Here is a 143,686-nt window from a genome sequence, read left to right on the forward strand (position 1 = left end):
GCTCTGTTCATGATATATCAGCTCGAAGTGTGTAGAGCACTGCAAACGCAAATTACAACGAGAGAGGGAGGGAATTGATTAAGGAGAAGATGACAGTCGTGAAAGGCGACGAGAAATTGCAGCTTTGCATGCCACACACGTTTTGATTCAATTTGGGATTCTCTTCGATCATCGCCACATGATACTAACTTACAAACCCATCAGTTTTTGGCTTTGTTTATGCACTCATCTTTCATGAATTAGACAACTGAGTTGATATATATATATATATATACATATATATATAATTCAAGGATATGATATTGTGGTTGTTTTCCAAGGATTTTCTCAGGTCGAATAATTATTTTCGATTTCGCAATTGAGATTCAAGAAAAACAGGTAACCATTCAAATTAAACAAATGACTAGCTAGGCTTAAATTAAAGAAAGAAACTACGTACAGTTAGAAGATGCTGCGATTTGAGCAATGGCCCATCATCAACAACGTATTCAGAATAACAGTCGTGATGAAACTAAAAGGAGAGAAGAAACTAAAACAAAACAAAACAAAATAAAAAATTGCCACTAGCTAAGAACCCTAGTTAAATTGACATCACAACTTTTCCAATATTCCCTTTCCAAATTGCACTAGTGATGACTACTTCTCAGTATCTCCGTGACACCAATAATTAAGTAGCTAATCACCAGTTCCTGGAAGAAGGAGATGACCATGATAACAAATGCTGGCCTTTTATGTTCCAAAATTTTTTAGGGTTTCTTACCAAGGGTGTGCTTGTTATTATGCATCCAGACCTTGAGCACATGCCGCTTCACCCCAGTCTCCGCACAAAACTGCCCCACAGCAGCCTCATCGTGTTTCTGGATTCCCCAACCAAGCCTCTCCGCGAAAGCCAACGTCTTTTCTTTCTGCTCCTGCGTAAACTTTGTCCTATACCTCTTCTTTGAACTACTACCGCCTCCTCCTCCACCACCACCGCTACTGCTCGGATTAGACACATCTTCCTCTTCCCTACTACACCCACCAGCACCAGCACCAGCACCACCCCCACCAGAAGCAGCTGGCAAGGCTAGTGGCCTTGACTGCGGGGTTGGTGTCAAGTGATGAAGATACCCGGTCGGTGGTGGAGCACGATAGTAAGGAGAGAATTGTGGCTGTTGCTGGTGGTGATGGCCGTGATATAATATTGCCTCACCTCCACCTCCACCGTCAGACTCTTTGCGATGGAAATTACGGTGGCAATTACACGCTGCACATTTAAGTGCATCCAAAGTACCTTCATCCCCCGCGGCCATGAATTCACCACAACCATCAAGTGCGTGTCCACCGATTCCCACCGCATGGTTTTTTTGACACTCTCTGTATCTGATTGAAGATTTTCTTGTGTTTGTGTTTGCCGTTGTTGTTGAAGCACCTTCTCCTCCACCACCCGCAGGACCCATTTTTGAACGAGCAGCAACTGAGTTGCTAATTGAGTCAAAACCCGGTGGCATCACCGCCATCCCCGTCATTTCTTCTTCTTGGTCTTCGTGCTCGTCAAACTCCATATTTTTCCCACTCTCTCTGATCTTTTCTTTTCTTCGTTTTCCTTTCTTTCTCTCTTGGTCTACACTGATGGTGCTTTCTTTTTTGTTGATAGAGAAGATCTACATGGCATGGCCGGTGCTTTTTGTGAGCAGATCCACCCTATAATAACCAAGTGAAGAAGCCGTTGATAAAAGCTTGTATTTATATGGGATTAATATGTGTATAAAAGATTAAAAAATAATTCAAAAATAATAACAACAGTAATATAATTGTTTTTCGCTTTTTAGATCATAAGAAGAGAAGATAAGAGGTTAAGGAGAGTGTGGTCATCAATTTCCTGGCCTGCAGAAAAGAGGTGTCTTACTCGAAAGCCTTACATAGTTTCATATGCTTTCCATTCTCCTTCTTCGACCATTAACGTTTTACTCAGTAAATATAAATATATTATAAGTACTGCCAGTACAAAGGTAATTTCCAATGTCTTTCTCTCCTCTTCTTTTCTTCTTAATTAAGAGATGTATTGATAAGTGTTTGGAATTGAATTTTAATTTATTTTTTATTAAAATTTATTTTTTTAATTTTTAATTTATTTTTTTATTATTTAATATGCTAATACCAAAAATATATTTTAAAAAATAAAATCTTACTATATTCTAAAATAAAAAACACTCAAAAAATTACTTACTACATTCTAAAATAAAAAACACTCAAAAAATTACCATTAAAACACTAAAAAACACGCCCCCTATCTCAAGCTGCGTAAAAAGAAAAGTAGCTGTCACCTTCGCTCAGTAGATTAATTCGACATAAAGTAATTCTATAAAAACTTGACCCTTCCTAAATGAACACAATCCCTTTATATATGTTTAAAACCGACGTCTACATGAAAAAAAATCAAATATATAGCAGAAAAAAAATCTAAAATTAAGCTAAAAATAAAAAAAAAATGAAAATTGATAAAAACAACTTTCAAACCTAATCTAATTTGCAGGTTTTCTTGAAGTAAATCGGCAAAGCTAATTATTGAACCAAAACTGTAAAATCTCCCAGCTAAATTTGAGTACAATTTAATGGGGGCTTAAAAACTAAGGACCGGCCATCTGGTTTTAATTTGGTGTCGTTCTGTAATTGGATGTTTTCATCTAGCTAGTTTATAGATATATCTACTAGACTATTTATATAGTCTAGTTATAATAGACCTGCATCTAATTCATCAAAACCTCCAATTAACAGCATAATCCATCTACATTAAGTGACATATATGATGGAAGAGTAAATAGCCCTTCTTTTTCCTTAATTTCCTTCACTAATCTCCTCAGAGTTCTCTCAATGGTTTAATTTTATTTAGTAGTATGCTAAGTGATCACTTTACCAGGTAATAAATCATCTAATATTCATTAAAATTAAGACACTTCAGCTTAAGACTTCTTTGAAAAAGAAAAAGAAAAGGAAAAATTGCATTTAGTGATCGATGTCGATTGTTGGTCAAATTGAACATCGACAAGTTGATGACATGGCGTTGCAATTAGGGTTCGTGATCGTGGCGTGCACTGTTGTCTGTTTCCGTTCCTATTTTTGTTGAAAGTTAATGCGGTAAAGGAGTCTGGAAATTTACTTGAAAAAAAGAGGAAGAAATGGCAGAGAGGTAGCGTGCAGGGATGTGTCAAAAGGTGACGTAAGATTGAAAGGGAAAGGTGGTGTTTGGGAACATGGGAGAACATAACTACGCATCCCACTCCGTTCATGATGAATCAACACCATTAGTAGTCGCCAAGTCCTCGAGCTACTCAAATTTTACAGTAACACTGAATGATGAGGATTGGCTGTGTGTCCGTCCCCTCTTGATGGTTAATTCAGTGGTTAACGAACCAGGTTAGCTCTTAAGGGATTGTTTTTATTTATAGAAACGCAATTATCCGACATTTTTGTCTATGCACAGTATTAAATTTTAAATTTAGCATAAGTTTTGACTTTCTTTACCTGCTGATGATTTGACAATACATGAACATAAAGATGGAATTGAACAGTGGCCCTTTTTTTAGCATGGCGTGCATGGTCGTAATTAACTTCTAATCACGTCAAAATGGTGCGTCCCAGAAAAAAAGTTGATACGGCAGTCAAATTTGAAGTTTTTAAACAGCAAGTCAATGTGTTAAATGTGTTTTGAAATGTGATAAGATATTTTTTAAATAGTTTTTTATTGATAAATATATTAAAATAATTGTTTTATTTTTTAATAATAATTTCTTTATATTAATATATCAAAGATCTGAAAATATTAAAAATAATTAATTTAAATAAAAAAATATTAAAAAAATACTTTTGAAATACAAAGATGAATGAGCTCCAAGAAACCAACAAGGAGAGTTTTTAAAAAGAATCCTTCTATCTTTGTCATTTTTGTTTTTCAAGATGTTTTTTTATTATTTATTGTTTTATCCAGGGCATTATAGTATTTTAATTAATATTAATTAATATAAAAAGTTGTTAGTGTGTGGGAGGGCCTCTATTTTTCAAGCGGTTCATGTTGTTTTTTATAGTGGTTATCATTATCCTTATATAATATCGTTGGAAACGTCGTCATGTCCTTTTTCTCATTGTGTGGTGTATGTCAGCTATGAGGGCACAATTTGTCATCAATATGTCCTTTTCTTCATTTTTTAATTATAAGTTTGTCTTTTTTGTTGTTGATATTTTAATTTTGATTCTTATTATTTTAATTTTTTTAAAAAAAAAATTCTTAGCCTTTTTGTAAAAGTTTTGTTTTTTTCTATTCAGTTCTTCAATTCTAATTTTTTATTTATTGTTTTTTTTTCAATTTGATCCTTATTCTTTTGATATTATATTTTTCTCTTTATTTCTTTTTTTTTAAAAAAATTATTGGTTTTCAATTTCACCATTTAATCCAAGTTTATTATATTTTCTTTTTCAAATCAGTCCCCATTCTTTTATTATTGTTTTTATTAAAGTTAATTTTCTTTCCAATTTAACCATTCAATAAAAAAATTAGCTTCCTCCTAATTTAATTTTTATTTTGATCTCCATCCTCATTCTTGTAATTAACAAATTTTTTTATTTTAGATCCTTTTATGTAATTATTTTTTTCTTAGTTTCATCCTTCAACATTTAATTTTTTAGAGATTGGATATCATAGTTTTTCCATGTATAATGTTTTTGATCTAATAACTTTAAAAAAAAAAAATTGGGCGTTGATGAATTGTATTTCCTCATGGAACCTAACAAGGATTAGGAAAAGAAAACTCATTACGTTGATTCTATATTAGAAGAATGGAAAAAGTCTTTGTCATTTGATCCAATAGCCTTCTATTAGATAGGAGTAGATTTGATAAATACCGATAACTCTCGAATAAAGTATTAGAACGAAAAAATCCATTAGATAAAAGTATTAGAATGAAAAAATCCATTAGATAATGAACTCTTGGTTCTAAGCCATCTCTGGCGGGTCACGAGTTTAAAAAGCTAGTGTAGGCTAACAATTTTTTTTTAATTTTATCATTCGACATTGTTTTTTTTTAAGAAAATTAATGTCAGGTTATCTTGATCTCATGATTTAGGCCAAGAGTTTTACAGGTTGGCTTACCCCTCATTATAATATTGTCTATCACACTACCTCACGCTAATTTTATTGTCTCTTTTCTTTATTTAATCTTATACCTCCAAATGTTTTTTTATCCAAGTTATCATGATTAAAAAAAACTACATGTTTACTATTTATTGCTTATTTTTTATCTAATTAAAATAAAACCAACTCATTAAAACTAATCATGGTTATAGCTCGAGTCGTTGGTTTTTCTTATTCTGCTGAAACATGTTTACAACACCTAAACATCATTTTTTATGAAGAAAAAAATACAGACCTGCAGCATAGTGCAAGCCTTGTCTAGTATAGACTACTTATTTACTCAGTCCTACAATCATCTCATAAAGTCTATAGTATTTTTTTAAAAAAATTAGCACAATAAAAAAAATAGAGAAAATAACATAATTCAGAAAATATATAGAGAAATAACATATTTTGATAAATTGCATATATCGTTTATAACTTGTGAGTTGCATGTTTCGCATGCAACTTATTGAAACAATATTAGTCGGGTTGTTTTATCAATCTCTTAATTCCCTGCCATAAAAAACAACCCAACAATTTACAATTAAAAAATCAACACACTTTTCAATTCACAATTCATCAAAATTCATAATTTATAATTAAACATAATTAAAATTCACTTAATATTTTATTAAATTTAAACAAAATTCTTAATTTTTTTCTTCCCAAAGAAAGATTTGGACTTAAAATCTTCTTAAGATGACTTGGATACAATTAGAGCTAACCCATTGTAGTTAATAAGAACATGATCATAAAGAATAAGTAAAATAACACAAGAAGTTCTTTTTGTTTCTTAATTAATTTGTTAATCAGGGCAATAAACCATTAACACTCTTATAGAAATAAGAGAGGTTAGACCTGTTTTTCCACTTAAAAGTGAGAAGGTGGATCCTGTTTTTAAAATAAAAGGAAGATAATGCTATCGATTGTGATATAAATTTATGGCTAGGTTTTAGTTTGAATTCCAATTTTAACAATAATATGTTGTTAATCGTTTTAGTTTCATATAAGTGACTGTATAGATTAAGTTTAAAAAATGAGACATTTCATGACTTAAGATTTTAGAATTAACGAGCAAGAACTTGGAAAAAGAGAAGAAAACATTGCTCTTTTATTATATATTGCAAAATTCAACAAACCTTTCAAAATCTTATAAGAAAAACAAAATCTTAAACAAATAAAAATCATCAAGTGATGTCTTTGCCTTGACATCAATTAAAACTTTTTTTTTATGAGTTTAATATTATACATTCCTTTATATATCTACACCCACACGGAGATAAAATTCACCCATGCCAATTCTCAACGGTATTCAATCTATATTTTGAGATTGTAAACAAAAATTATTATGTTCAAATAATCGTGATTGCTAAAATAAATGGGTTGTTAGTTATCTAAAAAAAAACCTAAGATTGAATGTTAACAATAAAGTTCGACAACATAAATTGTGCTTTGATGCAAATAAACATTCCACATTATAATAAAAAAATGCAACAACATAAAATCTTTACAAGTTTTTAAATATATCATCTCATAAAATTATACATGCCATGTAGGAGTGTTCACAGTCCATTTTTAACTTAAAAATTGATATTTATTTCTTTAGTCATGATCTTCATTCTTTACTGTATATTTATTTTCAGAATCTCTTCCTGAAATATAATTATTTTTCTTCTTAAAAAGATATTTACTTAAATAATAAGGAGTCTTCAAATCCATCAAGTGAGATATTTTATAGGTATTAGCTACGTCATCATGGTCAATGAAAATGAATCATATTATTAGAACCAAGAAATCAACTAATTATCCAAGATGTTAATCCTACCCTTAACTATTTATATGTCGCCCTTAACTACTTATATGTCTTAGAAGATCATTAGTAGTTATTCTTTACCTTTTCTTTAATACTCATTGAATATGACAAAGACATAAAGGTAAAGACATCTACATAATTATGTATTGAGATTAGAACTAACGCTTTATTGAATAGAGAAATTCACACAAATTATTACCCTGCAAATTCCTAAAAACCTGCTTAGATTTCTTTATATTTATAATAAATTATTCTCCTTGTACAATATACTATGTATCATTACAATCATAGTATACACTTCATTTGGATTCTTTTTATGATGATATTTTGAGATATAAACTCTAAAAATATATATGCTAAAAATATTAAATTAAAGAGATTGTAAACACGATACTTAAAATAATTCGTTAGGTATTTATAGTTCATAAGTTTTTTTTTATGGATAGTGAGGTTGAAGTGTTATTTTTCTCTAGTATTTAATAAAGGATAAATATCACTTATATATATATATTAATAAGAGATAAATATGATAGAAATTTTAAAAAAAATTATACACCTTAGGGTATATGGATAATAAGATACAAAAAATAATTAAGCCTATAAAAATTAAGTTTTTTTTTCTAGATTCAACCTGGTCGTGTTTAATAATTTATCAAATTAATGTTATTGTAGACTTAGCACGAATCCAAGTATATTAGAATTAACAATCTATGATACTCACGTAAGCTCATTAAATAACTAAACCCAAATGCATTAAATTTAGCCTACAGGGTTGTGATACTGCCTGGCAACAACCAACCAGCCAAAATCACAAGGCCAAAAAAAAGCCTAGGGGCCACGAGGCCACGGAGTCGAGGAGCAAAGAAGTTACAGAGCCACATGCCAGGAGTCCCGGAATAATTCCAGATAAATATTAGTTCATGCGAAGATATAAACATTCAGGGGAGCAAAAAAAAAAAAAAGGGGGGGGGGGGGGGGGGGGGGTAAGATAATTGATTAAAAAAATTGTATAATTACATTAAATGAATTTTTCATCGCCTTGTCACCTTCTAGTACTAGGGAGAGTGAAAAAAAAAAAAGTGTGGAACAAGTGATGTACAAATTACGATGTGTGCTAAAGTGGATCCGCAGGTAAGGAATAGATAGCAATAAGCTACATGACACGTCTGGTGTGACAGAAAGGACTGCGTGTGTTTTCTGAGGGTCTTGAAGTTCCGTTCCGTTGCAGGTCTCCTTAACCGTTTTGGATAACGGGGATTCTTTTCTTTGCTTGCAGTGATTACGAGAGAAGTCGGGAAGAAAAGAAGGGGACAGGGATGTTGACAAGACGGGGGAAAGGAGTGCGAGAGTGGATAGGGGTCTGAGCCCTGATCTTTTATTTCCATTTCCATGCTTTTTGGCAGCCTTTTTACAAAAAAAATTTTGTTTCTGTTTTTTAACCCCTCAACTATTTTTTTCTCTTTTTTTTGCCCCCTTGAACCCCATTCCCCCCCCCCCCCCCCCTTTTTTTTTTTATTTTTTTTTTTTTTTTGTCTTTCTCGTTATCACAGGGTTAGACCTGTTTTAAAATGGGCCCTATACCTACTTTGTCTTGGAGCCCATTGGGTCCTTACATCGTGTAACATCAATGTTTGGAATGTATTTTATTTGACTGATTGAAAACATAAAAAAACAAAACTAAAAGATATTTTTTATCATTATTTTAATTTTATCATTTAATATTATATTTATTAGAATTTAGATTTGATAATTTTTTTGATGTATTTTTCATATAATTATTATGATCTAAAACAAACATTTCGTCCTTAAATTCCTACTTGATTTCATAAAAAACATTCAATTTTATTGTTTACAAGAAATTAAAAATTAAGGGACCAGAATTGCAACAAATAAAAACAGTAGGCCTTTTGTTTCTGGAAAAACTATAGTGTTAACTCTCATCCTACTCTTTTTTCACCTTCGGTCATCAAATTTTCTTTCTTTTTAATTTAATCATTCATTATTAAATTGATTAGAATTTATAATTTATTTTAATCTATTTTTATATGATTATTTTGATATCAAGAAAACATCCTATCATTGGGGCTTGATTCCACAAAAAAAAAAAATCATTTTACTCTTTGAGAAAAAATAAAAAATGAGAGGACAAAAATTGAAATATATAAAAAATTTAAAGCCTTTTTTTACAGAATAATTTTATGTTGGTGGCTTTTTTCCTAGGGATTTTGTCAAAAAATAAAAATTGAACCCTTTATTTTGCTTGTATTTTAGCCCTAAGTCAAAGAGAAGAACGAGAATTATCAAAAAAAAAAAATAGTGAAGAAAAAAGAAAGTTGATAATGTATATTTTTTTAGCAACAAAACAAATCTTTATTTATGTGAAAAGGTTTTATTTGATTAGAAGAGCTCCTTTTAGTGCTTTTAGCCCTTTATCTTGCCAAATAAAGTTAATTACGACTCATAATTTTTTTTGAATTTTTTTTTAATTAAATGCTAATTTAAAACCATAAATACACTTATTGAAATCTTTAAGGAGATTTTTTTAGATATTTTCAATTGAGAAAATTGATGAAAAGGAATTTTTTCATACGTGGAAGTTGATAGCCTAACTTTCTAGCATATTGAGGTAGTTGATTTTAACTAATGAATGACTCAACATCTGATTTTTTATAAGATAAAAAAAATAAAAAGAAATTTTTTTTTTTTGGCTCACGGCCTTGTAAGCCCATATGCATGATCTTTTCTTATTTATGGACTAAGCATGTTGGTCAACTAGGCTCGCATGTCAGGCCTTTAGAAAATTTTTTTTTTCAAAAACTTGTGTTTAATTTTTTTAAAAAAAAAAAAATTTTCAAAAACTTGTGTTTTCAAAAACTTGTGTTTAATTTTTTTAAAATAAAATAATTCCAAATGCATACATATAGGCATAGATAGATAGATAAATAGATAGACACACACACACATCTTTCAAGTTTTTAGAATAACTTAGAATTTTTTTTAGTATTATTTTATTAAAATTCATTTGATTTTGATTTTTTTTACAACCCATCATATTTATTTTCTTAATTTTATTTTATTGTTGTGTTGTAATTACTATTTTTTATTATCATATAATTAAATATAAAAAAAATCAAGAAAACAAATTTATTAAACTGAGTTGCATTTATAAGTTGGGTTGCAGATTTGGCAGGTTAACCTGAATTAATTCTTAACTTCATGAATTAGTCCTTAGTTGGTGTTAAAATATCTCTTCAATAAGTTTTAGTGCATGTAATCCTTATTCCATTTTATTAAAAATATTCATCATATTTTAATTTAATGATTAATATTTTTCTTTTTAAGCAAAAAAATATTAGCAATGCATAAATTATTTTTTGAACGTTAAAAAAGTAGTTCCAATCTACGAAGTCATGCCTTCTAATTAACATGCAAGACCAAAATTAGCCCTTTAGGTTAACCAAGATTAATTGACTATGCTAATATAGTACATAGTATATGTGTTTTTTTATTTGCATGTATGTCACTAATTACAAAAAAAAAATCTCAAGGAAAGATCATTTTACCTTTTGATTCAAAGTATTGTGAAACAGAATAATGTGCCACGATAAATTTTATGGTGCCTAACTATAACTAGTGACATCTTGTTAGTTACTCGTTATAATTCACTTTTTTTTTAAAATAAATTAATACAAGTATGAGACATAAATCCTCAACGAAGATATTTTTATGATTTTTTATGAATTTTATTCTCTTTCTCCTACCTTTGTGAGTCTTTTTCTTTAAAATGGATCCTGAGAAGGAACTAATAAGATGTCACTAATTAATCAATGTGTATCATAAAATTTTTTAGAAACATTTGTTGCTTGATTCGGCAAAATCAAATGAAATTTTTTTGATTTAAAGTAATTAAATCTATAAAGATTAAATTTCAAACTAAAACAAATAAAAAGGATTAGGGTGAATGGGCAAGGACAAACTTGTTGCCGTGTGTAATGCAAGTGTCGGTATATGAGGGAAGTTGTTGCTCCCAAGCGATATGTTTGAACACCACCTTCTCTAGTGGCGCTGGAAGTGACTTGATGAGTTATTTCCATTATGGTGACTTGTGTCAATGGGAAGTAGTGGTCATGCTTTGATTGCCTTTTTTATATATTCATTTTTCATGCTAGACTTTCTAAAATTACAAATAGTCTTGTCAGTTTTTGTTTTTCAATTCTAGTCCTTATTTTTTATTTTGATTTAGGTCATTTTTTAATTAAATTTATTTGTTTTTAATTTATCATTCAATATTTTTTTATACATCAAATTACAAATACCACTGACATTGTAAACTCACCAACGAAACAACAGACGATCTGTTTGATAATTATATGTTAAATTTACCGACAAGCAAAAAAAACTACTGATGGAATGATACATGGTTTTTCTATCAATGACATGTTATATTTAGCCATAGAAATGCCGATAGAATAAAATGGGTCAATTTTTTTTTATGCATTTTGTCTGTTAATAAATCCATCGATAAAATTATTACCAACAAAGTCATTGACAAACCACATATAACCGATGAGAGTTTTTCCAACATATTAGTTCCATCCACGAGCCCTTCGGTAAGTTTCGTGATGAAGGACTATGAGTATAAATATTAATAAAAAAAATTGTCGGTAAATCTAAAAATTATGTTGGTGAATTTTGTTCTTTTCCTAGTTAAAAATTGTATGATTGCTTACAAGCTTACACCAGCTATTAAAGTTATTCCTGTCTAGAACCATACATTAATTCATTAGTAAATGCTAAAATACTTTTCTAAATATTTCCACTCAAGATTTATAAAAAAATAATAATTTATATTTATCACTAATTTATCAATTTTCAAGCTATAGATTTATAGTGTACCCCTTTATATTCAATAGGTCATACTTTCCTGACTCAGATATTTTTTTAATACAAAGTGTAAACAGACTACATCAAATTTCATTAAATTATATTTCATAACCTCACTTTCCCTTTTAACTCTTCCATTTGGTTTTTATTTTCATTTCTTTATTTTTTATTTTTCCACCATTTTCATACTTTTATTTTTAAGTAAACACATGAACATTTTATTTCAAATTGCTAAAATTTAAAGTCACCTTTTTAATTTCAATACTCAATTTACTCACTTAACATAATATTTTCTATTATTACTTTTGTTGATATATTCAAGGGTTTATAGGATCGAGATTCATTATTCTTTATATTTTTCTTTATGTTAGTTTATGCCATTTACATGACCTGGGTCACGAGAATTACTTGGCTAACTCAAGTTTGTTAAGGCTGTTTTTTAGGTCATTTTTAGTATTTTATTTTTCAATTTCATTTTTATACATTGAGTTTGTTGGGAAAAAGGGCTTCGTATTTTTTTTCAATCTTCTTTTTATAGAGTTATCCTAATCTTACAATTTAAATAGCAAGTTTGGACGGCTATTTTGGATTGACTTAGATTTTTTTAAAAAAAATTATTTTATTTTTAATTTTATGTCTTGACATTATATTGGTTAGGTATTAACCTTCATTTTTTATGTCACGTTATCTAATTCTCATATCTCAAGTTATATATTTGATGATTTAGTCTAAATTGACTCGAGTCTTTTTTTATATCATATCAATATTTTAAGGATATGTCACCCGATATACATCCAATTATAATTTTATTATTGAATTTTTTCATGATATAAAACATGTTAGCAACATCTTTATATATTTTTTACATTTAAAAAATTAATTTGACCTACAATATATCACAAGTAAATAATTTAGTTATAAACTAAAAGTATTGTACTAGAATGACGTTCATTATTGGACCGGATGAATATAAAACATAATAAAGGGTTTCTTATTTATTTTAATTTTTGTTATTAATCTGGATTTTTTTTTGTTGATTAATGTGGGTGTCCGGGCTAGCTTGCGCGCACCACGACTAATCCCACGGCCCGCTGAACATCTTGCAAGCCAGTGAACAGGTAAGACACCGCGGGGGTGACAAGCGTACCACATATAAAGGATCCAATAAAGACACGAAGAAAACCACTTTCCAGCCCCAGTACCACGAGAATGTGAACCAAAATTCAAAAGAAGGAAGCAGCGCCTACACCACTAAACCACAACCTACTAGGTTATTAATCTGGATTTTGACTTCATAGAAAGTGGATGGAGAGCTTAGGTCTTTATGCAGGTTTTACTCTCAAATAGTTTCCCTTCCCAGACTGAAAAAGTCAAAAGCAAAAGAATTAGAAAATAAAAGTTGCTTCGATATGAATTACGAAAGCAGTAAAAACTTGTAATCAAAAGTAATACACACACACATACAGGTCACTCAACAATTCTGGACACAACGATTTCAGGCCCACAAGAACTTGGACTCGGTCCATTTCTTAGCTAAAAGAGGACATGTTAATATCCCTTGCTGCTCTCAGTCGTAAACTTGAAAATTTTTTAGTTATAAAGAGCTAAGAATTTGATTTTTGTGTCCAAATTAATGGTTTCAACTTCCCAAGAATTCGACCTGGCTGGCAGGTATGTTATTATAACCAGATCTGATGAATGAATTATGAATATGGACAAGCTCGACATGGCAACTCAAACGCATGAAGAAACAACTTCCAAGTCCTCTTCTACAACCCTATTTTTTAACCTAAAATAAAGGCACCACCATTAATAATACTAGCCTAAGGCCATATGTATCATCTATCTCGTCGGGGCATCCGATGCCTAGGCAGGAACGACCCATCCTTGAATTGAGGTATAAGAAGAAGGCACAATCTTCGAGGTGGCTCAAATGGCCTATCAGGCACAAACCGCTCCAAGGGATTTTTTTTAATATATATATATATATATATATTATCAAAAAAATTAGCTAAATAACATTTTTTCAAAAAAAAATTGATGAAATAATATAGTCCCATTGTGTTACGTTTCTAAAGCCTAACATAATAAAACTAAAATCTTTTATTTTAATATATTAATTAGTTAAATTTAATTATATTAATCAATCCGACTGCTTTACATAAAAATCATAATATTATAAAAAAAATTTCAAAAATGATTCATAATTTAATTTTTTTTAAAAAAAATTTACATGATATATTCATAAAAATAAAAATCAGTTATTCTTAACCATCAAGATTAAACTCAAAATAAAAATAAATAAATAAAAAACAATCATGGTTAAATACTTGCATAAAAATTTATATTTTTTTATTACTAAAATTAAAAATTTATTTAATATTTAATTAGCATTTACAACTCCATATATATTTATATATTTTTAAATCATCATATTCCAAAATACATTCATATCATACATCAAGTATTAACTTAGAAACCTAGCATAGCAGCATAGCGCAGGTTAGAAGAAATAAAAAAAAAAAATGCATTAATTTGGGTGTTTAACACAGAGTACAAAACAGAACGAATGACATGTGTGATTTCATTCAATCTTGTCACTCCTGATGGGATGGGACGCCCCTTTTTAGGATAAGGAATCACATCGCATGAAAAACAATTAGCAAACCTCTAAAAAAGGTAAGGAAATTATTGCACGTATCATCACAAAACTGTGTAAAAATATTTTTTTTTTATTTAAAAAAATAATAAAGTGATTCTGTCGTCTCCATAACTTATTAGTCTTTAAAATATTATAAAAAATAATTTTTTTATTTTTTAAATAATAAAATAACTAAATTACCTCAATCAAAATAATAAATACATGTACTAAAGTGTTTTTATCTTTTTATTTTTTAGAATGTAGTGTAAAGATCTTTTGCCTTTAGAATTAGAAAAAACTAACAACGTATATTTTTATAATTATAAAAAATATTTTGATTTTTTTATATTAAATAATTAATTTTTATATTTAAAAAGTTATTGTTGGATCGATGACACCACTAAAAATATGAAAAAAATTTATATTTTTTAAGTAATATATAATGTTTTTAGTGTCTAAACCTATCTTTTTATTATATTGTTAAAAGTTTCATCACATTATTTTTTTTTTTTAGATTAACGTGGATGTCCGGGTCAGCTTGCGCGCACCACGACTAATCCCACAGGCCCTGAAGTTAACGACCATATAAGCCTCCAGTGGCCATCATATGAGCAACCAAGGACTCGAACCTGAAACCACAAAGAGAGCAAACCCCTTAATCCCAAGTCTTTACCACTATCTAGATGGTTACCATCACATCATTTTCTTGTTTGTATGATGTGTGGTAATAACATATAGGCGGTTTGTTATTGATAATTTTTTTTATTTTCTCTCTCCTCCTCTAAAAAGTATACATTAGTCCTCTTTGTTCTTGGCATTTCATTTTCAAATATTATTTTCTTGATTTATAATTTTTGGTCATGCCTTTTTTATAAACATTTTATTTGTTTTCAATTTAATTCTTAAATTACAACTTTGACATATTTGTTTTTTAATCTTGTTTATATTCTTTTGATTTATATTTTTTTCTTGACCCTTTTGTTAAAATTCAATTTAATCCTTAAATCAAAGTTTATAGTGTATTATTTTTTTAATTTGATCTTTATTCTTTTTATTTTTTTCTTTTTGTTAAAGTTATTTTTCTTTTCAATTTAACCTTCTAATCAAAAAACTTTTTGTTGCTCTCTAATTTATTTTTATTTTTAATTTTCATTCTCATTTTTTTATTATAATTTTTTATTCAAACAATTTCATTAGTGTTTTCATTTTTGTTACGAATAAAAAATTAATTCAAATATCTCACACACCCACACCCACACACACATATCAATCTCTTGATTATTTTAATTTTACTTTCAGTTATCATTAATTATTTTCTTTTTCATTTATTTACACATAGTTATTACTTCGTTTTACGCTTATAAATTTTTTTAATGCAAATCAAATAACTAGCAATTCTCCAATATCAGAGGATGCTTCACAGGTATGATATCAACATTCCCCAGGATTAAACCAGAGTTAACTGATCTCTTAAAGCGCACTATAATTGGAAGGTAACTATGGAATCGCAAAAAAAGTAGATACAGAACTCAGTAATTCAAACTTATTTAAAAGTAAAATTATCTGCATTTACACTATGGAAAATATTTCCATCAATTCTATACAGGAATTTTTTCATTAAATACAGCAGTAAACAGAATCCTCTAGAAAATTACGAGGTGAAAGCAGTTACCTTCATAGCAACAGAACATCTCTAGATATGATTTAACATTGACGACGCTTTATTAAGACATGGGAACCCGCATCAGGCTTTACAGCTTACATGGCCAACTAATTTCCTACACAAATTATGTTGCAGACACCTTCGCCTTTATATTCTTGCTCAAGGAGAAAGGCTCCACTTGAACTTCAGCTGGTAATCTGCAACATTATGATAAGAAAAATCAGTAAGTTCAAAAATATAATTTCCTTTCGTGATAGTTTTGGGTGCGGGCAATTGGCAATAACTCATGTCCAGAACAGATCCAATCTTTTGCTGCTACTGAAGACCTTGTGACCCATACAATCCTTGCATTTGAATCCAAATAACAAGGGGAACTTCAGTTTTTTAAGCTCCTTCATCATCTTCCATTATGCATAACTTTCATTTAATTTGATCTGCTATGCTTTTCATAATCCAAATTAAACCATGGCTTGATGTTCATTATTTTGCTGGAATATACTTAGTTAAACATGCAAAACAACTTCTCTCCAAAAAAATATTAACATGTGGTACACAATGTTAAAGGGTTTAAGTGAAGAAACCGATCATAGAAATGGAATAAATAATTGCTGTTAGGGCTTTCATTTCAGCAAAAATTAACATGATACAGAAAATTTTTTCCTTTGGTGATAGTTTTGGGTTCGTGCAAGTGGCATAACTTTTATGTCTATTATTTTCTCTCTGTTAAGAATTATAGTCTGCCAGCTCAGTTTCAATGTGTTGAAGCAACAAGCGTTCATATCGACAACGTGTTTCAGCCACAGAAGCTATCATAATAATAGTAGTTAAAAAAAAAAAAAGGATAACGGTATAAACTGCAAATCAAAATATGATTATAGTAGATACTTACACTTAAGTGTGTGAATATTTAAGTCATGCTCTCATGAACGAATGCATATACTTAACTGTAGGCTCAACGCAGGCCCTATTAGCTCTGAGCACACTCAAAAGGGTGCATTGTTCCTTCAGTGAATTCATGCATCCGAAATCGCTCTAGAAGCTCAAAGGGGCTGCAACTAACAACATGGAACCTTGTAAACATAACAAGTCACTTGGATTGACGAAATTCCTAGGAAACTAATCATTAAATCCATGGCTTAGAATATGTGTATGGGTGCGATGGGAAGAAAAGGGGGTGCTAGATAGGCATTTATCCTTGTGACGACTTTACTTCTTCTAGATGGAGGGGATACAAGCATGAAAAATGAAAAGGACAATACATTGTGCTCATAGAATGGGTGCAAAAAAGAATATTGGAGGAACAGATGTATGCCCAACCCTGTATGCTCAAGACAGAAGAGACTTTATTGAACTGTATTGTGTGCAAGTGCAGCATCCATAAATTCAGTAAATAAAACCAACGTGAAGTGAAGAAGAGCATAAAACCCAGATATGAAATTGTATAACAGGACTGCAAACTCAGGAAGTACAGAAATTGTATACTCAAGACAGAGACTTTGTTGAATTGAGCTGTATTGTGTGCGAGTGCAGCATCCAGAAATTCAGCAAATAAAACCAAAGTGAAGTAGAGCATGAAACCCAGACACGAAATTGTAGAACTGGACTTCAAATTCAGTAAGCCCGCAAATTGTTTACTCGAGATAACCAACCCTATATACTCAAGACAGAAACTTCATTGAATTGAGCTGTATTGTGTGCAAGGACAGCATCTGGAAATTCAGCAAATAAAAATGAAGGTGAAGAAGAGCATAAAACCCAGACTGAAACTGTATAACAGAACTTCCTGAAAAATCAAACTCTTATATCCAGTTTCGGTTCACATTGAAAAGGCTCATGGATTTCACGTTTAGTGGACTTCTAAGGGTGGCAAAACACAATTCACAGAATAATATGTAAATTCTGTGGACAACCAAGGACTCGTAGACTTAAAGGATAGCTTCACAGTTATGGCATAACCTTCGTTGGTTGCTTTCCATGGCTTCTAACACATTAGAAATTTCTGGTACTGCTGCTCCCCCAGCCACAATTGATGGAACTGAAGCACTTGGGAGTCCAGATCTAGAACCATGTTGCAAGGTTAGAAAACCAAACAATAATAGATGCACAAAAATCAAATCCATCAAACCAACCTTTATGGTGCTATCAATCCCACTGGTTGCCACAACACAACTGTGAAGCAGAAGAAGAATAAATCAAATATAACAAGAAAGAGACTAGTGAATCTAAGCAAAAACCATACAGAGTCGCATGAAGAAAGAAAGCTACCAGCTTCATCTCCAAGAAGCATTTTTATCAATCTACCAGTTTGCTTTTCCCAAACAAACCATCTACCATCATCATTTCCACTGGCCACGTAATCAACAGCAAATCAATAATCAGAAACTAATAAGCATTAACCACAGTCCACTGGTAAGCTAATTGTGGACCTGATATCGCTTGCAACATTTGAAAAAAATCTAGAAAAACTCAAGGTGCATTAACTATAATCAAGGCACACCAAAAAATCTATGATGCATGCAGTGTCCAGAATATAATTCATTGGTGCTGATACGTTGATAGAGAACATTCAATCAATTTGCCTGATATGTTGTATACTCTTCTCCTCTAAAGTGTTTGTCTTTCTAATTTCTTTAGATTTGTTTTTATGTTTGGTTGAGATATTCTTCCTCTTCATGAAATGTTTGACTTCCTTTCTACTCTCATTTGTCCCCTATTGATTGTCCAAATTCCTGTTTACCATTGTAGAATTTTTTCTTTCTCACATGTCAAAGGCAAGCAGAAAGAGGTTATAAAGACAATGTTGCTCCAAGCTGAATTTAATTACTGTGTCCTATGCCTTTTTCAAAGGGAATAAACACCACAGTGTTGTGAATGTATTAATCCAATTGCTTAAATACGTAAGGATAGGGAACGGGAACTCAGCATGTAGTATGGTGCTTGTTTATTTCAATTTCTTCTTTCTTAAAACCACTGGAGCCAGATACCACAACTGCCTAACAACAGTAATTACTGGCTGGACGCACAGAACTACAGAACTCCTAAGAACAATGGCAGGATGACAGGTTAACTTTTCCAGGAGAAAGGGGTCACAGCATTCTTCAAACCTAACACATAAGGCATTCCCCGAGTAACTATCACCTACAAACACATACAGAAGTTTTAAGGATTATCTCAGGTAATGGAGTCATGGCACAGGATCAGAAGCCACTTTTACTGGTAGCTGATTGATTACATTTATAGAAACCAAGCATATCACCTGACCGGGGGCTAAAGATATTCCGTCAATTATCATCATATAAACTACAACTACTTCATTCCACAAACACCTTAAGTCCTCACTGGTCCTAATTTTCCAGCAAACTAGTATACAACAACCTAACCATCAGAGGAAGACATTCAATCAATTTAAAATTAGTAAAGATGATTCATTCCAACTATAACTTAAGACTAACACCTCAAATATCCCAAGTCTGCTGCAAAACATGAGTCAATGGTACACATTCAACAAAACTACTAAAACATGTCAAGACTCAGTAACATAACAGTCAAGACCTGGAATCTTTTAATGTATCATTTTCATTATGGTCAAATAGAGCCCCATTGACGAGGCAATGGTGGTATTCTACATCCATGGAAGCTATCCAATATCAATGAAACGATATGAATCACAAAATATAATTGCTAACTTTATTCAACATTCAAAAGTAAAGGCAATCAAAGCTGATTTACATCCTAGGTGCTAAGAAAGAGTAGGAGATATATACGAAACCAATCTCTTTGCCCAAGAAAACTAGCCTGTTTATATCAATACCAACATTACAGTGATCGACATATCCCTGCTTCATATCAATTGGTTTTGGGAGGAGCACGACATTTGAATACACCAGATGATAGTGGTTGCAGCTCTAGACCATTGAATGTATGTAGGGCTGATTGTCATCAATTTTGAAGCATCTCCCATAGCATATCGAACAGCAGTCCCCCCAGCTGCAGATCATAATAACTTTAGACATTAAACAATCAATGTGTACCATTTGTTAACTAAGAATTTCACAAAAATTCAAGAAGTAAAACAACAAACAAAAGATTAACAACATAGATAGTTCAGTGCACAAATCACGACCACCATCTATGAAATTGCAGATCATACCTGAAGCTAGTATTGTTTTGACTTCAAAATCCACACCAGAAACTTCATAGTACAAACACTTCCAACACCAAGTCAACTTATAAAAATAGCACACTTAACAGGAATAAAGCCAGGCTTACAAGGCAATGAAGCCTATAATTCACATTCATTAAGTATACATGCTCTCCACTATAACTGAGGAGAACCTCATCCCCATTTGGACTACATGTAACATGAGTAAGGAGCAAGCTTGAACTCCCTGAAAAGAAAAGGAAACCAAGTTGGATCTTCTAAACTGTACACTCATTTCATATAAATTCTAGTTACATAATTCTTTTTTCTTTGAGAGGATAGAATGATGGTAGAAGCAAGCTGTAAAGTAAAAAGAAATTGACAACAAGATGATATTGGACCAACAGTATGTTTACAAGGATTTCAGGATGATATGAAGTAATTCTATCTTCATTACCTAATACAGTAACCTAAGCAAATAGAACAAATTATATTATCTTTTTTTTTTCTTATCCAAAATAAATGATGGTTCAGTTTACAATCAAATAATTAAGCAACAAGCAGCAACATACTGACACGCTCAGAAAGATGCATTGGGCAGAAATAGTTAGCACAAGGAGGCGGGTTCATCCTTTTCCTATGGGAAGTCAGTGGAGGCAGCATCCTTCTATCATATAATCAAGCAAAGGCATCACTGCAGACATTCCAAGGAAGATCAGTTAAAACAATGATGATTATAAAGGGAAAAAAGAGTAGGAAAAGTAAATTCAGATGACATCAGACTCGGACCTCCCACCAACCAGGAGTAAATGAGGTTGACTGGTACTGATGTCGCAAGATTTCAGAGCAAGAGTTTGTTTCGGAGGATCAGCAAATGAATTTTTGCTCCAGACTGCAAATCAAGCTGTCATCACATACTGAATGTGAAAAACAATTATGTTCAATTATAGTAGCTTGATGAGAAGAAAATTTTCACAAACAAGCACTCCAGAATAAAAAATGTAAGCAAACATCATAAATATTTTTGAATGTTTTAACTGCATTAAACTAAAGGCCAAGGAACACAAATGGCCTCTATACCTTGTAATCATAAGCACCGTACCTGTTGTTGGTGTTCAAACCAATCAATAGTAGGTTATAGACTAAATCCCAGTTTAAATAACATGACTAAAGTTTGAGCTAAACACATTAACGTGCAGTGTTTCCAACAAGAAGAAAAGAATAGATATTGAGATATTCTGAACTTTAAACTGTTAGCTCCACATGCATGCTGGGCAACCTTCTGGTCAGTCATCATCGCCACACCTGACAAGAAGTATTGTACAACTTCAAGCTGATAATTCAAATGCCTACACTACTGCAGATAGATTTATTGAATGGAAAAAATGAATGGAAGTATCTTCATTTTTTTTTTTTACCTTTCTTTTAATATAAATTCTTTTTACATCTCAAGTATTGGAAGATGACACCTCTCTCAAGGTTATTGGTGGCAGGATAAATAACTAATAGCAATAACCACTCACAGACAATCAACAATTAGCAAACAGCATTTCATTAAACAAAAAAAATCCAAAGTATTGCAATGAAAACTTCAATACAGCAGAATAACTAAATTCAAGACATAGAGAATAATTCACAGATCTCCTGAAACTCACTAGAATATTGCAACATTCATGGTGAAAACTTCAATACAGCAGAAAAACTAAATTCAAGACATAGAGAATAATTCACAGATCTCCTGAAACTCACTAGAATATTGCAACATTCATGGTGAAAACTTCAATACAGCAGAAAAACTAAATTCAAGACATAGAGAATAATTCACAGATCTCCTGAAACTCACTAGAATATTGCAACATTCATGGTGAAAACTTCAATACAGCAGAAAAACTAAATTCAAGACATAGAGAATAATTCACAGATCTCCTGAAACTCACTAGAATATTGCAACATTCATGGGGATAAGATCCTCCTGGTGGGCATGAAGCACCCTCTCGAAAATCATGCTGTCTAAGTGTTCCATCTTCACTTGCATTCCGGACCACATTAGGGTTTCCAGCTTCAACCTGCAAAGGAGGTCAAGATTGTGATTATAGGAAGGCAACAGCAATAAGACAAATGGAAAACTTCACCAAACCAAACAATAAAAAAAATGAATTTCATTTTTCATGTCCATGAAACAAGTGAAGGGCTAGTTTTGGAGCCCCAAAGAGACCCACTGCTGAAAACAAATGCACAAACACGCGTGTTCACGCACACACAGACCAAACAAGTCAATTAGGTCATCCATACAATGAGATCTTACAGCTAATTTTTTCACTCTTCTTGTATGACATAGATAACAATGCTGATGGAGCAATAGAATTATCATCAGGACCCCTCCCACTTAAATGAGAAAAATTAAATAAGCAAACCTGAAATTAAAAAAGGTGAGAGCATGTAACCAAAAAAATTAACCAGAGAAAAGCGCATCAACTTCAAAAATTTCAATTCATCAGAGCATTACTTCTGCATCTCCAGCTCCAGAAACCACAAGCTCGTCAGATGTTTCAGGAACAAATTTAGTGCAGAATATATTTGCAGAATGCCCAGTATCAATAGAATGCAAAAGCTTTCGACCAGCGTAGTTCCAAATATTCACCTGCAAAGCATGATGGATTGTCCTCTTTCAATATGCACAAATGTCTCTCTCAGTGTGCGCGCATGCATGCAGCAATCACCCTCTCCTTTAGTGCATCAAAGTTGTCTGTCAATACAGTTCAAAGCTCTGAAGTAATGTAACACATGACACAGTTTCCATTCTATCCATTTTCTTCAACCTCGTCCCACTTTTTTTCTGGCCAATCAAACTCAATCACACAACATATGCGTTCAGAAGCATAGAGGTGGACCTCCCTTCTACGAGGTCTGCAATCTTCCACACCACAAGAACTCAAGTCACTGAAACTGCAACATACGAAAACTTGAAAAGCAAAATCTGACACTAAAAATAAGTCCACAGACAAATCGACTAATCTTTTTATTTCATCCAATTGTTTGTCCTACACATGAAACACTATATAATCTCCAATAATACACATAGGTATCATACCCGTGTGTCATCTGATCGAGAAATCAAGAGTGAACCTTTAGAATTCCAGGCTATGAAATTAACACAACCCTGAAGCCCATGTTAGAAAGAGAGAGAGTTTCAGACAACCAATCTCTAAAATCTATAAACACTTATGCCGCCTTGAGGAAAAATAGCTTCACTCAAGGTATCCTACAAATTCCATCATTCAATCAACTGGCAAATAAAAATCAATCATTGAACATGATGCACATGGCAACTGGTAATCATTAAGTATATATTCAGGCAATATGATCAACAAACCTTGTACTTTCAAGAAAAAGCTTCTGTGGGTGAAAAAAATAAAATCGAAATCCATACTAACGTTCAATTCTCTTTCTTGGGAGAGTCTCCTTATCAATGAGGAATGCATTTGTAAACTGCGATCAACATCCTAAAAAAACCAACAACAACAATGACATTTGCAGCTATACTTCAACTCTTCAGTGTAATTAGGCATTAAAATTCAAATAATTTTACAAAAAAAATGTACAATCTTGGCCAGGATAAAAACTAGACGTTAACTAGAACGGAAAGAGGAAAAATCGATCCAGAGTAAAAATTAGGCAAGTATGAAGTGGGAGAGAGAGTGGAGAAAAATTACAGGACGAACGTCGAGGTATCTGCTAGCAGATTATGGATATCACCATCATGAAAACCGTAATTATCTATTTGAAGCAGGGATATCCACAATCCCTAACACGATCGGAATCGAAAAATAATAATTTGATTAAATGATTAATCACAGCAGCTGCAGCTGCCGCTGTTGTTGTTACGCATAAAAGGTATGGTGCGGTGTCGCGGTAGAGAGAAGAAACACTATAATATATATGTGGCATCAATTTTCTACAGCTCTCTACTGGAGGGAGGCTAGCCGTCTGGGAAATTTATCAACGTGGTTTTGGGTTTGGAGCGCGGTAAGATGAGGGGTAGGATTTACCGCTTGTTGGGGAATTAAGCAGCTCTGATTTTGCGATGAACGGTGCTGATTCTGCTTGATAAACAATTCGATTGAAAATTTACAATATGGTTCATAACAAAAAGGTTTAATAGTTATTTATTAAAATCGAACCTCATTAGCAAGTTCTTGAACTTTCCATTTAAGATGTCATCCTCCTCCAATATCCTTAAGAACTCAGTAAAATAATTTGGAAAGGTCACGCCATTATCTTTCATCAAAATAATTATAATTAATAGTTAGGGTTATTCTTAAAATGTTTGGAAATAACAGGATAAAGAAATTTAACTATAGAATCAAAATACAGAAATTTATAACTATTAATAAAAACCTAAAAGAGAATGCGATTAACAAATCACTGTTCATTGAAATAACCGCGGGTCTTGAAAATTTTTACACTGGACATTAAAATAATCTTTTCAACATGTTACGAGTTGAGGTATGTTTAAAAAGTGTTCTTGAACGTGACTGGAAAGCCCGTGAACTCAGATGAACACCGCGGCAACGGGTGTCAAAAGCATAGAGGAGGCTGTTTCACTCAAATTACAGACCGGCAACAAGCACGAGAAAAGAGCTGGAAATCTCTTATTAATAGATTTTCCATGGTTGCAAGAAATTCTCTTCTTTTTTTGTTTCAAAAATATTTAAAAAAAATTAAAAATTTTATTTTTAAGAGTTGACAAAATATCGAATATGAAAAAGTTATTGAAACCCTTTTCTTGAAAGTGAACGATTCGCCATGGCGAACAATTGATATCGTCCAAAGGTCATACAACACAGGTGAATTCAGGTGGTAGAACGGAATACACCCCCCCTCGAGCTTATCCAACCGTGAAGAAGTCTTAGCACACCATAATGTGACTATCATATCATCTACGACATAAGCCAATAATTTAGATGATTTTTTTTCTTGTCTTGATTCATAATTTGTTTTTCATATGCAACATATGGTAAAAATAAGTTAAAATTACTTCTCCATCAAACATCTTAATACACCAACATTTTTAAAAAAATAGAATTTAGTATAAATTTAATATTTGACTCGTGATTCGTCGTGAATTAAATATTTTAAAACATAAATTGTACATACATGCTCTTTTAATACGTTTTTACATTTAAAAAAATAAAAATAAAAAAGATTATGTATATATTTAATCAAATAAATTGATAAATTTAATAAATGTTTTCCTTTATTTTTCATCAATTTAGCCAAACAAATTGTTTTTCTTTTTCTTTCCTCAGTTTAGATTTTTTTAATTATCACTGTATTCCTTGACATCTTCTAGCTACCATTCAAAAGGTAGAGAAAAGAATAAAGGGAGGGCGTATTTTTACTTATTCTACTCTCGGAAGCCATGGAAACAAAAAAGTGACACCAGGTTCTCTTTATCCTTTTCTTTGTTTTTTTTTTTTAAAAAAAAGTTGGACGTGACTGGACACTAGATCAAGCAATTGAATTTCAAGAACTAAAGATATTGCCGAAAGGCATCTAGTTTAAATAACTTACACCTTTTGGTTTCACCAGTAGCATTCAGTTCCAATTCACCAATGAGTCTGTACTTGAATAGCAGTACTTGAGACATACAGCAACGATGAAATAGCAAGATCTATTTTTAATCTCAAACAAGAATATCCATCTCCATGGATGGGTTTGATCACTAAAAAAGAAAAATGTACTCTCTTCATGAAAGAAATAAAAAAAAAAAATTGAAGTTAGAAATTCTCTCTGCAAGAAACTACTCAATTGGGCAGGATAGATATTAAGCAAAAGAAATTCTCTCTTCTTCTTTTTTACCAAAATAATGACTGATATGTTTTTATGCTTGCTCTATCTTACATCTGGTTTAGATACCCTGTATTGCTAGTTACACGTAAATATCACATTACTCGAGAACCCAGCCCGAGGCCTCAGACGAGTCAAAAGGCTCGAAACACCTCTCCTTTATTGCGTGTATCTTTTCCATGTTTCACTGTAGAGCTAGCAGGAAAACAGGTCACACCCGTGCCCGGGACTCACATGCGCTCCCTCTCCTAAATAATGCAGCTCTGTGGTCCCTCGCACCACCATCATCCCCACAAAGACGTAAATTCATGCACTGTTTCATGGAGAAAAGGAATCACACATTAACACATCACCGTCTCGTATCATCAACTTGAGTATGGGGACGACGCGTACGTAGGCATGAAGACATCGACACAACCAAGCAAATCTTAATCACATCCAACCAGCCAAGCCACCATAATCACTAAAGCAGTCGTCTAAAAAGACTGAACAGTCATGGATTTTCACATTCAAATTACAATACCATTACAGACAACAGTAGACACTGAGAAAGACAAATACATGGAAGGATAGGTGAAATGGTGCCACTACATGAAGTTGCCCTCACTCGTGCACGTTACACATCATAAAAAGATAACCCGGCAAAACATGAAACTTTGATAAAAATACAAAAAGGCAAGAAAGTGAGAGATGGGTCCCAAGACGCCCAAGAAGCGTGCGTACATCCTCTCTTTCTAGGGGACCCCCTCTAGAACTAGTCTTCCCATTCACACAGGAGAGATGCTTTCTCTAACCCTAATACACAGCTTCATGATTCACCCTCTCCTTTATGGAGACATTACGCTGCACTTCCATTCCTCTTTCTAGAGACCACAGAAAAATTCTCCTGGTCCAAAGCTTGCTGATTTGAAACTCGAATGATTGAACGTTGAACAATGAACATTGAACGCAAGAGAAGTACGATCTTTCCTTCCTCTGCCAGTTTCCACCTCTTTAGCCGGGAGATGTTTATCATGTTCAAATCAACGCCTACATCATTTTTTACCTGACTTATTCTGCACACACCACTAGTAATAACAAATTAATAACAGAACTGATAGCACCTGGCATAATGCCCAGCAGCATTACTGCCAGACAATACTGATTGATACTCATGGAGCATCAAGTCCTAAAGCTTTGGCTTTGAACTTCAGCGACTTCAAGTACTGAATAGCTTCTTCAAGAACGATAACTGCATCCTTGCCCTTTCCACCTGGAATCAGGTTCTGTAGAATGCTCACAGTCTCACGAATTCTCTCTTTTCTCATCCTCTTGTTTACTGATTCTGAACCCGTCTCCTCAGACATCAAATTCATGCCATTGTCACACCTCGATTCTGCATCATCCTCGTAGTCAAAATCTCTAGTGGGTTTTACAGACCTGGCAGTATCCATGAGTGATGGACCATCAATATAACCTCCATCAAACAGTTTTCTCTTTTTATTTGAACCATTAGAACTCGCAACCTCTTCTGTGCTTCCATCAAACCAATCTCGCTTGTCGTGAGTTGTCATTGTATTAGGTGAATGACCCGTGCTAGTAACTTCTTCATCCTCGGTGTAGTCACTATCATCATCTGAGTAAAGCAAGGCATTCAGTTCTTCAATGTCCTCGTGCACTTCAGTTTGCATTTCGATCCCATCATCTTCACCAAATTCATCAGTTGAGATTGGCCCTAAATGAAAACTTTGATTTTCTTTAGCCCCGGTTACTTCCTTATTCAAATCAAAAGCAATGGTCGGTTTTGGGATCCAAGACTTTAGGCACTGGGCTGGAGTCCCAATTCCAGAACTAAAGATCAAAGTTGTTTGATCGCCTGACTGGTCAAAAACAAGGAATCTTTTCTGTGCACGACCAGAGTCTGATTGAGGCACGATGTCCTTAATTTCACGAGGGGCAGTGGGAAGTTTCTCTTTGAGAACAGTGTCCAAAAGAGGCCTTTTCTCTTTAAGAACAGAATTAAAAGGAGGCATGAAGGCCTGTCGGAAGCGGGGCAAACCATAAAACCACCCACGCGGTTCATTTTCCTGACCAACCTGCGAGCGCAGAAGCTCAACAAATGGATATTCGAGCAGACCATTTGTAGAAATCATGTTGACGTTAGGGTCCATTAGCACAGGAGGATTATTTTGCTGCCCAGAAGAAAATGAGGCACCCAAGTAATTCGTATTGGGTGATTGCAAATTAAATTGCTGTTGAGGAAACAAAGGTCCCCAATCTTCTCCCATTCAACCAAAACAATCACCTGTCAAATTAAAAACGATTTTACACATTGTAAAAAATCATGGGCGAGTTCACAACTGCGTTAATGGAATCAAACACAGCAAAACATACCAGAAAAAAGGATTTCTGCAGTAGTAGAAGTGACTGTTCACTTGCTTCTTCGTTCAGTAATAACGAAAAAAATAAAACAATCCAGCTTAGCTTGAAAACGAGAGTGGAAAAGTAAATCTACGTTACAGGTTTAAGCAAATGACGGAAATATTCAGCCTGAAATACAATAAAGAAAGAAAATTAGTATACTAAAAGCATAGCAAAAACCTGCATCCGTTATCAACTACAAAATAGAAGACCAAGGAATCTAAAACATGAAAAGAGAGAGAGAGAGAGAGATGAGAATATCAAGTCAAATGGCACAAATAAGTGGGAATCTAATTCCTCAAGGAAAAAAAAATCCAACCAAAAAAAGTTAAATTGCACTGACCTGGCAATCCTGGAGAGGTTGAAAGCATGCTATAACTCTAACTATAATGGTGGCACACCCAGCAATCCCATTTTCGTGTTTCAATGCCCGAAAATTTGTTTGGCTCGCTGCTTGGCACACCATAACTACTTCCCAGCCCTTCAATTAATTTATAACAGAGAATCCGGAGAACGACAAACAAAGTACTTGGAATCCGTAGAGCAGGACTATCAATTGAACAACAGAAAACTAGATTAATTGTCGACAAAGGGAAACCTAATACAAGTAACTGGAGGGACAAGCACGGCCAAGAAATAAAAAAAAAAAAAGTGATCGGGTTTTTCACCAAGGAAACAAAAAAGAGAAAGGAAGCAGAGAGAAAAGGGAAGATTTGCTACTATTCAGCTAATCTGGCGAACGTAACAGGGAACGACGACGAAGAAAGTGGATCCCATCGAGAATAGACGAGTGATAAGACGAGAAAGCTTAAGAATCGATGCTAGTGAAGGAAATTTACAGGATCACTTTACAATACAGGTTCAATGAGATAACTTTCCGATACACATCAATAGAAAGACTCAGAAACCACCGCATACTGTTTCTCTCCCAGAAATACCGCCACGGTTGTTCCTTCACCAATACCAATTCTACAAACCTGCAAAAGTATTTCCATGTCAGAATCCTACATTCATAATGATTTACACAGTTGTTGTAGATCAGATATTTTATCTCCAAGAACCTCGTGAAAGGTTCTGTGTAATAAATTGGAAATCCAGCATGAGACGATGAACTTCAATGTTTCCTAATTTTATTTTCCTGAGATTTCTCAGCAAACCGAACCAACTGAACTAAAAAAAGCATAGCCAGGAAAAATTAACTTCCTTGATCAAAGCTGCAAGCAAGAACAGTAAATCCAAGAAAGAACAGATTCGCAAATCAGAAACTAAAATGAGGATCTCACTTTCTTCAGTGACAACTAGAACCCAACAGTTTACAGGGCACAGTCCATTTCTAGCCAGACAATTTGCAGATAAGTTAACACAGTCCCGTTTAGAAAACGGACGATTTTGTGCGAGCGATCAAATAATATCAAACCCCCAAAAAAACGAATTGGTAAAGAACTTACAGAGAAAAAGAAGCACTTTAAGCTGCTGCTCAATTCTTCAACTTGAAACTCAGATCGAAAACTGCAGGCCGCACAGCAATGAATGAAGGCTTTGTTTTCCAGAGAGAGACAGAGAGAGAGTCTAGTCAAAGTAGAAATATTGAGAGTAGACGGGAGGAGTGATTATATAGAAAACAATTTGACGGAATTGTCCCTGTGAGTGGGAATAATAAAAGTGATAACACTACACAATAAACACAACAAAAAAGAAAAGAGAGTTCTCATTTTCATACGTGCGTGCGTGCGTGAGGAGTGCACGCAAGGTATTAGTGTACAATCATGATGCACCGTAAGATTACTCTTCCCCTCTCTCTCTCCCCCTCTCCCCTGCGGGGCAGATTGTCATGACGTTTGGTTGTGTAGGATTGGGTCATGTTTGGTTGTGTCCGGCCACAACTACAGACCATGGTTTTTTACTCCATACTTTCGGGTGCTTCAAGTGTTTAAATATTGTTATTTAAAATGTTTTTTCATGAATATATTAAAATAATTTTTTATTTTTTAAAACATTATTTTTAATATTAGTACATTAAAATAATTTAAAAATATTAAAAAATTAGTTTTTTAAAAAATATTTTTTATTTAAAATACAATTTCAAATGACTCCTTCAACTTGAAGAATAAATGATTTCGACTTAAACAATAGATGTTGTTATTTTTAGAGGTTGTTTAGTACCATGGTTGAAATATTATTTGTCTAAGATTTAAAAAAATATTTAAAAATAATTTTTTTTAAATTTTTAATTTTATTATTTTGATATCAAAAGTATTTTTAAAAAATATTATTTTAATATATTTTAAAATTAAAAATATTTTAAAAACAATTACTATCATATGTTAAATAAGCTATTAAAGTTTCTGTATTTCCCAAAATATCCATGTTGTGAAAATGGTTTATTTCTTCTAATGAGTAAAAGTGGCTTATTTGATCCAATTTTTATGTGAATCGGTAATTTTTGACTTCTTGTCTTTTGGTTGGTGAATCCTTTTTTTTTTTTTACATTATATATTTTGGTGAAGGGGGGGACATATTTTACTTCGAGATGTACAATCACTTAATTATATTTTAATTGACATAACAATTTCTATTTATTACTAATAAATGTTTTTTTTTAAATAAATCCGAATGCCTCCTCTGTAACAAAGAATGAGTTTTAAAACTCGTGGATTGGGAAGACGAATAGAGAGCTCAGCTTGTTTGTGATCAGGTAATTGCAAGATAGAATGCATTCATGCATCTTCGATGCTTGACCATTCAAACCATGATCATGGCAAGATGATAAAGGGTCCCACTCATCAGCATTTGCCATTGGGTGCCTCATATTTAAAGGCACACTCCACCTGACAGTATAAGCTCTAGTTATTATCCATCAATTGCCTTAACTTTAGATTAGAGCGAGGGTAAAAACGCCAATGGACTATATGGTAAGCGGCCCCTCCATAAAGTACAATAATACTTTTCATTGATGTGATGTATGGATGTGCCGGTGCCATCAAAATGGCCATCCATGGATTGGCCCAGCCATTGCAGTACTATAATCGAGTGAATTTCTCATTTCCGGGGCCAAGTTATTATTACCATTCCCCGTTTTTTTCACTTTGTGCGTGTCGGGGAGAGCCGTTTCTTTCTTTTTCTTTTTTTTTAAGTATTTTTTTTATTTAAAAATATATTAAAATAATATTTTTTATTTTTTTTTATTTTTTTTTCATATTACCAAAACATAATAATTTAATGAAAAAAAATTAAATTTTGATGAAAAGCAGCTTCCATCACCATCTAAATATATATTTGATTTTAAGATATGTTGGTTTTTTCTTAAATATGCAATCCTTTTTAAATATAAATCACACCTCATAAAAATAAAAAAAATACATACTTTTTATATATTTTAAATATTTTTTATTTGTGCCAAGCACTTTAAAAGAGCCAACTACACCTTAAAGTCAGACACTCTCTAATGCATGTTAAAGTATTTTTTATTTAAAAAAAATATTATATTAATATTTTTAATGTTTTTTTATAATTTTTATGTGTTTATATAGAAAATTTAAAAATATATTTTTTGGTAGAAAAATTTATTTTAAATAGTGGCACCATATTACCATATATACACTTTAAATCCAATTATCTTAGACAGTATACAACAACATTTTTTAAGAATTTGTTGTATTTTCCTTTGATTAAAACTTGTTTGATTTGCTACTCTTGATTCTATGCTAGTTTGTTACTAAATCCATTAACTATTAAAATAACTGGATGGAAAAATTAAAATCATGACATTAAATTTTAAAGTTTTTTGTTTTATTTTTTAAATTGAAAAATAAATCTAAAAAATAAAATAAAAATCATTTGAGTAAAAAATCATTAAAACTAAGGGTATTTAATTCACCTCAATAGTTTTATACAGAAAACATGATGAGATCTTGAAAAAAAAAAGAGAGAGACACAGAGAGAACAGTATCGCCATGTTTGTTTTGACCTTTAAAAAAAATAAAAAATTTAATTTTTTTAATTTTTTATATTTTAAATTAATATATTTTAATGTTTTTTAGATCATTTCAGTACTCTAATATTGAAAATAATTTTTAAAAAATATTATTTTATTATATTTTAAATAAAAAAAAATATTTTTTAAAACGACAATCAATCATCCATGTTGTAAATATACTAAGGTCGTAAAGGCATCAAGACTGAAATAAAAACTAATCTTAAATTCCATAGAAGTTTCATCCATTTAACATTTTCGTAATAATAAAAGAGAGGTTACAGCTAAAACTTTCAAACGGAAGAGGGTGCCAGTGCTAGTTATAGCATATAGCTTTATAGGCACTGACAAGTAATTTTGTGATATCTATCCAGTGCCACTCTTACAGCAAGGACAGATGTACAGTATAATTCCCACACAACGTACAGTCTAACCGGTTCTCTAATCCGAGAAGAGAAAAATAACATAAGAAACCACGAACATGTTCCCTTCCTTGTCTGTCTGACCATGGTAGAAAAAAAAAAAGAAAAAAAGAAAAGAAAAGGAGAGTCCACTCTGCCGAGCAGGGCATGGTACGACCCACAGAATAATATATATAAAGATACCCCCATGATTTAATCACCTGAAGGAGATCTTATGAACAGGTAAGAAGATCCATCGCCGGAATAATATATGCAACTCAAGAATAAACAATGGATAATAACATGTATACTCTCATGCCCTCTTGTTTGGAGTGGAGGGAACAATAACCATGCTTAATCAAGTTCCTCTACCCCCTCCCAATCCCATCGGGTCGACTCTTTTGGCGGCACTAAGCCAGCCACCTGCTTCGTATGCAAATACAAGATGAGATGTAAAGCTAAGGGTTCCTCCGCACGTCTTGTGTTTTATACCTTTATTTAATCATCGTATACGTGCCGATCCCTTTTTATCATCACTCTCGTTTAATCACCGAATTAATAATTTAAAGATTTTAAATGCTGTTGCTTTCTTGAATGCAATGTCGGATTATCCAACAAGCATCCAGCAACGGCACGGGAATGATGGATTGGCCACTTGCAACCAATTAAAAAAAAGGTCCTTCATACATGGGTTTGTTCTGATGCAAGCTCAAGCCTAGTAGCACCCACCGAGAAGATAAAATGGATGATTCTGTGTAAAGCACCATCACATAGCATTCGCCATCAGGGTTGCACATTCACTTCCCCTCCACCTTTTCTTTTCTTTTTCTCTTTTTCTTCGTCACAGTTTGATTCAGTTTCTATCGAGTTTTAACAATCCAGTTATCCCCACAATTCACGACAACTGGGCTTGTCTGCACTGCTCGATCAAAGGTTGTGGAGGCATATAATTGATCATTTGCATTAACAGTGTGGTACATGACACGTAGATCCAATAAAAATTGAAGTTGCTTGGTGATTTACTTAAAACATTAGAGTAAAAACCAGTGGCTTTCATCTAGGCAAATCAACAATATTTTCCGTGTTTTTCTGCGGCTAAAATTAGTTTATTGGGCACAGAGAACTTCTATTGATCATAAGAAAACAGAGGAAGAGTATTGAGCGAGCCGATCGAATGCATGAAGATGAGAGCCACCTATCAGGCTAGCATTGACTGGCATTAATTTACAGTGCGGTCATTAACATATAATTTGATTTATGGTGGGGGAACTAGCGTGGGGCATGGAACTATGGAGCCATCTGGTTGTGGATTCTCCAACAAAAACATCCACGCTTGGAAAGCTAAAAAACAATACCCTCTCCACCACTCCAGCCCGCACTAAAAAGATAAAACACGTTGTGCTTTTTAACAATTCCCACCACCCAATACACAAAGGAGAACCAGATGGAGGGAATCCATGCCCCCTTCTCTCAAAATATTATATGCCTGGCACCACCCACTATCTTAGACTTTTATCCCACTCTACTTTATACTTGTTGCTGTATTTTACCAAAAAGAAATGGCCCATTAGAAAGCGTCAACCCTCTCTCTTAACTTATTTTAAGGTGGCGTTTGGAAGTTAAGCTCAGTGGCTAGAGATTGGGTGAATTGAGTAAGCTGGTGGGGTTTGAAAATTGTTCGAAATTCCATCATCAACCACGTGAAATGGGCACGCTTTTGGTGACATTGGCAAGGTCCAAACATAATGGGCAAGTTTTAAGTGTTTTTATGCTGTGTTCATGGGAAGGGATTGTATATTTTCCCATCTACTGTAGAGAACTAAGGGTTTTGATATATATTGAGGTTAATGGGCAAGTTTTAAGATATGCACACGTCTATCTTTGCTTTGATGGGGCACCACAATACAATGCGATGGAACATGATTTAGATGTGGTTGTTGGACATTCATATCATATCCGTCCGATGACAAGAAAACTGAGATCTTAGCATCGCAATCTTATAGATGTGATGTTGAAGTGAACTTCCCACCTTCTCTTCTCTTCAGATACTGCAATATTGGCAAAAAGAAATCCTCTTTCGTAGCGGAATGATATGGTGTTTGACATACTTGAAATGGAGAATTGCTTTAATCATTTCATCCCAACGTAGTTGGATTGAATTACCAAACATTAGCAGGGCATTAATTAGTTAGCAAGTCAACCCCCACCCACATGCTCGCTAGAACCACCGGCCCAGAACACTGGCAGCAGCACCTGTAGTCGAACCTACTTGACATGGAAGCCACTTCTGTCCATAGCGCATCACGCCAAGTGCCCAGTTCGAACAATTGAATGTCCGTGATTGTTGTTTTCTCATCCCTTTTTCTGACATGCAATACGGCCCAACAAATATTGAATAATATTTTTCACACGAGGATTTGGTCTTATAATTTGAGTAATTATAACAAATTTCATGTTATTTTAGTGGAGAACACATTATTCTGGGCTCTGATTACAGTTGAGTTATAATGAGGTGCACAGAGCGTCCGATTCCAAGTAATTATAAGGGAATTAGTAACCCTGAAATTAGCTCTCTGCTTCGACATTACTTGTCTCAATTTATTAAGTTCAAAAGGGAATAAGAGAAATAATTAGCAAGCCTTATAGTTCAACTTTCTTTTTCCCTATCGATTGAAGTCTTCCATTATAGACTTTGATTGCAATTTTCCCTTAACCTGGATTTAGAAGTCAAGATTACCCACCTCTAACAGTAATGCAATTATCATGTTGACTAGAGAACTACCATGCTATGAAACTAATCCCCATTTCACGTAAGAATAATGAGTTCGTGCTTAGTGCTCTGTTTCGTCATTAATTTGTTGTTTGGATGACAAGTTGGACTTGTGGTCAAGTAGCACTAGAGACATCCATCAACTTGCCATATTATAGTAGTTAAAAATTATTATGTTGGTTCAACAAACGGTTGTCTCTGTCATCTACAATAAAAACTTGAATACAGAACAAATCAGATGAGGTTTTCATGTCTTGCCTTCACCTAATCTGGGTTGATCACTTGGATCGTGGAGCGTTTTTATGAACTGCTTAATCTTTCTTCAAGAAAATGAAACCGGATGGACACAGTTTTGAGTTGGCATCTCGCATCCATATATTTTGAGTATCTGCTTTCTCAGGCTTTTTTTAATGCTAGTTTTTAAGCTCTCTGTATTTTAGGATAATCAACTTCAATGGCGTCTCTTAGCTATTGTCCAGAGCTCTCAACATCTGGAGAATCAAAACTAAAAGTATAATGTGTTTTCGGTGGCTTGAAAATCATGCAAAAATTCTCTGTTTTCTGTATCGTATCATCAGAGACAACCGCAATTTATGTACTTATACTTTATTAACGAGGGTGTTTGAGCCGTAGTTTTTTTTATTATTATTGTTTTAAATTATTTTTTATATTTAATTTTTGAATTTTTATTATTTAAAATTATTTTTTTATATATTTAGATCAATTTTTTTACTGTTTTGTTAAAAATAATTTTTTAAAAAACATATATTATTTTAATATATTTCAAAACAAAAAAATAAAAAAAAATCTGAATAGGATAAAAGGGACTCACTAGTCACGAATGCTCACATTCGCAAACCCAGAAACAAATCAAGCATTTTCACGAGGATAGCAGTCACCTATCCTTTGATTTTCACAGTATCGCGCTGCTCATGCACTCCGTGAGGGCGCGAGTAACCACGGACGGAGACACAATACCAACCAGGAGAGGGACAAATAAGTAATTAAATCAGTTAATTGTAATTGCCCAGCCCTCCAAATTAAAGAATTCCAAAATACTTACAGGTAAACGGGCATAATGGTAAAAAGCTGAAGGAGTTAAAAAAAAACAGGAAGAAGAAGGAAGAAAATCTTGCAAATCCGACAACCGAATCCCCGGATACAGTGGGAAACAGCAGTCTTTATGCTAAAAAGTGCTACACGCGACATACACCTTTTAATTAACACGCCGTCTTATCTTTGACACACCATTCACTAATGACACTCATGTACCCTGCTTCTCCTGTGCACCCCCTCCTCACGTGGCCCAGACCACTCGATCAAGAGTCACAGAACACGTGGCGGAATCTGGGAGGTTATGCCTAGTGATATAAAAAGAAACAAAACAAATGATGAGCGGGAAAAGAGGCAAGGGACTGCTAATATCAACTACGCATCGCATCGCCGTTGGGATCTTATAGAGCGCATGCATTTGCGCACGCATGGGCTGGCTCGTGCTCCCATACAAGACTATAAGAGAGAGAGAGAGAGAGAGAGAGACTGTTAATCTGTGGTCAAAGGATAGTTAAATGGGCTACCTTGCACGCGAGGCTTTGGTGGCACCGGGGCGTATGGTGACATATCTGAGTTTTTAAGAGATTAGATGGGGAAAGCCCTGGATACATGACATGTGGCACTTGACAGTGAATATAGTTCCAACGGGCCCACTACAGCGGTTATTGCGGACGCGTAGCCGCCAGCGGCGTGCTCTCAGCCGTCCTTTAAATGTGAGTTCTTTATTTCTGTTTTCTACACTTTTCTTCTATTATTTTTATTACTTTTTGACTGTATCCTTGGTTTTGGACTAGGTACTCGTCTTTTCGTGTATTTGCATTTTTGGGTAGCTTTTTATTCCTAACTCCGTCCTTCAAGTTAGGTCTTATTCGATTATTTGATCTTTGGAAGTCCCCCCCCCCCCTCTCTCTCTCTCTCAAACTTCCATAGTATCATAACTTGGCCCCGTCCAGGAAAATTGCCTCCTCTCCCTGACTTTTTTTAGTCTGGGGATCAGAAAGCAGGTCACCAAACTAGAGAAATAACCACAGCATGTGATGAATTACCTTCTCCTTCTTCTTCATTTACCTCTATGATGCTACTAGCAGTGGCAGTAGCAGTAGCGTTAGCATCAGCCTTGTAGGCTTTTGAGCTTGATTTGTAACCACTTTCCTCACTCACAATTCTAACCTCACGTGCAAATATCTAAGCACTCACATCAAAACGGAGATACTTCATCCTACCAAACTTGCAGTTGTTGCTAATGCCAAGGCACCGGTACCATGATCTCTCCCATCTTTGACGTTAGATTTGTTTTCGTTTGTCGCTTGCCTCATGCTTTACTATATATTTCCCGTCTAGGTATTCTAATCACCGCGATGCAACCGTGTTAAGACAAAAATTACATTCACACTTGAAAAGTCGCAATCTTGGTAACAGTAATTCAGCCCCGGCTGCGGATAAATGGCCGAATTAGCACCAAAATATAATTAACTATTCAAATAACAAAGGGTGAAAAAAATTAGGTGAAATACTATCATTTGAGGATACTGTGCTTAAAAAATAAGATATTTGATACATGTTTTGTTTCTAAACCGTGATTGATGTCCTGTTATATAATCATAATAACAATAAGATGTTGTATTTCTAAACTATAACATTATTGAAATGTTATAATTTGTAATTGTTTAAAAAAACAATTAAATATTTAATAAAATAGTTGGATTGTAGCCAAAATTATCATATTGTTTTGGTCATGAAATTTGAATTGTTTTCATATTTCAAGCCTGAAAAAGTTTATAAAATTATAATTTTTGTTATTCTAAAATTTTATTTACTTTATGATTTTAGAAAGTTAAAACATTTATAATTATATCCAAATTTAAACAGAGTTTTTTTTGTATAAGAATTATATCCAAAATTTTATCTCACTTGAAAAACATGTAAAAAGCTACAGTAATCACAAATCAACAAATTCTAACTAAATTCAATATATTCTCATTTCCCATAATGACAAATCGCTATATGAATGCAATACACACACACACACATGAAAAAATAAATATAAAATAATTTAACAATACAATATTCAAGTAATCTTTATTACAGCACTATCAATGGCTAGTCTTTCTCTAAAGGTTTCAAGTCTGATACGGAATCCTCATGCTCTTTACTAAATTGTCATGTTTTCTATCATGACATCATCAAAGGTTAATTTTTCTCTGGATGTTTAAAGTTTGATATGACAGACATTTAACCACTTGAACGCTACAATATGAACTTCACTTTTTTCGTCATCATTACATGGATAAGATATGGCCTTCCAACCCTCCCCTCAGAAAAAGTTAATCTAATATTAATAAAAAATTAATATTAAATAAAAAGATAAATGCATAAAACTTAATGGTTAGCATATATTGATTGTAAAACGACTTCATTACTTAAATGATGTTGAATTTATGTTGCTCGTATTGCATATATTCAAGTAGAAAAACTTATTTGGGATTTAGAGTAATGATCCGTCATGTTATACTCATGTACTAAATCATACACTCCTTATTGGTAATCACATAATGCATCTCTATAAAAATCTAATTCCTTCATGCATATCACTATAATACATAAGTATCGTACTGCCCTAACCAATTGTGATTATCATTTTTACCCTCGTAAGTAATGGCGTGCAAAGCTCGTATTGATATCAGCTATAATGTGTTGTGTTATGATTGAATTGTCACACTACTCATTCTATAAAATATAGCTCAACCATCTCAAAACATATTAATGGAACTACTATTGTCCGTGTATCTATCTCATTGGTATAAACAGCTTGAGCAACGACTAATCTTTCTTTCAAATAAGGCATCCAAATAACCTATAAATTATAAGTTAAATAAATATAAAAAACAAAGATTTGATGCAATTAATTATTTTATTTAATAAATATTTTTTAAAAAATATCTAGATAGCATATTGCGTATTGAGCTCATTCCGATAAAATGCTAGCACGTGCGCTGAATTATTTTCAAAAACTTTTCCAACATGCCACCTAGCATTAAAAACATGTCAGTTTAATTGTATTTTTAAAAGTCACAACAAAACAACATAAATATAAATAATTGCAAAAATAATATCGCAATACTTACATCCTAGTTGGAGATAAAGTGTAATCCATGTAATTTAAAATGTCATGTCTAGCAACCTCAGTATCAAATGCATGCTCATATGGAGATGTTTCCACATCCATAATTTTTACTAAATAAAAATATTTTATTTTATTTTATTTTATTTTATTATATATGAAAATATTCAAATCTAAATAATTATTTTGATTTTTTTAATTTGTATTGATAGAAGTAGCAAACATCTCAAAGGATGTTTAGAAATTATGATAAATTCATTTTTTTGTTGATTTAAGATTAAAATCTAAGTATTTAATGAGTTTTTTTTTTAGAGAAATGTAACTGCAATAATAATTTTTTCATGAGAAAAAGACAATATTGTTTGTTTATTTAATTTGTTTCAATTTTAATTAGTCTGAGAAATGTGGTATTTAATGGGTGTTGCTTGTTTGAAATATGACAAAATTAAAGTATGATATTTTTTTTTTTCAAGCAGTGCTATTTCTTTAAATTTTAAATATTATTGAGCTTTTTTTTTTTTTTTGAAAAAAACCCAATTGCATTTTGTTTTCAATGTTGTCGTTTTCGGATAAAATTGCGCGTGGGGTCAATCTGTCCATATCTGAAATGTAAGTACCAAAAGTACCTCTTCAGCAGCCTACTCCGGTAGTGGCAAGTGAAGGTCTAAGCTGTGATGGATTAGATTCCCATCAAATCGTCAACCATGCGGTACATGGCTTTGGCGCGGGGACCACTGATATGGTCAGTGCTTCTTTTATTACAGTTTCTGACGTGGGAAACGACGACGTCAAGCAAAACTCTCTGGCATCTGAGCTCAGTACATCCCAGGCCCATTTGTGAAAGCTTGTGAACCCGTGGCTGGCAACGCTTCATGGGCATGGCATCCCAACATTAGCTGCTTTATGAACTGGTCAAAAGCTTGGTTTGTCTGGTTTTATGAATTTGTTTTTGCCTTAAAAATGTGTTTTGTGATTTGAAATTATTTTTTTTAGTTTTTTCGGATTATTTTAATATAAAAAATAACTATTATTACAATCTCAGAAAAAGCTTGCTTGCGATATTAGATAATTACATGTGTGCCACGCAGCACTCTCAACTGGTGCTGGTTCTAAATGAATTTGAGGTATAAATTGGGCTTTAGCTGTAGGCTTGCATGTCGTTACATCGTTCTGGTCTATTAACCATAACATAGCACAGCTTTCGGTTTTAACCTTTTACCTGTAACTCTCGGATCCTTAGGGCAGAAGAAGAGTGTAGAATTTTTTAGCTATTCTTCATTGATTTTGCTATTTGAATGGGAGAGCAAAATGAAAAGGTAAAAATGACTTCTCAAAGAAAAATTATACCTACAACCAAAATATTAAAATAGATTATTAAAATATTTATTTTTTCACCAATTAAACCTTTCTTAAAAAACTAAAAGCATTAATATTAAATAAATTAAAAAACAAATGGATTGTTCAAATTTTTTTTTTATTGGAATGCACACAAAAAATATATTTATACTATTTAAAAAGCCATATAGCCAATTTAACTTTTTTTTTAATGGCTTTTGCTTATACCCAAGATATCCCGGGTTTCATGTCCTTGATTCATCAAATGCAACAAAATATATTTTATTATTATTTTGAAGCGAGCAGAATTCTTGATTACATATTCTTTTGCATCCTACTTGGTTCAAAAGAAGAAATTATGAAAGAAAAAGAAAAGCACAGAACAGACTAGCTCGTAAAGAGGATGATTGGATTGTAAGTCATAACCACTCCTCGTGCACGGTAGCAATTGGCAGTAACTGGTGAAATAAAACGGAGGCATTAAGAAAATCCAAAGCCTTTCTTTAACAGAGACTAAAGATCCAGACCGAGACAAAATGATTTGTTCCGAGAATCGGATTCACTGCTTCGAAAGAAGGAAGCTGGTGGACTGGCTCTGATAATGTGGTCCAGTTCGGCCGATCTAGCCCACTCAACGGCTACAACCCTTCAACTAAAAGCAGGCACAGACTATAATCTGACCACACCGTCTTTGCTTTGAAATAAAGTCAGGGATGCCAATGAATATCTATAATATTGTCTATTGGTTTTCTTACCCTAGCGGGACAATTTTTAAAATTATTTTTTTATTTATTTGTTATAATTAAAATAGATATTTTTTTAGAATAAAATAATTTATATTCTAAATAAATATATTTTTTATTAGATGATTTTTTTATTTTTATAAAAAAATACCCACTCTTCCATGGAAACTCTACTCTCTTGTTTATCTTTTTTACAAAAATATATTATCTATGAGAATTATTTTTTCTTAAATAGAAACTTATTATAATATGAAAAATAAAGCTAAATAAAAAATCATGCTTAGAGATTTGCATACGATAAAAGAAAAGGTAAAATAATAACTAATTTAAAAAATTGATGTAATAAATTTACAATAAAAAATAAAAAAATAGATATTGTATTCTACTAATATTGATAGAATGTTGTTTTATATAAACTTTGTAATAAATTAATTAAAAGTATAATTTTATTTGAGAATTGTAGCAAAATTGGCTCGTATTTTAAATATTATTTTAATTATTTTATTCATAATAAATTTAACTAGAAAAATAATAATTCAAAGTAACATAAAAAGGTCAAACCTAGACCCAGGAGGATTGGCCTGCCCACATCACATTGACAAAAAAAAAAAAAAAGTTCAGATGTTCGTAGCCCTCTCTATCTCTGTCCTTACTTGACACGTAAGAATCAGACACATAAACATGAAAATTTTAGGATACAAACATAAAATTTTCAAAAAATAAAGATTGAATGATAAAAAAATAAAACTTCAAGGACCAAACTGTAGTTTTCCATGCCACTCAGAGTGGTGGTCGTTGCTTCCACGTTTCAATCAAAAGATTGTGTTTGAAAGTTTTAAAAAGCTGGGCATGTTAGACACACAGACAACCAGGCTAGCCGCTTGCAAACCTGGAGAAGGCGAGACCAGTACGGAATAACAGCAACAATGAATGAGCAAGTTCTGAAGACTGTGTTGCTTCTGCAAGTGCTCTGTCTGTGTTTACAGTCTCCCCAACCATAATAGCAAATGTAGAACTCCAGGCTTCTAAGAGATTGAACCTGCATCAATACAATGAATAATTGTTAGGTATTATAATTTAATTGTATGTTTATGTTTAGTTTAACTAAGACGTGATTTGCATGAATAAAGAAGAATTTTTACTTAGTTAATTTTTAAATTTATCATTGAGAACTTACTATTAAATAAACAACTTAAGAAATATTCAAATCTTAAATAAATTAATTGGTTTCTTTACTTGTTAAAGTATTTAGAATATAGAAGGGATATGGGTGATAATGTTGTTAAAAATTATATTTTTCATTTGTATAATTTTATTACTCTTTACTTGATATAAATAAATTAAATATAATTAGATTTTTAGAATTTCAACAATATAATCTATATTAAATATTAGGTGTACTATTGATCATGGACTCCAAACTCGGAAACGAACTAAAAAATCTCACCATGAAATACTAGATTCTAAGCTTTAGAATAACATGAGAAAAACAAAGCAAGAAACATATTTGAAAAGGTCCGGAAAAATAGATGAGAACAAGACATGAGAGTTACTGTTTGTTGTAGAGAACAGCTGCCCTTCAATCCCGTTTTATACTAAATTTAGAAACTAAAATTCATGTATAATTAAATTCTGAAATTAAAACAGATGCAGAATTAACTTTGTTATGGAAATTACTATAATTTTTTTTCTTCATTTATTACCTTATTTAACCGTCATAAAATAAAATAAAACCTAGCATTTTTTTTTTTTGGCCTTCAATGTGAGATTAAGGTATGGAGTTTTGTAAAGGTAAGCCAACGAAGGTTCCTTTACATAAATCTTTTAATCATTCATATCTTGATTTAAATAAATTAATGTTTGATGTTCAAGTATTTCTTTAAATAATAATTTTTAATAAATTTTTAATTTAAAAAATGAGTCGATCTCATATTTAATTTGGTTTAATTTAACCATGTTTTCAAAATAAATTATAACAATAACATAGTTTCCTATATTTAAGTGCTATAACTTTTTTTTTTCTTGAGTACAGACATTAATGATCTTTCTGAGAGAATTTGTTCTCTCAGTTAATTGCCCGTGTGTTTTTTATTAATTGTATGTAGTGATAGTTAAGAATTTAAACTACTGAATAATAATATGGATCTTGAGTTTTGGGCCATGTTTAACCTTTTATCCTTATAATGTATCCGCAAGGCCCAATGTAGGACTTTTTTGGGATCTGTTATAGGCTAGAGGCGACAACTCTTGCTGGAAGACTCGGCTCAAAGCGATATAACCGGCTAACCACTAAAATGCTTGTGGATAATAATATCAAGACTCACGCCAGCCCACTAATTAGGCTAATATGATTGTGGATTGTTATGTTCAATTTATTCTATATCTAAACCTCATCTTTTTTCTCTCTCTTTTTTTTTTTTTCTACCATGGTCAGACAGACAAGGAAGGGAACATGTTCTGATGAGAATATCAAGTCAAATGGCACAAATATAATAATATGTTTATTATCCCTTCCATGCAATTTATGGGGTTGTTTGAAAGTATGATAGTAATTAATTTTTAAATTATTTTTTATTTAAAAATAGATGAAAATAATTTTTTTTTATTTTTAAAAATTATTTTTGACATTGACACATTAAAAATATATAGAAACACAAAAAAAATTGAAGTAAAGAAAAAAAATAATTTTTTTTAAAATACTTTTAAAATATAAAAAAACAAAGTTATTATCTTGATTCATAACTATTGTGATTTATATAGTTACTCATGTAAGAGAGTCGATCTCTATTTGGTTAAATATCCCCATGTCCATTAATACTTTAATATGGGCAAGCTAATGTGTTTATAGTTACTGACAATTAACCATTAATGAAATTATTATTAAATTTATTTAGTGTTATGCCATACATATCACATTACAAGGTTTTATATACCTTGTTCTTTTATAAATAATATTTTGTTTATAAAAAAACTCAATAACTTTATAATTAATAAAATATTAATTTGTCACTTGAACAAGTTAAACAAAAAATAAATTACAACTCTAAACAAAGTAGGATTTAATAAATTAAATAATTTAATTTATTATCAATTTAACAATTAATTAATTTATATTTACAAATCAAGTGTACCAAGCGTGCTATATTCCTTTAAATATTAAAAAAGTCATACGTGACTTGACTTAGCTTTTTAATAAGCAATTTCATAGTGTAATTATTATATATTCATACAAATATTTTGATTTAGACATTATATCATAAAGTATGTTTACTATATTAATGTATATTTGTTATCAATATCATAATTATTGATAATTTAAATAAAATTTGAAACTCTTTTGAAATCTTATTTCATCTTCCACAAGTGTTTTACAATTAATAATACTCTAAAAGGTGTAGAGGATTTGCTATACAAATTGCATTGAGGAAACTAGGGATGTTTAAAATAATTGATTAATTGAAAAAATTGAAAAAAATTAATTGAAAAAATCAATAAAACTCAAGAAAAATTAATTGAGAAAACTGATAAAACTAAAGAAAAATTAGCCAAGAAAACCAAACAGAAATGAAAAACCGATTTTCAAAATCATAAATTTTAATAGTTTTAGTTCGGTTTTGATTTTAAACTAAAAACCGAACCAAACCGAACTAGACCCACTAAAAGCCATAAGTTACAAAAATCTTTGAAGTATAAGTAGTTAAATTGCAACTTAACCAGCTAACCTTGACAATTAATATAACCTTCCTCTTCACGCCTCTCATAAAAAGCCGCCTTATTGTCTAGAGAAATTCTCAATCTTCCTCTCAATTAATTCCCAATCTTCCTTTCCCAATTTCCTTTTAATGCATGCTATGAACTTCGGTCAATAAGTTTCTAAAAAAGTTTTCTAGGTTAGTTAATAATCGTGATGAAAACGAAACATTTATCTTTTCATCAAATGCTTCTACAAGCTCAAGAAACAGTGAATTAGTAACCAATATAGAAGTTTAAGTATTGCATTTTTGCTAGACTTTAATTTAGGATTAGGTTATGGTGATAAGCTCTCATAAGCGGTGAATTCAAAGCTGAACGAATTCTAGGTATTTGTTATTGATATATATATATATATATATATATTTAAGGTTAAATCCTAATTTTGAACATTTAGCATTTAAAAAACTTGAACTTAACTTGAAAAAATCCGGTTTTTTTTTTTTAAAAAAGAAAATTTTGAAGCTTAATTTAATGCAAGTCAATTAAAAGAAACAAAAAAAAAACCCATATATGATGGAATTAGGCTTCCTAGTTTTTTTCTTATAAAAATGGATTTAACCAAACTGGACCGGTTCGGTTTGAACAGGTTTTTGGTTAATATTTCACAAAATTAATACAATTTGATTTGATTGGTTTTTTTAGTCTAAACCAAATCGAACCGTGAACATCCCTAGTGAAATAAACCAAACTGAACTGTGAACATCCTTAGTGGAAACCCTTACAAAACACCGTAGACTCGTTGTTTATAATGTTTTCTTTTTATCTCAATGGATTTTTTTAAATTTTTTTTCCCTCATAAGATCAAATTATAGGCCAATTTAAATTAATTTGTTACCAAAGGACATCATTAAAAGATAAGAACTAAAATAAAAAAATATAGAGGAAATAAATAACTTTTTGAACTTTGAGCTAAATATTCACTGTAGAACTTATACTTTTAAAATCATAAATAACATGTCCCTCTAGTTTTTAACACTATCAAAAAAATCATTTTAGCCTAAAATTTTATTTTTTTATTTTTATATTCATGATTGGAGAGAGATGAGAAAAAATTAATAACAATGGTTTAAAAAATTCCAACCCGCACCTGACCCATAATGTCTATTTATTATTTTTTTTTGATCTATATTATCTATGATATTTATATTATCTAATTTTAATTTTTTAGTTCAGGTCAAATAATGCAACCATTACAATAAACCAATTTTTTGAACAACCCTAATATTATATGCTTCGGTAATAATATAGGAAATAAGTGTATAATTACCTTATCAATAAAGTTTGCAGAAGCTTTTATCTAGATGAAGTCGAAACACAAGAATCATGGGTTTATTGTTAAATTACCGAGAAAATAACATGTTTTTTCACAACTTCATTGCCAAAACATTTTATTTGAAGTAGAGAGATTAATGATCTTTCCGAGAGAATTTGTTCCGTTGGTAGAGTTACAGTTCTCTGTCATTTTATCCATATCAGTTGTCAAAAATATAAATTTCTGAATAATACTATAGATTTTTGGTTTTGAGTTTGTTCTATTATAGATGATCCAAATCTCAACCCAAGTTCAACAGCAGCCCTACTCCGTTGGACAGCACAACAGACTTCCATGCATGTGTTAGGTAGAGAAGTAGAGAGAGCTTTGTTCATAAGATACTCGAACTTTTACAGAAACAAGTAAATATTGAATAATCGTTTCAAACAGTCCCTTATGAAAAATATTGATTTCCAGGCATCGGCATTTTACAGTTTTGAGACTCGTGTTTTCTGTTTTGACTTGTTTGTCCATCTTCTGTACACTTTACGAGGATACTCCATTACTTCGATGCAAGGATTTTAGGGAGTGGCCATGCTTTTAGCGTCAGTTTGGAAACATTAGCTCAGAAACCCACTCGTTATTGAAGTACGAATACAGTGGTAGGAATATTTCCATATAGAAATTCAAAACTAGCAGCATTACACTATCGTTCTCCTTTCGCCATCACATTTTATCAGATGTGTAATGTTTTTGTTGAGAAAAGAAAACCTTTTTGTTTAGTTGGAAAGAGGATCTTCTTTTTGGAAAAATTGGTTTTTAAATTAAAGTATTTAAATAATTTATTTTTTTATTTACACTAAAAAAATAAATTTCTTCTTGCTTACCTAAAATATATGTATTAATGGGCTTTTAATTTCATATTAGAAAAAAATGATTTTTTTTAATGTTAATATAGTAAATTTTGATATAAAATAATTACTAACAAAAAATAAGTGGTAAGCTCATGCTTATAAAGCTGGGTTGAATAAGAGGAAAACCCCTCATTTCTCTCTCCACGTGAAGCAATGCTCACTGTCAAAGTTATTAGGGTCTTACCAAGTCAGTTACAGTATCGAGTTTTGCCTAGTTCAAACCTGGGTAAAGCCCCGGCTCACCCGAGTTAATAATTTTATTTTTTTATAATTGTTATCTTATATTTGAAACTTTCCTTTATTACTTTTTATCCTGATGTATTTTAGGTTATAATCATAAAACAACAGGTATTATTTGAAGCAACAAATGCATTTTTCTGAAGCTAATTTGAGCCAGTACTGTCAGATTTGATTTTTTCAATCAAATTCAAATTGAACCGGTGCAACACGAGGTGCCAGTTACTTGATTTGCCATCTCTATTGTTCCTCTAATTATAAATTAATTAATCAATGAAGCCGCTCGTCAATTTTCAACCAGGAAAAAAAAAAATCAAATTTCAACAAGAGGGCTATGCAACTCGAATCAAGAACTCTCCACCAGTGCGCTCCTCCTTATTGAAGTGATATTTTATTTGTCAATCTTATTCTTATCGCTTTTATAATAGGAGTAGTGGTACGGTTGTTTCATTTTTTCTCCATTCTTTTTCTGAAGACTCTGAAATTGGCAAAAATCCTGACAACCGACTATCATCACTGTTCTCTGGTCTTCTGTGCATGTTTTTCTAAAGAATATGGTTGTGATTTGGAAAAGGGAAAATGTCTCCTCCATCCCTGTTTGATCGGGGGATTACTAAAGCGTGTAAGCATTTCATAAATTTTCTTGGATATGGGCCAAACTAGTTTATGACAGGAAAGATGGTTCGAAAGGTTTGACAATTTCTCACAGTCACAGTGAGAGATTTGGATTTTCCTTTCTTGAGAAGAAAAGAAAGGCCTTGGCAGGAAAAGAGGGGCGATCCTTCAAAAATTCGATTGGAAAACACGACGGCTAAGACACCGCTGGAGCTAATAACCAAAGAGTAGAAAATAAGACAAGCAGTATTTTCCCCAGTACTTTATTAAAGAAAAGAAAATTGTCGCCATCGTTTTCTCTGCTCATATATTCGAAACATGGAACGTCCCATGTGATTGGTGGTTTGGTTTTTCAAACTGGTTGGAAATGTCCGTATGTCAGGAATAATCCCCAGAAGCCCTTTATTAGGTGATGACGTGGCGCATTTTCTGGTTTACATTTGTGTGGCATGGGCAGCGAGTGCTCGGGGGTCAAATCGCAGGTGCCTGCCTGCCTGCCTCCACTATTTTCCTGTTCCTTCGTTCGGCTCTTCCTTCTCCTTTTTCAGTCAAAAGCGACTTGCCAACCCAAACCAAAACTCCTGGGTATCCATTCACCAGCCACAGAGATGACCATACGGCGAAGCGTGCCCACCCACACTCGTCACCGAGGCTTTTCATCATCCCTACAATGAAACCTACAAACGGATGGATGACGTTTGCTCAGTTACTGTATCAAGATAACATTCAACACAGTTTGATCCACCCATCCAACACGGACGGTGGCTGTGTAATCATTGCTGTATTGCAACCCTGAAGCATCTCACCATTGATGAATGTTGCTTTTCTTTTACAAAAAACCAACAAAGCTCATGGTCTAACCAGATTCAAGGTCAAACAAAGGTATGGTACAAGGGTACTTGATTAGCTCAGATAGCGATGAAGTAAAACAACCCAGAGAAAACAGGGAAATCCATATTTTAAAAGTTATCTTACATTTAAAAAAAAAAAACCAAAACAAAAACACTATATACTTTATATCAGTTCATATGATTGTTCTGTACCATATTTCTCTTTTTTCTTCCACTCGATAAAAAGCAAAAATGATTGAACAAACTGGAAATGAATATCCAGCTGAATTTTCTGCGAATACTACGATATTATCTCATACCACTACCTTTTTCTCTCTTTTCTCTCTTTTTTTTTCCTTTTTAAATTTTCTTTTAACCAAAGAACCAAACCCTGGGACAAACTGTATCTAAAAAAAACTTTTTTTTTTAATCTTTTCTACTCCTTGTCTATAGCCGTTAAGAAGTCTAATTTAACCGCAGTGACTGTCCTTTTCATGCCAAGTGCATGCCGCAGCTCGACCCCCCTCTGCCTCCATCCTCTAATCATGACCCAACTTATTGAACTCCATTTATAAAAGCTTTTTTCAGATTTTTTTTTTTCTTTTCAACTCCATCCCTCGCTACCATCATCTCTTTCTGCCTTCCTTATGTTGGATTTAGGGGAATTTTCTTTGGCAACACCTTCATAGCACACCAAAACTCCTATGTAACAAAATCAAATAGAAGCTGGGTAAAAGAATCCAACTTTCATTTTGTAACTACGATTCGCAGGGTTTGTCTAGCTTCCTCCTTTTAGCATCCGGGGTATTGTGTGAAGAATTTGCGCATGGCTCAACAGTTGTGTGGTTACTGCTATAGCTCAAGCATGCAGCATCCAACACCCCAATGGGGCTTTGGGGCACTGATAGGAGTGAAGCACTTGTGCCCTTAACAGATCCACCAAACAACGACAAATCATGAATCAGTTGAAGACACTTCAGCACTCTCTCCTGCCAAAAATTAAAAAAAAATACAAAAGAACATATTCAATGGTTCATGTATTTAAAATGTCTCAGGTGATCGCCCATGTAAGTAATCAAACTCAAAATGATATAACCAAAAAGAGTCATCATTTATGTCCCTTTATTGTTTTGGACCACAAGGCACCAACTTTACCTTTTGTACAGGTTGAGTGAGTACAGAAATTGCTTGCTCAGCGTCCACTGTTTTGGTTTCCCCCACAACAGCTATTGCCACAGCTGCTGCAATCTCAGAAGGCCTAAATTCCAAGAAGTAAATCCCTGCATTGAATTCCCACCCACCAAAAACATCAGACACCCCCTCTCAAATATCTCCATCATAAAGTTTTTCCAACTGCAAGGAGAAATTATTTTAGATAGTACATTGCCAATGTGTGCATAAGAGTGAGAAAGGGACCTCTAATTGTGCTCAGTATGAGATGGATTGATTGCAAGATTAAAGACTTAGGTGGGGGGGTCTGCTCATTATTGATCCTGCTAAGGAAATAGTCTATGAAGGAGAAAGGAGTAATTGCTTGCATTCTCCAACTCAATGTGCTCAATACAAGAAGCTCCATCCTTTGTATAGTTCTTGCTTCAAATACAAATCTTGATTCGCCCACCTATCAAATATCAGGATCCTTAAATTTATTAGATGAACTTCACAGGTAATGCAAACGGAAATTCTGATGGATCTATACCTGTAGATCTAGAGATAGTGGAACTTCAGTCTCCTCCATTTTGGCCGCAAGAGATAAACATGCCACAGCTAGTAACTGCATCATCCAAGCTTTACCCTTCTGCGGATTACACACAGCAGGATTAAACTAAATGAAATCAAAATGGAATTAGGCGCAGCACAGCAGTAAAAACATAAAGGATCGTAAGAGAGATGCCAAACAACAATGCCATGATTGCTTGATTTCAACTTACAGGTAATTCATAGGCAGAGAGAAATCTATCCAAGTAGTTTATTGATAGATACGCACAAAGTGGTCCAAAACCAAAGTGAGAATGAACCTGTTGAGCAACAAGACCATTAATATTAATCATCAACAAAAGCTCAATTGAGGAATCGAGATAATCGAACAGAACAAAAAAGAACCTAACAGCTCATAAACAACAATCAGCATTAGTGCGAGGCTAATCAAATGAAAGGAAAAGGGGAAGGAGAAAATAAATGCACAAAAAATCTTCTAGGATAAATAGAAAAGACCACATAGAAATGCAATTAACAAATTAGCGCCGGCCCCAAAAAGGGCAAAAAGAAGGGAACCCACCAGACCCACTTCAGATTAAGTAGATGGAGAAGAAAAAAGAACAAACAAAAAGAAAAAAACGCAACCTATTTCATCAAAAACCTCGAAGTACTCACAACACCGATATGAGAGAGTCACTCAGCACAATCAACACTAGAAAAATAGCTTTACATCAATCAAAATATACAGCAAATACAAATCTATCTGCAGACATCCAGCACAGATATCACTATAATCATCACGATATACCAATCCGAAAATGAAAATAAGTCATATACACTATACGGTGAAAAAAAGAAATTCCCCTTTCGGATAGCCAAATCTCATATTTTGAAAACCAGTCAAGAAATATATAAATATAGAAAATCCCATATAATCGCCATTTTAGAACATCAAACTATAGTGAAAAGAAAAAAGAAAAGAACCCGCCTTTGCAATCCAATCAACAGCCTCTTTTCTAGCCCCCATGTCCAGGTCTCCATTTCTCAGTCTCTTCAAGTAATCACCAGTAGGTAAATGCTGACACTCCTTTTCAACCATCAAAACCAAACACTCATCACTCTGCATCGGCAACCACCCGCCATCTCCACCACCGTTTTGATTACAGATTTGATGATTCCCATGATGCCACGTGGCCTCAAACTCCACGGTAGCATCATAGTGATCGTTATCATCGAAGATGCTATTATTATCTTCCGCACATAGAAGGTTTGAAACTGCACAATCAAAACTTGGTGCCATATTTAATAATACCTCTCCGAAAAATCACTCTTTTTCTCTGTTGTATATCTAGGCAATAAAGTTCATTAAGCAGCAAGCGTGTCAAAGCAAGGATTTTTGTGTGTGTATAGAGATTTTAGATGTGTTTTAGAACAAAGAACAGATTTTTATATCAAAGAATTGAAGAACAAAGAATAGTCTTTTACAAAAGAAGGTGAAAACAAAACCTATATAGGTGAAGTGTTTCTCTCTGTATATCTGTTTATCAGTCTCTCACCCAGTATCTATCGAAGTTGGGGGCTGAAAAGACCGCTACTCCAAGCAGGGGTTTATGAAGGGAGAATGAGTGGGCTCTTTTTAGGGTAAAAGGCAGGTAGAGAGAGGAGGGTGGGGGCAATATAGGCACGAGAATCACAGAGAAATGGAATAGTACGAGCAAAATATAACACAGCACAAGGGCATTTACAAGATTTTGTAGGGATTTATTGCCCGTCCAAGGGCAGTTCTTTACTCCTTTAACACCTACCACCCCGTTGATGGCACGGTAGGGAATAGGTTGAAAATAAGATTGGGTATATTTTTATTTACTACACCTTTTGTGCCCTTAATGGTAACTTTCTCGCTTCATATATATATATATATATATATATATATATTAGAAAAAACTAAATGACATGAGTGATTTATCATCCTAAACACAAGTTTCAATTTACCGGAGCAATGTAAATATGTTTTTTCCCTTTATCAAAATAAACGCATTTGGCCTGTCATCCAGGTAGATTTTTCTTTTCTAAATAATACATTATTCATTGTAAAATTAATTTGAAATAAATTAATTAATATATCTTTTTTAAATATTAAATAACTATTTCACCCTTAAACATAAAAAAGTCAAGCTTTTGGTGAGGTTCTCTTTGGTCTTTCTAAAAATAAAAATACAATAAAGTTACAATCATGCACGTCAAAGAGAAAATAATGATTATGTATGTATGGATTTTTTTTAATTTTTAATACAGTGAGATGTCGAGATTAACTTTTGAATATGAAAAAAAAAAAGTTTCTTTCAGGGTTATTTTAGTAATTTTCTTCTAGTTTTTTCTTTCAATTTGATTATGAGTTGTTTGGTAATTTTTAGTTGTTAAATATTATTTACAAAAAAAATTCAGACATATAATAAGCCATATATCATTCAGGTAATGCATAAAAACCCGTCTAATTATCAAAATCTTATTTCTGCTGTGACATTAAAAGCGACAAATTATTCTCATTGTAGTGTTTGTGATGCATGCTCACAAAGAATATATATGGTAAAGTTTTTTTTTCTCTCTCTCTCTCTCATGCTATTAAAATTTACATCTGATTTTTCAAAAAACAATCATGCCATTCGATTTGTAGTTTTATTGATTTCAGCTCTCCTTGTTTTGATTAAAGTTTATTTAGTTGTTGATGTTTTTTAAAATTTATTTATTTTTTATTTTGTCCCTGGATATTTTATTCAATTTTGGTCCCTCGATTTTTTATTGCCTTATTTATATGTTTTATAATTTTTTTAATTTTTTTTTAATTTCATCCCCTACCACTTATTGCATTCATTATTGTAATTTATTTTTTATCTTTATTCTTTTGATTGCTATATTTATATTTTTTTCTTGATTTTTTTTAATTTTATTATTTAATATTTACTTTCATTTGATTTTTATCTAGTTTTAGTTCTCATTCTTTTGATTATTTTACAATTTATTTTTATTTTTCTTTATATAAATTATTTTAGTTTTATATCTTGAATTATATTTAAAAAATTTAACTATAATTTTATCAAATTATCATCATCTAAATATTATTTTTTAACATTAGAAAATGTTTGACGACGCAAGCCTCCTATCTAAGTATATATAATCTCTAATTTATGGTAGAGTTTTTCTCATTTATCTTAAAATCCTCCAAGGATCCAAATACCAAATTAATGACACTAGTATTGCTGTCGCTCTCTCTCTCTATCTCCTTATAAAATATTGTTATTTGTGCTACTGTCTGGGAGCCTTTTTTGTTTTGTTTAAAGTTATATATATATATATATATATATATTAGTTTAATGTGTTAGTATTAAAAATAAAATTTAAAAAATAAAAACATATTATTTCAATACATTAAAAAAATATTTTAAAAAATAATTAATATTACAATATAAAACATTACCCGAGAATGATGCGTTTTAATTGTGAATGGAGTTGGAAGAGGAATCACGTGTTTTGATTTTGTTGAATTTAGTTTGGAAATAGATTAAGACAGTCCACTGATTTGTAAGATAACATCTCCTACAATTAAGCAAGAAAAAAAAGCTAGGTGGCTCGATTCGATGGAAATTGCATGATTAGTTGTGGCTTATGGAGTATTGGAGTTTTTTTCCATATTTTTACACGCTGTCATCGGCCATCGAAACGTTGAGGAATTGACCGATACAGTAGAAACCATCTATGGCAAGGCATTTTACAAGTTACCTCGGCGATTAAATTTGGTTGCCTAAAATTTGCCACTATTTTGTCGAGCTTTCTTTCTATGAATACCACCGCAATGCCATGATGGATCCAAGTAATAAAACGGTAGTGGTATTTGATGAATATCGCACCGCTTACTTTCTTCGGCAGGGCCACACCGATAAATAAATCCTACTATATACCATGGTCATGATGATCGACTCTGTGACTATCAGTTTACCGAAAAGAACCTTTGTGGTTTATTTTTTTGATCTTACCGAGAGCATTCCTCGGTCGAAACTGATGCGAGTTTGGAGAGTCTAGAACAATAATTAAAAAGAATGTGCGAAGAGCAACAAATTTGGATGGATTTTCTACCGTTCTTCTTCCTCTTCTCTCACTGCTTCTCTCTCTCTCTCTACACACACACACACACACACAACACACACACTCACTATATATATATATAAAACAGGGATTTCGGACCATGCTCGCAGATAAAAAGGAGAGGGATCGGCTAGTCAGAAAGTATGCTTATCTAGTCGTGATGAAAAATAGTTATAGTTATCTATTTTTTATTTTATTTTTCTCCGAGTATAGGCTTGTTTTCTATTAATGTGACATGGTGTGGTTTTAAAATAAGATTAGCAGAAGCAGTGTTTAATAAGTAGATGTAGTTTTAAAATACAATAATTTTACTTAATAAAACAACAAGTTTCTTGATAAATTGATTTTTTATTTTTAATACACAGCACCATAATACTGTAGGCAAAGTACAGCGCAGTAATACTAAAAAAACTCTTTTAGAAACTTTTGCAACTTTTGAAGTTATTAATTTTCTATTTATGATTTTCATACTTCATTTTAGGACGCATATGTGATATAACTCAATGATGAGCAACGTTCAAACATGATGATATCAAATTATACCTAAAGACTTCTCTTGATCGATAGAGCGATTGGATGAAATTATAATGGACACTCAATAAATCTCAGTGTTCATTCTCGTAATATACCATGTTATATGACGATCACTCATCTATTTATTTATTACTATTTATCGAATATAATCGAACCAAAAAAAAAAGAGTATACAAAGGCTGCGAAACCCACTTTTGAAAAGGAAAAGATAATGCATGAAATCATTAGAATTATGGATAAATAACAGGTTACATTAATATTGTTATTGTTTAAGCATTGGTCGTCTTTCATCGCACGCACAGGATTACTTGTTCTAGCAGCAGTGGTTGTAAAATCTGTACGAAATTGAATCATGATCACAGAGTTTTATTTCTTGCATCGTTCTTCATTTCTCGCTTGGAGCTTCAAATGCACATCAAGCTCGGACAGGGGAATGCTCGTTGGGTCATGACGTGTTCATTATCTGGGTTAATTACCAGTAAAGAATGCAGAGTCTTTAATTAATTATGTTGTTTTATTTTGGATGGACTCATTGAATTTTGTCAATAGCGGGTGAACGATGGAGTCGTGTTATTCACTGAGAGGAAATTTCCCTCGTAACTGACTAATTTCAGGCAACGAGGAGAATCTAAAATTTCCAATGAGAAAGAAGGGTTCAAGGCATGCGTTGCATTTTAGCGACACCTGTACCCAAATGTCCCAGCCCCTCTCATCGAAAAAGCTAGAATTCAATGATGAATTTAGAAAATTTTCTCAAAATCATCCAAAATCTATGGTGTGGGAATTAAAGGGTGGTCTTTTACTGGCTGAAGAATCACAAAAAGAGCTATCCTTTCGCTTTTTTTTTTCCACCTTTAGGAGCGTCTCCTTTAGTTCTTGTAAACGTAAAAATCTAAAAAAGTACAAGTTGTCTCCGACATCCAGTAATGACTGCTCGATTTGGATGGCATGGTTAATCAGGAAGATAAACAAGTTTTATCAAGGGCAATTAGAGGATTTTAAATGTGATTACGAAGCTAAGTACATTTACCACAAGTCTTTAACAAAACCATCATTAACTTTACTAGGGAATGGTGCAAGAACGAGTTTGAATCACCGTTATTGCAAGTCAAGATCAACTTTAGGGTCATACAGGCAGCAAGATTTCCAAACAGTTGGTCCAATCGTTTCATTTTCTTCACTAGATGCCCCTCGACTAGGTTTTGTTGGCTGAGTCCATTGTCTACCAATTTTGTTCTGCTACAGCCCGGAGAATTTGGGGTCAATTTCGCTTTTCTCTAGGTGTACTATGAAATCTTTATCCTTCTATTTGAGAATGATGGCTTGCTGGCCACGTTTAAGAGCTAGGGTATTTGGTGAAGGTATTGTATAGAAAACCTGCAAGTATATAAATTTATTACTGATATAGATCATAACCCCATTGCAACAACAGGTGCTTGATCAAGTATTAGAGACTTACTTAACGGAGGCTGATCATCCCTACGGGTCTAATAAAATGCGCAAGACGCGATACAGTAAAATCCGGTAAAGATTAGCAGTAGATGATAAGGGCAAGGGTTTTAACTTAGGATCCTTGATATTGCTTTCATGGACATGTGCTTAAAAATGGTTCTCTAAAGAGGCTTTAAGGACACAAATTTCTAACCCTTTTCTCGCTTATCACTTCTTTGAAATGCTCTTTTTCTTTACTTTGAATTTTACCTTTTCTTCGTGTTTTTCCACTTTCGCAGTTTTCACTCTCAAAAATCCTGTCAACTTAAAAAAATGAGACACTTTCTCCTCATATGGCTCGTGTCAGTTCTGTGCTAATTTCGAAGACTCTGTTCCATTAGAAAATGAGAGCTGAGAGGCACGAGAGAGGCCCCCCACTGTTCCCATAACAATTCACATCTTTGGTCTAAAGAGAGTCTTCTCTTGCCGTTTGAGATCCGAGCTTAACAGAGTGTCATCCACATTTTCACACCCACTACCCCAATATTTTAACCTATCCGTTGATCTAATTTCTCCTTTATTTTTACTGCTAGAAACCCAATGTCAGGTCATACGATCATGACCAGGGTTAACTCAATATTCTGCATTTGACTGAATCTCTTTGCCCCTGCACTGTCTCACACAAGGCAGAAGGGGAGAAAAGAAAAACCCGATACACGCTTATACAACCTTTTTCTTTAACAATACATCACGTAATGCAGGATTCCCATTCCTCGTTTTGTTATTTGGTTACGTGAATATAGTACCATCTTATTAATCTTTTTTTTTTTCTTGTGTCTGATGGGGCATTCCCTTCGATACATGCTTCTGTTCGCTCTCATGGAGATCCACACAGTTGTTAGAAAATTTCACATAATGTTGAAAATATATAATATATAACAAGTAAAACAGGTTTCATCTTGTTTTTTGCCTCATTGAGGAAATATTCGAAAATACTTGGATAAGCTCTCTCTCTCTTCTTTTTTTCCAATGAATGAGAACTGCCATTAATAAAAAAGAACAAGGTATTAGTTCAGTACCCTGCTACACATGCAATTATATATATATGTATATATATATAACTCAAAAAACAATAATGATTAGCAGATTTAGTAAAGTAACACAATTAAACCTACTCGTGATTCTATCATTTTTTTTTTCTAGCCTTTAAAAGGTATGCATAAATTTATCACTGTATCATAGAAAATTCAGTGGCGGGGGGCTAGCAGGGCCCTGCCCCTGAAATAAAAATTAACAATACTCCCCTCCATAAATCCAACGAAGCTTTGAATTTTAGTGCTAAAAACTTGTGAGATTTAGATTCCCCTCTAACAAAGAAAAAAATCTGTTACCCCTCCTGAAACCAAGTACACTAGTTGCATGTCCCACGTTACAGTGATAATACAATTTTAGTTATTCGATTAGTATATAATTAATTATTTGATTATTTTATCATAATCTTGTTTGTGTATCATCAATCCATACAAATATTTCAACCTAGACTTTATATCATTTTTTAAATTTATTTTTATTTTTTGATATTGAATTTAGAAATTTCTATCCTTAAACTAAAATCAAAACTTAATAAATTTTTAAAAAACTATGTAATATACTTATTTTTTTATTCATGCTGACTTTAAATTTTTAATTGCTTTACTTCTAAAGAAATATTATTGTATTGTTTAACTTCATAATTTAATTAAAAAATAATAAGAAATCAAATAATTCATGAGGGATATACAGATAAGGATATATTTTTTAATTTGATAATATATGAATTACTTACCACACTAAACTTCATTACTTGTAGTTTTCATTACTTACTGCACTCAATTTTATTTATCTAACTAAGTTTTCTCCAGGCAAATTAGAATCTATTTTTACATGCGGGTAAATAATGAATTGATTCTGGCATTTATTTTGCCTTGCCCGCCCCTCGTTGATCAATCTTTATTCTCTCCTTAGAAAACTCTTTAATTACTGGCTGCCCAATTTGCTTGTTCTTGCTTTTCACGTTGAATTGTTGCTGGAATTTCAGCTTTTGCATTGGGAGAAGGCTGCTCTTCTTGTTGCTACGAAAAGGTATGATTTGTTGCCATGTGTGTGTTTTTGTGGATTCGTTTATGCTCTCCCTTTTTCTTTCGAGCTTTGATACCAATTCTTGGAAGTACTGTACACAAAGTATTTATTCTTATTTTTTTTATTGATTGTTATTCAACACACAAAATTTCTAAATACATGGCTTTTTATATTTATAGAAAGTTCATAAGCTTAAACTATCTTATTTTAGCAAGAATTCTAAATATTAGTTTGATGAGAATTATAATTAACTAGTTATATAAAGATTCTAAATAAAAATCATTTTTGATCTAGGAAAAGATTTCCTAACTGAATTAGAAATCTTCTTTTATCTCAACAGTATCATCATTATTTTATCGAATTGGTTACCATATAAAAATTCTAATTAAAATTATATTATCAATTATTTTTCTTTAAGTAGCTTGCCTCTTAAAAAGATTATAACTTCTTAGATAATTTTTTAAAACTGACCTAAAAGCCATGGTTAGAAAGGGAAAAACCAATAAAGTCCTAAAATAATTAGGATATTTAAAAATAAAGAGAAAATAATAAAACTAGTCTCAATAGCATCTTCTATATAACTAATTTGAAGCTTTTTTGAATCTCAATTGGTTATGACATATTTAAGCGTCATTCAGAATTTTTTAATCAAATCTGAGCATCATTTAACGATTAAATTATAAATTATAAATCTTTTCATTTGACCAATCATTCTATATATTTCAGGTTTTTTGTTAATTTTATCTTATCTTATCCACGTAGTCCAATTATATCAGATTCACAATCTGCCGTTAAAAACCACCCATATCAGTTTCACAAGCTTGAAAAAATTTATCCCCGAGTTGAAGCCATTCATTCACCCATGTTGTTGTCGTTGTTTACCATTAAATGCAGTGTTAACGTCCTTGTACTCCACTGTCTTTTAACATGTTAATCCACGTTGAATATGGTGATACTACTGGTAGTTATAAAATGGTTTTGATGTGGCCAAGTGTTCATGTTTACGTGCGTGTGAATCAATACTTCTAAATTCCAGAAAGTATACTCAAGGTGTTGATGGACCTAAATAAAGCAGTGCTAGGCGTTAATCCACGCCTATTAACAAATAGTTTCATTATACTGCCTATTAAACAAACTTGAAAAAGTTCTTGAGTTACACCAAATCAATATATTAACACCTATCTACACTTCAACACCAAGAAAGAAGAGTTCACTGGTAAAACAAAACTGCGTATCCAGAGATTTAAAGAAATCTTGGTATATTAAAAAGACATAAAAGAGACTCCCTGCATTGAGTTTGTAGCAATTGGTCATCTAGGCATGTGCACCTCCTTGCAACACCGTGGTCCGCCATCAAAAGCATCCCGAACATCCGCCGTATCTCCTGTGTCTGCACTATCAAACACCACCCCTCCATAAAAGAAAAAAAGAAATCCCACGTGGAGTGCAATCGGGTCCACACGTCCCCGTCTTTTGGTGCCTCCTGCGTTATTTTAATCTCGTGTTGTCTGCGACGCTGCTGGTCCCCTCGTTAGGGATTAACATTCGAATACAGTACATGCGATAAAACCATGGATCGACTTGAGCTGGCAGAGTCACCTATCTTGGCTTGAGCTATGTCTTTATCAAAGCTCTCGGTGTCTTTAAAAAAAACACATTTTGGTTATACTTTTGGGATTCTGCAAGTTAGAGCCAGGGGCCAGATGCTTTGGCATGAGGGGGTAAGAGGGAAGCAGTTCTATAATCCAAGTTATAAATCACTCTTGTCTCTATTAGATTGCTAATTAATTAATTATCAACTTGAATTCATGATTAATTACTCAGTCAAAGGCACTCATAAACATATATTGCAAAATGCCAAATGGGGAAACGTCATGACAACCAACCTGGCATGAAGGTTTTGTCCTTAATGGACCAGTTAATGGCATCGCATAGCTATAAATCAAATCCCTCTGGTTCGGTAAGCATGCCTTGCGATTGTCTGTTTCTACTGGACACCACCTCTTCTTTCTTGGGACGCCCTCCCCAGTTCCGTTTCGCTACTTGTTAAAATTCGTTTTTATATAGAATTAATTAGCCATCATGAATAATCTTTTTTTTTAAATAAATATACATGTTTTTTCAATATGTTTTTAGTCATACAAAATTTCATAATGAAAAAATTAAAAATGAAAAAATTATACATGCATCTAACTAAATAAATTGATAATTATTCATGTGTAAATATATATGAAAAAAATTCATTAATGATAAATAAAGACTAAACTAGAAAAATCAAGAAATAAATATAAATTAAAATATTTAATCTCATAACAAAATAATTTATTCAGTCGTGTTTAATAACTTTATTTATTTAAATAGAATTTTTATGTAATCAAACAATAATTTGTTTCAATAAAACATAAAAAAAATCATTAACAATAATTAAAGACTAAACTCAAAAAATTAAAAGATAAATGTAAATTAAAAAATTTGATTACACAATATTAATCATATACCCAATTATATCTAATAACTTTGTATCTTAGAATTGATTGTTTAGGTATTGCTAATGTCTGTGTGTGTAAAAGGATTTTAATCATGAATTCAAAATTAGTTGCGTGTTGGACTATATTTTTATCCAATATTGAAACAAAAATATTTTAAATTTGTTTGGGTTAATTTAGGTTGATATGTGAAAGTTGCGGGGGATAACCTTGTAAAAAATAATTTGAAAAGCTCAACACTCAATTAATTCAGTGTTGAAGGATGAAATTGATAAAAACAACTCCTAACTAAAAAAAATCAAATGAACTCAATTAAAAAAACCAAACAAACTCAAGTAAAAAAACTAAACTTGCAACACGTAACATTAGATTCAATAAAACTTTTTTATCTCGAAGATTAAAATTATTCTTCATTTAATTATATGTCAACAAAGTGCGTGAAAAATTAAATTTTAAAATATTTTTTTAAGAAAAAGAAAAACCAAGATAAGGGCACGTGATTAAGAAAGCAAAAGCAAATAATTAATAATAAATAATGAAATTGTATTTTTTTATTTGAGGGACAAAAAATATATTAAAAAATAATAAATCTACATACCATTTAATTATAATTTAGTCCTTATGATTTTTCATATTAAATCAACCTATTCTCTTAATATTGAAACTAAGTAATTAGTTACTTGGCTAGTGCCCATTGTATTCAAATTAGAACTATTTTTCTAAACAATTAAACTCAATTCGCATCTTCCCACTTCACCAACTTCTTTTTATTTTTCTATTTTTTTTAAAATGAAATGGATGAAAAATATTAAACTATAAATAAATTTAAAAATGATTAAATATATAGTTTATGAAATCACAAGGACTAATAAATTGGTTTTGCTTAACTACAGCAACCTTAGCTGATAATTTTGAACTTCTTTCTCAAAATACACTACCTATTGAAAGCCCATAACAGTCCTGGAAGCCCAAAACAGAGCCTGGTCTGCAATGAATCCTAGATCCACTTTCTGTCCATTTCTCCAAATGGAAGAAACTTAATGGGCCAAGCCTATCCATCTAGAGAAAAACCTGTTGCCTTCTACTGGACTCGACCCCCTGTCTCCTTCTTCCACCTCCGCCCTGCCCTCGCCTCTTCAAACGGAGTTCGCGCAGGCACTCTCCCATCTCGGCCTCCCTATGACACAAACAGGCTAGTGTTTCTCTTATCTCATTGTTTTCATGAAGATTTAGCTATTTAACTTCACGCACTTAAATTTTTTTATTCCTTTATGCGGATTCCTGTTGATGACAATTTGCTAGCTCCTTAGACATAGCTGAATTAATCATGAGGATAATGGTAACCTTAACTGTGTTTTTTGTCTTGTCTTCGACGTAATCATTGTTGTAATTTATGTTTAAACTCTTAGATTGCTATAATAATTTGTACTGAATGATGATTTCGTATGGAATAAATGATTAAAATTGGCTTCAAAATGGTTTTGCTTTTCTGACATATATTAAGCTAACAGGGGTCGTATTTTTTCAGATTATGAAGTGCTATAAAAAGGGGAAGCAATAGTTTTGATGAATTCTGTGAAAGTTGTTATCTGCCACAAGCACCGCTCTTTCTCCTCGCTTCCATGGATCTCTCCTCTTCATTTTTTAACACCTAAATTGGACCCTCCACCCAAAACCCTTCTGGAACCACGAAGGAAACCCAAATTTATTTCTCACGAGACTGCCATAAACTTGATCAAACATGAGCGGGATCCTCAACATGCCGTGGAAATATTTAACTTGGTAGTGGAGCAGAAGGGTTTTAATCATAATCATGCTACCTATTCAACTATAATTGATAAGCTTGCTCGAGCTAAGAAGTTTCAGGCTGTTGATGCTCTTCTTCGGCAAATGATGTATGAAACTTGCAAGTTTCATGAGAGTTTATTCCTTAATCTGATGAAGTATTTTGCCAAGTCATCTGAGTTTGAAAGAGTGGTCGAGATGTTTAATAAAATCCAGCCAATTGTTCGTGAAAAGCCATCGCTCAAAGCCATCAGCACATGTCTGAATCTTCTGGTTGAATCAAAGCAGGTGGATTTGTTGCGGGGTTTTTTATTGGATTTGAAGAAGGGTCACATGCTGAAGCCAAATACCTGCATTTTCAACATCTTTATTAAGTATCACTGTAAAAGTGGTGATCTTGAATCTGCTTTTGCAGTGGTGAAGGAGATGAAGAAGTCTAGCATTTCCTGTCCCAATTTAATTACCTACTCAACTCTGATGGATGGTCTCTGTGAGAGCGGGAGGTTAAAAGAAGCAATTGAATTGTTCGAGGAGATGGTGTCGAAGGATCAAATCTTGCCTGATGCCCTTACTTATAATGTTCTAATCAATGGTTTTTCCCGTTGGGGAAAAGTTGACCAGGCAAAGAAGATAATGGAGTTTATGAAGAGTAATGGATGTAGCCCAAATGTATTTAATTATTCAGCCCTCATGAGTGGATTTTGCAAAGAGGGAAGGTTAGAGGAGGCCATGGATGCGTTTGAAGAGATGAAGAGCTTTGGTTTGAAACAAGATACAGTTGGATACACGACATTGATAAATTACTTTTGTAGATTTGGTAGAATTGATGAAGCCATGGCGTTGCTCGAAGAGATGAAAGAAACAAGGTGCAAAGCTGACATTGTAACTGTTAACGTGTTACTTAGAGGATTTTGTGGAGAAGGTAGGACCGAGGAGGCGCTTGGGATGCTTAACAGACTCTCTAGCGAAGGTATTTATCTAAACAAAGCGAGTTACAGGATTGTATTGAATTCATTGTGCCAGAAAGGTGACTTGGTCAAGGCTCTTGAGCTTTTGGGTTTGACACTTAGCAGAGGCTTTGTACCCCATCATGCAACTTCAAACGAGTTGTTAGTTGGCCTTTGTAAAGCTGGAATGGCAGATGATGCAGTTGTGGCGTTGTATGGATTGGCGGAGATGGGATTCAAACCAGAGCAAGATTCCTGGGCTCTTTTAGTTGAATTTGTATGCAGAGAGAGAAAGCTGTTACTTGCATTTGAACTGCTTGATGAGTTAACAGCAAATGAATGTGAAGATTTTGTACCTCTGTAAATTTGATGAAATTATCACCACCTATTCTTTGATATCTGTATGTAGTATACCAAACATATCTGCAGCTTGACCAAGATTGAAGCATCCATGGTGACAAATGGAAGCAACCCCTTCTCTTCAAATTCCCACAGAATTCTCAACTCTCAATTCTTCACTATTCCCACGATAGGCAAGTCTTTCCTGGGAGGCATGTCTACTTCTCCTTCTCTGAACGACATATCACTCAAGCAAGATTGTGTTTGTTAGGCATTGTCGTTCCTTCATAACTAAAACAAGACCCCATCGACCGCTAGACTATATCATACTGTTCCTAAATGCCTAACGTGGCAGAATCAGATAGTGCTGGAATGAAAACTTTCCTCCTCAAACGGTGAGAGTATCAAACTAAACTCGAGATCAAGAAATGAATAATATTGTACTCTTTGACAGGAGTATAAGTAGCCATGGCTTCCTCTGTCTTTTCAAGAGCTGCGTCAATCCTTCCTTCAACAACAATACGACGGCGTTTGCCTCTTGTCGGGGCGTTTTGCATGATAAGCTTAGGCCTCTCTAATCTATGCCCAACAAGTCTCTCTTCTTCTTCTCTCAAAACGGGTAGCGCTCCATCTCTCCCCTTTATTCCTCTCTTAAGGTAAATAAAAAGCCTTAAAATCTCTTCTTCTTTTGGGCCTTGATTATATAATTACCTTGTAATTTAATTAATTCAATTCAAACGTTCGGATTAGATCAAAGTTTGGCAGCAGCCAAGCAGCAGCAACACAAGCTACGAACATCAGAATGGAAGGGAATTCCGACACCGTACCAAGTATTGTTGTTTATGTTACTGTCCCTAATAGAGAAGCAGGTTTGTGTCTTTTTTCTTTGTTTCGTTTCTCTTCTTTATTTGTGATTCTGTCTATTATTTGTTTTCCCCCCCTCTTAAAGGATTGATTACATGCTCAATTCTGATTTTAATCAAGCATTATCCTCCTCATTACTTGAAAAATAATTAAGCAATTGTTGCCCGCAGAATTAGAGAAGCTCTGCTTATATATATATATATATATATATATTTTCTCTTCATTTCCTTATTAATGAATCAATATGATCAAACATATCAACCCCACTTAGTTTAAGTGGCATTTTATTATTTATTTATTTATTTATTTTAGTTGAGGTTTTCTTAATTTTGCACTTCTTGGTTCTTACAGCTTTTCATGTTGTTTTCCAATCTGCACACAACATAGCAGAAGTTGATTCTATCTCTTACCTCTTGTAATTCTTGATCTCTATCTCGTTTTAAAGAACACAATGTTTTGAATGCTTGATTTTGTAATTTATGATTCTCAATATGCCTTCAGGAAAGAAATTGGCTAGCAGCATAGTCAAAGAGAAGCTGGCAGCGTGTGTAAACATAGTACCAGGCATGTGCCTCTTTCTTCTTGTATGCTATGTATCTTTGCTTTCCTTTTAGCCAGGCAAAATACGATAGCTTTTTCAGTTTTTAATAAAGGTTCTGTATCCGCTTCAGAGTATGTTGGTTAAGTGGAAATCTATGTTTCCATGTTGGACAATCTGAGTTTGTTTTGAGAAACTGGGTGTAACCACAATAAACTATAATATCAGGTTACGACTAGGAATGCAACATTGTAACAAGCTGAGCCATGAATTGATTTCCCCTCTTTTACGTCCTGCCCAATACCCTGCTACACATGTACTCTCCCCTGATGCTTTTCTGTTGCTGAGACTCATCCCTGTACCACAACACCTCTCCACTCCCTCTCCCCCTAAATAAAAGAAGGGTAACCCTGTAGCTGCTTTGTAAATAAAGAAGAGAGCACTGGGAGATTTATCATATCATCTATAACATGTCCAATATCCAATGTACCTTCATGTTGCACAACGATTTTTTTCTATCACTTTTTTCGTTGGATGATATATTATGGAGCAAGTTAGGTTGTGTTTGGCTGCGGAGAATTTTTCAGTTTCCTTGGGATTTTTTCTAGGAAATAGAAAATGTGTTTGCTGTTTGAAAATTAAAATTATTTTCTTGGAAATACTTGTTTTATATTTTTCTAGTTTTCTAGAAAACTGGAAGCACCAAAAAAGTTGTTTTCCAAGTTTTCCATCATAAAAAACAAGGTCCTTGTTTGGTTCAATTAATCTTTTATATCCATTCCTTTATATGTTTTAAGTGAAGCCAAACACAGGCCTTCCTTTTCATTTCGGTAATTTGTAGCCATTGAACATATTTTTGTATTTTTTCACGGAAAAATCTTTTAGAATAAATAAGAAAACTAGAGATTTAAACTGCGAAACAATTATGTGAAAGTAAATATAACCATAGGTTTTCTGTGAACTTCAGAACAATCGTATGTTTTCCAAAAAAAATTCTTTTCCCTAGGAAAAACAATTGATCTATGCATAGTGGTTTTCCTATACACATATCCTTTGACAGTAGTCTATCTTTTGTTCTTTTGCTTTAATTTTAGGTGGCGACTCACTTCACCATAGATTGTATGCCCTTTTGGAAAATTTCATTAATTGTGTAGTTTTCAGGAATGCTTTAGTTATTCATTAAGTCAGGCTTTCTCTTTCTCATCATCACATCGCCTTGAACTTTGCAGATTTGATGTTTTATAGCTTCTTTGTGAAATTACTTTCTGAAATAACCAATGTTTTTTGTGAATATAGGTATTGAATCGGTGTATCAATGGCAGGGAGAGGTATAAATCTTTTTCCCCTTGTTAATTAAGATATGCTTAAACTTGAAGAAGAGATTATATGCTTAAATCTCTTGTATGATCTTTTGGGCATCAAAGCCCTTATGCAAGTTTAAAGTTGCTTTTTTCGATTTTGATTGTAGATTCAGTCAGATGCTGAGGAACTGTTGATTATCAAGACCAGGCAATCCTTGCTGGAAGCACTGACAGAGCATGTCAAAGCAAACCATGAATATGAGTAAGCATAAAGCATATGTAGCATGTACACAATAAAGTAACAAAGTTTCTTGGAAAATTTCTGTTGCAAGCTAAAGATGTTAAGAAACACATGCAGTTTTATGGTTGCACAAGAAGATTAAACTTTTTATCCACTAGGAATGTTGCTGCCATGTCTCCTAGGATTCTATATGCTTCCATTTGCTCAAGGCTCAGGACGAACATGATGTTGGGATGGCGGAAATGAATTTAGCAAAAGAATAACTTTTTTCAGTTAGATTTATTCTGCTTTTTATTTCTGTTCTTTTACTCAGGGTTCCAGAAGTAATCTCCTTGCCCATCACTGGTGGAAGCATTCCATACCTAAAATGGCTCAAAGACAGCACAAGGGACTGACTCGTGTCATCTGTAAAATCTGAGCATATAAAATCTCAGTGCTCGGGATTGGCTTGCATCACCAGTTGGGTTTGCACATGTTGACGTTCTCTTCTCCTGTCAGTAGTTGGTTGCATATTGTTTTTAGCTGTAGTAATTGGGACCTGTTATTATATACCAAGGGCTCTCTTGATGTTGTGTCGGCGACTTTGCAAGTATGATTAGCACGCAGTATGTATTTCATGAGTGTTTGCTTGCTTTGTTAAACTAAGTCTTCTGCTGGTTTATTGAGGTTGTATTATCCTCTGGGTGTCTTCTGCCGGCCTTGAGCATGTGTGGTGGTGGTCATTGGCTTGGCCGCCTCGTGAGAAATTATTTGCATGTACTTTTGGTCACTTACGATTTGGCATTGACGTGATTGTGTAGAAAATCGCCAATAATTTAAAATGCTGTTAGGACATCGGCTCTCAACGAACTTCTTGTTTGACCCGAAGCCAACCTTGTTTGGGCACTGATGCCAGGAGCCCATGCGTCGAGTGCATATGGAGATGGAAGTCAGGCTCTGTAAATCAATGAATATGGCTTCGCTGCAAGTGTTAATTCATTTTATTATTTGGGGCTTCGATCTTTCAACGACAAGCTTCCATAGGTTTGAGTTTGGGAATAGCATAATTTTTTGCGATAGCACGAGTAACGAACTCGAACTACACTTATCTTTTCCGGCTATTTTGATGGTGTTCTTAACTAGAAACCATGACTAACCAGCGAGGCTGGTGCTTGACAGAAAAGCTGTACAGAAACAGGAGCCCTGTTTGCGTTGGGTTGTTTGAAGATTATGAAAATAGGGAGTAGAATTCTCCAAAGAGTAAGCATTGGGAAGTTAAGTCTACGTATTTTCCGTCACCTGAACATATAAATCTTCCGTGTATAGTCAGTCTGGAAGGGAGAAATTATGGTATAAACAAGAACCATGACATTAAAATATACCCACATCAAATGCCCACCCTTTCCGAAGCACTTGAAATTCAAAAGCAAGTTTAGTCAAAATAATAATTAAAAAAAAAAACATCATGTCACAAGGGTAATGCCCAGTTTTCTTAAATTAACACACTTGGTAATCACGACACAAATGGATGACATTCAAAGCCCACCTCCTCCAGAAGAAGACTAGAACCAGTCAAGCTTTATGATGCCTTCTATGGCTCATCTAATTGGTCCTGAAGAAAACAATACACAAGGGTTAGATCTCAATCAATCAGGTTCTCTAGTAATAAAGAGAAACCATAACTTCCAGCAGAAGTCATTGACTAGAAAGAAGCTCACAGAGAGAGGGCGAGAAGCACCAACCTGGACATCCGAAGTCCAAAGAGTGAGGTTATCCCTTAGGAGTTGCATGATCAGAGTGCTATCCTTGTACGATTCTTCTCCCAAAGTGTCTAGCTCGGCAATAGCTTCCTCAAACGCCTGCACAAAAAGATGGCAAGACAAGTAAAAAAAGTTCTAACATTTATTCATGGACAAAAGGCCTACATAACTTTGTAGCAATCTCCTGTTGGCGTGTACCAAAGGGCAATGCGGACCTTGGTCATGTCAAAACACAATGGCTGAGAAACAATGTACGACTAGAACCAGACACATTGAAACAAACATTGGTGGTGAAGAATGCCAGGAACACTGAAGGAAGAACCTGGAACTTCTGTCAAGTTTCGTGTGTGCAAATGAGCAAGTGCAAGTACATTAGCACAACACCACATCATAAAGATTGAGCAGTTGAAACTACTTGAAAAGCTCGCGAGAGTCCCAAGTGATTATGTTCATCCACGCATCAATAAAGACTCTAGTATGAGCGTTTTCCCATTCAGAAATTCCATATCATATCCACTCACACAAGAAAACGTTGATAATTTATTTCATGGCACTGCACTATCTTATATTATTAATTAGATTTTAATTAGAAAAGAGAATAACGGCATTGAGATTCAAACTCAGGACAGATTAACTATCAAGACTTTATATCATGTCTTATAACCATATAATCTAATAACTTAAATTATTAGATGAAACTATTTAGAAGTAAAAAGAGCATACCTGTTTTGCCATACTGCAGGCTTTGTCAGACTGATTGAGAATCTCATAGTAGAACACAGAGAAATTCAGTGCCAAACCCAACCTTATTGGATGTGTTGGTGCAAGATCCGCAGACGCAGTATCCTTCAAAATTACAGTACATCAACATTAGTCAATCGAAAAGCAGGAAAAAAAAATGAGACACGACTTTCCCTGGAACCAAACTTTTAATTCACAACTCTTCACTCAATTCTAAGCACCCCAGCCCCCCAAAAAAAAAGGAAAATCGGAAAATCACCGATACTGCTTGAAATCATAGATTCTTACAGTAAAGCCACCCCCACACCCCCCAAATATTTATCCAAACCCTAGAAACAAAATGTTACATTAAGCAAAATCTATAAAAAAAAAAAAAAACAAACAGAACAAGATAAACTTCAAAAACAAAACGAAAAATATGATTATTAATAATACCTGAGCAGCCTTATAAGACTGCATAGTATCTCCAGCAGCAGCGTTTCTCTCATCACCAGCCTTGAACTCAGCCAGATACCTATGATAATCCCCTTTCATCTTCAAATAAAAAACCTTGGATTCACTCGCAGTAGCGGACGGTATCAGATTCGAGTCCAACAGCCTCAGAATACTAGCACAAATATCAGATAACTCACTCTCGACTTTAGATCTATATTCCTTAACAAGCACAACATGTTCCTCGTTCTTTCTCCCTTCCTCTTTCTGCTCAATTGAAGACACAATCCTCCAGGCAGCACGAAGTGAGCCGATCACGTTTTTGTAAGCGACAGAGAGGAGGTTGCGTTCCTCAACGTTGAGTTCACCGACAGGTGTGTTGCCGAGGACCAGCTTTTGCATGAACTGGACCATCTCCTCGTAGCGTTCGGCTTGCTCGGCGAGCTTGGCAAGGTACACATATTGGTCTCTGGTGAGGTTGTCCGGGACAGTGGTGGTGGTCGCCATTTTGTTTTGAAAGAGGAGAGAGGGATTTGTGTTTTAGGAGGAATAGCTGAGTAGGAGGGCAGAGTGGTTTTTCTTTGTTTCGTTGGTTGGTGGTTTTTTTTTTGGATACGGGGAATTGTGCGAGAGACGGTTGTTTCCTTTTCCAGAGGGTAAGAGGGTAATTTTCATGGCCAAAAACGCAGTTACCATTTTTTTTTCCGCGCCACGTCGCACTTGGAATCATTTTTTAAAAACCTAAAAAATAATATAAAGACATAAGAAAGATAAAATTTAAATTTATATAGACAGAAAAACATTTAAAATTATCTAAATGACAACACCTGTTTTTTTACAAAAATTATTGGAACGAACATAAATTGAATTAACTAGCATCTTAACTATGGTTATTTTTTGAAATCTGTGATGTAGCTGTGATGTGGGGTATAAAATTATGATAATAACATTAAATTTATATTAAAATAAATTAAAAGGTTTATACATAATTAATTAAGTATTAAATGTTAAAAGCAGAAAAAATATCATTTTAAAAAAGGCATCTCCAGCAAATTTATATTAGTGTTGTCACAATGTCATATGTTAAATAAAAAAAAATTAGATATGAGAAGAAAATAGTTAAAGGAATTATACGATTTTTAAAGAAGTAAAGGAAACCAAAACCTGTATCATTGAATCGAATGAGTTTAATAAATTTAATTGGTTTAAAAACTTAATACATATATACATAATCATACTCTAATAACATAAAAAACTAAGTAAGTTTGTTAATCTTTTAAAATTACAATTCAAGAATTTTAGACTTTAACTCAAGTAAAAATCTTAATTCTTAATTTAATTAATATTGAGTGATATGATAAAAAAAATTAATTAAAAAAACTTATTATTGAAAAAAATAATAATAAAATGAACGAGGATAAAACCTAAGTAAAAAAACAATAGGAATTAAATCATTAAAAATTAAATTTTATAAATTATTCCAAACAAAAAAATCACAATAAAAAAACAAGGACTAAGTTGGAGAGTTGAAAAAATAAAAAATGATGAAATTAAAAAAATAATTTAAAATTATATTTTCAAATAAAAAATTTATAACTAAAATAACAAGTACTAGACATAAAAAAAATTGAAGAGTTGTTGTCATGTTTTTAGATGTAGAGCACAAACCAAGATGGATAAAAGAGAAATGAAAGAAAAAAAGGGGTTACATTAATATCAAACCTAATAAAATCACCATGCATGTGCTATTTTTTTAAAAAAAAAATGTTATGGAAAATATAATAACATGATAAAATAGTAGTTCCAACCATGAAAATAGCAACACATGATATTTAAAAATAAATGTGCCAATAATTTTTTTATATATAATTTACTCATGCAATGACTACATTCACTCTAAAATCAAATACTTATCACGAAATAAAAGTAAAGAAATGATGAATAAGCTCTTGTAACTTTGATAATTTCAAGCTTAAATGCAATGAAATAATTACATTGTGCTTTATTAAATGGGAAATAAAAATAATGTCCATAGATGATAGTTAAATTTTTTTTATTGTATTTGCTTTTAAAAATGTTTAAACAATTGATTTGTTCAAAAAATCATAAAAAACTAAGAGGACTTCAATGATTTTAAAATGACAAATGTACCCTTAGTAAAAATATTTTTACCCATCAAAGCCAATTAATTCTCTTTTAAAAAAAAGAACGACAAACATGTCATTTCGTTGTGTCAATATACAGTAGATGAAGTCCTTGCTACGATCCCCCTAGCCATGCTCTTCATGTTCTGTTAATTTTACCTAGTTTAGGAGGATAATAGTTGTGTTTTTCTAGGTCAAATTATAGTTTTAGGAATTTATTTTGAATTTTGACTTGTGCTTTTGTTAGGAATGAAGACCTGTGCTGCAACACGGCTGTCAAAAACTAGTTTTCGGTACCAGTTCAAAGCCTATTTCTCCCATTGCAGGTGTCAAGAGTCCCTCCTCCAGGGTTTTCTTCTTCCCGGCGCGGCACTGGATTTTCCGATCACCGTACATTTCGGAACGCGTCTATTGGCTGAAAAAATATTATGCTCGCTGCCTGCCAAGTTTAAGAAATATTCTTTTTTCCAAAAATCAATTTTCAGTGAAATCTCACTCATTTGATGGGTGAATAAGTCACCTGATGAGATTTCACAGATTAAAGAGATATTATCTTAATAATAACTTGGATTTACGAAGATATCGCTTGTTTGTTGAAGCGGTTAATTTGAAAACCCAAGTGGCATTGATTGATGTCAGTCATGTGAGGACGCTTCTGAGGATTGAATCTGCAATCCACGATTCGACACGCGGAAGTTAAAACTCGTGACATCATCCTGATAAGCAAAAACATCAACGCCAATCGTCAGTCAGGCCCGTACGATCGTTTGGACTGACTTCAAGTTCAGGGAGCGGGTTGAAATTCAGATTTTTTTTTAAAAATGCAATTTCTTAAAAAGTATTAATTAAATAACACAATTTAGGAAAAAATTTTAAAATAACACAATATATACTTATTAAAAAATAAAATAGTCAAACTTGCCACTATTTAGAGTAGAAATATTTAAACAAAAAATGTAAAAGGGGTTATAAATTAAAAAAAATAATAATAATAAAATAATCATCATAGTGTATCAAAATTTTGATTGGAATATCATCAGTGCCATAAAAAACATATCGACCAGATAAATTAAATCACACCTGAAAAAACTATTAATAATGACTAAGTGTGTCATATTTATCATCTAAAAATGACAAATGACTCACTTTTAGTAATAAATGTTATACACTAGAGTCACCGTTAGTGACCTTTGTTAATGTTATTAAATTTTTTTTGTCGAGATATTTTAAATAATACAGATGGTGTTGTAATCAAAGTTTCAGTGTGTTTTCAATATCTCTTTTTTTATTTCTTCTCTCTTCCTTCTTTCTTTACACGTGTATTTCATTTCATAATTTTTTTTTTAAATGTCGATTCTAAGTCGTGATAAACTTTAATGTCGCATTTTTCAATTGCAACATATATAAATTATGTTAACTCATTATTTTCTTAAAATTATGTTATTTAGTCGATATTTAAAAAAAAAACATGCTAATAAAAAAAACAGCTTGCAAAATCGCATTAATTGATTAAAATAATATTTTTTATTTTTAAAATTTTATTTTTTCACTAATACATCAAAACGATCTAAAATAATAAAAAAAAATTATTGAAAAAACAAGTTTAATCTTAATATCAAACACCCTGAAGTGAGCACTACTAAAAAGATTAAATTACCATGGTATGCCAAACTAATTTGGTAAAAAATTAAATTATTTCCTTGGCTACAAAGTAAGTCAAACTAAGTTTTTTAAAATGCAAAAAATAAACAAATAAAATCACATAAAACTTTTTGGTATCGTCACTAAATCTAACTAAATGGGCCAAACTTAAGCCTTTCAACCAATTTCATGTCCGACTCGAGTTCCAAAGTTCCGGGGCACCAACTTTTTTCTACAATGACAACAAATAATAATATATTTGAAATATATTAGCTAAATAATTAAACATAAACACAACAATATGTTTTCAAGGTGCAAGTATATTTCCAATCTCTTGTCGTGTTCGGCTGGGTTGTACTTAAAGCCAACTTAGCCATTTTATTTCTTTCTTTTCTTGTATAGTCATTTCTCTCAAACTGGGTTTTTATTTGTACAAGTTAGGATAAGATTCTAGATCAAATTAAAGAATTGCCAAAAAATTATGGATTAATTTGAACCAAGAGAAAAAAAAAATGTCTAAGAGTTATTAGAGAATCAGAGTTTAGAATAAAGCCACTAGATAGGCTTCAGATCATTAGGAATTAAATTGAATAAAAAAATATATATATATAGCATGTGTCTAGCGAGTGCAACACACACGCCAACATGTGAGGAATATTATCTTATTATGACGACGAGCAAAGCTTCAAAGACAATCATCATTGATGTTGCAAAGATCATCTCGACGAGATCTTTCCTCAATGATACTTCGTGGTGGAAAGAGTGGCTCTCTGAAACCCCTTTTTTTTTTTTGCAAAGATCATCTCGACGAGATCTTTCCTCAATGATACTTCGTGGTAAAAAGAGTGGCTCTAGCAACCTTTTTTTCTCTTTTTTTTTTTTCATTTTCTTCCTTCTCTCCACCTTGATTTTCACACACAATCTATTAAAATATCAAAGAAAGCTTTCATTTTTGAGAATGTAAACTTAGATCATCTCTTTTTTAAGTGTTATTTTTAACAATTATAGTTTAATTTTGTACAATCAATGCCTAATAAACAACATAACAATGTCCAAAGCTACAAACACTATACAAAATGCAGACCAAATGAAAGTATTGAAAATTTAACATAAAGAAATGAAACTGAAAAATCACACTTTAAGGGAGAAGATAAGCAAATGAGAAAATAATAAAAATATTGCATAAAAATAGACAAACTATAAACACGATAAGAAATGCAAAACAAAAGAAAGTTACGAAATAAAAACTCGAACATGTAACATAAAAAATGAAATTGAAAAATCAACCTTTAAGAGAGAAAATAAGCAAATGAGAAAATAACAAAAATATCACGTAAATATAGACGAAGGATTTTAAAAAAATGTACAAAACCTACAACTTCTCTACAGTGATTTATTTTTTCAAAAACACTATTTTGTTTTTTTTTGTTTTAATTTTGAAGGGCTCAATTATCCAAAATAACATACATAAAAAAACAGGAAAAGAAATGAAATGCACGGGTCGCCGAAAAGAATTCAAAATATTCAGAAAATTTGGTCCAAAATGTAAATTGGAAAAAATAAAATGTAGAGAATCAGAAACTCTTCAGGAAATTAAAAAAAAAATCCGATTGACAACTTTTCCCACCCGAATTACCCAAATACTCAATCCAATCCCGTCAACTCATCATCTCATGAAATGTAATGGCATTACAAGCGATCAGGATCCAATTCAGTAAAGGCCAAGAACGGTAGAGATTTGTTAAAGGGTAGAGTTTCAACCTCCTGCACAGCTCAGGGCCCATTAGATGTCTTCAAGACACAGAAAAACGTATTTCATCATGGCAAATTAAAACATTTCATCAATTAAGCAACGATATCAGAAAAATAAACAGCCATAACGTAACACTTATGCAGGGATACTGCTCTACCCATATATACACTGACGCACGAATTAGATTCCATAATACATCCAAACCGTGCTGCTCCCAATTCCTAGCTGTTCTAATCGTTTGAATCACCAGGTACGAAGATTAGTGGCAAATGTACACGCACTCTCTTTCTGCTTATAAAATTGAATGCCTGATCCCAAGACCATTACATGTTAATATAAGGCCCTTGTACCGGTTGAGGTACTCCTGCAACCAACACAAGAATATTTGAGGGGCATTATCAGGCCGGAGCATGCACAAGCATAAGAAAAACAAAGTTCAACAGCAAATAAGACTTACGCTTATGTCGTAATCATAGATGTGCATCATCCCCTTCTTGTCATATTCTCTCCTTCTGACAGGATCACTTAAAACTGTCAAAGAAAATTACAAGATTCCATTGTCAATTATGCACGATAAGTGGCCACAAATTGTATGTGTTGTTCTTCGCTAAGGATTTTGTGAGTAAGCTATACATTCAGTGCCCTCAACTGGGGCAAAGACCTTAACATCATCATGCTCTTGGGACTTCAGGTCTAGGAATCCATCTTCTAACATAATTAAAACACACACACACACACAGAGAGAGACAAGGACCGACACAAAGGTATATTGCAGAAGTGTTTCTTTGAGGATTTGAATAGGCATTGATTCTCATCATATGTTAAATAATGGATGATAAAGAACAATTAGTTAGGTATGACAGGCTTCTCTGTACCCCAAAAAGATTTCAACCATCTACAGAAACTCAGTTTAACTATTGCTACATTTGGGTGTCGTTCACTGTTTAAAATATTTGCAGCAAAATTCTCATGGCCACTAAAAGCCATGAATCTCCCCAGAAATCCTATCGGAAACGACCTCCCTATTTCAAGAGAAATACCGACCTAACCACGCATAATCTAATTATGTGGGACCTACACAACATGAGCAGAAACTCTGCTGGTATTGAGCTCGTTATTGTATAAATTTGTCCTAATTCTCATTGATAAACTGCCAATCAAAAGCGGAAGCAACTGCTCCTGCCTACACTAAAAAGGAGAAACAGATTGATTGCTTATAAATGGTCCTCTTAAAAAGGCTTAAAAAAGGAAGTCAGCTTAAAATGTTTTTCTTTACCTCATTCTTATTAAGATTTCAAATTCATCGTTCATGGTTGTTTGGTTAAGACCTCACATATAATGTGATAATATGCTGGGTCTCCTTTTGACTAACTCAGCTCATGCAATGGAATCATGAATGACAGAATGATTTGTACCACATTGTTGAATACAATAGAGTAGCATGTTCATAGAGCGTCCAATCACTGCATAAAGTATTAGCTACACAAACTTCTTGCACTTGTTAGTTTATGTAATCCCAGCATGAAAGATGATTGATGGGAATCAATATTAGCTAGCAAGAATTTATTAGAATCAGTTCATGGAAAGACACCAAAATCAATTGTGCACAAACAGAAGCAGAAACATGAAACCAGAAGTTTCAAAGACATCATAACTACGAGATTCACTTCCAAAAGCCTTATGTCCTAGAGAACCCACTTGCCGACTGGGCGGTGCAGCAGAGTGCTTTATGATAAGAAGGCGCCTTTTAAACTCGCAAGAGTATGCTAATTTGGCTAAAACGGTGATCTATAACATTCACCAAGACACCCAAGCACATAAAACTTTAACAGATAGTGCTGCACTTATAGAGTTCATGCTGAAAGAGCAAAACAACATGGGATTCAACCCATTTGGAATCACCATCTTAGGAGAAGAATAGCCAAGAATAAAGGCCAGGCACACAGCTAGCCAGTAATCTATAAACTTATAAATGTAGAATACAAGGAAATAGGAGGTAATTGGCACGCACAAACACAATCTTGGAACGCTCAGAGAGATTACTTAGAAACAGTGTTATGGGCACTTCCAGGCAACATAAATTCTCACTTAACTAATTGAGGGGAAAAAAAGAAATTTAAGAATATAAAAGGGAAGGAGTAAAATCCAGACCCTGGTAAGCCTCGTTTATCTCTTGAAATCTCGAAGTGGCACTATCCTCGTCTTTTTGCTTATCGGGATGCCATTTCTGCACAAGTTCCAAACCTTCCAATTACAAACCGAAAAAGAATTTCATCCAAATCACAAAGCGGTAACCCAAGAAAACAAAAAAGAAAATAGAGAAGTCTAGGATAAGAACCAGTGCTAGGCGTATATAGTTCGATCGAATAGCATCATCCGTAGCATCATAATCAACTTCAAGTATTTTATAATAATCCTGCATACATTGCCAGTTACAAACCCTAATATGACAAAAAAAAATAAAAATCAAAGGGAAATGCAACAACCTTGGGTCTAGAGAGAAGCGAAAGGAGATCGAAATTAAAGCAAGAATCCTGGTCTGGCTGTTGTTGTTGTTGTGGTTGGGTTTGAGAATCGTCCCACTCGTCCCACATCATCATGTTACTGTTGGAGCTTGAGACACAGGACAACGGTGTGGGAGGCCCTTTCTTGATTCAAACTTTAGATTTGCTTCTCTTGAGGATAAACCTCTGCACCAGCCATGTGGGTCGGTCCTCTGATACGTATCAGTATATGTATCATCAATCATGTATGTATCGGCGCGCCCCGTTATTATTATTTCTGTCCTGTACTGATGAGGCTTCATTCGTGTGGTTTGCTAACGAAGTTTCTGGACGAAGGCCACTGTACCTGGGTTTTTATTTATTTATTTATTTTTATTTACGGTTTTGTTTTCACTGGGGTGCTTGGAATGGGAGTTAAGGAGGTGAAAGTAATTTCACACCCCTTTTATTAAGTGGTGTCTTTCTTGTCCTTTTTACTTATTATTGATTTTTTAAATTGTATTATTAAATTAATTGAATTTATTAGAATTTTATTGAGTGAATAAATTTTTTTAAAATTTTTCTTTTTTTTCATAAAAAAGACTTGCATTCTTTAAATATTTTCTTTTATGTTATAAAAAAATTGATCTTGTCTGCACAAAACACAGGCATCGGACCTAGTTATTTTAAGAGGCCCTCTTGGTCTTTATTCAATGGCCAGGCAACTCTTTTAAAAATCTCACACTCCTTGGTATATCTCCCCGTCATAGTGCGAGGAGAAGAAGAATTCAAATTATGAGAAATGAGAGAGAGTAAACGGGAAACTTAAAAAGAAAAAAAGTTTGAGTGGCTGAAATTCAATCATTGATAATTTTGATTTTTATATTTATAGATTTTTTTCTTTTTAAATTCAAACTTCCATAAATATTTATTTTAATCACTGTATAATTGAACAAAAATTATTTTTGAAAATTGCCAATAAATTTACTTTAATCATTCTAAATAACTTTGATATCACACGGGCATAAATCCTGATCGTATTATTGAAGAAACTGGCAATCAACATCGTTTCAGTAATTTCGATTTAATTTTATAAGCTATAGGTTGGTTTTCAACGATGATTGCATGTTACATGCCATTTTGCAGTTGACAATTGCTGCGTTATTTCTTATTAATTTGTTTGACTTAGTTCAACCCTGTATTTTTATGTTTAAAGAGCATTTTAAAAAAAAATAAAATTGTTTAATTTTTTTACTTTAAATTAAAAAATTATGTTTTAAATTTATTTTAATACACTGGTATTAAAAAAATTCATATATTATTTTAATATTTAAAAAAAAATATTTAAAAAACAATTACAATTATATTCTTGTACACCATCTTAATAACCTTAGTTTTGGACTCATGGCAACGGTCGGCAAATTGACATGTCAAGGGAAAAAAAAGGAACTGAAAAGGTTGATGAGAGAAACTCGAAATATTATATTTCTGGGTCAATGGCCCAACAATTTTAAACGAATTCGATCCCTGCTTCTACGAGAACATGAAAGAGTAAACCATTGCATTTATACGTGATCAAGTGAGCTGGGCTAAAGGCATGTTTGAGACTTATAATTGTGATGATGTTTTAAAATATTTTTTATTTAAAAAGATATTATTTTTTTTATTTAAAAAAAATATCATAACAATTTAAAAATATAAAAAATTTAAAATTTTTAGGAATATAGTTTGCATGTCTTCAAACATGCTCTAAGTTTTATACTCTATTTAAAAGCTACGGGTTAGATGTTAAAAAGTTTGTGTTTATCTATTTTGATAAATAAAAAATTATATGTGTTAATAATTAAATAAAATCATTAATAATAATTAAATATGTAAATGAAAAGGTTAAAAGATAAATACAAATCAAGATATTTTATTTTATAACACAAATTATTTACTTGATTATGTTTATTGACTCTATTTATTGAAACTAATTTTTTATTTAATAAAATAATAATAGAAATAGATATACATATAAAATTAATTGACTATAATCAAAAGGAAAAAAGTATCTCGTGGTGTTGTACTTATTATAAATATTATAAAAAATAAATATGTTTAAAAAAAATCAATTATACAGAAAATAAAAAATTATAGATAAATTAAAATAATTTCTTTAAAAATTAAATATATATAAAATAATTAAAACATATTTCATACAAAAAATAAAAAAACAGGAGAAAAGATATTAAGTTAAATGTAAATTAAAAATCATTTTAAAAGCACATTAAAACACTTGATTTTTTTAAAAAAAGATGATAGCATATAAAAAAACAAAGAAAAAGGCTAGGAGCTAGAAAGGGCTCGTGCGTGGACAAAATAAATTGAGGTGGATGATATATATTCTATTCTATCATTTAGTTTTTTCTAAATTTCATATGCCATGGTAGTTAAAAAAAACAGAGTTTGTGTTTTTTATTCAAAAGTTCAACTTACTTCAAAATACATGGAAACAAAAATTAAAAATATCAATAAACTCATAAATAGCCTTTAAGTATACACACAAAACTAGGAATCTCTCTGAGGTTTTTTTATAATTTCAAAATAAAAATATATTTAAGTGAAAATTTTTTTATTAAATGCGACTTATTAATATTAAAATTGATTATTTTCATGACCAAAATTAGTGTTAATATTGATTTTTTCATGAACATATTTATTTTTCCTCTCTATAGTTAAAGGTTAAAAAATAGCAAAAATAATTTTGTTTATTATAATTGGATTGTAAAAATATCAAGGTACCTGATAAGTATAATCCATGAAGTTTGAGAACTAAAATGAGTGTTTGTGTGAGAACTTTGAATCCATTACTAGAAACCTTTTCTACTTGGGTCTTCCCAGCATATAGTAATTGCAGGTTCAATGAGCTTTGTTTTCCTGACAGTAAGGATCAGTGGCAGAGCCGCGTGCGTGCAAAAGGGAACAATTACCCCTTATTTTTTTAATATATATATATATATATATATATATATTCCTAGCTACTTGTTAGTTCCCTTTTTTTATATCAATTAATTATTGAAAATATTAGAATTTATAATAATTTATGAATTTGTTAAATTAATATATGTATGAGTAATATTATATATTAATAAATATGAATTTTAATGAATTGATAAATATTTTATTATGAATTTTATATAAAAAATAATGATGATGAATTTTTTAGTAATTAAAAGTAAAATACATGATAATTCAAAAAATTAAAGACATAATAAATAAATTAAAAAATATTTAATATTTATATTTATTTCACTTATACAAAAGAACAAATCAGTAAAAATAATATTAGTTTGTGATAATCCTTTTAAATATGGTTTTAGATACTATATATCATATATTAGTATGAAATTATTTTTAAAATTTTTTACAGTACTTAGAAAATCTAGAAAGATATTTTTAATTAGATTAAAAACAAAATTATTATGAAATAATTTTAAAATATAAAATTTCAAAGAAAATAATTATAATATAATTTCAAAATTTTTAAAATTAATTTTGGTTTACTTGAATTTATATATTTATTTACATGACACATATTTATATAATATATAATATCAAATATTTATTAGTAATTTCTCTTCTTATTTAAAAAAGTTTCTGACATTCCAACCTCCGAAATAATTTGAATTAAACTACGGTTGGCATATGCTTGTAACAGGAAAAAAAACCAAAAACAAAAACAAAGAAATCGATTAAAACTATACAGTCAAATGACCTATGAATTGGTTTTACAAGTAATTTGATCTGGGTTTGTCTTGGAAGATTCAAGATTTCGAGACCCTATCTATTTAGAACAAACTGATCGCTAACCACTGGAAATAAAAAAAATTGATTTCAATAAGCACAAGCTCTTGTGGTCTGCAGCACACATTCTGAGACAACTTGCTCGAAACGGTCAATAAATATTTTTCAGGTAGAAAACAAGAATAAAATCTGTGCGGGGTTTACGACCGTTCGGTCAAGTATTTGTGTAGGGGCGTGGTCCAGAATCCCCAGATGAGTTGGAGTGGACAGTATGTCACTGTTCCTCGCCGCGAATGGACTGAGAACTACGGACACAGATCATATCAGATATCATTTTCACGCAGATCAAGCGACAGCTATCAATATTTGTAGTTGAAAAAAATAAAAATGCCAGACTGGAAATTCCAACGAGTCACGAATTGCAAACAATAATATCTGCCTGCTGTTCGCAGAATCAACGAGAACAAAATTGTTTGTTTTTAGAAATAAAACCCTCTGAGCACCAAGGGGAAGTTCTCAAGCCACATTACCTAGCAGGAAACATTTCCTTCGAAAAAACCTTTCAATGATGTTCATCGGTTAAATTTAGGGTGTGTCTACGGTAAAAGTAAATTTTTTATAATACTTTTTATTTAAAAATATATTAAAATAATATTAAAAAAAATCATTTACACATCAAAATAATTTTCAAATACTAAAAAATAACTTCAAATAAAAAATTAATCAAAATTTCGGTTACAAACATTTTTTTCCAGCATAGTACACCCATTCTTCGAATTAAATCAATCTAGCTGTTAGGTTTTGTTTGAAAACGCAATTCTATCTATATTTTTAAAATTTTAATTTTTTTTATATGTATTTTTTATTATTTTAATGTGGTAATTTTTAAAAAAAATTATTTTAATATAAAAAATATTTTAAAAAATAACTATAATTGTACTCCTAAACATGCTTAAATTGATGCTCTTAACTTCTGCTGATAATTGAGTCATTCTGACGATAATTCTTCAAGGAATCTCCTCAGATTGGTGATTCTACACTGATGAGATTACGACGCTGGATGAAATTAGGATTGTTTACTTCGAAAACATTTCAGGCTATTTCTATCATGGTTGAGTTGAAAGCTCTACTTGCTTAATGGTAATTAACATGTTGGAAAACAACTAGCAACTTGATAAAATTATATATTTTCTGCTAAAATTTCCACCGTTGAAGGTAATTTTCGAATCTACTTTTGTTTATTAACAGAAAAAAAATTAAATCTCCTGGCAAAGTTATTATCCAACAAGATTCAAGTTACCGTTAGTTATAATAATGTAAAAAAACCATTAACCTAGGCGTCGAGGACAAGATTTGTTTTTACTGTGATACAGTTGTTTTTAACATATTGTATGGATCTGAATATTTTTTTCTCTCTGCAGAATAAAATTACTGCTTTGAACTTTGAATAAAAAAATCTAACGGCTCTCTAAAGTTACTGCAGGCCTAATGCCTTTTAGCCCTTTCATTGCTTTGATTTTTTATATATGGATTTTGTTGTAATTTAGGAGGGGGGGCTCAGTTGCTCAGTGTGCCTAGGCTGTGAAAAAAAACATGAAAGTGTGGGTCTACGAGAGGTCAACACATCTATTTTGACTGAAAAAACCTAATAAACATCTTTTAAACCTTGGAAAATCAATTAACAAGACAAAAACCTTCAAATAGCTAAAAAACACGAAATCAAACATAGAAATTTTTCTCCCTCGAGCTTGTTCGGTTCAAAACAAACAATATCAAATTTTTATTGTCAGATGAAATCGTTGATATCAATAGCAAGTTTTGTCGTCTGAAAATAGCCTAGACGGTGATTTTCTCACCCTTGAATTCTTTAGGCAATTCTTTATGGTTTATTTTCTTTTATCAAACTTGATTTTAAATTTTTTTTTTTGTTGTTTTTTTTTTAGCAAGTTTATTAAATTAATATTTTATTTATATTTTTACCTTTTAAAATTAAATAAATTAAATGGATTGAAAGTTATATTTTTTTATCGAACTTAGGGCTAGGATTTCATGGATTGCGAATTTCAAATATTATATTGGGTTTAAGAGATTTACATGTGTTGAATTGCTGATTTTTTTTTATTTTTTTAGATTTTTTATTTACTTTTTACTATTTACCTTCTATGGAATTAGTTTTGAGTTTATGAATAAAACCATTAATTCAAGTTAATGTGGATTAACTTTTATTTTTTTCTTTTTAAAATTTATATATTTTAATTTTATTTTTTAACATCTAATTTATTTATAGGTTAACTCAAGTTAACTTACGTCTTATCCTTTTTTTGTGCTTCATTGTCCTAATTGTTCATCTTGTGCAGTGGAGAGGTGGCAAGTGAATTAATTCACTCTCTATTATTAATGAATGGGTAGGATTAAAATCTAAATGTATTGGACCGGGTTTAGCCTAATAAAATAAAAAAAAAATCTAACAAAATTTCTTAGTATTGTGTTTTATTAAAAAGCAAGTGTTTAACGTTGTTTAATGACACTACGTGATTATATTAAAAAAATACTGTATAATGGCATAACACTTGTAGAATTTGATCAAAATTCAACTTTATTTTTACAGATATTTTACTTGATATTGTTACACGCTCAAGAAGCCATGTGAATTATAGTCTTTGCCGTATGAATTTTTTACGTGATGAAATTACAAATAGTTTAATAAAATAATAAAAAATACATTATATAAAGTATTGTTTATTTCATAATGTAATAACAGTAGTTAAATCTATAATATTTCAATTAAAAACCGTTAATATCGATATATATCTTTTTTAGTTATTATATAATTAAAATTTTAAAAATATTTTTAATCAAATATTTTTAATTATTTTTTATTTTAATCATAATTTTAATTAAATATATATATTTTTAAATCAAGCTCAACTAAATTTTTTATAAAATATTTTTTTTAAATTATAACTATAATAGTTCTCAAAATATCAAATATACAATGTAAGCCACATCCTATGACTCTGATTCATCCCCTTTTCTGCACCCCATTATTAAATATAAGAATCCAATTAATCAACTACAGACGAAAACAAAGCTTACAAATACCGAGGACCCAAAAGAACATCGGGAACTAGATCGAGGGGTGTGTTCAATATCGATCTTAATTTCATTTCGATGTGGGTTTATGCAATGAACTTACTCTAAATTAATAAATCTGAGAAGAGATTAAAACAAAAAACTATAACTACTAATTACAGTCCGTATTAAGATAGATTAAAAGAGAAAATTGAAGATCATCTTAGATTTCAAGATCTACAATTGATAGACCGGGTTTTCGATCAAAAGGGAAGAAAGAGGGAGGGAGACACGGGAAAGATGAGAAGGTGCGCTTGCTGTCAAAAAAGAAAAAAATACAGGTTTACAATCAATAGATTTAAGGTAATCTTTCAAGTGTAGACAAGGAGGGAGGGAGATATACCATGCGGCTGCTGTCAAAGAAAAAAAGAAAAAGAAAAAAATGTTTCAGAGTCAGCGATCGTGATTTTTCTAGTTTTTAGATTAATTTCTTTGATTTTTTTCTCTTAGTTTAGTGTTTTTAGTTATTTTTTTTTTGGTTTTTTGGTTGGCTGACTTTTGTTGAACGCCTCCACGCAACATTACCTGCCTTTTCGTTGGTGGAAAGTTGCAGCCTTTGTTTATACTGCCTCTTGAGACCGAAAAAAAGAAAAGAAAAAAGGAATAGACGGAGGACACCATTGTAAGAACAGGCCCCTCCTCCCATCGTCCATTTGCCATCGATGAGACAACAAAAAGAAACCAACCAATCAAACGTGTGAATCCTGCTGTACACCCACCCCCACACACACACCGATCTCAGAAGCCTCTTACCCCCAAAACACCAAACATCCTTTTCATCATTTCGCTGAAAAAATATCGTCAGTCATGGCCTAAAATCAAAACCAAAACATCTCTTTCTCTCTCCCTCTCTTAATAATCTCTCGCTGTCATCGCAAAAAATCCCAAAAAATGGCCTCTCTCTCTGGCCTCTGCTCTTCTTCTCCCTCTCTCAAACCCAAGCAGTCTCTTTGGAAAACCACCCTCAATCCTCCCTTACTCAAAACCTCGCTCACATATCGAACTCGGACTCTACTCACTCCAACTCGCTCAATCGCTAGCGATATCCCCGCCGATTTATCAAAAACAAACGACAAACTTCCGAACAAGCCTAAACAACTCGGACTGGAAAAAGATCCTAATTCTCTGTGGAGGAGATACGTTGACTGGCTCTACCAGCACAAGGAATTAGGGTTGTATTTGGATGTGAGTCGGATCGGTTTCACGGACGAGTTTGTTTCGGAAATGGAGCCCCGATTCCATAAGGCGTTCAAGGACATGGAGGAATTAGAGAAGGGCGCGATTGCCAATCCTGATGAAGGGAGAATGGTTGGGCATTATTGGTTGAGGAATTCAACCTTAGCGCCTAATTCGTTTTTGAAAACTCAGATTGACAAGGCTCTTGATGCTGTTTGTGATTTTGCTGATCAAGTCGTCAGTGGTAAGGTTAGTTACGGGCTAATATATGTTTTTTCCATCACTGGAGACTGATTATTAAGGTTAATTCGAGTACTCTTTTATACTCTTTTTTTTTTTTGCTGATTATAAAATGTAGATTAAGACTCCGGACGGGGGGCGTTTTACTCAAATACTCTCTGTTGGGATTGGTGGTTCAGCTCTCGGTCCGCAGTTTGTTGCGGAGGCATTGGCGCCCGATAATCCTCCTCTCAAGGTATTTCCAATAAACCACTAAAATATGTTAATTCTGAATATGCATTCTTCTATTCTATGCTATTGTCGTTGTCGTCATCATCATTATCATTGCTGCTGTTCACAGGGGAGTTGCTTAGTGCTTGCTGAAATGCCATTACTTGTACTGCTGTGGGGTTTTGTGTTACTTTTTAGAACCAAGAAAGCATGCACGCTGATGACATGACCTGATTGTCGTTTCTTTGCATGAAAATATTTTTATTTCTTGTAAATGTCATGGTTTGAATGCGGAAGATAAATATTTCCTGTCTCCTTTCAGATAAGGTTCATTGATAATACAGATCCTGCTGGAATTGATCATCAGATTGCTCAACTTGGACCGGAGCTGGCTTCTACTCTTGTCATTGTGATTTCAAAGGTCCATATGGACATACTGCTTCTCTCCTAGGAAGATGCAATTCTCTATTATATTTCTCTTCTCAGAAGTGTTCGTTACATTTTGCTACAAAGTAAGTTTGTTGCCAAAGTAATTTTTTTTCCATTTCTTCTCAGAGTGGAGGAACCCCTGAAACTAGAAATGGTTTGTTGGAAGTACAACAGGCCTTTCGTGAAGCTGGACTGGATTTTGCAAAACAGGTTTTGATCTCAGGTTCTTGTCTCTGCTTTTGTGATTTTCCCTTGCTTCCTATCAAGGGATTTTAAAAGTTTTCTTTCACCACTAAATTGGAAATAAGCTGGAATAAAATGCTACAGCATGCGGTAAACGATCTAGGTAATGCTCATTTTGTTATATTTCTTGATTTTTTATTCTATTCTTTGGCATTTCCTTGCATCTAACCTGTAGACATGGTCAAACCTCCTTTAGATGAGTAAATTGCATTGTCATTGCCCCAGTATTAGTTATAAGGATGGTCAGTGCATGCAAGTGCCTGCTACAGTGCACTGTTTTAGTAGAGCCTTGTCCTAAGAACTGAAGTTTGTTGTCACTTATTATGGATTGTCTCACATGTTAATAACATAGCTTTCACATTTGCTTTCGCATACATCAATTATGTTAGAATAACTGAGTCAGGTTTAGTGTTGAGCTGCTAACTTTGTTATTAGATCATTGATTGTGCTGTCCATTGTGAGATGGCAGTTTGAGATGCTAACTTGTCTGATTCTAGTTATGTGTCAGATGACTTTATTGATTTTGAATGATGAAAATGATGAATATTTGACCTGTCTCTTAAAATTATAGGCTGCATTGTTTTTTAATACTGAAGTTGTTACTTCTGAATAAGATTTCCTTGTACTCTTCATGCAGTTTCCCTCCCCACTCTTTTATTTATGAAATTATTGCATGTATTCGATGCAGGGTGTTGCTATAACACAAGAAAATTCATTACTAGACAACACTGCAAGAATTGAGGGCTGGTTGGCTAGATTCCCTATGTTTGATTGGGTGGGTGGTAGGACATCTGAAATGTCTGCAGTTGGCCTGCTTCCAGCAGCGCTTCAGGTAAATTACCGTTATTTTCAGAGTCTTAAGTGTTCATTTATCTTGATTTATTATACATGATTCCTTATGGGTGATCTTTCCTTCAGGGGATTGACATCAGAGAAATGCTAGCTGGTGCGGCATTGATGGATGAGGCAAATAGGACCACAGTGGTAAGTATCGATTCTTATATTTCTATGCCATAAATTTGTCATATTTGATTTTTGAATTGCTAGTTGCTTGAACTTTTGAGCAGTTTCTTGATTCAATTTAGTTACTGTTTTGCTCAGAGGTTCCAAATTATAGGTGACCTGTTGGAACCTTGGAGAAAAACCATATTAATTTGCTCAGAGGTTCCAGCTTTTTTGAAAATTCTGTGTCATCAAAACAGGATTCTTGCACTTCAGCTCTTGCAATTCAAATATAAACAAGCTTGATTTATGGTGGTGGTTTTTAGGTATGCCTGGTGAAACATTTTGGACAGGACTTTACAAATCTAGACATTTTAAGTTTTGGAGGTTTCTTAAATAAGTTATAGACTGTTGTGAAGTTGATCTTCTTCAAATGAATCATGTAAGTTATTAGGATGATGAAAAATGTACGACAAGAAGGTGAAAAATGTGGATGTCACTCTAAAATACTATGTGGTCTAAGTATATTTGTAACTTTGCAGGGAATTTTCTGCTTCCACCCCTTCTTCTGTTGAGCAGGCTATGTAGTAGATAGATGAGTCATCTAAGGATATCATAAATGTAAATTTGGTGTAAAGTGGATCTTGCATTAACCATCGCTCACCTGTTCCAACCAAGTAGGCAAAAGACCAATTCATGCTTGCTGTTTCATCTTCTTCCTTTTATTGCTGCATAATGGGATTGATCCAGTGGCATAGTCGAGGAGCTTTCAGATGATTGCAATTAGGTTGCTTTGGAGTCATGGCCTGAAAATTCAACCACGATATCCTGTTGCTCCTTCTGAAGTACTGCTGTAGTATTTAGTTCTGTGGGAGAGCTAATTATTTTATTTTGTGATTTCTATGAACATGCTCAGTTCTTTGTTTAGAGGTCAATGATTTATCTACTCTGCAGGTTTTACCTTGCTTGCCACTAGAAAGTTGCATGGTTAACTGTGGCTTGATGTCTGGTTTATTGTCTTAGTTTCATTTTCTGTTTTATATTTGTGCATTGCATTGGGATCATCCTTTTGATCAATACATTTCTCCTCCAGCTTAGGAATAACCCTGCAGCTTTGCTAGCTTTATGTTGGTATTGGGCTTCTGAGGGGGTGGGATCTAAGGTGCGGGTTCCTTTTAAATGTTGGCACTACACAAGTTATCAGAAATTCAAAACCAGTTATGAGAATTGATTTTTTTTTTTTGCTTGTCCTTGCTTGTTTGCTTTCTGCAGGACATGGTTGTGCTTCCATACAAGGACAGCCTATTGCTATTCAGTAGGTATTTGCAACAGCTGGTCATGGAATCACTTGGAAAGGAATTTGATCTTGATGGTAATCGGGTATGTGCAATCAGGAAAAAATTATCAATTTTAATTGCCTTGGTGCGTTTTTTTCACCTAGTTTTTCATCTTGAAGGTTGCTGTTAGTTCAGTTTGCTTTATGATTAAAGCTTGTAAAAACATTTGATAGAGATATTTAATATTTGAGAGTCGTTGCCTCTTATGTGAGGGCTTGGGGTGGCATCCCATCTGTGAACAGGGATGTCACTCGAGCTCTATAAACTGTTTCTCGAACCCTTTACCTATTGAATCCTCCCAGAATTTCCTAGGTGATGAGACTTTCTCTGATTTCTCAGGTAAATCAAGGACTTACTGTCTATGGAAATAAAGGGAGCACGGATCAGCATGCGTAAGTTTCGCTGATCATGTATAATTTTCTATGATTTATTTGTTGGGGCTGTCTTGCTGTGTCCTGATGCACCCAGTTATATATTTTTAGTTACATTCAACAACTGAGAGAAGGAGTGCACAATTTCTTTGTAACGTTCATTGAAGTGCTACGAGATAGACCCCCTGGCCATGATTGGGAGCTTGAACCTGGTGTCACATGTGGTGACTACCTATTTGGAATGTTACAGGTAGATGTGCAAACAAGAGACAGTATCTAAACACTAATAGTGGTTTTAGTTCTAGATGGTGGAGATGAGATTTCAGCTCCACTGATTTCCTTTAATAAATGCTCAAGATGTTCCCATCTAAAACTGATTTGGTTTTGTGCAGGGAACTAGGTCAGCTCTGTATGCCAATGACAGGGAATCTATAACAGTCACAGTGCAAGAAGTGACCCCCAGATCTGTTGGGGCTCTTATTGGGCTTTATGAGCGGGCAGTTGGGATATATGCCTCACTTGTCAACATCAATGCTTATCATCAACCTGGTAAATACTGCTGTATCCTGTTGCCTATAAATCACATCTGATTCTAGAAATGAAGGTTATTATTGTGGCTGCTCTTGATTGTCCCTCTAGTCTAAGTGATCTTACTATACATGCATGCATATTTGATGAGTGATCTGTGTCTTACTAGTGCTAGTATCTACATTTAATTGCGATCCCAGGTGTGGAAGCAGGGAAGAAAGCAGCAGGAGAAGTTTTAGCTCTTCAGAAGCGGGTTTTGGCAGTGCTCAATGAGGCAAGGTAAGACATGAAAAGCTCACAATTGTACTCCCATTTGTACGTTATCTGATGTGCTTGTGCTATTGCAAAATCAACTTGCATGATGATGTCTTTATGTTGAGGACTGTCCACCTGCCCCCTCCCCCCATTCACAAATAACATGTGCTCATACCAACCTGGCTATACAATTACTACCTTTTCCATCACCCTAAATTGTTTATAGTAACAGTTCATCTCCACGAGATTATGAAGTCCAGAAGAATGATTCAACTTTGCTGTCCTATGGGCTCCAAGGAACTCTCTTATGGATGAAAAGTAGTTCCCTAACCCTTTTTCAGCCTGACCTGATTTCTGACCTTTTGAACCATCTAACTTTTGCAACTCTATATAACTTCTAATCTCGGTGCGTGCTTCTTTTTACTTTATTGGAAGTAGTTTTCCTTTTGCTGATTATAATCACGTTCCTCTGGCTTCTCAGCTGCAAACAGCCTGTGGAATCATTGACAATTGAGGAAGTAGCCGATCGTTGCCATGCTACCGAAGATGTATGTACAATAACCTCCTTTTGACTTGCTTGAGCGATGAATGTTCAGCTCACATTTTTTTCTTTCTCTCTCTTGTCTTTATCAAAAACTTTCCTTTCATTGGTTGCAGACTGAAATGATATACAAGATAATTGCACACATGGCTGCTAATGACAGAGCACTTATAGCTGAAGGCAGCTGTGGTTCACCGCGCAGTCTCAAAGTTTTCCTTGGAGAGTGTAAAGTGGATGAGCTATTTGCCTAAGTTAAGAACAGTGAAGATCATAACAAAACATGTCTTCAAGTTCGGAAAAAGAACTCCAATAAGCTGATTTTGAACTGCATGTATTACACGAGCTGAGATTTTTTTAAACCTTGAGCACTCATCAAAATAAGAAAGTTTCCATTGTCCTTGTGTGTGATTAGAACCACTGTCAAGAAAGTTGCCCCCTGTAAGAGGAATTTGTCGGGGATCAAGTGTCATTTGAAAGCATCTTGTATTATACCAGTGGTTTGCCCTCAAGTTTCAAGTAACCTAAATTCTCTGCTTTTATGCAAGATGTCCGACAATATATTGAATAAATCTTACGATCTCGGGATAAATTGGAGAAATGAAAGAAAACCACTAGATACGAGGGCAAGAAATTTGAAGGCAATGCCTATATTACCCGTATAAAGCAGTCACCTCTCTGGTGCTTTCAATCTGTGCATGCTGAATTTAAGGTTTATGCGTAGTTGTTGGTTGTTTACGGCAATGAGACTATGAATCAACTTATTCATGGAGAGATAGTTAGGTTTGCAATCGATGCGTTTGAACGGTTGGAGTATTTTATGGACAGGGAGAACTGATCCATCAACAAGACTATCTGTCCTACCCTTTTAAAATGGTAGGTGGTTAGGTAGATCATCAGAGAGGCAGCGGGACGTGGCGTCTTTTCCTTTGTACCGAACCTGATTAAGGTAATTGGATTGGTGAAGCACTCTAGCTTAGGCAAGCCAGTAGTGGCCCCGCCTTTTGCCATAAGTACCCGATGTCAACAAGATTAGTAAATTGAAAATGAAACGAGGCCAGTTTCCAGCTGTTCAAAAAATTTCAAATTAAAGTTTATTCTCCTCTGATTTCCACCGTCAACGTTAATGGAATGATTGGCTTATCACTATGAAAATTCAAAAAAACACCGATGTTGCTGTACGATCCAAATTCACGTATAGCCAAAAACAATAAAATCCGAAGTTCACATGCGTCGACCATGGACCATCTTCGTCGTCGTAGTCGTCAAGCACATGGTTTTTTTATTTGAATACATCCCTGCCGGAGCCCTATCGACTTTCCTCTTTCGCGTCCAACGTCAAAAATTAGATACCTGATGCTGTACCATGTGAAGCTGCTTATGTCTTTGCGTTTGTTAAACAACATTTATTTGTTCATCAAACGGTTGATGATGGGCATTGTGGTCATTACAATTGAATTTTGTTACGACAAAGCAAAAAGAAAGAGCCGAACACTTCAAAGGAGAAAGGTGGTGTTGCGGGTCTCGTGGGGACCCCACCAAACCACGTGAGTGATTCCTTAGCGTAGTGAATGTGTGCTTAGCGGGAAATTAGAGTAAAGGAGTGCCTGTCCCCACTTTACAACGTTCGACTATTTATTGGTACTTAGTTAAATGTAAAATAGCAAGAAAACGGAGATCTTTTGCCACGTCAACTTACCCGTTACTTTTTTCACGAATCACGATTTCCTCATCTCTCTTACGTGCGCTTTGTTATCGGCCTGATATGTAGAATATTTGTTGATTAATCTATGTTATTACCGCCTCTGTTTATGGATACCATCTGCTGTCCCTCCACGGCGTCGTATTTCCACACTGTTAACGTAGACGACGGCGTTTTCTACAGAGCACGTTGATGTAATTTAATACTCTTCCTTTTCTGGGTGATTTGGAAGAGAGAGAATCTAAAATAGAGAGAAAAAGAAAACCCTCGCTGTCTCTCTCATTCTCATATTTAATTACCTGCAAAAGAGAGAGAAGCAAAAAGAAGCTTAAGCGTCTTGCAGTGGCTGGGAAAAAAAAAATAACAGTACTATCAAAAAAAGCTTTTAAGAGAAGCAAACTTTTCTCAAATCTCACTGTCTTCCACTTCTCCAAGTTGATTTCGTTTCAATCATCTCTCTCTCGCACTCGCACTCGCACTCGCACTCACTGACAGTCCTCTCTCAATCTTGATCTCTCACTGAAGTCCTGTTGCTTTCATAATCTTAGAGGTTTGATTCGGTTGGTTTTTTCCAATGCTTTTATTTCACATTATATTTATTTGTTTCTCTTTCTGTTTGTTTGTTTAGTAAACTGAGATTCATGTTTTTGTGTCTGTGTTTAGGTTTTTTTTTTTTTTAAGAAAAAATGTTCCGTGAAGGACTTGACAGCCGTTGGGCTCGAGAGGTAAAGATAATGATATTAATAATTTAAAAAAATTAATTTTATTTTTGATTATGAAACAATCGTAGTTCACTGAGATCTAATAATGTTTCTTGATTGAGAAGCAGAAGGAAGCAACTGCATTCGCACATTCAAGTTTAAGACCTAGAATTGATCCAATTAGAAACGGCCGAGGGTTTGGCTTACCTCCAGCTTCTAAATTCAGAAGTGGACACTTGCCATCCTCGGCAATTCCGTTATCTAGAACTCTACCTCCTGATGCCGATGATAGCCGGTCTGTCTCAGACAATGACATGGTCACGGAGTCAGATGAGGATGATGTTTATGGCGGACGGTATTCCTTCGATTCATCTCCACAGGACGAAAGAGTCCCCAATTCGACCACTAATCAACGAAGATATGGAAATGCGGCCCGAAGGACTTCGCGATATGCCAGTGATTATGGGTACTCTGATGTTAGTTCTTCTATGGAGACTGTGGCAGGTAGAGGAGGGAATTTCTCTGAGAGTGTGGTAAGAGGGAATGCGCGGTATGCTTCTGTTGGAAGGAATGGTTATACGGAGGATGAGGAGGAGGGATCAGATTCGGCAGGTAGTTCAGAGTTTTCTGCCAGTCAAGTTGGGAGTGTTAGTAGTGTTTTGCCGAGGAGTAAATTACATGTTTCAGAGGGTTATGCTTCAAGTGTACCTTCTCAAGCTAATGTAGAAACTGTTGCTGCCAAGGTTTGTTTACTTCAGTTTAATTGTAATTCGGAGTTGGGGCTGCATTTGCGTATGCTGTGTGGTGGCTTGTGATTGGTTGTGCATGTGTGCTTAGATGCCTGATGTTGAATGTCTGTAGTCATATTGCCGTTATTTGGTTGCTGTACACTGAGGTTGCTCAGGCTACATGAAGAATCTGCATAGAAGTATCAGGATTTAGTAACACTTTTTTAGGCATCCATGTGTGCTGTTTCAATTCGATAAATACATGGTATAGAACATCCTTAGCAGATGTGAGGCATCATTTGAGGTTGGCATACCATATTGTAGATATACAATGTACAAGAATCAGAAGCTAAAGCAAGCGTTAGGGAGCCAAAATGAAGGATGATTGTTTTGTGTCCATGTTGTATAATCTGAATTTCAACTTATCATTATCACTAATTCTGTAACTTGTTAGCAATTTTATCTGAACTGTGGCTTGATGAATTGTGTTTGGGCCATCCTTCATCTATTACCTGCTTATTTTTACAGGATAAGCTTTCTGCATGGTTTTTGCACTTTCATGTTTTTACAGACTTTAGTTGCTGAGCTTGTTGGTTTGCAGGATTTGCATTCCAGAAACCTGAAGAATAATAAATTTTCTCATGATGATGACATTCCCAGTGCGCCTCCATTTTGTGGAGGTCAGGAAATTAAAGGTGTCCAAAAAGCATTTGGAATGCATGAAGCAGCTGGCCCTGAAAATTCACATGGTCTCTATACCAATGAGGATCCAAATAAAATAAAAAACGCAACTGGAGTTGAACTGCAGGGCAATAGTGGAGACCAGAATCCAGATAAGTTTGTAAGGTCTGTAAAGCTTTTCTAATAGTGGTTCTGTATTAGCTGAACTGATGCAACAGCTCTTTATTTTAGAAGTCCCTTTATTGGTATTTCACTGAAATGGGCTATTTAATTGCTTATTTTAAATAAATCATATAAATATCTTTATATTTTTTTCTTCATTCACAGAGCAACTGCTGGTGCAGAGGCTGGCACATCTGGCTCAAACCCAGCTCGAGTCCCAACATTTCATGCAAGGTATTGTGTAACTAATGCAATAATTGTAGATGTTGAAGAAGATAAAACTGATATTTCATCCTTTGCCTTTTTTTTTCTGTTCATTAAATTTTTAATATTTTTTATAAATTTAACACAGTGCATTTGGGCCATGGCATGCTGTAATTGCATATGATGGGTGCGTGCGGCTTTGCCTTCATGCTTGGGCTAGGGGTTGCATGGAAGCACCAATGTTTTTGGAAAATGAATGTGCTTTACTACGGGAGGCATTTGGGTGAGTTTGCCCTTTCCTTTCCTTTCGTTTTTCTCCTATAAAAAGAAGAATATCTGATTGACTAGGAAAATGCAACAAAGTGAATGGGATATCCTCTGACTTAAAAATATTTGAGAATTCTTGAATTCCACCATACTGTTGCAAGAGTGCAGAAAATTTTATATTCTTTTTCCTTCAAGGTATTACCAGTTTTATATTTTGAGATGCATTTATAATGTTTTGGCTCAGAACTAGGGCTGTTGGAGCATTAAGAAAGTGGACTGACATATTGGTTTTTTTGACCTGGACACTTGTGCCTGCCCCTTTTTCTATTATAATTGCTTTGTGTGATATTCTATGATGAGATGCTTTAGCAGCCATTAGTTCAAGGGCCATCCAGGTCGTTTTCATCAGGTTTGATTTGTAAGAATTTGTATATAATTAGGAGAAAACAGTGCAATGGTCATTTTGTTTTTAGACAACAATATGAATTTTGAAGCAAATTTATATTCCTGATGAAACCTTATCGATTCCCAAAGTATAAATTAGAGGTTTATGAGTTAATGGAAGTCCTCCAAAGTCTGTGAAGACATTTACTACAGCATATCAATGTGTTGTTTAGTGTCTGAGATTTAAGAATAAATTTCATTTTTGCTCTCTTACTTAGAGAATCTTTATGTGATATCATTTTATTCTGTAGGTAACCATGCATGTTATAGCATCACTGTGAAGATCCCTTAAATTCCTAATTTGTAACTTCCCACAATCTCACTGTAGCTCCCATTTTTTTGTATATGACAGTGTACATCACGTGCTACTACAATCAGAAGAGGAACTATTGGCAAAGCGCTCTTCTGAGCTTATTAGTGAGGGAGCTGCCCCAAAGCCTAAGAAAATAATTGGGAAGATGAAGGTGCAAGGTAATACTTATCCCGGAATCAACATCTTCACCATCAAAATACTTGTTCTCAGCTGTCCTTTTATCTCATTTGTTGTGCAGTCCGTAAAGTTAAAACAAGTCTCGACCCTCCCAGTGGCTGTAGTATTTCATCTCTTTCAGCTCCAAAGCTAAAATTGGATGTGGTCCAGTATCGCTTATCCAAGTTTCAGTCATCACTTTCTACTGCTTGGAAAACTTTTCGAAAAATCCGTGTCGCCCCTCGTGTGCCTGCGAATGGTTCTTTCTCACGCCAAAGCTTGGCATATGTGCATGCCAGCACTCAGTACATCAAACAGGTTTCAGGACTTCTGAAGATTGGTGTTACTAGTCTACGCAACAGCTCATCATCATATGAAGTTGTGCAAGGTATGCATAGTTCAAAACCCCAAACTTATCGGTGGGGAATGTGAATTTTACATGGGGATCATACTATTTTGTTGCTCTGAGTTGTTCAGCAGTGGCGTTTCTTTGGATCAGTAAGTCATCCAATCAGAGAGTTACTATTGTGACCTTGATGGGCTATTTATAGGAAGCCCAGATATAATGATTTGGAAAGCTATTTTGCATGGTCAGATAGAGGTGCTTGGCTTGTCAACTTATCAGATGTCATCCCAAACGATCTAGATAATTGTACTGTTCAAATGTTAACTGGTGGCTTCATTCATTGCTGTGCATAAACATCTGAGCCTGCTGAATTCATATTCTTAACAGCATTTCTTTCTATAAATGTAAACAGAAACTTACTCCTGCTCATTGAGACTGAAAAGTTCAGCAGAAGAGGATGCCATCAAGTTGCAGCCTGGATCTGGTGAAACTCATGTATTGTACGTATGCTTATCCAATACTCACCTTTTTAAATTTAATTTCTATGATTTTCCAATTCTAATTGTGAAAGGTATTGGTGACTCTACAGCTTTCCTGATAGTCTAGGGGATGATCTAATTGTTGAAGTACTAGATTCCAAAGGGAAATATTATGGCCGTGTCCTTGCTCAAGTCGCTAGTATTGCTGAAGACTCGGTAATCTTCTCTGAGTATTTATCTAAAAAATCTTTAAGCTTGGGTAAAATCAGTTAGCAATTTATGTTGTTTTGTTTTAAGAATTGTATCAAAATTGGATGCAGGTTGATAAGCTTCGCTGGTGGTCTATATACCGAGAACCAGAACATGAGCTTGTGGGCAAACTGCAGCTCTACATAAATTACTCAACAAGTTCAGATGACAGTAATCTCAAGGTAAAGCTATGCTATAAGTAGTACCTTTGAAACGAGTAGATTATGTCTTGAACTTTCCTAAACTGTTTTCTCATAATTGATTGGAGTTGTATGCAAAAGTCTTTCCTCACCCCACCTGAAAAGGTAGAGGGTATTTTACTGTGTGAATTCAGTGTAGTATTGATTAACATTTTGTGTGCTCTGTTTCTCAGAAATTAATTCTCATAGGTTATGTAATAGTGTTATGATATTGATTGCTGTTTCTTTTATTCTAGTGTGGCTCTGTAGCTGAAACTGTTGCGTATGACCTTGTTCTAGAAGTTGCCATGAAGGTTCAACATTTTCAACAAAGGAATCTATTGCTTTATGGTTCATGGAAATGGCTCCTAGCTGAATTTGCCACGTATTATGGAGTATCCGATGTCTATACCAAGCTGAGGTAGGATATAAGATCTCAACTAACTCTACATGGATTTTGATTCCCAACATTATTTAATTCCTTGAGGTGCTCGTGGATGTTGGGCCCAAGAAAGGGAAAGATAAAAACGGTGCCTTGATTTTGAACTTTTGACTGCCATATGGGGCAACATTGCTTTTGAATTCTAGTTTCTGTCGTGATTGGTATTTGAATAGAATGGTGGTATTAATACATGATGTTGACAGGTACCTTTCATATATAATGGATGTAGCTACACCAACAGCTGACTGCCTGACTTTGGTATATGATTTGTTAAAGCCTGTTATTATGAAGGGCCACAGCAAGAGCATGCTGAGTCATCAAGAGGTACATATAAAAAAATTCAGTTTTATGTATGTTCCTGTCATTATTCTTGTTGCTCTGTGGTATTCATGTCCTTGTTTTGCTGTTATGCTTCCATGATTTCTGTTGCTGTCTGCTTTACCAGAACCGAATCTTGGGAGAAATCAAGGATCAGATTGAACAGGTTCTTTCTGTTGGTTTTGAGAACTACAAGTCTCTTGATGAATCATCACTGTCTGGTATTATGGATGTGTTCAAGCCTGCGACTGGGCTTGCAGCACCTGCCTTGGAGCCTGCTGTCAAGCTTTATACTCTTCTTCATGACATACTGTCTCCGGAGGCACAAACAAATTTAACTCATTATTTCCAGGTACAGACAATTGAGAATCTTCATGTAATGACCTTTTTGTAGGGTTTTTTTTTTCTTTGTATAATTGAAGGGTTGTTTCTTCAGGCTGCTGCCAAGAAAAGATCAAGAAGGCACTTGACTGAGACAGATGAATTTGTTAACAACAATAATGAAGCAACATTGATGGATTCTGTTGCTATGTCTACTGCTTATCAGAAGATGAGTTCCCTTTGTAGGAACATTAAAAATGAAATTCAGACTGACATTGAAATACACAATCAACATATACTTCCCAGGTATTTCTTTTCTCTTTGAAATGACAGTAGAATTAGCTGCTTCTTTTTTTAATTTCTGATGACGTATTTGTGGAGAATCATTTATACTAGCTAATATAATGAAGTTACTGATACATATTAGATGATGTTTTCTTGGTGGAAATAGTCGTGTTTTCCTTACTGGTATAATGTATTAGACTCTATTTAGATTTTGATATCAAATGTATTTTCTGCCAAGGATATGCAACAGCTCATGTCATATAGAAATTTATCCCAAGTATGAACTGCTAGAAGAATATGGCATTGAATTTATAGTGTCTGATATTTTGGAGTGCAAGTTCTTAACGGTAGCCTTTGCAAGTGAACAGTTTCTCATTAATTTCTCAGGTGTTTGTACCTCCAGTGGATATTTCTATAGATTTTTTACTAGTGTCTGTATCAGTTTATTTTCTTGCGTCAGAATTTTGGCACCTAAATTGAATGAAGTTTTGTGAACTTTGTTATTCGTGTTATGTGTTTGGATGGTTTCTTGCTTGGCACTTTGGTGGTTCAATGTCAGACATGCAAGAATCTGATATTTGAGTTTCTTTTCCTGCAGTTTCATAGACCTTCCAGTTTTATCTTCGTCCATATACAGCACAGAGCTATGTAGTAGATTGCGTGCTTTCTTGCTTGCATGCCCCCCATCTGGTCCTTCACCCCCTGTAGCAGAACTTGTTATTGCAACAGCTGATTTTCAGAGGGACCTTGCAAGCTGGAGCATTAGGTAGTACTATCCTTGAGGCAACTTTGTTGTTTCTTTACCTTGTTTTCAGGTCATTTTATGTCAATTATTTTATTTTATTTTTTTCTAGTCCTGTGAAAGGAGGAGTGGATGCAAAAGAACTGTTTCATCTGTATATCATGATATGGATACAAGACAAGCGCCTTTCTTTGCTGGAATCGTGCAAATTAGACAAGGTATGTAATTAACTATATATTCCCTTAGTCCTGGATTAAGTATCTTCAAGAATGCACAATTTTTTAAGGAAACCATTAAAAAATATTATTGTTTGTCTCAATAATTTATCTTTCCATTTCTACCCTTAATTACGTTTCTCCATTTCGATTTCCATCTCTATTTTTGTTTTTAGTAAATTTGAAATATGATAAATGGTGAAAAAGTAAAATGGGCTATTTATTATACTTTTGACTTTTGAATCGGATATTTAAATCGGGACTGCCAGAAAAGGAGAGGAGGAAACTTATTTAGGGACTGAGGAAGTAATTTTATATGGGTACTGTTTTCATCCAACTATAGCTGTCTTAAACCTTAAAGTGATCGTGCATGACTTGAAGTTTATATCAAGGCATCTGTAATGGTTTCACTTACCAGGCTTGATCACCATATTGCATTTGAATGTTTAATTTGTAAAGAAGTTTTGTGTGAGTTGCCTGCAATTTCTGTGGGATTTGAAGGTGATCTGCAAATCTTTTTTATTTACTTTAAAATTTATATATCTGCAAAGAATATTGTATGGGACTTCATTGCATGTTTGTTTCGAGAAGATTGTGCTTGGAATTATCTCAACAGCTTATTTAATTGCAGGTAAAATGGTCAGGTGTCAGGACGCAACATTCTACAACCCCCTTTGTGGATGACATGTATGACCGCCTTAGAGATACACTGGAACAGTATGAAGTAATTATATGCAGATGGCCAGAGTATATCTTTGTTCTAGAGAATGTAAGTTTCAGATCAGTGCTTTTCCCATGATTTTGTGATCTTGTTTCTTCAACCCTTCTTGTTGCTCATGCTTCTTGTGTAGATATACCATTTGCTTACTGAAGTGGCATAATGAGGTGCATTAAACATCTATAAGTCATTCATATCCAACATACTCCTTTATATTTGCCAATCAAATTATTTTCCATTATTTTTTCAATCTCAAGGGTTTCATAATGAAGAATTTTTGTTTCAACGTTTAAATACATGTATCAATAGTTGTGCATGAGATGCACCCAAATTGAATACAATCAAAAGCATGTTTGGAGCCTTTATGGACTGAATATTCCTTTGCAATATATGTGTGCTGGTTGTGTTTTCAGTGAGCTCACTTAGAATAGAGTTTGCTGTTTATTAATCAACAAAATCGTTAAACTCTTTTCCTCAAGGTGCCTAGTCTTGTCCAATCAGCACTGGGCTATCAAATTTTCCTTGCTTTCTGTGCAAGCTTGGGCTAAGGGATCAAATAGGTGGTTGTTCCCATGTCCAGTGGAGATGGTAAACAATCCCTTAGTATGATGATGTTGCCTCTGTGTAAGTAAAGCAAAAGTAAGGTAGAAGAAAGTCAATTGGTAACACTCTGTGCATAGCTGCTTAAGGTAGTTCTATATGGAGCTTCATTTGCTTTTTTGACTCTTTCATGTTTTTCCCACCCACAGTGGATCCTCTTTATCTTATCATAGATTGGAGACCTCTTTTTTTCAATGAAAATGAAATAATAATAATAATGATATTCACTGAACGTGTTTGATGCGCGTGGGCTGTGCTTAAAAAAAAAAGGCCATTGCTGATGTCGAAAAGGCTATAGTGGAAGCTTTGGACAAGCAATATACAGATGTTCTAGCACCATTGAAGGAGAACTTGGAACCTTCAAAATTCGGCCTCAAGTATGTGAAGAAGCTTACAAAACGATCTGTTTGCGCATATATTGTCCCTGATGAGGTGAGCCACTTCTTTCAATGTTTAGCATGCTTTTAGCTATGCGATATTCTTATGGTGTGAATTTTTTATTCTCTTCAGCTTGGAATTCTGCTTAATTCCATGAAGAGGATGCTTGATGTCCTGCGTCCCAAGATAGAAACTCAATTTAAGGCATGGGGTTCTTGCATGCCTAATGGTGGACACACTGCTCCTGGAGAGCGTCTTAGTGAAGTGACTGTCATGCTAAGAGCCAAATTTAGAAGTTATCTGCAGGCTGTTGTAGAAAAGCTAGCAGAGAATGTGAGTATCTTTTAATTTTAGACTTAAATTAGTCTTTTCGTATCAATGCAATGCAAACTAGAGTCTGTTCTTTTATGCAGATTATTGTTTTATTTTCTTGAGTCTGATTAGATACTGATGCAATGAGTACGAGTTTTACTTATTTTATTTGGTTGCAGACAAAATTACAGAATCCTACAAAATTGAAAAAGATTCTCCAAGAATCAAAGGAATCTATGGTTGAATCTGATATTCAAAGTAGGATGCAGCCACTGAAAGACCAGTTGACAAACACAATTACCCACCTGCAATCTGTTTTTGAGACTCATGTCTTTGTTGCGATCTGCCGAGGTTACTGGGATCGAATGGGGCAGGTAATTTTGTGAGAGTGGATCTATCACTAATTTGTTTTCGATTCTGGGTCTGCCATTTTGCTGATCTCATGATTTTTGTTTTTATTTTATTTGCATCATAGGATGTTCTGAGCTTCTTGGAAAACAGGAAAGAAAATCGATCATGGTATAAAGGTTCACGAATTGCAGTGTCTGTAAGTATTGGTTTAGCAAATATCCTATTTCAGTTAAGTGAAGAGTTCCATATCCGAGTTCCATTTGATCCTAACCTCACCTTATCAATTTTTGCAGGTCTTGGATGATACCTTTGCCTCGCACATGCAGCAGCTGCTTGGAAATGCACTACAGGAGAAAGACCTCGAGCCTCCTAGATCGATCATGGAAGTTCGCTCAATGCTCTGCAAGGATGCTCCAAATCACAAAGACAGCACCTATTACTATTAAACATCGGTTTAATCTGTAGGTAATGGTGCTGTGGTAGTAGAGTATGAACTTGGAAAACCTTATTAATTACGCGAATCACCCATGGGATGAGATGATCTCATCGGCCTGATGCATTGTCAGGTACTTCTTGGCTACAACCAATTTTGTCTGGAGAGCACGAAACTTGGTTGCTCAAGATTCACAAGCTTCTTGTGCCCACCACTGGAGGGTTTCTGTCCTTATAGTATTATTATTATAAAAATTGTATAGAGCAGCAGAAAGACGATATCACAGTCTTTTCTCTTCTTTTTTGTAATTTCCAAATATATTATTATCTTGTATCTTTCCATTGCCCCCTGCGTTCCATTGAGCTTGTGGGGTTTTGAATGGTTTGACCAGAACTGCTCCCACGTGGCCAAAACTTTTGAACTCGAACAAGAAGCTGCAGCTCAGACAACAAAAGGATAGGGGGAGGGAGGGAGGGAGATTACGGCGCTGACAATATATGTACCTGAAGAGTTACACGTTAGCTTATTTAGAAGAAAACACAACAGTAATGGCAAGTCATTTATTAACAATATACTATTGTAAGCAAATTGCTGGTCTTTAGAGGACTCTTGCCATTCAATCAAACTACTGGAGAGAGAATCCCATCTTCACATTTCAGGAAAGGGTTTTGCGTGGGTTAGCTTCCCACAGGCGTCGCGCGTTTCTACATGGTCACGTAACTGGAACATGTAGAAATATGAGAGGAGTGTGCGATTCTCCGTGGGAAAAAAATCGTCTGAACAATTCAAGATCATTTGGGAAGTCAATAAAATCATTCTGTGCTCGGATAATTCACTTGATAGTCGTTCAGGTATTGGTCCAGTAGTTGAAGATGCCTGGCTTTAAAATATACGTGGTAAACGCAACACAGAAAAATAATTACAGGAAGAAAAGTGCAAAAATGCTGAGAGTTCAATGGGCAGGAAATAATTTCTCTCGACTGCGAGGTACCTTCCGTCATCTGAGCAAATATGGAGGATGCCGGCGCAAATATGGAGGATGCCGGCCCTAAACATAAAGAGAGGTATTTGAAAGTATAGCGGTGTTTTATTATAATATATTGAAATAATTTTAAAATATAAAATTGTTTTATTATATCATTATAATATATTAAAATAATTTTAAAATATAAATTTTTTAAAACACAAACAGAAACAAAACTAAAATCATTATATAGTTTATTTAGCTTAGGTCATTTGTTTGAGTTTATTTAAAGTTAAAATCATTATATAGTATATTTGGCTTAGGTTATTTGTTTGAGAGTTTATTTAAGATTTTGGTGAGGATGGTACTTTAAAATATTTTTTTATTTAAAAATATGTTAAAATAATTTTTTTATTTTAAAAAAATTATTTTAATATTAGCATATTAAAACAATTTAAAAATATAAAAACTAAAAATTTATTTTAAATAAAAAAAATAAAACACAATTTACATGCAATTCCCAAACATTCTCTGATACGTAAACGCAAAACTATAGGAATTTTACCAGAAAAAAGAAAAACAAGGAACGATTGGCTGGCAAAAGGCGATCTTGTAAAGGTTTTTCCAATTGCCTGGCGGGCTTCCTACTTCGGAGACATGGTTGGCGTGAGGAAAAGCCCCATGAGCTTCCACATACAAGACACTAACAGTAACACGCAAACATTGCTTTCGTAGTGCATCCAAACCATTTTTTACAGCCGAAACATTGCTTTTTTTATCACCAAGCAAACAAGTTCGGCAAACCAAAAAAGATGGAGCATGGAAATGCATCCAATGAACCATAGTAGATACATGTGGATCACATTTCTGCCATTAGAGCTAACAGTCCAGGACTCCAGAGGAGATGACAGGACTGAACTAACAAGATCTCCATCCTACCAATGAATTTGAATTGGCACTCGGAAATATTGTGGAAGAATATTTACAGATTAAATCATGTCAGAGAAATCAATTGATCTGTGGCTTGAAAAGAATGGCATACAACTGAAACACCAAGCGGCAATCACAGCACACGCATAAATACAACAGTGGATCCCAACATGTAACAAGGACTTCAGAGAAGCTTGGATATAACATGACAGGAAGTCCAGAAGGCTTTAGAGGCAGCCCTGAAGAGCACAGGGTTTTGATATAACCTGTTAAGTAGAGTAACCAAAAAAGTTATTAAAAAGTCAGAAAATATTATTTTGCAATAATAGTTGAATGATGATATATGCATGTCAAAATATCATTTGAAGAAAATTTAGCAATTCCGACAGTAAATGCTACAGAAAGTTTTACAGGGAAAAACATTAATTTTGTATACAAGAAATCCACAAAAAGTTTAAAAAATAAAAAAAAAGATCAATTGTATGATCAATGCAGGAAAGAAACAACCACTAAAATTTTTAAATGAGATTGCCTACCCAATGGCAGTTGCTCCCCAAGAGGCTGCATTATAAATGACTTTGCTTCCATCCCAGGCCTTCCGAAGCTTTCCTTTTTTCTTTTTGACTGAGAATGTCTTGCTAAGGGCTAAAGGAAATATAAGAGGAGATGTCAGAATTCTTTTGCACAAAGTGCTGAAAAAGAAACTTATTTCAACTGAAGAATAAAATGTGCTCAGAGAAGATGGGCTGAGAATTAATTAGAAAAGCTTTGGACTGACCTTCCTGGAGTTGTGCAGGGGCCAAGTCCTGCAAGAAGAAAGTACCCAAGTAAGAATAACAGACAAAATATCCATTTTGGTTAGCACCAATACACCAAGATAAATCCTTACAGCCTACAGCAGATTAAAGGCCAACTCATTGTGGTGATACAACAAGCACAGTTCACTGCTCAAAAATCTTGCATCAAGAAATCAAACAGCTGTGAACATTGGTCAAACAAGATATTTCATTCTAATGATTAGCATTGATTGTCTTCCACCATGCAAATGTTATAAGGTTATTTCTCAGAGGATAGACTGTTGATTCCACGTGCTTCCTTATTCACTGATATGATTGCCCCTTGATATACTGTGTTTCTGTGTATAAATGTGTATGTTCAAGCCTGTGTGCATATGTAAATACATCCATGTTTTTTAATATGTGGCTATATGAGGAATAGACTAGACTAAAGTTTTATTAATTCTTGGGAATCAACCAGCCTGGATAATTCGTTTAACAGTTGTGTTACAGATACAACAGGTGGGGCAAAAGGTTGATGGTCTCAGACCCCAAAGCAGATCATCATGATTAGCATAGATTATTGCTAAAACAATGGTGAAAAAGATAACGTGAAATAATAACATTACATACCTTTGTCTGTTTAAGGGACAACAAATAGGCAGCCATGAAGCAAGCAATACCCTCTACTATATCTTCTTGCTGGACAAGAACATAATCTTCCTGATCTGATCCATCATTTTCAACTTCCCAGAGATCATCCCTACTGACCACGTCCCAAGAACTGCCATCTTCTGCCACCGCACAAGAACTCATTAGCATCTAGGACCACTGACTATGTTGAAGTTTAGCTTTAGAAACTTCTGTGCTTGGATATATACGGAAAACAACTATCCTAGATATCCAAGCACTGAAGTTTCTAAAGCTAAACTTCAACATAGAAATAAAAAAATGAATGCAGTTGATAGCAAACTATCGGCTATGTTGCAGAAGTAACAGTCTTTCAGCACTTACCAGTAATGTTTTGTGAACCTGGCAGTTGAGCGCACTCTAACTCTAGCTTCTTTAGAAATTTGGGGCATTCAACTCTTGATTTGAGGAGGTCGCATAACTGCATCAGGAAAAAAAATACGACCCCCACAATCATACCTAGATCAAAATCTGGAAAAAACATAAAACTTTGAAAGAGAACTAATTGCGGTCTTATTGAGACAAGATAACTAAATAACACCCCATTTTGCAATTTAACGAAATAAAACAGCCAAACAAATTCCATCAGAGACCAATATGTCAACCAAGGAATATTGATGGAATCTTTTTACAATTATGTAGGCATTATCCAAGTAAATTAGTAGTCTAGGTAATACTAATTGTCTTTCACTTGCACAATTTTCACGAAATAAATAACATTGAGGAAAAAAAAATTGAACCAGCTAAATAGTTAACATCTCTGAAGCAAATTTGAGTACTTTCTCTTCTGTTTCTTTATTTAATTACTCCGGTAACTCACAGCAACTAATCTTTTGTTATGAATAAACCATCATAATCATCGATTATCTCCGAGGATAAGTATTAGCTGTACGAAGAAGTTTTCTTGTAATCGAACACCTGTAATTTGAAGTAAGAAAACTAAGCCAAAAATAAGCAAAACTCTACCTCATCGGCTTCCCGATCGCCGAAAGAAGTTGATGAGCCGTCTCGGCTCGGAGACGACTCCACTTCCCTAGATTCTGCGCCACTGGTATCTCCTTCATCGTCATCTTCAACGCTGTCAGTGTTGTTTAGCAATTCAAGAGCTCTCTGGCACTGCTCCAGTACCACCACCAAGGTTTTTCTCCTCACGCGAACTTGATCCTTGTCTGTTTGCTTGTTTCTCTCCTCCAAATCCACAGCCGACGAAGATATCGAACTGGCAACCTCGAGTTCCATGCCGTAGAATACCAATTTGCGCAGAGAATCAGCAGCTTTCTTTTCTTTTTTAAGAAACAAGTTTACTGATATCTGTTGTCTCTCAGAACCCTGGAGAAATTTAAAGAGATAGTTCGTGTTTTATAGGGATCCGAGAAACTGTTCCTGCTTGGTTTTCAGAGGAAGAATTTGTAGTGTTTAGATTCGACATCCTATGATTATATTTTTTTAATTCTATCTCGCCTCTGTTTTTCGGTTGTCTTCGGATCGATTGATACCTGCGGAGGCGAGGGGAGGGGAGCCGCCGCGTAGGGTAGCTTTTCCTTTAATTTAATTTAGTTTTATTTTATTTTGGTTTTTATAGTATAGTTTTTAATTTAAAATTGATTTTATTTTACACAATTGGATTTTGGTCAGGTAACGTTAGGTTTTTGGTTCCGTGGATTGGAGGAGTTTTTCATCCCAAGTGGACGGCTCACGTGATGTTCTCATTTTACACGACACATATTTATAATGCAAGAGTAAAGGACACCACCAGCATTTTATTTATATGAATAAATTGTGTGTGTCTATATATATATATATAAACTAAACTTACTGTGTGTCTATATATATATATATAAACTAAACTTTGCCCGACACATGCATGGGTTATTTTATTTTTAGCAAAGTGCTTGCTTAGCGTGCTAGGCCCCGGTCATTAATTGTTTTTAGTTAAAAATTTAATTAACACCTTCTATTTTAGTTTTTAAATTATTTATTTTAATTTTTTTAAACAGTAAATAATCTTTTAAATTGTTTATGTAATTTGATAACACTTCAAAGAGGTTATTGTAATTCATCTTTAAAGTTTTTTCTTTTTATTTTTTTATAAATAAATTATATTTGTATGATGTATTTATTTGCACGTGACAGCTAAAACTAACCTATAAGATAAATAAATAAAAATATAAAATAAAATGGATAATCTATGTGAAATATTTACATGTAAATCTATCTTTTACTTCTTACAGTAATATCAATTTCCCAGTTTAGATTTTATACAGCGTTAATGGCTATTTTCCAACTTATCCGTTCATATACTTTTCGATTCATTTTATTAAAGCTTGGCTAGTATATAATAAAATGAACAGCGAATGTAAAATATTTACACCTGCGTATAATTTTTTTATTGATTGCAAGGAACATCTACTTTACCGTTTTAATATTCAATTAGCTTTCATAATTATTTTATGATTCATATGTTCGTATATTTTTCAATTCATTTTACTAAGTTGAGACATCACTAGCCTCCTTGGAGTAGGTTCTTCGCCACAAGGTTAGGTTATTTTTTTTTGTCAAAAAATATAATATTTAAGTGTTGAAATAAAATAAAAATTTACATAAAATACAAACAGACTTTTAATTATACTAATTAAAATTAAGTTTACTTAGTATATCATATCAAACTCTACAACCCAAATGATGTAACTGAAATAAATAAATAAAAATTATAAAAAATTATAATTTTTTTTTTTTAAAAAATTATAAAAAATTATAATTTTTTTTAAAAAAATAGTAATGTTAACTTTTTAAATCTATAACCTGAATTATTAAACCTAAAATATTTAATTTCAAAAATTTATAAAATTTAATTTATAATCAATAAAATATTGGAAGAAAAAAATAACTATACAAAAAAATTTAAAAAAATAAAAATAAATAATAAATAAATTATATATTTGATTGAAAAATAAAATTAAAAAAAATAATAAGTTAGTAATGGAATGATAAAAAATAAAAAAAATGAAGATTAAAATTAATAAAAAAAATATTGTAATTAGAAAAAAGAAATAAAAGGAATGATACAAGAAGGATCAAGAAAGAAATTACAAATCAAAACAATAATAAATAAATTGAAAAACCTAATACTATTAATTATTTATTGGATGAAAAAATTAAAAATTATTTAAAATTTTATAAAATAATTAATGTAAAAAAATAAAAATCATTTCTATATTTTTCTTATATCAATTAAATCTTTTTATTTTTTTATTTTTTTTGTTTTCCATTTAAAATATATCATAATATCAAAAAGCATATTTACAATACCGACACTTTCTAGGTTACAAATTAATTTGAAATCTTAATCTGCAGTAGAATGAGGATGCACTTACTATTAAATATTAAAAAATAAAAGAACACAAGAAAATATCTCGTTCACGTAGTGGGTGCACTAGCTAGTAAAATATATATATATATATTAAATAATGTCATGAAATCAACTAGAAAACAAAACTTGATCGAAACTCGCGATGCACTGAGCTAGTTGGCAAGAAAGAACAAAGGTTACGTAACCATGGAGGTTCAATTTTGGCGTTCGCGTATCTTATCATGTTTGGGCTTTATTTCGATCCTGGCAGCCTCAGCTTCTGATGTTGGGTTGGCCTTGCTAACAGCGAGGTGTGCTGTAGCTCTGAGATCTCGCCATAATTGGGCTCCCTTTCCTAATTAGAAAACGACTGCACCCGATGTCCACGCTTCGCCGCGTGACACATAAAAAGTCAATTATTACATTAAAAAAAACATGCAAATACCATTTATTTTTCTTTTGAATATGATAAGATATTTAAAATGAGGACAAAATCTTTGAAAATAATCATCATGTGTGTTATTAAATGGAAAAAAATATATCTTTGTTTAGATAATGATTTGATTTAAAAAACAATTAATGTCATCTATACTTCTATCTAAATCCATGTTAAATGTGAAATAACAAATGTTTAAGGGATTGAATTGGAAAAACACTCTTAGCACACTGCATTGACTCGGATCAACACACAAAGTTTGTAACTTGGGTAATGGATGTGGACACAATGAGTTAACTAGGTTGGTCAATTCATGTTTTTCCCTTTTTTTTCTTCAATTTTTTCTAGCTGGGCCTTAATTAGGTCTTAATTAATTCTGGATTGGATTAAATATAACCAAATTCAAGAGTTATAAAAGAATTAGGGATGAATTTTAAGAAATAAATAAATTTTGAACAATGAAACTAAAAAAACATGAGTATAAAAAAAAAACAAGTGAATATCTTAAATCCGTGTTAAGTTTTCAAACTGACAACCCATAAAAAAATTTGAAACCCGAGTTCAACCAAAAAGTTCAATTATCAATCTATTTATATTGAAATATAAAAAACATTTTACTCTAAGAAAATTATCAAAATAAAAATTAATAATAAAAATAATAAAAAGCGAGTTTGATATAAAAATGTAATGAAATCAAATGTCAATGGATTAAATTAAAAAATAAATTCAATTAGAAAAAGGACTGTAAACAAAACAAATAACAATAAAAAAAATTAAGATCAAATACAATAGATAAAAAAATTGAAGGATGGTGAATTTTTTTTAAAAAAACTTAATTCTATAAATTATTTTAAATAAAACAATTAGCAATCAAGGGTACATAATCTAAATCTAAAAAAAAAAAAAGGTTGCTTTTAAAATTTAGAGGTTTAGATACAAAAATAAAAAAAAGTTAGAGAAAATATAAAGAAAAAAAGTTGTTATTGTCAAATTGAGGATCCATACAAGCTGCTTAATAGTGTAAAGAAAGTGCACACATGTCTATTGATTATTTATTTTGATAATAATTATATTTATTAAAATATTAAATTCATCTGATTTCATTTAATAATAAAAAAATAAATAAAAAAGAAAATGATGAAATAGTGTTAGTTTAAGATTTTTTTATTACTCTAAAAAGTAAAAAGTAAAGAAGATATGAAAAAACTCTAGAATTCTATTTTAAAATTATTGTTTTTAAAGGTAACTGAGTAACTTTCTAATGTTTTTAAAAAACAAATCTACCCCACTCAATTCAATAATTAATAACTGACAGGCTTGTGAAAAGATCAAACTATCTCAACAACAAGAAGATTATTAATTTTTAAAAAAGTCAAAATGGTAATTAGTTTTAGGCCCTCTGAGCTATCCATCCTCAATCCCTCATCTTTGCTAAAAGCGCAATTAGCGTTTGCATCCAGTCAGACAACTGAGAAAGTTTTTTTAAAAAAACACCAATGGCCCGTGTGTCTCTGGTCCTCTCAGTAGTAAAAGGCGACAACATCCTTGAATCAAGGGCGATACGTGAATGATGCGGTTTAGGCTTTTTAGTTGGATGGAGCTGGGATCTCAATAGTCAGGACATTAACACCAGCGGCGTGATTGTTGTGCATCATGGCCCTTTTCCGGTCATCTAGAAATTCGGGAGGCTACTGGTGTATCAGGATCAACGCCACCAATTACGACACCTCATCTTCCCATGTTAATCATGGGATTTTTTTTCTTCTTGGTTTGAACAGGACAGTATTTGTTCGTCGTGTTTAAAGATTCACACAACGACAGGGGCAGACAGGGTTTTTCCAATCCTCTCGTTTCATTTATTTTCCGTCTTTTTCCCAGGTTGAAAAAAGTCACTGTCCCGTAAAAAAGCATTAGTGCATTTACTAACGGGGTATTTATGAATGTGGTGTGTATTTTTTTTAAAATTATATATTAAAATAATATATATTTTTAAAAAATTATTTTTAACATTGAAACAATAAAAAAATATCAAAAAAATTAATTTAAAAATTTTTAAAAAAAAGCTGGGTTTCTACAAATCCCGTGTTCCATTCAATCAATGGCAAGCGCTAATTAAAAGAAAATAATCAATTGCAAAATGATAAAAAAAAACCGAGTGATCTTTACCTCCGGTCCTTGACCCCACAAAGAAGTCTCTGCCCTTGATACGGGACGATGATCAATCGAGCACCAAACAACTGTATCCACGCATAATAATCCTATATATAAAAAAGTGAATATGCATAATGGACGACATGATATACGAGAGACAGAGAAATTGCTTTATAGACACGATTTGTGCGGTGCAACGCATGTCCATGGCACCGACCAATTCAACACGCTGCGAGAATCATTAGGAAAACCTGGAAGAAGAAGAAGAAGAAGGAGTGAGCGACGTGTTAAAAATCAATGGTAATTTTCCTACCAAGAAACTACTAACTAGATAGTCACTTCCAAGAAAAAGTAAGAAGGAAAAACCCCCGTAGTTCACACTCACATCACATGACAGAAAATTCACACCCACGCACGTGTTATTATCCTGAAAGAAAAACGGTTTTTATTGTTGCCTGCAAAAATTTTGGTCCTCAAAATTTATGATTTTCAACTTTGATCCCTATATTTTTATAGCTTTACAATTTAATCTGTGACTCTATTTTAATTATATTCCAGTCCATAAATCTTGGGAGATGAAAGAAAAAGTCCTTACAAAAATAAAGATGAGACATAAAGTTATACGTCAACTATAAAACAAGATTTTTTTGGAAATATAGTTAAAATCTTGATATCAATTTCATTATTGGTATAAATGAATTTCTCTTTGCGAGGCGTTTTATGAAGATGGTTGTGAGCTTTAATCTTACAAAAATAATAATTCATAATTTATAAAAAAAATATTGATCCTAATTTTGAATTTTTAAGACTATTTTAAGGTGTCTTGGCTCTAGAGGTGGGTTATTAAGATTATGGGAAGTTTTATGCATTTTTTAGATGGAAATTGATTGAATAATGAGTTTTTTTTTTGTTGAAATGCCTTGAAAACCAATCTTTCAACCACCTTTAATAGTTGGAAATAGTTGTGAGATATAAAATATTGTTTGTCTAAGCAAACAACATGTTATTCGTCATATTGTTTAAAAATAAAATATATTGGATTGACATCGTGTCGTCCATCCATTTCAAAAAATAAAATAAGTGCATGTACTTGGCATTTCAAGCACATGCACATTTGGGCTTGCTTTCTCGAAGCCAGATGCACAGGTTTGGCATTCCAAATCTATGTTTGTATGGGCTTCTTTTCTTCGAGCTAAGTGCACGGGTCTTTCTTTCCAAATCTATTCCCTCCAAACCCCTTTCACCTTTTTTTTTTTAAACAGTTTATATATTTTCAAAATAATCCTACCATACTAACAAAAAGTTATAGCTATGTTAAATTAAAAATAAAATGCATAAATAAAAAGTCAAAATTTTGACTACTCAAATACATTTTACTCTTAAATTTAAAATAATTTTATTGTGATGTTTATTTTAATAGCTATAGAATAAAATAAAATAGGTTTTCATAACTATGCTAGTGTAGTAGAAAAAACACAATATATGGGTAGTAAAAAAAAACATATAATTGAGTTTGGCGTGAAATAAAAGGATTGATAATCAAAGTTTATCCTGTAGTGGCAAGGAGGAGTGTGTGGCGTACCGGCTAATATATAGATATCGCAATGACATAAGTGATCCATAGAGAAACTTAACGAATATGGAGATAGAATACTCTTTTAGATGTCATTTTATCCAATCTCTTATAAGTACAACATATGCATACATTGGGAGTGCCCGATGGCAATAGTGATGGGGTCAAGTGTGTTACCACGGTTACCAAAACTTGTTGGGTGACACCTAATTGGTAAGTTGTTGAAGGCTTGTCCGAGTATGAGTGTTTGTTGTAATAGGTAGATTTATCTTATGTTCTAATCTAGATATGTCTTGGTCATGTGTCATGAAAATGAGTTTCATAGACTAGTAAATTTCTTATTAGTTTTCCACAAATGACACCGATTAATGAAACCTAATATCAAAGATATTTGAATAACATTGATATGTTGGATAATTGGTTGATTTCCTGTTCAAGCCATTCCATTCATTCTTCATGGTCAATGTATATGGTGACTTGATATAGAAAGTCTAGAGGGTTGGTAACTAACAGCAGGTGATGTTTGGTAAGCCAAGTAATCAGTAGCTATGGTGGTGGTGAGTGGTATCTAATAAGCTAGGTAATTGGTACCTATAATCGTGATAAGTGATGTATGATAAGTTAGGTGATCGATAGTTGTAGTAATAACAAGTAGTATTTGGTAAGTCAGGTGGTAATAATAAGTAGTGCTCGTTAATTTAGATGATTAGTATTTGATATCTATAAAATATCTATTTTTTAATTGAATTTAGATACATAATTTAACGAGTTGTTAGTTTTTAAGATAAAACTTGGTCTAGAAGGTTCATCTGAATCTACTTGATATTTTTTTTTGAAGTCTTGCTTTATTATTTTTTATAGTTCATCTTCTATTTGGTTAACATTGAATTGTTTGATAATTCATATAAATTTAAATATAATTTTTTTGTTAATTTTTTTATTATTTAAATTACTATTTGAATACATAAAAAAAGATTTTTCTCAGCCGGCATTAAAGCACTGACAACTAGGGTTGATTATTTTTTATTTATTTAAATTTTTATAAAAAAAGTAATCAAAACCAGTTTAAAAAAAAATTAAAACCAAACCAAAACTGGTTCAAACCCACCAGTTTTGGTTTGGTTATGTGATTTTGGAAAAAATGGTTCAAATCGGTTTGACTCGATTTTTTCTAAAACAACTGTATCCACGCATAATAATCCTATATATAAAAAAGTGAATATGCATAATGGACGACATGATATACGAGAGACAGAGAAATTGCTTTATAGACACGATTTGTGCGGTGCAACGCATGTCCATGGCACCGACCAATTCAACACGCTGCGAGAATCATTAGGAAAACCTGGAAGAAGAAGAAGAAGAAGGAGTGAGCGACGTGTTAAAAATCAATGGTAATTTTCCTACCAAGAAACTACTAACTAGATAGTCACTTCCAAGAAAAAGTAAGAAGGAAAAACCCCCGTAGTTCACACTCACATCACATGACAGACAATTCACACCCACACACGTGTTATTATCCTGAAAGAAAAAGGGTTTTTATTGTTGCCTGCAAAAATTTTGGTCCTCAAAATTTATGATTTTCAACTTTGATCCCTATATTTTTATAGTTTTACAATTTAATCTATGACTCTATTTTAATTATATTCCAGTCCATAAATCTTGGGAGATGAAAATAAAAATCCTTAACAAAAATAAAGATGAGACATAAAGTTATGCATCAACCATAAAACAAGATTTTTTTGGAAATACAGTTAAAATCTTGATATCAATTTCATTATTGGTATAAATGGATTCCTCTTTGCGAGGAGTTTTATGAAAATGGTTGTGAGCTTTAATCTTACAAAAATAATAGTTCATAATTTATATAAAAAAAATATTGATCCTGATTTTGAGTTTTTAAGACTGTTTTAGGGTGTCTTGGCTCTAGAAATGGGTTATTAAGATTATGGGAAGTTTTATGCATTTTTTAGATGGAAATTGATTGAATAATGAGTTTTTTTTGTTTGTTAAAATACCTTGAAAACCAATCTTTCAACCACTTTTAATAGTTGGAAATAGTTGTGAAATATAAAATATTGTTTGTCTAAGCAAACAACATGTCAGTTATCATGTTGTTTAAAAATAAAATATACTGGATTGATATCGTGTCGTCCATCCATTTCAAAAAATCAAATAAGTGTATATACTTGGTGTTTCAAGCACATGCACATTTGGGCTTGCTTTCTCGAAGCCAGGTGCACAGGTTTGGCATTCCAAGTCCACGCTTATATGGGCTTTCTTTCTTCGAGCTAAGTGCACGGGTCTTTCTTTCCAAATCTATCCCCTCCCGACCCCTTTCATCATTTTTTTAAAATAATTTATATATTTCCAAAATAATCCTACCATACTAACAAAAAGTTATAGCTATGTTAAATTAAGAATGAAATGCATAAATAAAAAGTCAAAATTTTGACTACTCAAATACATTTTACCCTTAAATTTAAAATAATTTTCCCGCGATGTTTATTTTAATAGCTATAAAATAAAATAGGCTTTGATAACGATGCCAGTGTAGTAAAAAAATACAATATACGAGTAGTAAAAAAAACATATAATTTGAGTTTGGTGTAAAATAAAAGGATTGGCAATCGAAGTTTATCTTGCGGTGATGAGGAGGGGTATGCGTGGCATACTAGCTACTATACAGGTATCACAATGACATGAGTGATCCATAGAGAAACTTAACAAATATGAAGGTAAAATACTTTTCTAGATGTCATTTTACCTAATCTCTTACGGGTACAACAAGTGCATACACTAGGAGTGCCCGATGACAACGGTAGTGGAGTCAAGTGTGTTACCACAGTTACTAAGACTTGTTGGGTGACACCTAATTGGTAAGTTGTTGAAGGCCTGTCTAAGTATGAGTATTTGTTGTAATAGGTAGATTTATCTTATGTCCTAATCTAGACATGTCTTGGTTATATGTCATGAAAATGAGTTTTAGAAATTAATGAATTTCTTGTTAGTTTTCCACAAATGACACCAATTGATAAGATCTAATGTCCAAGATATTTAAATAACATTAATGTACTGGATAATTGGTTGGTCTCCTGGTTCAAGCCATTTGATTCATTCTTCACGGTGAATGTATATAGTGACTTGATATGAAAAGCTTAGAGGGTTGGTAACTAATAGCAAGTGATGTTTGGTAAGTCAGGTAATCAGTAGTTGTGATGGTGGCGGGTGATGTCTGGTAAACTAGGTGATCGGTATCTATGACCGTGATAAGTGGTATATGATAAGTTAGGTGACCGATAGTTGTAATAGTAGCAGGTAATGTTTGGTAAGTCAGGTGGTAGTAGTAAGTAGTGTCTAATAAGGTATGTGATTAGTAGTTGGTACATGTAAAATATCCATTTTTTACAAATACGAGGACTCTCTAACGATAAAGTCAGTAATTTTATAAAGAGAGGGAGTATAATGATACTTTAGAGAGATAAAATATTAAAATATAAATGCTAAAAACATTAAGAATCAAGAGATTGTGAATCTTTGACTTTAAAGATTCATGGTATGGTTATAGCCCATAAACCTTGTCGTTTTGTGCAGAGAGTGGTTGAAATGTAATTTTTTATATGTGATATTTTAAATTGTATTTTGTTTAAAATAATACATATTGGATCAATATAAAATATTATTATTTAGGGTCTTGAAAAATTTTTATGAGTTTTTAAAGCCCATTTAAGTATTTTTTTATCCATTTTATTTAGATCCATAAAGGCTAATAATTTCTTAATCACGGTACAATAGTGATGTTGATCCACCTGCGAAAACATATCATCTAGTTTGTGGCTTTTTAATGAGAAAAAGAAAAAGAGAGAGAAGGAAAATAAAGACGTGAATGTTTAGAAAAGCACATAGTAATTCTTGACAGCTAAGCATAAACTAAAAAAAAAACTTGTAACATTTTGATGAGAGGATGGAATGATCCTAGGAAGCAACATGTAAACCTAGTGATAAATTGTTTAAACCCTAAGCAGAAAATAATAATTTTTTTACGAGTAATGGTGAAATTGCTTGATAAATTGATGTAAAACTCTGAATAAGTTAAAAGAAAAAAATGATGGGCAAATTCATAATTTAGGAGAAAGTGATAGGCAAACTTGCAATTGAGAATAAAGCGAGGGGCGGAGTGGTAGTTTAGTGGAGCCAAAAAATCAATTCTCTTTGCAATAAAATAAGATATTTAAAAAAGTACAGTTAAAATCTTGATATCAATTTCATTATTGATATAAATAGATTTCTCTTTACGAGGAGTTTTATGGAGATGATTACGAGCTTTAATCTTATCAAAAATAATAGTTCACAGTTTATAAAAAAAATATTGATCTTGATTTTGAATTTTTAAGACTGTTTTAGGATGTCTTGGCTTTAGAAGTGGGTTATTAAGACTATGGAAAGTTTTATGTATTTTTTAGATGGAAATTGATTGAATAATGAGTTTTTTTTTTGTGTTAAAATGCCTTGAAAACCAATCTTTTAACCACCTTTAATAGTTGGAAATAGTAGTGAGATATAAAATATTGTTTGTCCAAGCAAACAACATGTTATTTATCATATTATTTGAAAATAAAATATATTAGGTTGACATCGTGTCGTCCACCCATTTTAAAAAATAAAATAAATGCATATACTTCGCGTTTCAAGCACATGCACATTTGGGCTCACTTTCTCGAAACCAGGCACATAGGTTTGGCATTCCAAGCCCACGCTTATATGGGCTTCTTTTCTTCGAGCTAAGTGCACGGGTCTTTCCTTCCAAACCTATTCCCTCCCAGCCCCTTTTACCTTTCTTTTTAAAAAATAATTTATATATTTCCAAAATGATCTTACTATACTAAAGAAAAGTTATGGCTATGCTAAATTAAAAATGAAATGCATAAATAAAAAGTCAAAATTTTGACTACTCAAATACCTTTTACTCTTAAATTTAAAATAATTTTTCTGTGATGTTTATTTTACTAGCTATAAAATAAAATGAAATAGGCTTTAATAACGATGCCAGTGTAGTAGAAAAAACACAATATATAAGTAGTAAAAAAACATATAATTAAGTTTGGCATCAAATAAAAGGATCGGTAATCGAAGTTTATCTTGCGGTGGTGAGGATGAGTATGTGTGGCGTACCGACGAATATACAGGTATCACAACAACATAAGTGATCCATATAGAAACTTAACAAATATGAAAATAGAATACTCTTCTAGATGTCATTTTACCTAATCTCTTATAGGTACAGTAAGTGTATACATTGGGAGTGCCCAATGGCAATGGTGATAGGGTTAAATGTGTTACCACAATTGCCGGAACTTGTTGGGTGACACCTAATTGGTAAGTTGTTGAAGGTCTGTCAGAGTATAAGTGTTTGTTGTAATTGGTAGATTTATCTTATGTTCTAATCTAGATATTTCTTAGTTGCGTGTCATGAAGATGAGTTTTAGAAACTAATAAATTTCTTATTATTTTTCCACAAATGACGTCAATTGATGGAACCTAATATCCAAGATATTTGAATAACATTGATGTGTTGGATAATTGGTTGATCTCTTGGTTCAAGTAATTTGATTTATTCTTCATGGTCAATGTATATGGTGACTTGATATGAAAAGCCTAGAGGGTTAATAACTAATAAAAGGTGATGTTTGGTAGGCTAGGTAATCAGTAGCTGTGGTGGTGGCGGGTGGTATCTGGTAAGCTAGGTGATCATTACCTGCGACCATGATAAGTGGTGTATGATAAGTTAGGTGACCGATAGTTGTAGTAGTAACAAGTAATGTTTGGTAAGCCAGGTGGTAGTAGTAAGCAGTGCTTGATAAGCTAGGTGATTAGTAGTTGATACCTATAAAATATCAATTTTTTATAAATGATAAAGTCAGTAATTTTATAGAGAAAGGAAGTATAATGATATTTTAAAAAGATAAAATATTAAAATATGAATGCTAAAAATATTAAGAATTAAGAAATTATGAACCTTTGACTTTAAAGATTCATAATGTGTTTATAGCCCGCGAACCTTGTCACTGTGCGAGAGAGTGGCTGAAATGTAATTTTTTATACGTGATATTTTAAGTTGTATTATATTTAAAATAATACATATTGGATCAATATAAAATACTATCGTTTAGGGTCTCATTTTTTTTTTTGATAAGTGTTGAGCTCAGGGTGTGGACCTAAGCCCATAAGAGTTTTTAAAGCCCATTTGAGTATTTTTTTTATCAATTTTATTTAAATCCACAAAGGCTAGTAATTGCTTAATCATGGTACAATAGTGATGGTTAATCCACCTGCGAAAATATATTATCTGGTTTGTGGCTTTTTAATGAGAAAAAAAAAAGGAAAATAAAGATACAAATGTTTAGAAAAGCACATAATAATTTTTGACGGTTAAGCATAAACTAAAGAAAAGACTTATAACATTTTGATGAGAGGATGAAATGATCCTAGGAAGCAATATGCAAACCTAGTGATAAATTATTTAAACCCTAAGCGAAAAATAATAATTTTTTTACAAGTAGTGGTGAAATTTCTTGATAAATTGATGTAAAACTCTGAATAAGTTAAGAAAAGAAAATGATGGGCAAACTTGCAATTGAGAATGAAACGAGGTGTGGAGTGGTAGTTTAATGGAGTCAAAAAATCAGCTTCGCTCCCTCCACTTACATTTCTGGCTTATTAAAAGAGGATGAATAGAAAAATTTCAATTTATTTTTATCTATAGGCCAACAATCAAAACATGGAACAAAGAGGGAAAGAGGTGTTGTTTTCTCCCCCTCCTCCTCCTTTTTTTACAAATAAAAAATCATGGGTGTTTGTGGGTAAGTTATTATAGTTAGATTAGAAGAAAAATCTAGAGAAGTGGGTACTTAAAAAGAATTTACTAGCTTGAAAGGGAAGGGTGGTTCTCGAGCTTCATTTTTAAAATACACTAAAATTGATCAAGAGGAGGAGATAAAAAGTGTTATTTTCAGTTATTTTAATTTTATTTTTGATTTTCATTGAGAGATGAACATCTTTAAGTGTTGTTTTTTAAAGAAGAGAGGGTTAAAGTTAGTTGTAATTAACGGTGGAAATGGAATTTTGATTGAAGTCTCTTTGTAATTTTGTTTTAAGATTTGAACAAATTATAAAGCAAACTCATGTTTTGAAAAATAATTTTGAATGACCAAAAACACCATGGGTGGCAGGCCACGATGGTCTTTATTAGAGATGGAAAATCGTGTTAAAAAATGGATTGAATATGTGGTTGGGTGTAAACTTAATGTAAAATTGATCCATCTCATGACTTAATATGGATGTGTGTAGGACGAATAGGTAAGTGGATATGGTGTTGGGAGTTTCATAATTATATGTCACAAAGATAGATTGAATGTGTCGTTGTGTGTAAACCTAGTGTAGAAATAATCTACGATGTTTGTAGCTCTTATGGACGTGTCTTGGAAGAATAAGCAAGTGGAAATAATTTAATTTTTTTGTTTTTTTTTTGTTTAATTTTATTGGGTAGTTTTTTTTTAATTTTATCCAATTTTAATTTTTTAATCTATAAATAATCTATTAAATTATATATGTTTCTTCTATAATTTTTAAATTTTTTAAATTTGATACTAATTATTTTAATTACTAATTAATTTGTTTGAGTTTTTTTTTTTATTTTCAAATTTCTTCCTCATTAGATTTGTTTTTCTAAAATTTTATCATCATTCTTTTGTTGTTTTTGTGAGTGTTTTTTTCAACATTTTCATTATTTTAAATTAAATTGATTTAAAGTTAAGTTTCTTAAATTAAATTAGGTACATAATTTAACGAGTTCTAAGTTTTTAAGATAAGACCTGGTTTAGAAGGTTTATCTGAATTTACTCGATTTTTTTTTGAAGTTTTGCTTTATTATTTTGTATAGTTCATCTTCTATTTGGTTAACATTGAATTGATAATTCAAATAGATTTAAATATATATTTTTTTATTATTTAAATTACCATTTAAATCAATAACCCAAATTTGATTTTTTTTACATAAAAAAAATTTTCTTAGCCAACATTGAAGCACTGATAATTATAGTTGATCACTTTTTATTCGGTTCGGTTTTTATCAAAAAAATAACCAAAACTAGTTTTTTTAAAAAATCAAAATCGAACCAAAACTAGTTCAAACCCACCAGTTTTAGTTTAGTTATGTGATATTGGGAAAAATAGTTCAAACTGGTTTGACTTAATTTTTTTGTTTGACTTGGTTTTTTCTAGTCTTTTTATTTGAGTAAGGTTTTTTTTTGTTTCGGGCTTATAAAATCAAAACCGAATTAAACCGATTATTTTTTTAAAAATATAATTAATTTTTTTAAGATTCAGTTTTTTTAATTACTTTTATTTTTATTTTCTTAATTTAATTAGTTTTTTTATTTTTTTAATTAATATGTGTATGTATGTACGGGTGTGTGTATATTTTTTTCGAGTTGGCATCCTTTCCGATTTTCCATAACAACATCCCTCCACCACGTCTTGATGAAAGAGAAAGAGGAAGAAGAATAGGGGTGACGTGTACAAGCGCGGCATATTAGGAGGGAGACTCCTGCTTGCTCTCTTTTGGACCTCCCCCTTTTTTGCTTTACCAGCGGGTTTCCGTTGGAATTTCATTTCTCTTCCCCCATCCCTAAACATTCCAAAAAAGTAAAAAAATAAATAAAAAATCGTGAGAAAGAGAGAGAAGAAAATAGAAGGAAAAAAGAAAAAGAAAAAAAAAGAAAAGAAATCCCCTTCACCCCACCCCACGGGAGGCAACAAAAGACAAGAAAGAACTAGAGTCTCCCTCCGTTCCCTTCTTCACGCTTCTCTTGCCCTCGCTCCTCATTGTCTTCCCATCACCTTTTCAAACATCTAAACAAGGCACATTATGTGATTTTGTGATTCCTGGACGATCAAGTGATGACTAACAACAAAAACACGGAATCGTCCAAGGTTTATTTGCAAAATGATTTCTTATTCTTGTTTTCCTTTTCTTTTAATTCACAACGTGATTCATAATGACGTAAATGTAGGGAGACGGCGGCCCTCCTCCTCCACCTCCACCTCCAGCACCAGGGCAACTAGACAATATGCGTTTTCACGGTGGCAATGCGGTAATTTCCCCCTTTTGCCCACTCTTTTATTTTTCTCAAGACCAGGATCATAATGATTGCTGATCAGGTAGCTTATCTAGATGATATCGATTTTTAGTTTTGGCTTCATGGATCGGAGTCTGTTGCTTCTTTTTTTCTCAAGTATAATAATCTATGCTGCAGATTTTCAAGAGCGGGCCGCTTTTTATTTCATCCAAAGGTGCGTGTTATATTTTTGGTTTTACGAATTTTCTCACGCTTAATTACAAGTGGCAAGACATGCATGGAACGGAGACAAAAAATGTTGTTGACTTGTGTTCAATCGACTACAGTTTATGATGATATTCTTTTTTCTGATTTTAGTTTCATCCCAGTTGGAGCTGGCTTGTTTTTGGTTTTTATTTCGATTTTGTAGTTTTATCCTGCTATGCTATTGTACTGTCATAGAAAGAGATAATACACAGAGAGAGAAGATGGGGTTGCGAGTTCTTTAATCTAAAGAGACATTTCCTAAGATACTTGATTAGACACTGCAGATATTACTAAAGAGGCTTTTCTTAACATACTTGATTAAACACTGCAGATATTATGTACACAGATAGTAACATTGTCACTTTCTTGAGGATCCAATCAAGAAAACCAAGCCTTTTCTTTTGAGAACAACTGTACCGTGAGCGTTTGAATGTGCATTTCCGAGAATCTTTGTTCACTCTGGGGTTATATTTTTTAACCCTGTGTTGTACAGGAATTGGATGGACATCCTGGAAGAAAAGGTGGTTTATTCTAACAAGAACATCACTAGTTTTCTTCAGAAGCAATCCGGTTAGTAGTTTTGCATATTGTAGTTACTGCATCTTTTTAATTTGCCTTCTCATATGTTTTACTGGCAATGGTGGTAATTCTTATAATTATGGAAGTTTAGCCCCCACCCTTCCAGCATTGGTGCACTGTTTTTTCTTTGCCATGTAACCTTCACCACAGCATTTTTATTTTATCAGAGTGCTATTCCTCAGAAGGGGAGTGAAGTGAACCTGACCCTCGGTGGTATTGACCTCAACAATTCAGGCAGGTTGGCTTGCTTTTTCAAGTTAGACACTGCTAATCAAGCACTCTTCTCATTGTTTTTCACAACTGGAAGTAGTTTCCTAACTTCATGTTTCTTTTGGAACTTCACAGTGTGGTTGTCAAAGCAGATAAAAAGCTCTTGACTGTTCTCTTTCCTGATGGCCGTGATGGACGGGCATTCACTCTCAAGGTGATGTTTTTTTTGCTTCTTTGTGATCCATTTTGACATTGTTTTAGATAGCATTTCTGATATGTATTCACGTATAATCTCCTTAGGCTGCAAAAGAGTTAAGCCTAAGGGTATTCACTTGGCTTGAGCTTGATCCAGGTTGTAACTTGGCAAGGAACAAAGATCAAGCTTTCCAGCTTAGTGTCTAGCTTAGTTTTCATTAATTATTCAGTTTTTTTTCCACTATTTGATATGAGAACGCATCAAGCTATTTCACCATACTTGATCTCAAGAACACAAGCAGGTCAATCAGTCATTCATGCAGGTCATAATTGTAACTTTATCAGATGACTCTAGGTGACAAGGTCGCAATTTTAATGCCTTTCGTAAGCTCTATCCATCCCACTAGTTCTTCATCCTACGCATCCTTATTTTTCCACAATGGATTTAACCTACCTAGCTATTCTCAACTTGCAAATCCTACGGGGTTCAGTGAGAATTGGGTGTGCATATTTGTGCTTTGTTTCTGTCTCTTTTTGCAATCTTGATTACATTTTTGTGTTTGCTTTGTGTTGCTGCCACAGGCTGAAACTTCTGAAGATTTATATGGATGGAAGACTGCTCTTGAGAATGCTCTGGCACAGGCACCAAGCACCTCTCTTGTGATGGGGCAAAATGGTATCTTCCAAGATGATCAGGCTGATGGAGCTGACAGTTCTTTGGAACAATGTCAGTATTCATCCTTTCTGGTTAACATCAGTTTACTTTGTGCTTATGTGGTGTGGTTTTTGCATCTAAATTTTTGTATAGTACAGAAAACATAATCACTAGCTGTTGGCTAGATGCATTTAGAAATTACAGTTTTCCTCAGCAACAGTATGATGGAACCACTGAAGATTAGATGGAAAAGGGTTAATGATGATTTCATGGCCTCTAGTTTTCAACCTTTTTTTTTCTCTTATAAGGAGAATTACTGGCCTGCATGCCATTTTCTTTAGGTTTTTTGTTCTTCCGTGACTTCTTGTTTGTTCTTATTTTCTTTTTTTGTGTCATGATTTGTGACGACCAAAAATATGTGAGATTTATAATATTTTGGGGCTGGACATTTTTTTATGAAATTCTGAACTTTGAAACTTTGTTTTTATTTTTCAGATCCGTAAGATATTGACATTTTTTTCCTGTAGTGAAGGATAAGCATCCTGTGAAATCTTTGGTCATTGGCAGACCAATTTTACTTGCTATAGAAGATGTTGATGGGTCCCCATCTTTTCTGGAGAAGGCTTTAAGGTTTATAGAAGACCATGGTAGGTTTCCTTTTCCATTATGTTTGTTATTGCCTTTCCTTGTCCAGATCTCTGGATTACTTCCTTTTCCTATTTCATCAATGGATTCCTTTATCTCGTGGTTGAGAGTTGAGAGATAAAACAGGCAATACCTGGGACGGCATAGTTCCTGTTTTTTTCCTTCTCTGGTACACAAGGATATGATCGTTTAAGTTACCAGTAGTGAATTAATTTGCATGTGCATATGAATATGATCTAAAGATGTTTGTTTTATCAATAGTGAATTAACCATAAGGATGTGATCTCAATGTGATATGTTACTATACCATAGTTCATAGTCTGCACCTTTTCCGTTGCAATTGTAGATAAAGAGTCTGAATATCATCTATACTTAATCCGATGCTTGCTTGTGGAGTGCTGTAATAGGGCCTTCAATAAGCTATGAGTGCTATAATGAATGAGGGAAGTTCGGTGTTGTCTGGCTGGTTGAAACTTGCCCATTTCAACTCTGATTTTTGTTAGTGTCCTCTTATTAACAGTGTTTTCCCATCAAATTTGATGGTGGTGGTACCAAATATGGAAAAAAAATATTTAAACTGCTTTGTAAGTTGCAAGTACTATTCTTTTTCTGCTGGGTTATCTAAACTGTCTCAAAAAATATTCATGAATTGTTAGTTGTGGAGTGAGGAATGACTAAAGACTACTTTCTTCTAGCGTTACAGGCTAGTATGGCTTCAAAATGTTTTTTTACCTCAGACCAATATAACATCCCCCCCCCCCCCCCCAGTAACAAGGATCGGTGTATTCATCCATTTCACTTTTCATCTCGACCTTTTTACCTTCATGAATTTCACAAATAATTGTCTTCTTTATATGAACTTTGTTAATCTAACATTACTTTTAGAGTTTGGAAGACTTCTTTCTTTATTGGTTACTTATGTAATGATATATTTTTGTTTTTCCTCACTTGTCTGAACTTGATTGACTGAACGATTAACAGGAATAAAGGTGGAAGGAATCTTGCGGCAAGCTGCAGATGTTGATGATGTTGAGCATCGAATAAAAGAATATGAGCAGGGTAAGTTTATTCAGATATCCTGTCCTCAGTAAACCTGTACTTTTTGTTTATTACTTTAAAATGCAGGTCCATGCGTTGTGTCTTTTCTCATGTTTCACAATGTAGCCCAATCACACTTTAAAGCTCGGATATACATTTCATTGATTTAAGATTTAACAGTAGCTCGAGAAAATATAAGAATCAAAACCCTCTTTGCTAATGAAGCAGTATAGGCTAGGAAACCAGTTGCGTGGAAATGTCATGGAAATAATATATTTTTAATTTTTTAGTTTCAAACTAATGCTTTTGGTGTGCCTTAGGAACAACCGAGTTCTCTCTGATGGAGGATGCACATGTCATTGCTGATTGTGTTAAGGTATTTCTCTTTCCAGATGCAATATTAGTATTGATTCCTACAAATAACAAATTTTGCAAGCTGTCTTCATGTTTCTTTAATAAATATCGTCTCCCAACATTACAGTATTTCCTCCGAGAGTTGCCATCATCTCCAGTCCCCACATCATGCTGCAATGCACTGCTTGAAGCTTGGCGTAAGTCTGTTCCTGGAGTATGTATTTCATTAATCTTCATCCATTCCTGTTCTGCCTTATGTGTTACTTACAATATTTATGCTGAAAACTTGTCAAGTGCATTATGTATTTTTCAATGCCCAACCATTTTATTTCATGTAAAATTTATCAGTCACAATCTTTACACCCAGTGATACAGTTTGTTTCACAGAAATTGTTTCTTTCATTACCAAATTTAGAGAGTTTTGGAGGACTAAAAAGGTACCGTGACATTACTTGTCGGTTGAATTAAATGGAATATAGTACATGTGTAATGCATGTGCATATATATTCCATCTGTGTTCTTTCTAGTTATCAGCGCTACTTTATGTACATATTTCAGGTATGCGCATTGCATGTGTTGATTATTTAGTGTCCTTTACGTTTACACTTCATTAATCTGGTCATGCTTTTGTTGCAATTGGAATCCTTATGCTATCTCTGAAGGAGTAATATGCTTGGATGTTAAAAATTGAGAATAATGGTGATTGGTTAGATGCAATTTAAAATCTATTAGAAGATTTATTTACTGCTTGTCATCAACAAACTGGTCTGCAGTTAGTTTTAGAAACAATTTTGTGGATTTATGGTTATGTTACTGACTTGCGTCAAAGATCGAGTCTCTTCCCAATCCCATGGTTTTTGTTGAGACATCCTGAGGATCTGTAGATATGCCTTGTCTGATGAAATTTGAAATTTTAATGGGAATTATTCTGTGGAATTTTGCTCAACAATTTTCTTTTGTACCATAGTATTGAATTTTCAGTAGTCTGTGTTATTTAATTTATTAGTCATGTGATTTTCCATTATTGATGATTTTATAATGTTTAGGAACTGATCGTGGCAGTAGGGTAAATGCCATGCGGGTGGCAGTATGTGAAACGTTCCCAGAGCCAAACCGTCGATTATTGCAGAGGTGGATAAATTCTCTCATACTTTTGACATGCATGTTGGAATTTGACACGTTGGAAAAGAGGATTCCAGGATGTAACAAAATATAAATGATATTTGTAGACTGAACTTCATTTTTTAGTCTTGTAGATTTGGAGCATCAAACTATCTCGTTTGTGTTTTCTTTACCTATTTTCTTTCTGGATTGAGGCCTAGATGTTCCTCCTCTGCTCTGCATTTCTTGCATTGATTTTGAATCAGTTTGCTTCATTTTCTTTTTCATGTTCAGAATTCTTCTGATGATGCAAACTGTAGCTTCTCACAAAGCTGTAAACCGAATGAGCACTTCTGCTGTGGCTGCTTGTATGGCACCCTTACTTCTTCGTCCTCTTCTAGCTGGTGACTGTGAAATTGAATCTAATTTTAATGTGGGGGGCGATGGTTCCATTCAGCTTCTGAAAGCAGCAGCTGCAGCTAATCATGCACAAGCCATTGTTATAACATTATTGGAAGAGTATGAAAAAATATTCAGTGTAAGCTGCACGTCTCTGTTGTTGTTTTGACTTGACTATGACATAGCTTCATGTATTACAGACATTGGATGTTTAAAGTAGAAAATTTTTCTTCCTAATCAGGTGTAGATTGGTTCTGACTAACTAAATATTAGCTAGGTTTGAAACACTTTCTGTTTACTTTGGAGCCTAAAATGAATATGAAGCGAGCACCTATCATTTGATGGATAACAAAAGTTAAGCTCAACAGTTTTTTCTTTTTCCAGTGTTTAAATTAGAAAGTTTTTCTTCCTAATCAGGTGTAGACTGGTTCTGACTAACTAAATATTAACTAGGTTTGAAACACTTTCTGTTTACTTTGGAGCCTAAAATGAACATGAAGTGAACAACAATCATTTGATGGATGGCAAAAGCTCAACAGTATTTTCATTTACTATTAATATTCCATAAGGCTTAAAGGCCACTTAACAGCTTTGCAGTTTTAGTTACTGATGCCTTGGAATCTTTATCATCCCGACCTTTGGTTTTAGCAGAAATTACCTCTGAATTTCATTCTGTCTACTTGAGGAACAAGAAATACAAGAATAGCATAAAGCTTGGGATGATACAGGAACTTTATAGCTCAACAGAACAAGAAATGATAGGTCACAGAGGCTGTTGTTAAATGTTATTTGATGGTTACGTACATTTGAAGTTGAATGTCTTGGCCATTCTTTCCCCATGCTGTATTTCTTACTTCATTTGCTGTGAGTTTTTATTTTATGCTTGAATTTGCTTTGCATCTGCAGGAAGGTTCCATGTCCCCAGGACTGTACTCTGATTCAGATGAATGTGGAAGCGAGGATGAGGAGGTAACTGATGATGATGAGTCTTATGTAGATGATGCAACAGAAGAATCTGATGTATATACAGATGATGATCATGACAATGCATCAAGTGGAACCTGCACTCAGAGCAGTGACTCTTGCGAAGATGATCCATCTGACCATGAGGTGCATCCATTGGACTTTCTGACCTGCCTTTTTATACAAAGTGATGATCTTGTTTAAGCCTAGCAATCATCAAACCTTGTGCAAGACATATGGATATAAACCTCCTGCATTTGCAACTCTGGGCATCTTTTCAATGCTCTTGATGCATATTTGCTGCATTGAATCCTTATAATTTGAATATCTTGTTGTATTGTCATCTATGACTCCACTCATTATTGACTTAGTTTCCTTTTGTATTGTTTTTGGTTTGTGAATTGAAAGTTAAGAACAAGAACTATTCTTATTCTGTGTGCATTAAAGATGCAGGGCAGTGATGATCTTAGTTCTGGTTTCAAGTACCCTGAAGCTGAGGTAGACAATGATTTGAAAGTTGAACAAAAGTTGTCATCACATCCAGTTCAAGCTTCATTGCCTGATACACCAGATCAAAGCAACAACAGTTTGGCAATGCTGCCAGATAAGTCAGATGACCTGTCTGTTGATGTTTCTACTGAAACAAGTTTGGAGAATAAGATTGCTGATTATAATGCATCCCCAAATGCTAAAAAAACTACCACTATATCAAATGGACTTGTGCCCGGCAAGCGTCCAACTGTTTGGGGACGTACTGCTGTGAGTGCATGTTATCTAAATTTATGTGTTGGTTCGCCATTTCCTTCAGTTATGCTCCCCAAAATTTAATGTTTTGTGGCTAAATGATTTCTCTTGCGAAAGGGCATTTGACTTTCCACCATGAATTGCTGTCTCATCACAAAGACTTTTTTGTGCGATATAAGCATTTCTAATCAAATTCTTTTTTCCTTTTGGCATGAATTCAGGCAAAGAAGAACCTTTCTATGGAATCCATTGATTACCCTATTGAGGATGAGTAAGTATACATTTCCTCTAAATGGATCATGCTTCTGCTTTCACAAGCATTTTTCTCATGTATTTTTGGTAGCCTTCATGCATCTCTCTCTAATCAAACACGTGGTCAGCATCCTTAGCACTACCACTGCAGTTGGACTTTTTATCCATTTGTTCTACTCTTTGTAGAAGGGATGAATACGGAATGTGTTAGACACAACTTTTTGTTAGTTTAGATGATGTAGTAGGGGCTGGATGCCCATGTATGTAGAACTAACCTCTAATTGATATACTGGCTTACTATTCATCTGTGTTAGTAATTCGGAGAATTTTGGGTTTGAAGCAGGAAGTTCCGTCTGGCACTAGAAAAATTGAATCCCAGTTTATTACCCTCATTCATCTCGAAGATTGATTGGAGTTCGGAATTCTTAGTGTTAGTGGCCTCATCACCATCGGGCGAGGATTTTGTCTATTCTGTTCAATCAGTTCTTATGCTGACTCTAATTTTGGTATATGGTGAAGATTAGAATGCCCTGCTATGATACTTTCTAGCTTAAATGCAGCTCTTCCTTATCTTTTTTCTGTACTTAAATGGTAAAAGATATTATAGCACGAATATTTGTTACATAAATACACACAAGAAACAATGGTGGAACAGTTGTATCTAATCAGAACCTGTGCCATTGTTCTTAGTTGTGTGATTTGTGTAAAAATAATCCACGTGGTACAGTGCCACCCTACTTTTATTCTTTGAATTTTTTCTTTAGCCAGTTCAACTAGGTAATGCTCGGCAAAAGAGCACTTTTATGCATTGACAATATTAAGGCACGTCACATCTTTGTAATGTCTAGCTCCCATGATTTTTATTATGGCTGTAATATAGCACAATTAATAGAACAATCCATGCATCATATTTAAATTACATGATACAGAAACTTTCATAATATGGCATGTTATGTTACATTTTACTTTTGGAAGTGACATAAAATCTTAGTTTTAGTGTCATGGACTGTTTTACTATCTTCAGCCATGCTGATCATCTGACTATTTGACTGTTTAGTGTTGAAATCCAGAAGCTGGAGGCAACTAAAATTGAGATGCAAAATATAATTTCTGAAGAGGTAGGGACTTAAATAATGCCTCTTGATGTCATTATATGGAGATTTCTTTCTTTTTTCACTTTAATAATCTGCTCTATCTTCCTTCATAGGTCAAAGGTAATGCCATTTTGCAAGCTAACTTGGAAAAACAAACGAAGGCGTTTCACGAGTATCGTCTAGCTCTCCAGCAAGACGTATGTTCTATGGAGAAAATTTATTATCCTTTCTATTGTTATTTTGATTCTTTTCCTCTGTTCCTCCCCTTAAGATGATTCTGTTTTGGGGTTGGGGGTGGTGGGGTTGTTTTTTTTTGGGGGTGGGGGGGGGGGGGGTGTTGGTAACTCGAGTCCTTGTCAAGATAGTTTTAGCATATGAAGGCATTAGGAAGTTTTGCAGGAGGAAGCTGTTTCTGAAACCTTTTCATTGGAGATGTCAAGATCGCCATAAAATGATCGCTATTGCATGGTTTTTATTTATTTTTCTATTACAACATTGTGATGCAATGACTATGCCCATGCATTTTCTTTAATGTTGCAAAAGGTTATAGCTCGGAGAAACTCTCTGAACCCCCAGGAAAGAACCTCCAGGAAACTTTGTTTACTTTTCAGCGTGGTCGTGAATTCAATGTCTATATACTCCTAACAAAAAAATTTAAGATCGTTTTAGACCACAAGAATGATCTGGAAATAGAAGCTGCTGCTTTGACTTTTCTATCATGTCTCTATTTTTTTAAGAACCATGCTACATGCCACGACCGGTTATGACACTAATGGGTCACCAACTGACAGGAGTAAAAAGTCATAAAGTTGCAGTTAATTAGAACTATGACTTCGTGTCTGTTCATGACTCATTCATGCCATAATTTTTGTCAAATATTTCTTCATTCATTTTTCAGTGCATGTAGATTACAATTCATAGTTGTTTCTGACTCAGTAAACTACAAATACTAGATTGATTGAAAGATTTCTGGGGTTCTTGAACTGAGGACTTACCTTGTATTTACAGGTAGCAAGACTACAGGAACAGCTGCAAAAGGAGAGAGAGAAGAGAAAATTTCTAGAAGCAGGACTTAACACTTCCAAGGGACCCTTGCAAGTTCCAGTCACAATTGATGAAAAAGTCAGCTCACCTCTTCTGTAACTAGTATAATTGGTCTTGATTGTTGCATTGAATTCTTAACTTAATTATTGTGCTACAGATGAAGGCAGAGCTTGAGGAAATAACTCAAGCAGAGGCAGATGTTGCCAATTTGAAGCAGAAGGTTGATGATCTACAGGCGCAGCTTAATCAACAGGGTGATGAATGCTCTGGTTCTATGCATGGTTTGGGCAATCAGCCGAATGCTTCATTACATAAGGCAAAAGGGTAATGTTTTTTCCATGCCTCGTATCTGATTCTTTTTTAAAATTTCTTTTGAAGAGGACTGGACAGACAGCAAATGATTTGTGCATGTGATAAAAAGAAACTAAAGAAAGGCATGCTTGGACGCGGGTGTGGGTGTGCTGCTGTTGTTAATATTGCCTTCTTGCAGGAATGGTGAAGAGAAGAATGCTGAAGCTACTGCTTCTTCACAATTTGGACGTTCTGCAAGCAAGGTATGCACTTGCAGCAGATGGCTAGACCTATCTTATTAGCCCTCTAAATCTGTCCATCCCAGCCCCTTGAATATCAATAAAATGTTGCTTGCCTGTACATCTCTTATACTTCTTTCTTTCTAGTCTCATGTATAAATGTAGAGGTCAATTTGTCTCTCCAAGTTAGGTATTGATAGACAATTATAAAATTACGGAGTTTACCTTTAAAGCCACTAGGAAAAGATACGTGCCATCACATTAATGCCTCTTTTTTTTTTCCAAGTTTGCCTCTGTTTCTTGGCTTAATTTTCTGAAACTATAATGGCAAATTTCTTCAGATGTTAGAGAATCGTGATTAAGTTGTGCATGGCAGCCGAAACCTTTTATTTTAAGATTGGGATGAGATTAATAGATTGTGAGAAAATCTATAGTGGGAGCTTCTCAGGATGCCTAATCAACATGTTGACCTTCAGCTCTTCCAATTTATTCTCTTTGATAACATGGATTAAGTTAACTATGGAGGGTTCCTTGTGGCAGGATACGTGTATGGATGGAGCTGAAACCCAGCAGCTGGATTCAAAACATTGTGGCAACCCCAGACCCATTTTTTCAACCAATTCCAAGAGGTCTGGTGCAAGGAGTGAGGTAGGCCGTGAAGCTTTCTAATTGTGCATGGGTACTCTGTGCCAAATCAAATTATTGTCTGGGTCGGATGGGTAAAGATGCCTAGGAAGTAAACATTCTTTGATTTCTGTGGGAACATATGAACGTAATTGCTTATTTCAAGGCCTAAAGCATTTTATTTCATAAAAGTAAACGGTATCAGATATTCATGCCACTTGCCACAACTGTGCCCAATAGGGAGTGAATTCCACCACTTCTGCATTGACGAGTTTGACAACCCGGCTCAACTTTCTGAAGGAGCGGCGTAGCCAGATTGCGAATGAACTCCAGAATAGGGACAAGGGCCGAGGTTCAAATCTAAAACTCGAGAAGGGCCGAGGTTCAGAAATATATTCGGTTCAAAATCTAGAAAGAGGTAAAGGATTGGAATGTCTGGGAGAAGAAGAGGGGAAACCACTTCAGATTTCTGAAAAATCTACAACATCAGATAGTCAATCACTTCAGGATCTAGATGGTGGAAAATATTCTGAAGATCAGCATCTGCGAAGTTTGGAAAGAGGAAAATCTGATGGCCATGTATCCTATAATGCAGGCAGAGGTAAACCTCTGGTGGCTCCAAGGATCAATTCGAGATGATACATGGGACTCTAATTTTGTGTCGAGGGGGCATAGCTTATGTCCTCAACAATTTGTTTGAGACAGATATTAGTGATGAGTAATTAGAGAATCTTATGGGATGACAGAGCTGCAAGGTTGATAGATGCCCTTGTCGACACGCTCAAAGTTCTGACTTCGCCATGAGTCCATGATGTATACATATAATAACAATTTCCTTGATGTAAGAACTGTCTGTAATTTAGTTATTGAGTTTTGCTGGTTCAGAGATGATTCAGTAGGGGCAGTTGGGTGTTTTTATAAATTTTGAAAAAAAAAAGCTTAAAATTAATTTTTTTTTATGTTTTGACTTTATGCTAATATTAAAAAAATATTTTAAAAAATAATGCAGTCTTGATCGTTTGTATTGTCAAATGTAATTTTTTATATGGATGGAATCACTAGGCCTTTTGCTGTTGACCTGGGAAAGCAGAAAGATGAGCTAAAAATCAAAAAAATAATACATAGCTTATCTTTCTTTGATTTTACATCACTAATGGAAGAGTCAAATAAATTCTACATATTTATTAAAAGAGCTAAAATGTTAAAATATATTATTTAAATATTATTTCTTTCATTGATTAAACTTTTCTCGATCTTTTTTATATAAAAAAGTTAAAAATATTAATATTAAAAATATTAAAATATAAATTAGTTGTTAAAATGATTTTTTTATTGGAGTCTACATTAAAAAAATTATATTTATACAATTAATAAAGCTATATCATCTATTTGGCTCTTGGAGATTGAAATGTTTTTTAAAAATATATTAAAATATTTTTTTTATTTTTTATATCAACATATAAAAATTATAATAAAGTAATAAAAAAATTAATTTAAATTTTTTAAGCAAAAAAATACTTCATTTTGTAAAGCTTCTACAAGCAGAAGCAAAATAGCTGTGTTAAACATCTTGTAAATAGCTTTAGCCATATAAGAAGATGGTCTGAAACGTGGATGCTAATCTTTGTAAATAGAGTATAATTGTAAGAAACTGATGAGACATTACCAACTCGTGAGATAGGGAAGAACATAATCAAACCCCATAAACTGGAAATTTCTTGCAACTTCAAAATCTCATGAGGCAGTACAAAGGAACAAGTCATTTCCAGAAAATGAGGGGACCTTCCTGGAAAGACCAGTTGAGTTTTGACAGCAAAAGGTAGGTGATGGAGAGAAGATACTCGTTAAAATAAACGACACGCCACGTTCTGCGGTGACGGTGAAACGATTAGTCTGAAAGTCCGCGTGATCTATAGGTTCCACGTGTTCACCACAAGTCCTCCTAACAAAAACCACGACAACCACTTTTTATTGGCGAGAGGCGACGGAAGCATTTTAAATTCCAATACCTCTGAAGATCTTTCAGACCGGCGTCAGATAGTTTTTGGTATTTACAGTTCAAGGTTCAAAGAAAGACGGCAACACAGCTCAAGCAATCCTTAACCAAACCCAATTAAAAGTCCTAAATTAGCTTTTCATAGCCGCGTTAATTTTGTCACTGAACAAGAATTAATTTGCTTCCCAATTTGAATAATTCAACAAATAATTCGGAAAGATGTCCCATCGTTAAACTTTTCAACGAGCATCAAATCATACTCTTGAGAAATTAGGAAAAACATTTTTCTATAAACTCCTCATATTAATAAGATTAACGGTACATTAATTTTTTTTAATTATCATCATCTTAATAGCAATAATACTAATAATTATACCGATAGCCCAAACTTAGTATCTTCTTCGTCATCGTCATCAACTACCTAGAATTCTTTGAGCAACTTTCTAACCTGCTCGAGAGTCACAAACAAAACCACAGTAAAAGGACCCTGCCTTGAAATTGTAGGTATAAAGCCCTTATAAAGGGACATAACCCCTTCAGCTTTCACGGTCTTCATTGCGCAATCGATAGCTCCTCTGTAAGGCGCAGCTTTCCCTGGCTCCACTTTCATATTCATTACCCTAGTCTTAATCACATCCACCGGATTCGATGCCACCGCCGCCACAAAACCGGCAGCAAAACTCGCCGTCACGTGAGTCCCTAACCCATCCCCCATCACTCCTTTCTCCACTATCATTTCCTTTATCTGATCATACGATGCCAATTGCGATGCTGTGACAATCATCGCGCGGTTCACCGTAAGAGATGACCCGCGCCACAGGCTAGTTACACCTTCCTGCTTCGACATCCTCGTGATGGCGTCAATCACGCTTTTATAGTTCCGCCTTTGGGACACGGGTAAACGTCCGTCAGCTTGCATTCTAACCATTGCCACGTCAGCTGGATTGCCGACAGCCGCTCCGATCCCTCCGGCGATCAAACCAGCGGTTATTTTGCTCAACAATGGCATGTTTCCTGTCTCCGGATTGGTCCATTTCTGCTTCAGAACATCGTAGAGCCCCATACGGGTAGTGGAGTAGAGAGTCTGGCGGAGGACGGTGGCGGAGACGCCGGAGTAGAGAGCGGCGACACCTTCTGACCGGATGATGCGGACGCCGACAGAAATTGGCCCCACGCGCGTTGGTGGTGGTGGGGGAGGGACATGGATGGAATTATGAGGGATCGCGGCGGGGTTAAGGGCATAGGCAGGGCGGAGATTGTGAGCCTGTGGGTTGGGTAAGTTTTCGCCTTGGAGCTGCATACGGACCTTGATTAGATCCAAAGGGTGAGTGGAGCACCCAGCAACAATCGATGCAATACCTCCTTCAACAAAACCCTTCACACCCATGATATGATTGATTAGTTTGATAGATTAAAGGTTTTCCCGTTACCAGTTGGGTTTCAGGTTGCTGGAGATGTGGAAATGGGAATGAAGGCTAAAAGCAAAAGAAGAAGAATGGGGGACGTTTCGTCTTTGAGACATATGCCAGATAAAAATAGGGCGAACAAAATAGGAAAGAAAGAAAGGATGGTTCTGAGGGCAGGAGAGCAAGGGAGTATTTATAGGGTGTTGCCGGAGGAGAGAATAGGAAAGTTGTAAAGAAATTCGATGCTTTGGCCTTGGAATGGTGCGCGTATGGAAAGTGGGAACTGTATGAATATAAAACGCGGTTTGGTGGGGTTGGAAAGCCTAATTTTAATTGTTTTTTCTTAAAAAAAAACATTAATTTTTATTTTTTAAAACACGCTCCATCTCATTGCCAAACAAATGAACAAATGGCACTCCAGGTTTACGAGGCTCGGCGGAACTGAGCGCGGCTTCTTAACTGCCCTGGCCTGACTTTTCGTTTTATTAAAAAAAAAAAATTATTGTCCTTTGACTCACGTTTTACTTTTCATCCTACCTTATAGGAGAGAGCTAGCTTGCTAGCACACCTTTCCATATTTCTTTATTTTTTTAATGTTATTTATGGTATTGACACCGTAAGGACGGTTTATGGTTTTTGAAGATGTTTGGAAGTTTGCAAATGATAATTTTTAAAATTATTTTTTTTATTTTAAAATATATTAAAATATATATCTTTTAAAAAAATATATCTTTTATATTAACATAAAAAAATTAAAAAAATCATTTTAAATTACAAAATATTTAAAAAACACCATTTAAAACACACGGACCCGATCCTCGGTCCTTTGCAGCAACAGCCCAGAAAAGGATTCGTGATTGGGCCTAGAAAGCCCATTACCATTGGCTAAATTCAGTTTGTATGTCAGCTATGAATTACTCTGGCAGCGATCAATATGGGATCTGTGTCATAAATTTCGGGCTGTGGTAATTTGTGTTTTATTCTAAAGGTGAGAAAAAGAGTTACGTTTTGTCTTTCTTCCTTTTACCATGAGACGGCAAAGGTGTTGTGGATGGAAAATATTGTTTTGACAAATTAATAATAATTTGGACGATGGTTATAAAATGTTGATGGCGACGAGGAAGTGATAAATAGGCTGTGCCAGCTGTAAAAGCAGCAGTGGCATATGATGGCAGCGGAGAAGATGCGAGCAAGATGTGACGTTGGCAATCGCAACTAGGAGCTTAATTAATGAGCCTTTGTGCATGCAACGAGTAGAACCCTTTCTAAGGTTTGGATTCGAGATATCTTGATGAAAATCTCCTGTGTTAACCGTTAGATCGTCCTCTCGTTTAGAGATGTGTTAATTATTGTTTAGTGATTATTTTTAAAGAATTTTTTATTTAAAATGATATTTTTTTTATTTTTAAAAATCATTTCTAATATTAACACATTAAAATAATTTAAAAAATTTTAAAAATAATAATTTTAAAAAAATTCAAGTTTTATCTCGACCCATTTAAAACGCATCACTAATCAGGGGCGTAATAAATGGAATTTTTTAAGGTAGTCAATGTTAATGAACCACCATCGGGCCCTTTAAAAATCCGATAATTGACACATGTCGAAATCATATGAGCTTTTCTTAATGGACCCCACTAGAACTGTTCTGGGAGCCAAAAGAGAAAGTAAAGAGCTAGTAGTCAGATTTGTTACGGGATAGGTTTTTGGTTTTTTTATTTTAGTTTTGATAAATTCATTTTGGTTTTTAACTAGTCGAATCTCTAGAATTTAAAACCGATCCCAAACACAAATATGATTTAGTTTTTTTTTTTTTGAGTTGAAAACTTTGTTTTTTCGGCTGTGAAAGGCAAAAAAATAATGATTAAATAATTAATTAAAGTTATTGTAAGTAATAAAGTGTATATTAGTAAATAAGAAAATTCCTCTAGTAACTAATGCTCCATTTTATTTGATGATCAGAACATGTATCAACAGTGAGTGGAATGGGAATATCATGGCCAAAAACTTTGTTTTTTTAATTGGTTTAAGACGTGTGTTTCCTGTTCTTATCTTTTTAATTGAGTTTTTCCAAGCATATTAATATCACTGAGAAATGTTTAGGAGTTAGATTTTTTATTATATTGTTTTTTAATCAATTTTAAGGAGCCAATGTTATATTAATAAGTATTAGATTGATAGAAAGAAATTAAAAGTAATTTTATATGTTTCTAGTAGATTAATTTGAACTAAATGTAATACCAAGTAATTAAAAAAATACAATAAGTGTTATTTATCTAAATTAAAATCATGGGTTCAAGAGTTGTGATCACTAGAAGTAAATCACTCAAATCTATAATTTCTAGTTTTATAATAGCCGTGAAAATTTTAGATTGAGATAAGATTATTAATATCATTATCACAAAGATTTAGGATAATTATGTTGAAATTAGATAAGATTGAAATTAAAATAATTTTTTTAATCTAGATTTTAAAATTTTATTTTTCACTTATTAACATCTAAATAATTTACATCACATGAATTGTATGGTTTTTTGTATAAGATGCAATACATACATACATACATACATACATATATATATATATATATATATATTTGTACGAACGAAATAAAGTTTAAAAGCTGAAATGACATGAAGGTGTGAAAAGATTCTAAATCTTCGTACATCTTGAAGGCTGATTAGGAGAAATATATTCATTACATGATATTAAGCATTTTATGTGACAGTCATAATCCAGCATGGAGAACTAGAATTGACAGATTTATAGTGGTTTCATTACTATGCATATTAATGGATCCATTATGATTGTTTTGCATGTGAAACAGATAATAATATCATTTTTTTAATATATCTAATTTTTTATAATATATTGTTTTGTATGAATATGCTTAACTAACAACAATTTTCTCTTGTGAGCTATGATTTTTGGACATGAACCAAGTCTGAAAAAGTTTTTCTATGGAAACATATGTGAAATAATAACACTAAGAAAAGAGATGTTGTATAGGTAGCCAAGATATTATATTAAGTTCAACAATACATGATATGATCGAGTTTTAACAAAAGAAATTTTCAAGTTATTATTTTTAGAGCTTGCTAGCTTTTTTAGTGATAAATATATTAACGGGTCGAAAGAGAGCCACAGGGATAATTCTTTGATCCATCTTAAACTTAATCCAAATTATGGTTTTATGGTTGAAGGTAGGATTGTCTAATGACAAAATAGAAATCAAGTGTGCGGTATTTCAAAAATTATATTCAAGAATCTATGAATGACTCAAAGTGTTTCAACTATTGAATACTCATAATTGGTTCAAAGCACTTAAATTTTAAAGTTTGAAACAATTAAGGACCAATAAATTCAACCTTGAATGACCCATCTCATTATTGACGTCAAATGACTCAATGTTAAAATAATCAAATTTTATTAATTGATAACAGAAATAAAATCATGAATAAGTGATACATAAGCTTCCTACTATCCAGACAAGGATCCACCTTCTCTTTTTCCTTCTTGAGCCTTTATTATAAATTAATTATAGTTGAACTTATAAATTTTATAAATTATAATAAATATTTAATTTTAATTTATTTTAATTATTTTTTTGTTTAATAATTTTTTTTAAAAAGATAACATTACTGATAGATCAAGTTTATATGTATAATTATTATAAATATAATTATAATGTTGTTTAATTACATGCGATTTTATTCCATCGATAATTAAAAAAAACTCACTGTTAGCATTACATATAATTTTTTTTTGCCAGTAATATGTGAAGCGAAGGTCACTGATAAAAAAATGCTGACATGTCAAAATGAGTGATTTTTGTTTTGTTTGATATGCTTTCTCCATTCCTAAATCTACTAATCAGTTTATTACTGATAAACTTACCGACGTTACATGAATCATCATAGATCATCGACAGAATATTTCAACAGTAAATTGAGAAACTATGGCGATGAATTCCGCGTAAGAAAATAATGAATTATTGTCCCGCCACAACAGAGCATCTTCCATGGAAACTTCAGATTGATATGATGGGTCCAGAGTCATTACATTCGCTGACACGTCACATGGATGGTGCATGGATGTCCTCCTACACATACAGGGGATCCAATGAATTCTAATACACAGGAGAAAACTTTCCAGTCTTTTGCGTACGTGCCAAAGCTTTAGTGGCAGACACGGCTTTAGGATTCACTTGTTTATGGTGCCTATGAATTTAAATGTCTGTGGAGCATCTACCACAAGTGCATGTCTTTGTTTTTATATTTTATTCTATATTTTCTATTTAAAATAAATACAAAATATTATTTTAATATATTTTAAAATAAAAAATAATTTTAAAAATAATCATCACAACAATATCATACATGCTCAAACATGCTTAAATCACCCTACCCCATGGAAAAGGAATCGACATCATTATTCTATGAAACAAAATAACTGGAGACAAGTAATAACGGGCGCTAACTCAGGTGTAACCTGCATTGCATTGTTAATTTAGACAATGCTCTTTTTTTTCATCATCAAATCCCTAAATATTAAGATGAAAAAAAGAGTTATTATAAAATACCGAGGAGATAAAAAGTGCTTTGATGGCCGCATTCCAAGCATAAAAAACAGCCAATTTTAAAGTTAACATGTTTCTCTTTACGAGATGGGTTCAATAAATGTGTTGTTTTTTTTTTTTTTCCTCGTTGTATCAAGATATCTTCTAGCCCCTTCATGACAATGAAAATTAAATATTATTTTTATTTATTTAAATTTTAATTGATGCCATCTCTTTTACTTTTAAAATTATTTACTTTAATCTTTCTTTAGATAATATTTAATCTTTTTAATTTCATGACACTTTAAAGGAATTATTTTCAATTTGACTTCAATCTTGTTTGTTTATATTTTATGTAAATAAGTTGTATGTATTTTCATGATACATTTATAAAAATAAAGGTTGTTCTTTCTTATAAACCAATTTAAGCTCTAAAAATAAAAATAAAAACATATAAAAAAATCCAAATAAAAAAATATTTACATATAAATCTATTTTCTTTGCTTTTATTAGGAAGACAAACTTCATGTTTTAATGTTGAAGAATTGATGAATTTTTTTTGTTTATTAGTTTATATATATATATTTTAATTTACTTTATTAATCATAAACACAATCTTTTCTCTTTTTTTTTTTAATTAAAAAAGTTTAGGATATCTGGAAGCATATTCACAAAATCAATATCTTTTTTATGTTAAAAAATAATTTAAAATTTTACTCAGAGCATAATGCGGGTCCTAGCACTAGTTGAATTAAAATAAAGATTTAAAAACACGTCATCGCTTTCTCAACTTGTATAAACATCCATTTACTCAGTCAGCGGATTCGAAGCTTTATATAGACGGGGAGATAGTTAGCAGGGGAGGTTGGAACTGAGGACCCAGAGAGAGGAAGGACAAGACTACACGTGGCTGTTGGGACCCTGGGGGTTGCGGTTTCGGAAATTCTGGATCTGTAGTCTGGGAGAAGCAGACAATTGAGGGAATTGCCATTTGTATGAGAACAAGTCTAGTTTCACCTCTTTTATTGAAAAAAAAAAAAAACAGAGAAAAAAAAGGGGTTGAGGTTGACCGCAAGAAAAGAAATGGTTGACTTGACTCTTTCGCCAGGTAAAAAAAAGTTGCGCTTGACCAGGAGGACTAGAGAAAAAGTCTGAAAAGTCAAAACGTCTGAAAAGTCAAAACAATTTATTTATATATTTATTGTCGAAACCAAATTCAAAGAATTAAAATTTAACACCAC

The 143,686-nt window shown here is 33.2% G+C and overlaps 11 protein-coding genes, 1 long non-coding RNA gene and 2 pseudogenes across 19 annotated transcripts; 6 read left to right on the forward strand and 8 right to left on the reverse strand.

The window, feature by feature from the left end:
• Window positions 1–391: 391 nt before the first annotated feature.
• On the reverse strand, window positions 392–1,899 carry LOC105120410 (zinc-finger homeodomain protein 2). Its single transcript, XM_011018585.1, has one exon. The coding sequence runs from the start codon at window positions 1,542–1,544 to the stop codon at window positions 747–749; it is 798 nt and encodes a 265-aa protein (XP_011016887.1). The 5' UTR covers window positions 1,545–1,899; the 3' UTR covers window positions 392–746.
• Window positions 1,900–16,033: 14,134 nt separating this feature from the next.
• Window positions 16,034–27,156, reverse strand: LOC105120834 (WD and tetratricopeptide repeats protein 1-like; annotated as a pseudogene).
• On the reverse strand, window positions 26,599–30,134 carry LOC105120411 (transcription factor bHLH145-like; annotated as a pseudogene).
• A 16,145-nt stretch (window positions 30,135–46,279) lies between these two features.
• On the forward strand, window positions 46,280–62,626 carry LOC105120413 (uncharacterized). The gene is made up of 3 exons (XR_841329.1): window positions 46,280–46,363; window positions 47,683–47,684; window positions 62,615–62,626. It is a non-coding gene; the product is annotated as an uncharacterized LOC105120413 (long non-coding RNA).
• LOC105120412 (cyclin-D2-1-like) lies at window positions 49,633–52,973 on the reverse strand. Its single transcript, XM_011018586.1, has 6 exons — window positions 52,225–52,973; window positions 51,470–51,556; window positions 51,238–51,336; window positions 50,955–51,159; window positions 50,694–50,818; window positions 49,633–50,527 (listed from the first exon to the last, which is right to left on the reverse strand). Exons 1-6 carry the CDS (start codon window positions 52,534–52,536, stop codon window positions 50,297–50,299), a joined length of 1,059 nt encoding a protein of 352 aa, XP_011016888.1. The 5' UTR covers window positions 52,537–52,973; the 3' UTR covers window positions 49,633–50,296.
• A 388-nt stretch (window positions 62,627–63,014) lies between the features above and the next one.
• On the forward strand, window positions 63,015–65,075 carry LOC105120414 (Pentatricopeptide repeat (PPR) superfamily protein). The gene is made up of 2 exons (XM_011018587.1): window positions 63,015–63,137; window positions 63,474–65,075. The coding sequence occupies exon 2, from the start codon at window positions 63,512–63,514 to the stop codon at window positions 65,039–65,041; it is 1,530 nt and encodes a 509-aa protein (XP_011016889.1). The 5' UTR covers window positions 63,015–63,137; window positions 63,474–63,511; the 3' UTR covers window positions 65,042–65,075.
• Window positions 65,076–65,185: 110 nt separating this feature from the next.
• Window positions 65,186–68,747, forward strand: CUTA (Nitrogen regulatory PII-like, alpha/beta). 2 transcript variants are annotated; one of them, XM_011018589.1, is made up of 6 exons: window positions 65,186–65,672; window positions 65,767–65,885; window positions 66,382–66,444; window positions 67,715–67,746; window positions 67,887–67,981; window positions 68,051–68,233. In XM_011018589.1, the coding sequence occupies exons 1-6, from the start codon at window positions 65,485–65,487 to the stop codon at window positions 68,100–68,102; spliced, it is 549 nt and encodes a 182-aa protein (XP_011016891.1). In that variant the 5' UTR covers window positions 65,186–65,484; the 3' UTR covers window positions 68,103–68,233. The 2 variants fall into 2 exon arrangements, with proteins under 2 accessions (XP_011016891.1, XP_011016890.1); XM_011018588.1 differs by lacking the exon at window positions 68,051–68,233 and adding an exon at window positions 68,274–68,747 and having other exon boundaries at window positions 65,187–65,672.
• A 520-nt stretch (window positions 68,748–69,267) lies between these two features.
• Window positions 69,268–71,488, reverse strand: LOC105120417 (14-3-3-like protein GF14 kappa). The gene is made up of 4 exons (XM_011018590.1): window positions 70,876–71,488; window positions 70,423–70,545; window positions 69,682–69,798; window positions 69,268–69,551 (listed from the first exon to the last, which is right to left on the reverse strand). The coding sequence occupies exons 1-4, from the start codon at window positions 71,377–71,379 to the stop codon at window positions 69,531–69,533; spliced, it is 765 nt and encodes a 254-aa protein (XP_011016892.1). The 5' UTR covers window positions 71,380–71,488; the 3' UTR covers window positions 69,268–69,530.
• A 4,813-nt stretch (window positions 71,489–76,301) lies between these two features.
• LOC105120418 (Chaperone DnaJ-domain superfamily protein) lies at window positions 76,302–79,245 on the reverse strand. The gene is made up of 5 exons (XM_011018591.1): window positions 78,897–79,245; window positions 78,749–78,826; window positions 78,562–78,637; window positions 76,868–76,941; window positions 76,302–76,774 (listed from the first exon to the last, which is right to left on the reverse strand). Exons 1-5 carry the CDS (start codon window positions 79,008–79,010, stop codon window positions 76,703–76,705), a joined length of 414 nt encoding a protein of 137 aa, XP_011016893.1. The 5' UTR covers window positions 79,011–79,245; the 3' UTR covers window positions 76,302–76,702.
• Window positions 79,246–86,383: 7,138 nt separating this feature from the next.
• PGI1 (phosphoglucose isomerase 1) lies at window positions 86,384–92,592 on the forward strand. The gene is made up of 14 exons (XM_011018592.1): window positions 86,384–87,236; window positions 87,346–87,462; window positions 87,760–87,858; window positions 87,993–88,076; window positions 88,798–88,941; window positions 89,028–89,093; window positions 90,145–90,213; window positions 90,324–90,431; window positions 90,728–90,780; window positions 90,871–91,009; window positions 91,152–91,308; window positions 91,488–91,566; window positions 92,024–92,090; window positions 92,200–92,592. Exons 1-14 carry the CDS (start codon window positions 86,703–86,705, stop codon window positions 92,332–92,334), a joined length of 1,851 nt encoding a protein of 616 aa, XP_011016894.1. The 5' UTR covers window positions 86,384–86,702; the 3' UTR covers window positions 92,335–92,592.
• Window positions 92,593–94,043: 1,451 nt separating this feature from the next.
• On the forward strand, window positions 94,044–104,152 carry LOC105120420 (pesticidal crystal cry8Ba protein). The gene is made up of 23 exons (XM_011018594.1): window positions 94,044–94,342; window positions 94,446–94,507; window positions 94,609–95,226; window positions 95,813–96,057; window positions 96,220–96,288; window positions 96,407–96,541; window positions 97,322–97,440; window positions 97,521–97,826; window positions 98,197–98,284; window positions 98,374–98,479; window positions 98,584–98,694; window positions 98,949–99,112; window positions 99,337–99,457; window positions 99,579–99,803; window positions 99,888–100,078; window positions 100,656–100,823; window positions 100,912–101,017; window positions 101,646–101,783; window positions 102,603–102,764; window positions 102,843–103,043; window positions 103,202–103,396; window positions 103,498–103,569; window positions 103,667–104,152. Exons 2-23 carry the CDS (start codon window positions 94,469–94,471, stop codon window positions 103,817–103,819), a joined length of 3,732 nt encoding a protein of 1,243 aa, XP_011016896.1. The 5' UTR covers window positions 94,044–94,342; window positions 94,446–94,468; the 3' UTR covers window positions 103,820–104,152.
• A 1,366-nt stretch (window positions 104,153–105,518) lies between these two features.
• On the reverse strand, window positions 105,519–108,773 carry LOC105120421 (RING finger protein). Of its 4 annotated transcripts, XM_011018598.1 has the most exons (7): window positions 108,237–108,773; window positions 108,133–108,206; window positions 107,491–107,587; window positions 107,110–107,270; window positions 106,479–106,506; window positions 106,237–106,345; window positions 105,519–105,966 (listed from the first exon to the last, which is right to left on the reverse strand). In XM_011018598.1, the coding sequence occupies exons 1-7, from the start codon at window positions 108,403–108,405 to the stop codon at window positions 105,885–105,887; spliced, it is 720 nt and encodes a 239-aa protein (XP_011016900.1). In that variant the 5' UTR covers window positions 108,406–108,773; the 3' UTR covers window positions 105,519–105,884. The 4 variants fall into 4 exon arrangements, with proteins under 4 accessions (XP_011016900.1, XP_011016899.1, XP_011016898.1 ...); XM_011018597.1 differs by having other exon boundaries at window positions 107,110–107,267; window positions 108,133–108,773; XM_011018596.1 differs by having other exon boundaries at window positions 107,110–107,271; window positions 107,495–107,587; window positions 108,133–108,772.
• A 14,475-nt stretch (window positions 108,774–123,248) lies between these two features.
• Window positions 123,249–135,441, forward strand: REN1 (Rho GTPase activation protein (RhoGAP) with PH domain-containing protein). Of its 4 annotated transcripts, none has more exons than XM_011018602.1 (24): window positions 123,249–123,666; window positions 123,747–123,827; window positions 123,990–124,026; window positions 124,552–124,628; window positions 124,805–124,875; window positions 124,983–125,061; window positions 125,625–125,769; window positions 126,225–126,344; window positions 127,324–127,401; window positions 127,701–127,756; window positions 127,862–127,931; window positions 128,781–128,865; window positions 129,130–129,373; window positions 130,141–130,344; window positions 130,645–130,956; window positions 131,163–131,212; window positions 132,251–132,311; window positions 132,401–132,484; window positions 133,296–133,409; window positions 133,489–133,655; window positions 133,822–133,885; window positions 134,402–134,509; window positions 134,758–134,837; window positions 134,868–134,947. In XM_011018602.1, the coding sequence occupies exons 1-23, from the start codon at window positions 123,634–123,636 to the stop codon at window positions 134,794–134,796; spliced, it is 2,379 nt and encodes a 792-aa protein (XP_011016904.1). In that variant the 5' UTR covers window positions 123,249–123,633; the 3' UTR covers window positions 134,797–134,837; window positions 134,868–134,947. The 4 variants fall into 4 exon arrangements, with proteins under 4 accessions (XP_011016904.1, XP_011016903.1, XP_011016901.1 ...); XM_011018601.1 differs by having other exon boundaries at window positions 123,250–123,666; window positions 134,726–134,837; window positions 134,868–135,441; XM_011018599.1 differs by having other exon boundaries at window positions 123,250–123,666; window positions 134,726–135,441.
• Window positions 135,442–136,580: 1,139 nt separating this feature from the next.
• Window positions 136,581–138,130, reverse strand: DIC2 (dicarboxylate carrier 2). Its single transcript, XM_011018603.1, has one exon. The coding sequence runs from the start codon at window positions 137,866–137,868 to the stop codon at window positions 136,903–136,905; it is 966 nt and encodes a 321-aa protein (XP_011016905.1). The 5' UTR covers window positions 137,869–138,130; the 3' UTR covers window positions 136,581–136,902.
• Window positions 138,131–143,686: the final 5,556 nt, after the last annotated feature.

Source organism: Populus euphratica, unplaced genomic scaffold (genome assembly GCF_000495115.2).
Source record: "Populus euphratica unplaced genomic scaffold, PopEup_1.0 scaffold6.1, whole genome shotgun sequence".
Classification (NCBI taxonomy): Eukaryota; Viridiplantae; Streptophyta; class Magnoliopsida; order Malpighiales; family Salicaceae; genus Populus; species Populus euphratica.

Excerpts from the sequence above, each read along its gene's own strand:
- LOC105120410 (XM_011018585.1), bottom strand. The coding sequence starts at position 1,544 with ATGGAGTTTGACGAGCACGAAGACCAAGAAGAAGAAATGACGGGGATG.
- LOC105120412 (XM_011018586.1), bottom strand. The coding sequence starts at position 52,536 with ATGGCACCAAGTTTTGATTGTGCAGTTTCAAACCTTCTATGTGCGGAA. Across the intron at positions 51,557-52,224 it reads CTGTTGATTGGATTGCAAAG|GTTCATTCTCACTTTGGTTT; the intron begins GCGGGTTCTTTT and ends GTTGCTCAACAG. Across the intron at positions 51,160-51,237 it reads CACTATCTCTAGATCTACAG|GTGGGCGAATCAAGATTTGT; the intron begins GTATAGATCCAT and ends GATATTTGATAG.
- LOC105120414 (XM_011018587.1), top strand. The coding sequence starts at position 63,512 with ATGAATTCTGTGAAAGTTGTTATCTGCCACAAGCACCGCTCTTTCTCC.
- CUTA (XM_011018588.1), top strand. The coding sequence starts at position 65,485 with ATGGCTTCCTCTGTCTTTTCAAGAGCTGCGTCAATCCTTCCTTCAACA. Across the intron at positions 66,445-67,714 it reads GTGTGTAAACATAGTACCAG|GTATTGAATCGGTGTATCAA; the intron begins GCATGTGCCTCT and ends TTGTGAATATAG. Across the intron at positions 67,982-68,273 it reads AAAGCAAACCATGAATATGA|GGTTCCAGAAGTAATCTCCT; the intron begins GTAAGCATAAAG and ends TCTTTTACTCAG.
- LOC105120417 (XM_011018590.1), bottom strand. The coding sequence starts at position 71,379 with ATGGCGACCACCACCACTGTCCCGGACAACCTCACCAGAGACCAATAT. Across the intron at positions 69,799-70,422 it reads CCTGCAGTATGGCAAAACAG|GCGTTTGAGGAAGCTATTGC; the intron begins GTATGCTCTTTT and ends CTTTTTGTGCAG. Across the intron at positions 69,552-69,681 it reads TTTGGACTTCGGATGTCCAG|GACCAATTAGATGAGCCATA; the intron begins GTTGGTGCTTCT and ends TGTTTTCTTCAG.
- LOC105120418 (XM_011018591.1), bottom strand. The coding sequence starts at position 79,010 with ATGATGATGTGGGACGAGTGGGACGATTCTCAAACCCAACCACAACAA. Across the intron at positions 78,638-78,748 it reads ACTATATACGCCTAGCACTG|AAATGGCATCCCGATAAGCA; the intron begins GTTCTTATCCTA and ends GAACTTGTGCAG. Across the intron at positions 76,942-78,561 it reads GATAAACGAGGCTTACCAGG|TTTTAAGTGATCCTGTCAGA; the intron begins GTCTGGATTTTA and ends TTTCTTTGACAG.
- PGI1 (XM_011018592.1), top strand. The coding sequence starts at position 86,703 with ATGGCCTCTCTCTCTGGCCTCTGCTCTTCTTCTCCCTCTCTCAAACCC. Across the intron at positions 90,781-90,870 it reads GGGAGCACGGATCAGCATGC|TTACATTCAACAACTGAGAG; the intron begins GTAAGTTTCGCT and ends ATATATTTTTAG. Across the intron at positions 91,567-92,023 it reads GCAGTGCTCAATGAGGCAAG|CTGCAAACAGCCTGTGGAAT; the intron begins GTAAGACATGAA and ends CTGGCTTCTCAG.
- LOC105120420 (XM_011018594.1), top strand. The coding sequence starts at position 94,469 with ATGTTCCGTGAAGGACTTGACAGCCGTTGGGCTCGAGAG. Across the intron at positions 100,079-100,655 it reads AATCAACATATACTTCCCAG|TTTCATAGACCTTCCAGTTT; the intron begins GTATTTCTTTTC and ends CTTTTCCTGCAG. Across the intron at positions 102,765-102,842 it reads CATATATTGTCCCTGATGAG|CTTGGAATTCTGCTTAATTC; the intron begins GTGAGCCACTTC and ends TATTCTCTTCAG.
- LOC105120421 (XM_011018595.1), bottom strand. The coding sequence starts at position 108,405 with ATGGAACTCGAGGTTGCCAGTTCGATATCTTCGTCGGCTGTGGATTTG. Across the intron at positions 106,507-107,109 it reads TGTCCCTTAAACAGACAAAG|GACTTGGCCCCTGCACAACT; the intron begins GTATGTAATGTT and ends TTCTTCTTGCAG. Across the intron at positions 105,967-106,236 it reads TGGGGAGCAACTGCCATTGG|GTTATATCAAAACCCTGTGC; the intron begins GTAGGCAATCTC and ends TCTACTTAACAG.
- REN1 (XM_011018599.1), top strand. The coding sequence starts at position 123,634 with ATGACTAACAACAAAAACACGGAATCGTCCAAG. Across the intron at positions 123,667-123,746 it reads AAAACACGGAATCGTCCAAG|GGAGACGGCGGCCCTCCTCC; the intron begins GTTTATTTGCAA and ends ACGTAAATGTAG. Across the intron at positions 130,957-131,162 it reads CTGTTTGGGGACGTACTGCT|GCAAAGAAGAACCTTTCTAT; the intron begins GTGAGTGCATGT and ends GCATGAATTCAG.
- DIC2 (XM_011018603.1), bottom strand. The coding sequence starts at position 137,868 with ATGGGTGTGAAGGGTTTTGTTGAAGGAGGTATTGCATCGATTGTTGCT.